General features: G+C 41.5%; 9 protein-coding genes across 12 annotated transcripts; 5 read left to right on the top strand and 4 right to left on the bottom strand.

Moving 5' to 3' along the window:
• The first annotated feature begins 17,116 nt into the window (after nucleotides 1–17,116).
• LOC112543052 (vomeronasal type-2 receptor 26-like) lies at nucleotides 17,117–23,129 on the top strand. Its single transcript, XM_088134731.1, has 5 exons — nucleotides 17,117–17,143; nucleotides 17,874–18,167; nucleotides 19,709–19,939; nucleotides 21,633–21,756; nucleotides 22,219–23,129. Exons 1-5 carry the CDS (start codon nucleotides 17,117–17,119, stop codon nucleotides 23,127–23,129), a joined length of 1,587 nt encoding a protein of 528 aa, XP_087990857.1.
• An 11,814-nt stretch (nucleotides 23,130–34,943) lies between these two features.
• LOC107326647 (vomeronasal type-2 receptor 26-like) lies at nucleotides 34,944–43,655 on the top strand. Its single transcript, XM_088134730.1, has 5 exons — nucleotides 34,944–35,090; nucleotides 35,977–36,186; nucleotides 37,989–38,216; nucleotides 42,164–42,290; nucleotides 42,745–43,655. The coding sequence occupies exons 1-5, from the start codon at nucleotides 34,944–34,946 to the stop codon at nucleotides 43,653–43,655; spliced, it is 1,623 nt and encodes a 540-aa protein (XP_087990856.1).
• Nucleotides 43,656–45,678: 2,023 nt separating this feature from the next.
• On the bottom strand, nucleotides 45,679–47,883 carry LOC112542870 (uncharacterized). Its single transcript, XM_088134728.1, has 3 exons — nucleotides 47,865–47,883; nucleotides 46,628–46,982; nucleotides 45,679–46,291 (listed from the first exon to the last, which is right to left on the bottom strand). Exons 1-3 carry the CDS (start codon nucleotides 47,881–47,883, stop codon nucleotides 45,679–45,681), a joined length of 987 nt encoding a protein of 328 aa, XP_087990854.1.
• A 10,175-nt stretch (nucleotides 47,884–58,058) lies between these two features.
• LOC103049054 (uncharacterized) lies at nucleotides 58,059–72,091 on the bottom strand. The gene is made up of 5 exons (XM_007443988.4): nucleotides 71,997–72,091; nucleotides 68,238–68,364; nucleotides 64,369–64,479; nucleotides 62,645–63,826; nucleotides 58,059–59,804 (listed from the first exon to the last, which is right to left on the bottom strand). Exons 1-5 carry the CDS (start codon nucleotides 72,000–72,002, stop codon nucleotides 59,617–59,619), a joined length of 1,614 nt encoding a protein of 537 aa, XP_007444050.1. The 5' UTR covers nucleotides 72,003–72,091; the 3' UTR covers nucleotides 58,059–59,616.
• Nucleotides 72,092–74,306: 2,215 nt separating this feature from the next.
• Nucleotides 74,307–85,749, bottom strand: LOC103050775 (uncharacterized). Of its 3 annotated transcripts, none has more exons than XM_007444507.4 (6): nucleotides 85,719–85,749; nucleotides 84,389–84,474; nucleotides 82,593–82,719; nucleotides 79,766–79,876; nucleotides 76,552–78,233; nucleotides 74,307–75,039 (listed from the first exon to the last, which is right to left on the bottom strand). In XM_007444507.4, exons 2-5 carry the CDS (start codon nucleotides 84,461–84,463, stop codon nucleotides 76,588–76,590), a joined length of 1,959 nt encoding a protein of 652 aa, XP_007444569.2. In that variant the 5' UTR covers nucleotides 84,464–84,474; nucleotides 85,719–85,749; the 3' UTR covers nucleotides 74,307–75,039; nucleotides 76,552–76,587. The 3 variants fall into 3 exon arrangements, with proteins under 3 accessions (XP_007444569.2, XP_025032881.1, XP_087990788.1); XM_025177113.2 differs by lacking the exon at nucleotides 85,719–85,749 and adding an exon at nucleotides 85,683–85,709; XM_088134662.1 differs by lacking the exon at nucleotides 79,766–79,876.
• A 2,585-nt stretch (nucleotides 85,750–88,334) lies between these two features.
• LOC103054058 (uncharacterized) lies at nucleotides 88,335–97,764 on the bottom strand. The gene is made up of 6 exons (XM_088134727.1): nucleotides 97,756–97,764; nucleotides 97,064–97,190; nucleotides 94,917–95,027; nucleotides 93,375–93,865; nucleotides 92,799–93,209; nucleotides 88,335–88,397 (listed from the first exon to the last, which is right to left on the bottom strand). Exons 1-6 carry the CDS (start codon nucleotides 97,762–97,764, stop codon nucleotides 88,335–88,337), a joined length of 1,212 nt encoding a protein of 403 aa, XP_087990853.1.
• A 9,346-nt stretch (nucleotides 97,765–107,110) lies between these two features.
• On the top strand, nucleotides 107,111–115,146 carry LOC103066427 (E3 ubiquitin-protein ligase TRIM7-like). Of its 2 annotated transcripts, XM_088134670.1 has the most exons (4): nucleotides 107,111–107,263; nucleotides 109,443–109,529; nucleotides 110,650–110,724; nucleotides 113,375–115,146. In XM_088134670.1, exons 1-4 carry the CDS (start codon nucleotides 107,182–107,184, stop codon nucleotides 113,896–113,898), a joined length of 768 nt encoding a protein of 255 aa, XP_087990796.1. In that variant the 5' UTR covers nucleotides 107,111–107,181; the 3' UTR covers nucleotides 113,899–115,146. The 2 variants fall into 2 exon arrangements, with proteins under 2 accessions (XP_087990796.1, XP_087990797.1); XM_088134671.1 differs by lacking the exon at nucleotides 110,650–110,724.
• Nucleotides 115,147–118,809: 3,663 nt separating this feature from the next.
• Nucleotides 118,810–125,934, top strand: LOC148216814 (E3 ubiquitin-protein ligase TRIM7-like). The gene is made up of 4 exons (XM_088134726.1): nucleotides 118,810–118,900; nucleotides 121,529–121,645; nucleotides 122,431–122,505; nucleotides 125,146–125,934. Exons 1-4 carry the CDS (start codon nucleotides 118,810–118,812, stop codon nucleotides 125,667–125,669), a joined length of 807 nt encoding a protein of 268 aa, XP_087990852.1. The 3' UTR covers nucleotides 125,670–125,934.
• A 5,362-nt stretch (nucleotides 125,935–131,296) lies between these two features.
• LOC112542281 (butyrophilin subfamily 1 member A1-like) lies at nucleotides 131,297–137,721 on the top strand. Its single transcript, XM_088134669.1, has 4 exons — nucleotides 131,297–131,403; nucleotides 134,137–134,223; nucleotides 135,949–136,023; nucleotides 136,684–137,721. Exons 1-4 carry the CDS (start codon nucleotides 131,322–131,324, stop codon nucleotides 137,205–137,207), a joined length of 768 nt encoding a protein of 255 aa, XP_087990795.1. The 5' UTR covers nucleotides 131,297–131,321; the 3' UTR covers nucleotides 137,208–137,721.
• Nucleotides 137,722–142,476: the final 4,755 nt, after the last annotated feature.

Genomic DNA, 142,476 nt, shown 5'->3' with positions numbered 1-142,476 from the left:
TAATAATAATTGATAGAATATGATACTTAGGAATAGATAACCCTCCCAGGCCCACAAGGATGAGACACACAGTAACCTCGTAGACACTTATAAATGTATAGAAAGAATAAATGTATAGAAAACCCATAGGAAACTCATTGATGATGTGTAGGAACAGCAACTTCTTCAAGGCAGAAGGTTCAGTCACACTGCAGTGACCACCACTGTGACTATTTCAACCCTCCTGGGTACTCTACCATATTGCATTGTAAATAAAGAGCAAAATTTAAGGAGAAAAAAGTGGCTATCCTCTTCTCTGGGGGGAAAAACCCCTTATTTTTGAAATATATATCCTCCCATAGAACCAAGGAAGACAAAGCGTCCCTCTTTGTCTGTGCTCTTTATAGTTCCTGGAAGAAGGCTTATTCTACTGAGTAATTTAGTGACTTAGCAAATTGATTTTCTCCCTCCTTTTAACCAATATAACTGATCCTTCATGTTTTCCAACAGTATTCTCATTCCTGCTGTTATTCAGTCCTTTCATCTTGCTACTGATCATCCTCTTCTTCTACATCCTTCCATATTTCTTACCATCATAGAATGTTGAAGACAGTTAGTTATTCTCCTAATATGACCAAAATATGTTAATCTGGGCCTGATCATTTGTGTTTGAAGTGAGAAATCTGGATTGATTTGTTCAATGATCCAGTTGTTTGTTTCCTTAGCTTTCCATGGTATTCTCAGGGGCCCAGAAGCATCAATATCCTTTCTATCCTCCTTCTTCAAAGTCCAACTTTTCCTTCCATAGAGTGACAACCATTTTAGGAAAGATTCTGATCTTTTTGGACATCTGAATCTCTTTTCCAGGTCCTTCAAGGCCACTCTACCAAGTGCTCGCCTGCGGCATGTTCCTTGCCTGTTGGTTCCTTTGCTGCTGATAGTTGATCATAGAAAGCAAAAGCAAAAGGAAGAAAATGTGGGAAACTGGTCTTAAATTTACATTGGGTCATCATTTAAGAGAGCTTTTATAAAATGATTTCTTGTTGCTATACAACACCAGTTAGGCTGCCAAAAATGTACAAAGAAATACCAAACCAGTGTTGGTAATGTGAAAAGGAAGAGGGGACTTTTTATTATGCCTTGTGGACTTGTGAAAAAGCAAAGAAATTCTGGGTGCAAATTCATACAGTGATGCAAAAGATACTCTGGAATAATATTACAATGAAACTAGAATTATTTCTATTGGGTTTTATGAACAATGAACTAGAAAAGAAATATGGGAAACTAATATTGCATATGGTAACTGCGGCAAGATTATTGTATGCACAAAGATGGAAGAATAGCAAAGCACTGTATACTGTATACTATTGTATATAAACAGGGAGCAAACCTCACACTCCCTCGCACAGATGGTGTTACCTAGTTGGGTAATGAAATGTCTGCAAGCACACAACCAAGCTCAGAGAGTACCCAGGACTCCATAGAATATTAAAATACCCACAGTGGAAGAATGGATTATAAAATTAACAGAACTTGCAGAAATGGCAAAGCTGACCAGTTTGGTCAGGAAAAAAATGACAAAGACCTTTTTGAAAGACTGGAAGCCTTATATGGACTTCTTGTTGGAAGAAGAAAAGACTGAATTGATGATTTATGGGTTTAGGGATTGAAAAGGGTTAAAGAGGAAAGGGAAAATTAAGATAGCAATTACTAGATAGAAAGAAGAGCAGAAGTCATAATTCTATATTTTCTTTCTTTTTTCACTTTTTCACTTCTTTTTCTTCTTTTTAATCTTTTTTCTTTCATATTTTTTCTTTAATTTTCTTTAGTTTTCTATACTTCTATTGTACTGAATTTTTTAAAATAAAAAATAGCAAAAAGCAAAAGCTATTTAGCACTTCAGTATCTTCATTGCCAGTTCTAAAGCTGGTTGCCATAACTGCGCTTATAGGTTTGGTCTTCTTTCTATTTAATCATTGTCCCATTTTTCCTCTGTGCTGTTTGACTGTCATTACTAGATCTCCCAGAATTTTTGCATTTTCAGCAATCATAGTGTCATCAGCATAGCACACCTTGAAGTTTCCTCCTCCAGTGTTTAAATCCAGCATCCCTCATCATATATTCAGCACATAGGGTGAATAAATAAGGAGAGGGGATTATGGGGTCTCTCTGTCCTTTGCAGACCTGGAGGGTGGGATGACCTTCATTCCTTGGGTTATCCTTCTGGGAGTATATACTCCTAGTGTACACTCTCAGACTTCTGTACTCTTCCTCCCAGGAATACCTCGTATCAGGATGAAGCAGAATAGCAGAAGTTGAGTGGGCTGATCCTATCACTTTCTCTTCTGAACCTTCAGTGAACTGTCAGCTGCTTTCTGCTATCAAAACATTGCCTGGAATTCAATAAGAATTGGCTTGGACGCTATAGCCTATACTATATTGCCCAGTTGAAGTTAGACCTAGATTTCATGGAAATTGTGAACATAAAGATCGCTTGACTTGCCCTGGATATAGTTATTCTGGAGTATCTGACTTGAATTGAGGAATGTGCCTCATTCACACCAGGGCAGTTTCCTCTGGTTAGTTATATAATATTCAGTTTTATTAAGACACCCCAAGGTTGCAGGAAAGTTGCATGCAAAGCAAGAAAAGTGAAAGTGGTTAAGTGCAGGATGCAGGAGACGAGACATTGATTCCTCTAAGATGGGCAGTAGTTTCAGATTTTGAGAAGAGATAAGGAAGTTCTTTGAACCTGCAACACCTGCTCACTGCAGCTTATACTTTGGCTAGACAAAGAATCAAAGTGAAGTCAAAGGGAGTGGAGATAGAATGGAGGGAGTGAAACTAATTTGGGAGGAGTGGGGAGAGCTGGCTCAGGAACATATTGAAGACCTGAACTTTGGATGTCACAGTAGATCTTCTCCATCCTGGCTTCCAGCCTGGGCTTACTGGGCTGCATATTTCTCCCCAAATGCTATATCATTATCTGGAGACCTGACATGAACACCAAGGAGCATCTGATGATGAAAAACTAGGAGGGCTCCTGATTTTAGTGGTTATTTTTTGTACCACTTAGTGGTGCTATACAACAGCTTGGAAGTAAATTCTTTTTTATGTCTTCTAAGAACTCTTTCTTTCTCCCAGCTTAACTTTTAATTATGACTGGTAAATGAAACTGCTCTTTGAAGAAGTCATTTTCTTTTAAATCATTATTTTATTACAATCTGCATTCTGCTAGTAACATAAACTATCATTAATGTTAATGCAGTTTCTGAAACCAGAAAAGAGAAAGCATTGTATTGTAGCTTTGCTCAACCTAATATTTAGAGGAGAGGAAATTCTGTTGCTTATGATCTGGATGGTTTGGTCTGATTTTGTTTATTCTATTTTATTTTATTTTATTTTATTTGTTTTGTTTTGTTTTTTTGTTTTAGTATTTTATTTCATTTTATCTTTCCCTGTTATTGTGGGTTGAGTTTTCATTCTGTTACATGGATTATTATATGCTTTGACTTATTTCTTTGCTCCTACATATTTTTCTTCTCCCATTTTTTTTCTAACGTATCATCTAGGCTATTCCTGTCGTTAATTTGAAAACAATATATGCTGATTTGAAGGCACTGATCCCAGCACACGGTGTTTTGAATGAGGTAGACGTTTGGAAAGAATCGCCTTTTCTATAGAGAAAAAAAGGGGACCAGCTTATTTTGGGAGGGAAACTGTGATATTCTCTTATATCTATAAAGAATATATGGGCAGCTAAAACTCTGGTCAATTTATTATGGCATGAGTTTCTATTAATTTAAATACTGTTTTTGCAAGAAGATACAATCATTATTAAATAGGCAATCCAACCACTGACCAAAGAAGATATGCTTAAAATTAAAAATATATGTCAAGAATACATAAACAAAAACATTAAAAGAATACATAAACAAACAAAAAAAACCAACAAAAATAAACAAAACGATGACTTCCATAGAGAACAAGTTCACCAGTTCAACGCCCCTCCTGCTGCCTGTCAGATTCACCAGCACGGCAGGGCACGGCCAACACTGCTATTCAATTTCACCGCGCCTAGTCAGTTTCAGTGCCTCAGGCACAGGCAGCAGAAAAGAGGAAGTAGGGCAAACTGCAAATTAATTGTGGTAGGTGGTGGCAATTGACTCAGGGCAGGAAAAGGTACTTTGTGACAAAACCAGCTTCCCTCGAATGCCCCAGGCACTGCCAACCACAACAGCTTGGAAGCGTCACAATTCAGTAGTGATCTGCAAGGCAATCAAGAAGCCCCGGCTTGGCCTGCAGAAGAAAAGCCCAACGATCACAACGATCACACACACAAAGGGCAGCAATCAGGGAGACAAAGAAACCCGGCTGAATCTGCCATTAAGGCAAAGGGAAGAACACCGCTGATGAACTGAGTAACCCAGGGAACTGGGGTAAAGGGCGGGAATGAGGGGTAACTCCTGGTCAAGGGGGGAATCCTATAAAACCGCTGATGTAACCGTGCCAAGCCAATCCTGGCTTTGTCTGTAACCGCTACGCATTACACCCGAGTAAACTGCTTTCGAACCAGCCTGTGTCTCTCAGAGTCTTTTATTCAGCGCTGAATGCAGCGATCCTTACACTGCCCATCCTTGTGAACAGAATTAAAATTGGTGCATTTATACCAAGATCCAGCAGAGGGCAGTGAAGCCAACCAAACATGAAGCAAGGAGAATCTAAGGAAGTAAGTGTACTGTAAGTATTTCAAGATGGCGATGGTCCTGCATTATGAAGTTAAAAACGTGTCAGGATCCCCAAAGCACTTCATCTGGTCAGAAATTGAGAGCTAGAAAATTGCAGGAAACAAGGAAAAAAATAAATAGTTGATTTTTCTTTAGCCGAAGGCTGAGCCAAGGAAAATTCCTTCCTCAGGGAGATCACAGCCGGTGGGATATCTGAAGTGACCTGGATTTTACATTCTTTACCTTTCAAGGTAGAGAGCTCACATCCCTTTCTCAAAAGCATATCAGAAACTGCAACCCTGGGAAATTTACCAATAATCGGAGGAGCGCTCTGAGGAATCTTCAAACTGGTTCTGAGCCTATGCAGTAGAAATCATCCATTTCCAAGTCCTGATCAGGGGATAATGAAAGTAACTCTCATAAGAATTTTCCCCAAAACTCAAAGTAACTAAACCTTCAGCATTGGTGGGGAAACGATGTATTTTTAAGTGTCTGCAAGTCAGCTCCTCTTGTACTTTAATCAGGGCTTTGTCATGCAAATCTATGTCACACACACACACACACACACACTGGTCTGGGACCCTAAAGACATCTACTCCTACCACAAATCTACATCCTTTCCTTGCTTTCAATCTGTAGATTCATCCTGGGTTCATGGGAGCGAGCAATGGTTACATATTTCCAGCTCTTCTTGGAATTTTGTTAAAAATTTAAAATTTCAATTTATATTTTTAACAAAATATAATTTTATTTTGCTATTTTAGTTTTTCAAGTTTTTGATAATGTTGTATTTTAATAATCCCTTTTTTATCTTTTATCATGATTGTTTTTATGTATTTGTTGTTTTATTCAATTGTTGTAGGCTGCCCAGAGTCACTTTGTGTCATATGGGGGGCTATATCAATGGGATATATAAATAAAATAAATAAATAAATACTCTTGCTGAATTATGCCTACACGCTTCACATCACCTGGTAGTAAATTCATGTTACAATCCAGAGTAGTAATATGCTCATCCAATGTGCCAATGTCTTTACGAATATTCGGCATCTCAGAATATAGTTTGCCAGGATTGTCTTCCACAAGGTTACATGCTGATTGCAATTTATCCATCAACTGAAAAATCAATGCTTTCTTAAAAAGACTCCCAGCCCTAGCTTGGATTGCATCAGCTTCAGAATCTCAGCTGGAGAAATAGTTTCATCTTGAGGTTTTACCATCCAAACAAACTCTTCTCTAAAGGAAGAGCTGGAATTGTGGGGCGAGAAGAGATACAACCAAACCTGGGGGCGGCTGGCGCCTTGAAGACACTCCCCAAGTTTATTAACTCCTAACATCAGTCTCTTGGAAGTATCATGTAGGAACTGTTGTTGTAGTGTATTTTAATTCATTCATATTTATTTTATTTCAATCAATATTTATTCTTTTTTACTGTAAACCACCCAGAGTCGCTCTGCAATGAGATGGGCAGTGACAAATCTGAAAAATAAATAGATAGATAGATAGATAGATAGATAGATAGATAGATAGATAGATAGATAAATAAATTAATTTTCCTCTTCAACTGGAGAGGCAGAAGATTTTAAGAGGCATCCTCAGTATTTCTTCTGAAAGATTCCAAAGAAAAAGTCAACAAAGGCTCACCAAAATATTACTCTGATTGAAGTAAATTGAAGAGCGGAGGAAGGGAGGGATCACAATGTTAAAATTCTAGTTAAATCTCCGTCCCACCGAAGGCCACCCATCCCTGGCTGTAGAGCCTAGGAAACACCAGGGCTGAATTAAACCTGGCTGAAGGGGGACCAGGGCTCTGGGAACGAGAAAAGAAGCTTAGCTTCTCCTTGCTCCACAGTGGGCAGAGCAACTGAGCAGCGATGCCTGCCTGGTCAGTCAAAAATGCAAGATGGTGATTGTGAGCATGTCATCAAAGTCCTGCTCTTCAAAACATGCATGCAAACAGCATCTTGCCATTTTGCAATATCCCCACACACACACACATGCACGCACCCAGCTAGGGTTAAGGACAGGACTACCTCATCCCTGAAAATTGAGATGGGGAGCAATTCATGCTTTCCTGGAAAAGAAAAAGGGGGACAAGAGGAAAAGAAATATAGAGAAACTTTAGATAGAGGTACAGTAGGAAACCCATAAAATAAGATACATAGCAAATTGTCAGCCCCACTAGGTAGACCAGGCCAGGAAATGAACTCCACTGGAAAGCTACTTTTATTGAGATTCTGAGAATAGCAGAGCTTTGCAAGTCTGATTGTGCAGTTCTTCCTCCCCCTTCTTATTCTCCAGTGAATTAGGGAGGTGTCTGTCTGAACCTCTTCTGAATATTACCTGTCTGTTGTGGACTTAAGATATGTTTCACCCCTCATTGCTTTGGTAATGGAGCTTGCATATCAGAGACAGTAGATTTAGAAATAAAGTGGGTCTCCTCTTGCTTGGAAAGACATGATCATTTTTCTGAAATAAATCCTCTCCTGGAGCAATGGGAGACAAAATGTCACTCTTTGTCTTTGGATTCTCCTGAAAAGAGTGGTGACATTGATCCTTCTCCTGCCATGCTTGCCTCTCTTCTCAGTCATTATGTCTCATCTCTGGGTTCAGGCGGGGGGGGGGGGGAACAAATGTCAGTGCACAATGCAGGCAGGAGGAGGCAAGATATGGGCATCTGTGTGTAAGGCTACTTGGGGACCCAGGAGCCAAGTACAGGCAGGGCAATTGCTTGGTTGGAGAAGTAGCAATGGGGAAGACATGAGTGGGCACAAGGAGAATGCTGTCTACAGGCAAGATAAAGGGAGGAAACTGGAACATAGTTGCTGGAAGCAGGGCCTGTCAGTGTGTTGCTTGTAGCCTTTAAGGAAGCTAAGTAGGTCAGCAAAGCCTTTTTGACCCAGGAATGACTTAATATAATGCACCTTATCCAGGGCATCCTCAGCACTAGAGACTGAGCTAGTAAGAAATTGAGATTCAAGAGAAATATAGAGGAAGAAGGCAGAGACTCGAGGACAAGTTATGGTAGATGCTGTCTTATCAATTGCTAAGAGGAACAAGCAACTTTTGGCTTCCCCTGCTTTGGACTACACATCCCACAGTTTTGTATCATTGACCTTTTGAGCTGTTGGGATGTCAAACCCAAATGGATGTCACCACTGGAAGAAGAGAAACAATTGGCTAAAGATGTCTGGCCAGAAGACCTTTCAGCCTCTTGTGAATGTTGAGGAGACTCTGAGACCAAATCATGATGAAATGGGAGAGGGAAAGAAGACAGGAAGGAACTTTGAAAGTAGCAGGGTGGACCCCATAGAATGTTAGTGTTGGACCATATATAGACTTGGAAGCCACTAGATGTATCTGGTCAGTGCAAATATCCACATTACAGTACCTCCCAGACAGTTGGTTTCCTTGCCTATCTTTAAAGTCATCCAAGGAACAGAAGCCCACCACCTTTCTAGGTCCTTGGTTCTACTTTTGAGCTTGGTTCTAGTCCTGAGCTATCTGTCAACTAAATCTATTATTACCAGGGAGAAAATTAGTCTGGCCAGGGCATGATTCTGCTTTAGAAAGACAAAGATAGGGAAAGCCTCTAGTCTTCCTGGAATCGGGTGTTTTTGCCTTGCCATGTCCTCCACAGCAGCCATTTTGTAGTGGCCTTGACAAGCTTTCGAACATCCAGATTTGCCCACTGAACCAAAAGGATAATGACTCTGCCCCATTACATAACACTTCGGGAATGGGCAAAGATTTCATGGTGACTGTACACATGAACATGGCTGTTTTTCTCTTTTGCATAACTGAGTAAACTTTGTGTGCCTCTGATTATTAAATGGAGTATCTCCTCCTGGATGCAGGTGTTCCAGGGACCTGACCTGAAGGCAGGAAGATGCCTAATCCATACCAGAAGTAGGTAGGAAGGGATTGTAATGTTCCCAATGGCTAGTTAAAAACTGTTCCGTTTTCTTAGTGCATTACAACATTTAGTACTTCAAGAATAATTTTGATAAGTAAGAGGCGGTCAAACTTTCCAGAACTGCTCCCTTGATGGAACAATTAAACCCTTAAATTGAAACTATGCCCATGGGTTACAAAGATTTCTTATCGAGAGTCCACTGTGATCCGTTCTTCCTTTATGATTAACAAAATGATGGTGATTTATTCTATTTCCAGCAAAGCCTCTGGAGTTCCCCTGCTTTCTGGGTCATCTCTGAAACCAAGCTGAGGATCCTTTAGTAACTCCTCATCAACAGGACTTGACAAATATTTGGTAACCTTTCATATAAAAAACCCTGAAAATAGCTCAAGCCCTGCAAAGACCATCAGATGGGATTTACCCACATGAGATTTTAGGTTGTTCCTTCCAGATCTGGTGCCAGGCTGTGCCTCACCTTTGGCGAGAGGATGTTGGTTTCCTAAGTCAGCTCTGAGACCAAAGACAGAGACTAGAGCAGATCTCCATCATGAGATGAGAAATGCTGCTGCTGCTGCTTCTCCTGGTGTCCCATTTTCCCTGTGGGACGTTGAAGGTCAGGTGTCAATTGGATGTGTTGAAAGAGGAAAAATACATGTTAAATTACTACAAGCCAGGAGACTTCCTGATTAGTGGAATCATATCTACATCTAGTACTGTCATTCAACCATATCTTTTCTTCCAGCCTCCCGCCAACAGATTTGTAAGGTAATTATTGATAGGCGCTGAACTCTGGTGAATTGATTATTTACCTTCTTTTCAGCAAGGAATGACTCCCATTTCCTAGTACATGGCCACTGTCACCGTTTTTCTGCTCTTGTGCTTTAAAGAAAGCATTTATTCTACCTAATGCATATCAACCTGCACTTTGAGAAGTTTCTTTTTCATTGTTCTGTAAAAGCTGCCATTAGCCCCTGACAGCCGCAGTCAGCAATCTCACAAAATGGTTGCAGGGCAGTTGGTGGCCTGGCTCTTCCCAACATGACCCTGGATGGTGCCAGGGAGAGCCACCAAAGACCCTTTTAGCTGAAGACAAAGAAAGGAGATTCCTTCCCACTATGTCTTCTCATTCCCTACAGTGCTCTCTATGATACAGGGCAGTCTGTCAATCTCTCTCTTCCTTTCTCTCTCTATCATCTCTGTCTATCCTCTATCCTCTGTCATTATCTCTGTCTGTCTGTCTGTCTGTCTGTCTGTCTATCTATCTATCTATCATCTGTCTATCTATTATCTGTCTATCTATCTATCATCTGTCTATCTATCTATTTATCTATCAATCTATCTATCATCTGTCTGTCTATCTATCTATCTTTCTATAATCTGTCTATCTATCTATCTATCTATCTATCTATCTATCTATCTATCATCTGTCTATCTATCATCTGTCTATCTATCATCTGTCTATCTATCTATCGTCTGTCTCTATCTATCTATCTATCTATCTATCTATCTATCTATCTATCTGTCTATCTATCATCTATCTATCTAGCATCTGTCTCTGTCTGTCTATCTATCTATCTATCATCTGTCTGTCTATCTATCAATCATCTATCTATCTATCTATCTATCTATCATTTGTCTGTCTATCATCTATCTATCTATGTATCTATCTATCTATCTATCTATCTATCTATCTATCTATCTATCATCTGTCTGTCTGTCTATCTATCTAGCATCTGTCTGTCTGTCTGTCTATCTATCATCTATCTATCATATGTCTATCTATCATCTATCTATCTATCTATCTATCTATCTATCTATCTATCTATCATCTGTCTGTCTATCATCTATCTATCTATCTATCTATCTATCTATCTATCTATCTATCTATCTATCTATCATCTGTCTGTCTATCTATCTATCTATCTATCTATCTATCTATCTATCTATCTATCATCTGTCTGTCTATCATCTATCTATCTATCTATCTATCTATCTATCTATCTATCTATCATCTGTCTGTCTGTCTGTCTATCTATCATCTATCTATCTATCTATCTATCTATCTATCTATCTATCATCTATCTATCATCTATCTATCTATCATCTGTCTGTCTGTCTGTCTGTCTGTCTATCTATCTATCTATCTATCTATCTATCTATCTATCTATCTATCTATCTATCTATCTATCTATCTATCTATCTATCTATCTATCATCTGTCTGTCTGTCTGTCTATCTATCTATCTATCTATCTATCTATCTATCTATCTATCATCTGTCTGTCTATCTATCATCTATCTATCTATCTATCTATCTATCTATCTATCTATCATCTGTCTGTCTATCATCTATCTATCTATCTATCTATCTATCTATCTATCATCTGTCTGTCTATCTATTATCTATCTATCTATCATTTGTCTGTCTATCATCTATCTATCTATGTATCTATGTATCTATCTATCTATCTATCTATCTATCTATCTATCATCTGTCTGTCTGTCTATCTATCTAGCATCTGTCTGTCTGTCTATCTATCATCTATCTATCATATGTCTATCTATCATCTATCTATCTATCTATCTATCTATCTATCTATCTATCTATCTATCATCTGTCTGTCTATCATCTATCTATCTATCTATCTATCTATCATCTGTCTGTCTATCTATCATCTATCTATCTATCTATCTATCTATCTATCTATCTATCTATCTATCATCTGTCTGTCTATCTATCATCTATCTATCTATCTATCTATCTATCATCTGTCTGTCTGTCTGTCTGTCTATCTATCTATCTATCTATCTATCTATCTATCTATCTATCTATCATCTGTCTGTCTATCTATTATCTATCTATCTATCATTTGTCTGTCTATCATCTATCTATCTATCTATCTATCTATCTATCTATCTATCTATCTATCTATCTATCTATCATCTATCTATCTATCATCTGTCTGTCTGTCTGTCTATCTATCTATCTATCTATCTATCTATCTAGCATCTGTCTGTCTGTCTATCTATCATCTATCTATCATATGTCTATCTATCATCTATCTATCTATCTATCTATCTATCTATCTATCTATCTATCTATCTATCATCTGTCTGTCTATCATCTATCTATCTATCTATCTATCTATCATCTGTCTGTCTATCTATCATCTATCTATCTATCTATCTATCTATCTATCATCTATCTATCATCTATCTATCTATCATCTGTCTGTCTGTCTGTCTGTCTATCTATCTATCATCTATCTATCTATCTATCTATCTATCTATCATCTATCTATCATCTATCTATCTATCATCTGTCTGTCTGTCTGTCTATCTATCTATCTATCTATCTATCTATCTATCTATCATCTGTCTGTCTATCTATCATCTATCTATCTATCTATCTATCATCTATCTATCTATCTATCTATCTATCTATCTATCTATCTATCTATCTATCTATCTATCATCTGTCTATCTATCATCTATCTATCTATCATCTATCTATCTATCTATCTATCTATCTATCATCTGTCTGTCTATCATCTATCTATCTATCTATCTATCATCTGTCTGTCTGTCTGTCTGTCTGTCTGTCTATCTATCTATCTATCTATCTATCTATCTATCTATCGTCTATCTATCTATCATCTATCTATCTATCTATCCTGTCTGTCTATCTATCATCTGTCTATCTATCATCTATCTATCTATCGTCTGTCTCTATCTATCTATCTATCTATCTATCTATCTATCTATCTATCTGTCTATCTATCATCTATCTATCTAGCATCTGTCTCTGTCTGTCTATCTATCTATCTAACATCTGTCTGTCTATCTATCAATCATCTATCTATCTATCTATCTATCTATCTATCTATCTATCTATCATTTGTCTGTCTATCATCTATCTATCTATGTATCTATCTATCTATCTATCTATCTATCTATCTATCTATCATCTGTCTGTCTGTCTATCTATCTATCATCTGTCTGTCTGTCTGTCTATCTATCTATCTATCTATCATATGTCTGTCTATCATCTATCTATCTATCTATCTATCTATCTATCTATCATCTGTCTGTCTATCTATCATCTATCTATCTATCTATCTATCTATCTATCTATCTATCTATCATCTGTCTGTCTATCTATCATCTATCTATCTATCTATCTATCTATCTATCTATCTATCTATCATCTGTCTGTCTATCTATCATCTATCTATCTATCTATCTATCTATCTATCTATCTATCTATCATCTATCTATCATCTATCTATCTATCATTGTCTGTCTGTCTGTCTGTCTGTCTATCTATCATCTATCTATCTATCTATCTATCTATCTATCTATCTATCTATCATCTATCTATCATCTATCTATCTATCATCTGTCTGTCTGTCTGTCTATCTATCTATCTATCTATCTATCTATCTATCTATCATCTGTCTGTCTATCTATCATCTATCTATCATCTATCTATCTATCTATCTATCTATCTATCTATCTATCTATCATCTGTCTGTCTGTCTATCATCTATCTATCTATCATCTGTCTGTCTGTCTGTCTGTCTGTCTGTCTATCTATCTATCTATCTATCTATCTATCTATCTATCTATCTATCGTCTATCTATCTATCATCTATCTATCTATCTATCCTGTCTGTCTATCTATCATCTGTCTATCTATCATCTATCTATCTATCATCTGTCTGACTGTCTGTCTATCTATCTATCTATCATCCATCTATCTATCTATCATCTGTCTGTCTATCTATCATCTATCTATCTATCTATCTATCTATCTATCTATCTATCTATCATCTGTCTATCTATCTATCTATCTATCTATCTATCTATCTATCATCTATCTATCTATCTATCATCTGTCTATCTATCATCTATCTATCTATCTATCTATCATCTGTCTGTCTATCTATCTATCTATCGTCTGTCTGTCTGTCTGTCTATCTATCATCTATCTATCTATCTATCTATCTATCTATCTATCTATCTATCATCTATCATATTTTCCACCTCCTGGACAAAGTCCTCAACCATTGACTTGTAGATTTATTTTGTAAAATAGCTTGTGGGCCAATTTGGGCCTCAGCAGAAGTTAGAGGCTAGCATTTTGTTTTTCATGGCAGGAACACCAGACTCTTATTTAATTTTTATTTAAAGTAAACTTTATTTATTCTTTTTATTATTTATTCTTTTTATTTATTTTTTAAAAATAAAGTGACCAGGGAGTGTGGCAGGTATCAAGGGAAGTGGGCATGGGTGTATCACATCTTAGCACTATGAAAGTTCCTTCAGATTCGGAAGGGAATTCAGCCTTATACAGAAGCCATTTCAGCTGTTCCAAAGAAAAACTCATTTCTGGTAAGTAGTCATTTTTACACACCTTGAGGTAGAAATGTGTCACAGATTTGATAAGGTAAGTTCAATGCTGTGCTGTCCTACCTTTGGAATCTTATTCTATGTGTTTTATTTCAATCATTGATCAGCATCACTAATATTAAAATTTACAACCTTCCATATATATAAAAAATGAATGTTTAAGAGGATGAAGAAAATAACTCAAAGATTAAAATTAATATTAATAACACAGAACCACAGAATCATTGCTAGGTACCAACAGAGGTAAATATGTGTAGCTCAGGGTTGAACTGCGGAGTCCTTGGGGTTCTCTGAGCTTGGTTCTTTTCTTGCAAATGTTTCATTACCCGGCTAGGTAACATCTTCAGTGCTAGAATGGAATGGGGTTCGCTCTCCGTTTATATACTGTGGCATGCCCTGCCAGTGCTGGTGGGGATGGGGGTTCTGTTTTGCTCCTCTGGTAGTTCCTTGATTAGTCTATGTTTACTGCTTGATTGTGTGCCTGGTGGTAACCTTTGCTTATCAGGGTGATGATTGCTGGTGATTGATTGCTGGTGAGGTGATCTTCTGGTCTTTTGTCTCATTGCTAGGTAATGTGAGGAAAATACATCTTTGGGTGAAAGAAGCAAGTTTTTAGAGGCCTCGGGTGAATGGGATCACCTTAATAAAATTGAAATGTAAAGGAATGTGCAGCCCCTTTGAAGCTCGTGGGAACTAGCCTGGTTGTAAAAAGCCTTGTCTCAAAGCCTTATCCCAACATCCCCATATACCAAGGCATCTGTCTTGAAGGAGGATGTGTTCATCCTGGCATTTGGCACCTTGAACTAATTTGTTTCTTCTTCTCTGTGAAACGAATGTTTTCCTTGAAGATAGTAGATAAGGAGAGGGACAGAAAGTAACTTGAGATCTATTGCTTATTTAGGTCTGCCTGCATCATCATATGAATATGTATATGTATGCGTTCTTTTCCCCTTCCCCTTCTTGTAGAAATGTATAAATATCAGGGCATCCATTGTGCCTACAGGGGAGTGTCTCCCACTAACTTTTGGTGGGGTCCCCCTCCAGTGCGCACTGCCTAATAAACATGGCAGTGAAGCCTTGATTATTTTGCATTTGAGTCCTGCATTTTGATTCCACAGTAAAATAATCACTATTAGTTATAGATCATATGAAATTTAAAACTATACAGAATATCATTATTTTGATATATAAGGCATTACCCAACCACTGTTGAAAAGTAAGGAAATATCCATTTATGCCAAAGGTATATGAAGATATAGTAGTAAAAAGTATGCCAGCAAATGACCATAGCTATACATAATAGGTAATGTTACAACAGTGTAAATGTGTAAATGCTGGCTTTGTCATGGCCAATTAATTCCTAGAGAGTTCCCTATATAATTCACAAACTACTGCAAAAACTTTGCAACTTTATGTGCTACCAAAAGAGAACAACAAGAAAGAAGCAGAAAGACATCAGAGTGATCAGCAGGGTCATCCAGTTGGGTAAGCCTTGGAGAGATGAGTTATTGGAATCCCTCTATCAAGCGAGCCATGAAGGAGGACAACATGGGAGACTTTCAATATGGAGTGGCAGGATACTATTCTGGAAAAGGGTTCTCCCTTTTTCTTCCATCCTGAACAGCCCAAAGAAGCTGTAGCTGCCTAAAATGGGAGACAGGAATTCCTAGAGACCTTTACTGCTGGTGATCAAGAGCTTGGGATGAAGTACCATCAACTCAGTGTTGACTTCTAGTGACCACATAGATAGATTTTCTCCAGGATCATCTGTCCTCAGTCTGGCCATTTAGGTCTTTCAATGGGGACATAAGGAGTCCTACTAAAAGAATAAATTTGGTACGTTTATGGTTCAGTGCATTGAGCAACTTCCAGCAATAATTTACTTCAGTAACCAAGTAATGTCTGCTGTGACAACCAAGCCTAGGTGTACCTGAAACAGGACTGCATGAGAGATTTTTAAATATAGAGCAATGGCTTACAAAATTAAGCTAATTGGACAACAAAACATTCTCCAGTTTTTAATTGTGGTATGAATGCTCCCTTTCTACTGAACTGGTGCATTCAGGGCAGCTAACAATAAATAAAATGCAAACACTGAAATATTTTTCCAGAAAATTTAATTTCAAATATTTATACAACCTGCAGTCAAACACACCCTAGATCAAATACTCAACAAAAGGAAACTTACTTAAGAGAAGCCTGCTTGTCCATTTGGGAAATGCATTCACTTGCTAAGATACCTGATCCATTTTAATCCTTAATTATAAAACTGTAAGTTGGTTGGAAGACTGCCTATCTAAGTCATAATTTGAATAAAATAACCACATTAATCTGGTCTAGAGCTTCCACTGGGAGCCATGTTGAGCCTGAATGAAAAGTGTTTCTTCCTGATCATCAACCTGGACAGAAATTCCCTCTGGTGTCAGTGGGACTGTCCTTTTAATAGAAACACCCAGAAAGGCCCTGTAAATGAATGATTCAGGATTTACAGGTTTTTACTTGAGCAATATGTATCTGGCAATATTCCATACACTGCAATGTAGTGAGAATGAGCTTCTGGTAAACTATTCTTCTTCTTAGCCCTTCATGAGATTGTCCAGATTAGTTTTTAGAATTTTTAGAATGACCTATTCCATCACTCTTCCATTGATTTCAGACTGGATTTTTTAACTGTCCAAAGTATATGCATAAGATAGAAATACAACTGATGACTTATAGATTCACTTAAAAGTTATATAAAATATGACATGTCTTTTCTTTAGGAACTGAAGATGAAGATTCAAACTGAAGGTGAAAACCTATTAATATCTCTTATCTTGCAGTAAGTTTGTGAGTTTCTGTCACGTCCTGCCCTTCTTCTTTGCCATTCACGAGATCAACCAGAATCCAAGGCTGTTACCAAATATTACCCTGGGCTACAACATCTATGAGATCTTTTTCAATGCAAGAATAACTTACGATGCCATGATCGATTTGCTATCCATGGGACAGGAGAATGTCCCAAACTACAGTTGTGGAAGACCAAAAAACCTGTTGGCCGTACTTGAAGGGACTGATTCTGAGCTCTTCAATCATGTTACAACCATGCTAGGCATCTACAAAATCCCACAGGTATTAATGAACATTCAAGCTAATTTCACTGGGTAAATACTCCAGATTGTCTAAAAGGTGGCAATGGTGCATTTCAAGAAATAAATGGAGTCAGATGATAGAGCTTGAAATAATATTGAAATATTTTTTGAAATAATATTTTTCCACTATGGATACATAATTCTTTCTTCCTTCTGGCATCAGTTTATAGCATGATTTTGAAAGGTACTCTGATTTTGCAGAGTTCTCCTTTTTTGCTACTGAACTGGATTCAGACTAAGGGCCTTTATCCATAGCTCAGCTGCAGTGTTCTCCAGGACAGATGGAAAGAACATCTTTGCATTGGGAAAAAAAATTTAAGTTTAAGCACTCACATTTGTTCTTAAGAGCCAGATACAGGTAGTCCTCACTATCCGACCACAATAGGAACCAGAATTTAGATCACTAAGCGATTTGGTCAGTAAGCGAATAGGAACTGATTTTATTACCTTTTTTACAATGGTCATTAAGTGAATCCAACTTCCCCAATGGACTTTTTTTGCTGGAATTCATTGAACAACCACATAATTTGCTTAATGACCATGTGACTTGCTTAACAACCATTGTAAAAAAGGTCGCAAATTGCAATAACGTGACCGTGGGGGTCATAAAGCACTTTTCCCAAGGCTGTCGTAACTCCAGACCATTGTTAAACAAATAGTCGTTAAGGGAGGACTATCTGTAATCACCCATTTTTTCTATTTCATCTTAGATCAACTATGGGGTCATCAGCCACATTCCTGAGCAGAAATATCATTTTCCCTTTTCCTACCGGATGAGTCCAAAACAAGAGCCTCCTCACTTGGCAACTGTCAAACTTCTCCTTCATTTCCAGTGGACCTGGATTGGCCTTGCTGTTCCGGACAATGAAAATGGGGAAAAGTTCAGAAGAACCTTTACGGTTGTGGCCATCAAGAAAGGGATTTGCGTTGCCTTCTCAGAAATCCTCCCTGTGATAAATAAGACGAAAAGAAAGGACATCCTTCAATATTTTAGCAACAGTCAAGTAAAAATTATCCTTTGTCAATTGGACTTTCAAGCCTCATTTCTACTAGCAATAATAATACATGATATTGAAAAGGCTAATGATAAGTTTGGGGAGAAAGTGTGGATTGCAACAGCTTTGACAGACATAAGTGTGAGATACTTTTACCAATTTGTTAACCTCCAGCATAAACACCTTTTGCTCTCCTTCTTAACCCAGAACAACAAGAAGACACAATCTTATGATTTAAATTCATATTTCTCAGTTCTCAAAAAATTTGTGAAGACAGCATTTCAGTGTTCCTATTCAAGCCCTGGGTTGTCAAAGAGAATTTGGGGAAGATGCATAGAAAAAGAGAACTGGGAAATCCCATCCCATAATGTGGTTGCAGAGATTCTGTCTGAGGACAGCTCCAGTATTTCCACTGCAATCCAGGCTGTCTCCTGGGTCCTCCATGCTGTCTATTCCTCCCACCTGAGTCAGAGAAGGATGCAGGTTGGTGATCATCTGGTACCTCAGGTAGTAAGACCATGGCAGGTAAGATTTTCCTTCTTTGGGATTCCAATGACGATCCCCTTTAATTCCTAAGTTTCATGTTGGAGAAGGGATGGGATAGACATGGGGTGGGGTGCTGCCCAGTTTCCCAGTTTCTAATGTGTATTCTGGCTAGATGTAGTCTACGGGGGGTGTGGAGACTGAGTGAGTGAGTGAGAGGAGAGAGAGAGAGAGGAGAGAGACATTTTCTGTCTCGATCTTCTAAACTGAACACTTGTGCTGGTTTGGGATGCTGTAAGAAAAGGGAAGGCTGCCACAATAGAGAGAGAGTCTCATTTCCTATTTGTAGATTAAATAGCCACCAGGATGCCCCAGTAACTCTCGTATTCCCCCTTGATCATCCAACACTGATCTTTTTCTGCTGTGAAGACCAGGGCATCTCTTGTCGTTTCCTTTCCTGCCACTCCAAGAAGGGATCAAATCTATGCCTCTTCTCAGCATCCTCAGGGAACAACCAGGTCAATTGCTGAAGCTCCCCTCTTCCTTCTTACAACACTGAGATTTGAGGGGGGGGGGGGAGGTTCCTTGTTTCAGATGACATAGACAAGGGGGTGGAGAACAATCTCCAAGCAGAGGAAGTGGAAAAGAAGGATAGGTGAGAGAGAGAAGGAAGGAAGATTGCACCAAAGAAGATAGGACAATTCAGCACCCGGTTGCTGAAGATGATCCAAAGACAGAGTGGAGTCAAAGTCCCAGGCAAGGAAATTTTGGATATTGGTGTTTTAGCCAAATCCAACACCAGAGGTGGTTGGCACTTTAAATCAGTGTTGGGGAACCAACCATAGTGAGATGGCCAGCTTACCCAGGGTGGAGGCTGGAGTCAAAATATGTTTGTGACCCAAGATTAGCAATTTCATAAAAGTGATCAGGCCAGAGTGATAAACCAAAAGGAGAGAGAGAGAGAGTAAATCCTTACTTGGATTCTTCCAACGTTTGCAGACAGAGACACTGAGTTGAAGCAGACCACTTTTGAATTAGGATTCATATGGCAATGTATGTCTTTTTAGCTTCATCCTTTTCTAAGAAACTTCCAGCTTTACAATATTTCTGTGGATAATGTTTATTTGGATGAGGCTGGAAATCCTGTTGCTGACTTAGATATCATGAACTGGGCAGTATTTCCCAACAAGTCTACTGTTGGGGTGAAAATTGGGACTATAGAAAGAGAAGCCTCTTCAGAAGTCAAGCTCTCCATCAATGAGACTGCCATCATATGGCCAACATCATTTAACCAGGTAGCTGAGTCTGCTTGATTGGGGTGGGGTGGGTGGCCTTCTGCTGTTTGTTATTATTGTTATTATTGTATTGTTTACCTGCTCCCATACATTGAAACTGTAGCTCACTAGCCTTGCCACTCTGATGGAGGGTCTGTGCTGGAAAAAAGTTGGGTTGAAATTGGTTGAAACTCTCCCATTTCTCCTGGGCCTCTCAAAATCTCTACTGCTCAATGGGTGGATGCCAGCACTGTTCTGGGGCAGGATGGAAATCATGTGGCTCAATGCTGCTTGTAGCCTGTAAGGAACCTAAACAGGCCAAGAAAGCCAATTTAAGGAGGAAGACCTTACTGCACATCAACTTACCCAGGGCTTCCTCCATGCTGAACCTTGCTTTAAGACTTGAGATTCAGGAGACAGATGTTGGAAGAAGGCAGAGACTCAAGAAGTTACTGTAGATGTCGTCCTAGCAATTGCTGAGATGGGAGTGAGCAACCTTTTGCATCCCCAGCTTTGGACTAAACTCCCCACAGTTTCTTACCATCAGCCATTCATGCTGAAGCTGATGAGATGTAGAATCCAAATCACGTGTTCAGAGTTCCCTCTGGACCTTGAGCAAAACCTGGAATAAAATCATGCTGAAATTGGGGCTCTTGAGGAAAAAAAAAAGGATGATGTTTAAAATGACTTTCTGAAAAAGGTACTGTATTTTTCCATCAATAAGACGCCCCCATGTACAAGACGACCCCCACTTTTCCAACCCAAAATTAATATTTTAAAGATAGTGCAGAACACATTTTTATTTAGTAATTATAACTAAACTTGACCTGATACACTCAGTGGGAGGAGGTCCAAACCGTCTCTCTGCAGCTCTATTTCCAGGCTTTTTTGCATAACTGATTACATTCAAGCACAAGTGAAACTGCCGATAGCTTGTCTCTGCGAACAGACTTCTTCTAATTGGTTTGTTCAGCATCAGCTGACATCAGTTACATAAGGCTCGTGATTGGAGGAAGTCTGTTTGGGAGACAAGCTATTTCACTCGTGATTGAAGGCTAGCAATAGGAGGAAGCCTCTTTGCAGAAACAAAGTATGGGCAGTTTTGCAACCGCGCGGTTCTCTCCTCGGCTGACTTCCTTGAATAAGATGCCCTTCAATTTTTAGGGTAAGGATTTTAGAAAAAAGCATCATCTTATAGTCGGAAGAATACGGTATTTTCACTATATTTTGAAAGAGACATTAAAAGTATACACTTCATGCTGGCACAACTGGCATATAGAAGTAGAACATTTGGCAAGTATAGATGATTTACTGTTTTGAGCAAACAAGGTTAAACTTAGTGGATGAATTTCAAACATGGTTATGGTTAAAAACAAAGTTGAGGGCATCTTTTTTTTTTCCTCCATCCCAAATTCTGAGCCCAGAAAGAAGCCAAGAATCCCTGGTGATAAGTGCACCTCAATGGCTGAGGTATCTCTTACTTCAAGCCATTCTGTTCTTTGGTTTCAATTTATGCTCTCTGGGAGACTAACACTATGGTATATAAAGGTGTTTCAGGACATTGCACTGTGTGTAAACCACATGTATGTCATATTCAAAATACCATGTCCAAAACAAACCATGGTTTAGCCTAGTTCACGAACCCAGCCTGGGACTCATTTCCATTTTCATAAGTAATCCCGTCATTTGTATATTTCCTCAATTTTATGTTTAGAAGGCCCCTTTTTCTAGGTGTACTGAAAGTTGTCTCCCAGGATACACCAAACTCATGAGAGAGGGAGCACCAGTTTGCTGCTATGACTGTTCTCCATGCATGGAGGGAACAATCTCCACCCAGGAAAGTAAGTGGCTCAAGAGCAAAGAAAGAGATCCATCCAAGTCCAAACCAGGCCTGATCCTACTTAGCTCCCAAGTCCAATCAAGTCGGTAAAATGCTACCACCTGTTGTGGGGCTTAATCTGCTTATGACCTATCAATCTATTTCTCCCTCAAAATGCCTCATAACTGAGTTGGAGATGTATATATGTGTTCCTGAGATCAGGAATCTGGGCTTTCCAGTGATTACTGAAGTACATTCTATAAGCATAATACAAAGGAAATTTATTTACAGGAAATATAATATAGGGATAGGCAAAACCTAGAAATCTTTTAGGCACAGAATTGGCAGTGGGACAAAGAGGGAACCTAGGATAAATAATTAATAACTCTATCTATACCCCACTGCCCTCTTTTGGTCAATAGGTTATTATGTGTTAAACACCACTGAATTTACTACTTACACAGCAATTACTTATGTTTCTCAGATGAAGCTCACTGCAAAAAGTGTCCAGATGACCAGCATTCCAATAAGAAGCGAGATCAATGTGTCCCCAAAGTTGTAAGCTTCCTATCTTATCAAGAAATGTTGGGTCTTATTCTGGCTCTCACTGCCTCTCTTTTGTCTCTTACCACTGCCTTTGTTCTGTGGATCTTCATTAAACACCGAGAAACTCCCATAGTCAAAGCCAACAACCGGGATATCACCTACATTCTCTTGGTCTCTCTCCTGCTTTCCTTCTTGACTTCCCTTCTATTCATTGGTCACCCCAAGAAAGTGACCTGCCTTCTTCGACAAACCACCTTTAGTGTTGTTTTTTCAGTTGCCGTATCTTCTTTGCTGGCCAAGACTGTCATGGTGGTGATAGTATTTCTGGCCACAAGGCCAGGTAGCAGGATGAGGAAATGGCTGAGGAAGACTCTGGCCAACTCCATTGTCTTGTCCTGTTCTGGGATTCAGGTGGGCATCTGCATCATATGGCTGGGAATCTCTCCCCCATTCCCAGATTCTGACCTACGTTCCCAACCAGGACACATCCTGTTGCAATGTAATGAAGGCTCAATCACCATGTTCTCCTCTGCCCTTGGCTACATGGGCTTTCTGGCTGCCATCTGCTTCTTGGTGGCTTTCATGGCCCGCAAACTTCCAGGGAACTTCAATGAAGCCAAGTTGATCACCTTCAGCATGCTGGTTTTCTGCAGCGTTTGGGTCTCCTTTGTCCCCACCTACCTGAGCACCAAAGGGAAATACATGGTGGCTGTGCAGATCTTCTCCAGCCTGGCCTCCAGCCTGGGCTTACTGGGCTGCATTTTCATCCCCAAATGCTATATCATTATCCTGAGACCTGACCTGAACACCAAAGGGCAGTTAAGGGTAAAAAACTATGAGGGTTCTTGATTTTGGTCCTTATTTTTTATTCAAATTATGAAATAAAATACTTTGGAAATAAAGTCCTTCTTACGTGTTCTAAGAAATATTTCTGACTCTTGAGAGGACTGGAATGCAGGAACAGTATTTCTATCAGGCCAAACTGTTTAGTTCTGAAGAAAATCCAACTGGATTGACACAAATGTACTGAGTGTGGGAAATGTGTTGCTCAACAGGCATGCCTTGTGGTTCATCAGGGAATTCACACTGAAGAGAAGAAAGGTGAATGCTGAGAGTCTGAGAAATATTTGCTGACCATTCTACATTGGAATGTCCAGACAAAAGAGACATCATTAAGTGTGTGTTCCAGTGGGGGAAAATGTTGTGCTTACCCCTTGCCTTGGTCAGAATATCAGAAAATTCACACTGGAGAGAGACCCAACAAACGGGGGGGGGGGGGGTGTCTTTCCCAGCAGTCCCATATTAAGAGCCTTTAGGAGGGTCACACTGCAGAGAAATCCTACCTATGCACAGAGTGTGCAAAATGCTTTTTTTCCCCTTGCATCAGAGAGGCCACAAAGGGAGAGAATCTTCTCAACTGCAGGTCAATTTTGATACCCACATTTTCTGAAGAATCACAATTTCCACCTAGGAAGCAAACACAACTCGGTTACCTGTGAAAATGCCCACACATATATGAGGTGCCTTGATGCTCTGTTTGTGGATGGAGTAGATGTACACATTTGCAATATTGCACACCCAGGGTGGATGGAGGAAACCCATAGCTCACTGTACTGTGTATGAAGTGTGTAATTTCCCTGTTGAGTCCTCCAAGCAGCATGCAGACCTAATTCTTCTCCCAAGGAATTGAGATACAGCCTGGGAGAGGTAAAAATTTCCTAGGGATGTCACTGTTCAGATCCTTCTTTCCTCCCCACCACCCCCAATTACATTTCCCCAGTTGCAGCCCTTTGGCTTATAAGACAGGGACCCTTGAAGTGTAGCACAACCTGTGAACATTGCCAAACCCAGATTTCAGCTCCTTGGCTTGAACCAAGTATAGAATCAGGCAGCTGGAGCCCCACAGGCTTTCCATAGGTCTTCAGGGAACATACCTGTCTCTTGGTAAGCATGCAGACTCAGTTGAGCACCTCCACAGTTCTTCCAGGTGCAATTAAACCAGAAGTCTAATCACAATTCCATTAAACCCAGGAAGTTGTCCAGGATCTTGGAGAGAATTCAGCCCAATGCAGAATGCACTAGAGTGAAGCTGGCAAGTATTAAAAAATAAAAGAGCTAAGAATTGGCTGAAAATTCACAAAACTATAGCTGTTTGTTTGTTTGTTTTTGCCTTGAAATTTCCCCCCAGCTTGATGCCTAGAATCACTCCAAGCAGCAGTTGAACAGCGACCACAATGGAGGCTGCACAGCGAAAAGGAGCAAAGAGCATTGTCTCTGCTATTTCACAACATAACTTTCTCTGTGTCTGTCAGCTGTTGTTCAGGCTGCTTTTGAACACGGGACTACCAAACTTCTGGCCGGGTGCTAAGCCTGTGTCCAAAAGACTCTGAATACCTGTTGATATCAGGTGATAGTCAGATTCTTTTATGCTGGTTGTGGAGAATGATTCTTCCCTGCCTGCGATGAAAAGAGAAAGGAACGTTGGGAGGGCAGGAAGCATCCTGGTGGGCTAGAGAGGGTTTGGGCCCAAGGATGAGCTGTTCTTCAGTACACTTTCCAGAACTCTTCATGGGTGTGTCAGGAGGACATGTTGTGTTGTGTGTCTGTTGGGGAGAAGAAAAAAGGGCCACACTTCTGGCAAAAGTTGCAGAACCGAATGGAGAAAAGCCAGAGATGCCCAGGAGAAGCCTGGGTGAGGAGTGGGTGGGATCACATCCAGTGGGCACTGAGCAGCTGAAGAAGGAGAAGTGCGAACAGCTGCCCACTTGAGCAGAGACGATCCCCCCAGCAGCCATGCTGACTTCTCCAGATGTGCTGACCGCCAGCTGCCCGGCATTTTCCCCCCCAGCCAGAACCTGAAAGACCCCCAACTCCCAAGGGCAGCTCAGGCCAAAGGCAACAGACCCCTGGCTGAGGAGCCCAGAAGACCAGCCAGGAACTGGGGCAGCCAACTCTGGTGAGCAAAGGGGGACCAGGGGCCAGCTGAGGAGGGAAGGGGGTTCACATCTCCCACGGGAGCTGGAAGAGGGGCTGAAAACCATGTCTACCTGGGCGGTCAGAAAGGCATATTGAGGCTGTGAAAACCCCTCCAATTGGGAAGGGAATTCAACTTTCAAAAAAGAAGTTCAAGCTGTCCCAAAGAAAAGTTCATTTCTGATAAACCGCTATTTTTACACACCCGTCACTGATTTTTTGAGGCAAATTCAAAGCACCACATACCAACTGTCCTCATTTTATGCAGTAGCATACCCACCTTATTTGACACACAGAGCAGGTCATTTTTGACAGCCCCTCTTCCATCCCTGAGAGCCAGTTTGGTGTTGTGGTTAAGGCACCAGGTTAGAAGCCGGGAGACCCTGAGTTATAGTCCTGCCTTAGGCACAAAACCAGCTGGTGTCCTTGGGCCAGTCACTCTCTCTCAGCCCCAGGAAGAAGAAATTGGCAAGGCGCCATCACTGCTATGCCATGCCAACTACCACCAAACAGCTGATCAGCATGTGGGCAGCTGTGATCCAACTCCTCACCCACCACAGCCTCCTTTTTATCCTCAGCAGCTCACCTCCTATTGCCAGTATCTGTGTGCCACTAATTTTACGTTTTTGTTTCAGTCACTGCACAGCATAAATTAACATTAAATTAACATTTACAATCCTCTGATATGAAAACATCAGTGCTTACAGATTATGAAGAAAATAACTAAAACTTTAATATTAATAGCAAAGAACTACACTATCATTGCAAGATAAAATGATTACTATTAGTTATTGCTAATATATTTATTAGGACCGGGTACAGGATGGAAATGGCATTGGTCACACTCATGGATGATCTCTGGTGGGAGCGGGATGGGGGTAGTACATCCATCCTTGCTCTTCTTGACCTCTCAGCGGCTTTCGATACCATCAACCATGGTATTCTTTTGGGTCAACTTAAGGATGTGGGAGTAGGTGGCACAGTTTTGCACTGGTTCTCTTCCTTCCTCCAATGTTGATTCCAATCGGTGTTGATAGGGAGTGAGAGGTCCAGCCCGCGGCCCCTCCTTTGTGGGGTGCTGCTCTCTCCACTCCTTTTATACATCTCCATCCCAGGTGACCTGAGTGATGCTGTGACCACCCATACACAGTGCCTAGAGGCTGTGGGGGTCTGGATGGGGAACAACAGGTTTCAGCTAAACCCTGGTAAGACAGAGGGACTATGGATTGGAGGTCCCTCTGTATCGGAGGATTTACCGTCTTTGGTTTTGGGTGGGATTGCACTGCCCTGAACAGACTCAGTGCGTAATCTGGGAGTCCTCCTTGACTCAAGAAGCAGATGGCAGTCATGGCCAGGAGACCCTTTGCCCAACTTCATTTGGTGCACCAGTTACTCCCTTTCCTGGATCAGGAGGCTGTCCGGTCAGTCACTCATGCCATGGTCATCTCTCAGACTGTTGCAATGCACTCTACATGGGGCTATCCTTGAAGAGTATCCGGAAACTACAGCTGGTTCAAAACATGGCCATGCAGACAATCTTTGGTGCCCCAAGGATGGTACATATAACACCTTTACTGCAGGAGCTGCATTGGGTGCCAGTTTGCTTCCAGGTCCAATTCAAGGTTTTGATTATTACTTTTAAAGCCCTACATGGCTTGGCTCCAGGTTACCTGAAGGACCATCTTACCCCCATCACATCAACCTGTCCCACTCAGTCAGGTAGAGAGGACATGTTATAGACCCCATCAGCAAAAGAATGTCAATTGGTGGGGCTCAGGAGGAGAACCTTCTCTGCTGTTGCCCCCTCCTTTTGAAATATTCTCCCCCCACAGGTGTGGTGGGCCCCTACCCATAAAGACAAAAGTTACTGGTTCTCTCTTCTGCAGAAGAAAGAAGATCTTGTAACAGGTGCCTCTGATGGTTGGTCAGGATATCTCCCTTACTGGATATACTGTATTTATTTATAAATACGTACACCGTATTTATTATAAGGTATTTGACACGAATGTAGGAAGTGGTCTCATTGCTACCAGCATAGGGTAGGAAGGAATTCCAAAGTTCTCACTGACTAGAGAAAAGCTGTTCAGCTGTCTTAGTATATTACAAACTTTAGCATCTCAAGAATAAGTTTGGTGAGTAAAAGGAAATCACCCTTTCCTGAATGGGTCCCTTGATGGAATAATCAAAATTGTTTCTCTAACTGAGCATCTGCAGATCAAGTCATATTGAGAGTCCACTGTGATTCCCATTCTAATTATTGAAATAATGGTGATTTATTCTATTTCCAGCGGGGCCTATGAGATTCCCCACCCATCCCTATTCCCAGTTATTCCTGAAACCACAATAAGGAATAATTAGAAACTCCTAATCAAGCAAACTTGAAAAAAACATTTACTATCTTCTCATATAAAAAACCTTCCAAATGCCTCCAGGTCCATGAAGAACATATGGTGAGATTCCTGTAGGCAAGGCTACACAGGTCTGAAATTCAGTGCTGCCCCTTTAATGCACCAGGCTGCATTTCGTCTCCCTTGATAGAGTCAGTGTGGCTGTGCTGTTGGGTGAGAGGACTGTGCTTCTCCTCAGACAGCTCTGAGACCAAAGACAGTGGCGCCTGTCTTAGAGAACTATAGCAAATCTCCCTCATAATACATCAAATGATGTTCCTGCTGCTTCTTCTCCTGGCTTCCCATTTTCCTTATACGATGTTGATGATCAATTGTCCATCCAGTGTGTTAAAAGAGAAGTACATTTTTAATCACTACAAACCAGGAGATTTCCTGATTAGTGGAATCGTATCTACATCTTTACCTGAATCTGAGCCACACTTTTTCATCATGCCTCCAAACAAAATATTTGAAGGGTAACTGATTTTATCCTTTCCGTTGTCTTCTTTTCAGCAGAGAAAGATTCCCATTTCCTGGCACCTGGCTGTTGTTGATCTTGCCACCCTTTTTCCTCTTCATTTGCTTTAAGGAAAAGGCTTTTTCAACTCCATGCATATCAGGTACTTTTTAAAGCTGAGGTTTGAGAGGGTTTTTTTTTTTAATTGTCCCATGGAAGCTGGGTTTGACCCCTGGCAGGCTCAGCCAGCAATTTCACAAAAGGTTGCAGGGCAGTTGGTGGCTTGGCTCTTCACAGCACGCCTCTGGGCAATGCTAGGGAGAGTCACCAAAGACCCTTTTAGCTGAAGGCAAAGAAATGAGGTTCCTTCCCATTGTGTTTTCTCATCCCCTGCAATTCTCTCTATGATCCACTGCAGTCAGTCAATATCCCCTTCCTTCCTTCCTTCCTTCCTTCCTTCCTTCCTTCCTTCCTTCCTTCCTTCCTTCCTTCCTTCTTTCTTTTTCTTTCTTTCTTTTCCGTCCTTCCGTCCTTCCGTCTGTCTTTCTTTCTTTCTTTCTTTCTTTCTTTCTTTCTTTCTTTCTTTCTTTCTTTCTTTCTTTCTTTCTTTCTTTCTTTCTTTCTGAAATTGGTATTTTGCTTTCTATGGCAGATGCCAGGTTCCTGTTTAATTTTTGTAACAGAATACTTTTTTTAAAATGTAAAGAGACTGGGAGGGTGGCAGGCCCCAAGGAATGGGCCATGGGTGCATCATGTCTTAACATCATTGAAGCTCCCTCAGATTTGGAAGAAAAGTCAAGTTATAGAGAAGCCATTTCAGCTGGTCCAAAGAAAAGGACATTTCTGGGAAGTGGTCACTTTTATATGCCTTGAGGTAGAATGTGTTACGGATTTGATGGGTCAGTTGAATACTATCTCATCTTTATAATCTTATTCTATGTATTTTTTTTCAGTCACTGGTCAGCATTAACTAATATTAAAATTAAATTTACACTATCCCCTATTAAAAAAGTGATCCTTACAGAGTATGAAGAAAATAACTGCAAAGTGAAGTGATTACTATTATAATTGTAAAGTGATTACTATTAGTTATAGTGAATATATTTATAACTATAGATAGTATAATAATAAAGAGTGATGTGTAAGATAATAGCCATCTATTGTTGAAAACGAATAAAATAATGTACGATATTATTGCAGATAGTATACTCTCTAAAGAAGATACAAATAAAAAGTAAAATATTATTCTATGACAAAGGAATATTAAGATATAGTAGTAAATAGTACAATGTCAAATGATGACTAAATAAAGAACTAAATGTAACAGCTAACAATACAACCGTGCAGATGTCTAAATGCAGACCTTGTCACAGCTAAGTGATGTTTAGAGAATTCCTTCTGAAATTTAAAGGCTGATACACAAAAGACAGAAACATTATTTATTACCCTAGTATTACAAACAGAAAAAAGCAGAAAGAAGTCAAAGTGATCAAATGTTTTTGGTTTTAATTTGAATTTTATTTTCAGAATTCTCTGAATATTTTGGTGAATTACTTTCCAGTCCTTTTTGCATAACCACCACATACGAAAAAAACGTTTATTCTTTTCTGTGGCATTTCCCACATTTCTTATTGTATGATTTATTCATCTTGGAGATACAGTGGAATTATATACCATCCCTCAGATTGGAGCTTGATGTTACTGGATTTTTTTTTCCATAGAGCTTCCCATTGTTCCACTGTTATTGCTTCTTTGGCATTTTGTATCCATTTTATCATACAATTGTTATTTTTTTCTGTCTCTGGGTCATATTTGACCATTTGTAAATATATCCTAATAAATTATCTTGATTCTGTAAAAGTGTTTCAAATTCTGACATCTTTCTCAGGTTCCCTCCTTCTTCTTTAAGATCATGTTTTATTTTTCCAGTTATTTGCAAATATATCAACCAGGGTGGATTCCTTCCTTCATTAAGCCATTCTTGTTGTGTTGTTAGACTAAGTTTAGAAGAAGCAATAACAGTGGAACAATGAGAAGCTCTATGGAAAAAAAAATCCAGTAACATCAAGCTCCAATCTGAGGGATGGTATATAATTCCATTGTATCTCCAAGATGAATAAATCATACAATAAGAAATGTGGGAAATGCCAAGTTTCTTGAGTCCAGATGGATCGTGTTGGCATCTCTTATCAGATCTTTCTTACTGTAACTCTCTTTATCAAGGAAAGCATTTGACAGTGATCCTTGTGGTGAAATTGTTGGTCTTAGCCTTGCTTTTAAGGAATTCCTAATGTTTAACAGATTTTCACTTAGAATATGTCTCTTCAAATGGTTATCTTCTTTTGTTTCATTATACCACAAGTACCTGTGAAATCCATTGGCCAAGCCTGCTCCTTCTATAGTTGATATTGTAACGTTAAGACATTTTATCCATTCTGTTATTCATGATAGACAGCTTGCTCTAGAAAATAATCTGAGTTTGGGAAAAACTAGTCCACCTCTCTCTTTTATGTCTTACAAAATTTGGAATCTTACTCTTGATTGTTTTTCCCATTCCATATAAGCGTATTAATTGTCCTTTGCCCAATCCTGCAATTTTTTATCTGAGATTTGACGTTGGAGTTTGAAATAAGAGGTTTATCTTGGGTAATACATTTATTTTTGTTGTCACCAAAGGTGCTAGCCATGAAAGAATTAACCTTTCCCTCTTTTCAAGATCTTGTTTCATTTCTTTCCTCAATTTATCATTGCTTTGAAATTTGTCTTATTGCATCCTGTCAGATAAAGTCCTAAATATTTTACTTGATCTTTTGTTTTCTCACACCAGTTTATCTTTTCACATAATTATTTTCCTTGGAATTAAATGCCTTGTTATTAACTTTATTTCGTATCCCAAAAAGCAATGAAAATCTTTGATTTACTTTCATCATCTGTCATATGGAGCTTTGTGGTTTCATAATTGTTAATAGTACATCACCTATATAATTTTCATCTTGTATTTTTCTCTTTGAATTTTGATCTCAATTGTCTGTTTATTTTTTCGAATCTTGTTGGCCAAGACTCGGGCATTCATTTGGTTTCCGACCGGTAACAAAGAAGGCCATTCTAAATTGTCAAAAGCTTTTTTCCACATCTTGTAATACTACTTCTGCCTACTTTTTCTTAATGTTCATAAATTCTAGTGCATTGATGATAAATCTGCTGTTACCTTTCATTTTCCTTTTTGGAAGGTAAACACTCTAATCTGTATGAATAATGTCGCAAATAGAATTCCTGATATGTTCAGCTAGTATAGTAGCAAATAACTTGTAATCAAATTTAGTAAAGTTGTTGGTCCCTATGACTCGGGTTTCTTTGGGTGATTCCCTTTTTTTGTGTATTAACATTATATATGCCTCTTCTCAAGTCTTGGGTATTGATTTCCTTATTTGAATTTTATCCATTCATCTTCAGTAGTGGTTCCACTAGTTCTTCTAGCTTTTAATAATATAGGACCATCATTTAACCAGGGAGTGGTGCTCTACTAATTTTAATCTTCATAATTGCTTATTTAATGTGTTGTTATCAATTTGCTTAAGGTTTCTCTGTGTTGTTCAGTAAATTCCTTAAGCTCTGAGTTTTCAATATATGTTCCCAATTTTCCTCTGTGAATGTTTTGCCTGGTATATAATTTCTTCAATTTTTTTCAACTACTTGTGTTATTTGTGATCTTCTGTATAATAGTTTGTTCTCTTTCTCTATCCCTGTTATCATCCTTCTTTCTTTTGTTTTTCTAATCTGATATGCCAAAAACTTGGTTTGTGTGCAGTTTTAAAATGATTTTGTTTGCCATATTTTATCTTCTTTTGAAGTTCTGCCATTTCAACTAAATCTAATTGTTGTTTAACTTTATTTCCCTCATTCCATGCTAGTTGATCTGGACTGGTTTTATGAATCTTCCTTTATTTTATTCTTTAATTGTGATTTCCAGAGAGTATGTTATATACAACTCAATTCATGCATCCTACGATTATTATTTCCTCCTCTGCAATTCCTATAAACATCTGGAAGAATCTTTCTTGAATTGTTCCTTATCTGTAGTTGGAGTACAAATGGATGCCAAAGTTAAAAACTTACATTCTTTTCTTAATTTTAGGATGAAATGTCTTCCTTCTTTGTCTTTTGATTATTCTACTACTTCCCAGAAAGGTGATTTGAGCTAAAATGCTATTGATTCCACTTTCCTTTGTCTTTCCTGATGCTGTAAAATCCTGACCTACTTTTTTTGTTTCAACAAATTAACATGGTTTTGCTTTCTATGTGTTTCTCGCAGACAACCAATATCAGATTTAGATGCTTTGAGTTCATTAATAATTAATTTTTATTCATGAGGTACATTTAGTCCATTTACATTTAGTGAGATTAATGTTGTCTTATCCATTTTAGTTTTCATTTAATATTGGGGCTACACAAAGTTTCTCCTCTTTAGCTCCAGCATCCTTCTCAGCCCCAGACAGTTCTTTGTCTATTGAGTCCTGAGCAAGTCAACCTTCCACATTAGGAGGAGGCTCAGATGGTTATATTTTCCATTTCCAAGAAGACTGTCCAGAGCAAACAGATTTTTCCATCAGCATCTGATTTGCTTGTGTCTTAAAACTCCTGTGAGAAATGCACATTCTTTCCTTTTTCTTAGCACTCTTGGAGAGACATCTTGAAATATTTAGATCTGATGCCATTCTAGAGTAAAGGGTGTCTCAATCTGCTATTGTAAATTTGGCATCTCTTTGTTCTTTTATGTAGGAATCTGTCTTAGGGAACTTTTCTTTTTATGCCAATGCAGAATTTATCCTGAAAGCATTTTCAAAATCTGCAAAATCTTGTATTTTTAGACAATTTTGCATTAGCACTTGGAACTGACCTTTGAGGTCCTTCTCTTAAAAACTTCTGGAACAGCATTTTTCTTGCTTTTTTTTTTTTTTAATGGAATAATTTTTCTTGTTTTTTTTTTTTAACTCCGAGATTTATGGCATGTTGTTTCCCACACTCTTAGCAATAACTGTAATCTCTGATTTAGATGAGATCTCATAATTTCCATATCTGCTTTTATACCTGCTTTAATTTCATCCACCTTAATCACTGCCATCTGTTATGAAACCTGAAGATTTTCATTCAACCCCTTATTTGTGGGGTTAAGTTCTTGAACATTTGTTGCAACATATCCAAGTTTTTCTTCCCCTTCCCTTTTCTTCCTTTCTTTTGACATCATTCATTTTTCCCTTCAATCTTTGACAGTAATGAAAATGTACTGCCTTCTTATTGTACTGCTCTAATCGTACAATTCTGTTCATTTTTTCCTTCCTGTATCTATAAAATGATGGATCAATCGATGGGATGGTAGGATGGGGTGGGACTTCTACTAATACTTGCCCTTCCCTTCTATTCACATACTTTGCCTTCTTTACAATCTACTGACTATTGCCATCTTCCTGCAAACAATCCATTCCAGAACCAAATTAGAGATTACGCTTCTCTTCCCTTCACCTCTCTGCTACTTCATCAAAACTGAACAGATTCATCCAAAATCTATACAGAACTATATACAGGCTGTGTTGATATGTATATACACGTAAACAAGATCAAATAATTTTCATTCATTTTTTAGCCTGTAATGCTCACTGTCTTTAGAATCAGCTCAGAATCCCTTCAGAAGGTAATCAAAATAAATATATTTGTAATCCAAATCAGGAAGGTGATTTTGATTGTATTATCCAAAACAACAACAATCGAACCATTAGTTCTTTTGGAGAGCCTTTAAAGTTCTCTGCTGAAAAGGAAATGGAGACGGGGGTGACAGGTTTTGGAACAGAGACAAATGGACCACAAGATACAGCTAAGTATATAAGGAAATCTTCTCCTATTTGTAGGGTGGTGGTAATGCCACCCTTTCTTCTCAGTGAGATACTCAGTGAAGACAAATAAAGTGCAAATTCCTGGCTTGGGTTTTGCCAGAATATTTCCTTTCAAGTAGTCATACAACTAGCAGTCAAAGAAATCCTGTAGGAAGTACTCAACAAAAAGAGAATTATTTAACAGAAACCTGATTGTACTTTTCCAATGTGGATTTTAAATTTTAAATAAATTCATCCAATTGTGAAGATACACAACCCATTTTGATACCTCCTATAAGAGTATGGAAGGCTACCCCTGTAAGATATAATTTAGAGAAAATAATAGTTGGGGTCAGGTCGAGGGCTTCCAATGGGGATCACACTGAACCTTAAAGAAAAAGATTTCTTCCTGATCTTCATCTTGGACAGAAGGTCCCTCTTGCATCACTGATACTTTTCTTCTGATTGGAGCACCCAGTGAAGGCCATCAATAGGACAGGCCCTGTAAATAAAGGTTTCAGCAGTTCGCTAGTTATCAATGGAGCAATAAATGTTTGCCAGCAGTTCCTCAGTTGCAATGTAGTGAGAGTGACCTCCTGCCCCTTTCTGCCCCTCAGAAGATTGCCCAGATATCCTTGACATTTCAGAATTATCCATTTTATTGCTATTTCACTGATTTCACATTATGGCTTTAATGACTGTCCTAATTATAGTAATGTTAGAAATCCAGCTGATCAGTTATAAATTCCCTTAAAGCAATGTAACATGAAGACATTTTGAAATGAAGATGAAAATTCAAATTGAGGGGAAGACCTAATAATATATCTTATCTTACAGTCATCGCATAACTTGGTGGCATGTCCTGCCCTTCATCTTTACCATTCATGAGATCAACCAGAATCCAAGGCTCTTACCCAACATCAGCCTGGGCTACAGCATCTATGAGAACTTCTTGAGTGCAAGAATAACATACGAGGCCATGATAGACTTGCTTTCTACAGGGCAGGAGAATGTCCCAAACTACAGGTGTGGAAAACCAAAAAATCTGTTGGCTGTGCTTGAAGGGACTGATTCTGAGCTCTTTAACTGTATTTCAACCATGCTGAGCATCTACAAAATCCCACAGGTATGAATGGATGATGAAGCCTATTCCACCGTGTATGAGTATGTGCTGCATATCACCCAATAAATGGAGCCAGATGACAGAGTTTAAAGGACACCTGAAATAGTATTTTTCCATTATGCGTCCAAATCCTTCTTTCTTCTCTCTGGCATCAGTGCACAGAATGCACTGCATCTTTTTGAAAGATATACTGGTTTTGCAGAGTTTCCCTTTTTTGCCTCTGAATTAGATTCAGATTCAGGACCTTTATTCACATCTGAGCTGAAATTCTTTCAAACATCCTCTCAATGAAATTTTCATCCCCTTTTCCAATCCCACTCATGCCTCTTCTTTCTGCCTTCCAGTCACTGCACTCAGCTGAACCCACCAAGAGAATGGGTGGCAAAAAATTATTATCCCCCTTAATCCATTCACCTCCAAAGGACACCTGAAGGAGTGTAATAATGGGAAAAGGAGAACATATTACATGAAGAAGGTGTTTCCCCACTTGCAAATAAAGAAGATTCAAACATGAGAGGTGACATCTTTTTGTCTCCTGAATTCCCAGGGCATTGTCTTGTCCCCAATCCAGATGTGAGACATGCATAGCTGAACAGATGTTACAGGAGTATGTTGCCTTTTCTTCACACATGGTCTAAGGAAAAATTCAAGGTGTGTGAAACCTGGTATATTTCTCCTTTCCTGACCTTGGAGGGAAGTCAGCTAACAGGTTCTGACTCTCAACCCAGAAAAGTGATACAAGAGAGAGAGAGAGAGAGCACATTCCATGGTTGCAACTCAAGGGCAGACAGAAAGAATTTCTCTGCAAAGGGGAAAGGCCCTTAGATTTCAGCACTCCTTCTTCTCTCCAAGAGGAAGAGAATCACCCATCTTTTCTCTTTCAACCTAGATCAGCTACGGGGTCATCAGCCACATTCCTGAGCAGAAACATCTTTTTCCTTTCTTCTACCGAATGATTCCAAAACAAGAGCCTCCTCACTTGGCCATTGTCAAGCTGCTCCTGCATTTCCGATGGATGTGGATCGGCCTCTTTGCTCCAGACAATGAAAACGGGGAAAAATTCAGAAATTCGTTTGAGCTCGTGGCCATAAAGGAAGGGGTTTGTGTTGCCTTCTCAGAAAAAATCCCGTTGCATGATAAAGAGAGAAAAATGGGGAAACTTCTTCATTATGTCTACAGTGAAGTAAAAGTTATTCTATGTCATTTGGACTTTCAGGCCTCAATAGTCCTAGCATCAGAAATACCAATATTTGAATATCATCCAAAAGGGTTTGGGGAGAAAGTGTGGATTGCTGCTGCTTTGACAGACATAGGGGTCAGATCATTCTACTTCCATGTTAATCTCTATCATAAACATCTTTTGTTATCTTTGCCAACTCAGGGCAGACAAAGGACACCATATGATCATTTTTATTTAGATACCCTTAGTATTGATCAGTTTGAGAAGACAGCATTTCAGTATTCCCATTCAAGCCTTGCGCTATCCAAAAAAGTTTGGGTAAGATTCACAGAAAAAGAAAACTGGGAATTTCCACCCCATGATATGGTTGAAAGAATCCTCTCTGAAGATGCCTCCAGTATACCCACTGCAATCCAGGCTGTCTCCATGGTCCTAAATGCTGCCTATTCCTCCCAACTGAATAGGAGGAGGATGCAGGTTGGAGACCATCTCACACCCCAGATGTTGCAGCCATGGCAGGTAAGACTTATCCTTTGAGGTTCCACTGATGGCCCCTCTTCAATTCTTCTGTTATCTTTTGGAGATGGGAAAGACAGGACATGGAGTGTTTCCAACATCAGTTGTCCAATTTCTAGTGTTTCTTCTTACCAGATACAAAGGCTTAGAGAAAGAGAAGTAGGTGGAGATGTTGTTACTGAATCTTCCAAACTGAACAAGTTGTGCTGGTTTGACATCACTTGGTACAGGGAATGCTGTCTCAAAAGAGAAAACAGCTCTATCTCCATTTGAAGATTAAATAATCACCACAATGACACAGTAACCACTTTGTTCTCTCTTGATCATCTCACATTGACCTTATCTCACTCTTAGACCAGAAGATTGGTTCTCATTTCCTGTCCTGCTACAGCAGGAAGGTCTTACATCTATGACTCTGCTCAGCAACTTCAGGAAACAACGTCAATTGGTCTCTCTCTGACTGAGGCCTGTTGCTCATAGACTGGCACCCACCACCACTATTTTTCTTCTTCATGTGCCCTCTCAAGGAGGAGCAGATCCCAAGGCCTTTCCCTGCTCTTCCTTCTTCCCTCAGAAATAAGCATAAAACAAGGAAGAGGGACAGCTATGCAAAGCTGAAGTCAAGGAAGGTGAAATGGTGCAAATCGGAATTTTCATGAAGAGAGAGACTGAAGCTGATCACATCCTTTTAGATACCCAAATATTAGCATGTTTCCTTCTGGTAAATGATGTGGAAAAGGCGGGGTGGTGGTGGATAGCATAATTTGTATGGTGGGTGGGGAGGAGATTTGGAGATCCATCAAAGAAGGTAGAAGAATCCCCACCAGGGTACTGCAGATGGTCCAAACATGAGATAGAGTTGATGTTCCAGAAAAGCCATATTGGGACACTGATGCTTTTGATTACAGAAGGAGAGGCTGTCATTTTGACATCAGTGGTAAGGAAACATCCCTAGTGATTCAGTCAATTTACAAAGCATCTGATTGCTGAAATCCAAACATGTTTCTAACCTGAGATTAGGAATTTCATAAAAGAGAGCAGGCCAGAGTGATCAACCAAAAGGAGAGGGAGGGAGAATAAATCCTTGACTAGATTCTGCCACCCAACATTTCCAGACAGACACACTGAGCTGAAGCAGCCTAGTTTTGACTCAGGGCTCAAATGGGAATATAGAAGGTACATAGGGATTCTCCATGTCTTTCTAGCTTCACCCTTTTCTGAGAGAGTTCCAGTTTTATAATCTTTCAGGAGATGACGTTTATTTGGATGAAAATGGAATTCCTGTTATGGATTTTGATATCATACACTGGGCAGAATTTCCCAACGGGTCTAATGGTGGAGTAAAAATTGGAAAGATAGAAAATGTGGCCTCTTCAGAAGTCAAGCTTTTCATCGATGAGAATGCCATCATATGGCCAACATCATTTAAGCAGGTAGCTGAGTCTGCTTGTTTCTGCCTTTTTATTACTAATCTGCTCCCATACATCTCTCTGAAATTGCAGTTTACCAGCCTTTCCACTGTGATGGAGTGTCCATTTTAGAAAAAGAGCATGTTAGAGAGTCCATTTTAGAAAAAGGAGACTCTCCTATTTCTCCTGGACCTCTTAAACCCCTAATGCCAACTGTGGGAAGGCCAGCCTTGTTCTGGAGCAGGATGGCAAATTTTATTGTTTAGTTTAAGGCTGGAAGTAGGCCCACAACACCTTTGATGGGCGGAAGAAGTAAATGCATCTCATGTGCCTCCAGCCTTTCTCAGAATTAGAGTCCAATTTGAAATTTGGCTAGTAGAAAATAGAAATTCAGAAGATCTATTTTATTTATTTATATATGACATTTGTCACTGCCCATTTTGTTAAAAAGTGACTCTGGGCAGTTTACAGAGAAGTTAAAACCAATTACAATACAATATAAAAGCAGTCTTAAATAAATAATAAATACATTCCAAGGATTGATGGGATTGGCGAGTAGCTCAGGGAACATCATGAGGGTGCCAGCCAACCCCAGGATTGATTAGAACTCTTATTGCCCCATGCAAGCTGGCAAAGCCAGGTCTTTGGTCCTTTCCAGAAAGCCGGGAGGGTAGGGGCCCGCCCCACCTCTGGGGGGAGAATATTCCAAAAGGCGGGGACAACAGTGGAGAAGGCTCTCCTCCTGGGCACCAGCAGACAACACTCTCTTGCTGACGAGGTCCGCAACATGCCCTCTCTGCCTGACCAGGTGGGACAGGTTGACATGATGGGGTGAGATGGTCCCTCAGGTAACCTGGGCATATGCGATGTAGGGTTTTAAAGGTGATAACCACCACCTTGAATTGGACCCAAAAGCAAACTGGCTCCCACAGCAAAGGTGTTATATGTGCCATCCTTGGGGCACACAAGGTTGTCCATGTGGCCACATTTTGAACCAGCTGTAACTTTCGGATACTCTTCAGGGGTAGTCCCATGTAGAGTGCATTGCAATAGTCTAACTGAGAGATGACCAGAGCATGAGTGACTTATTGGACAGCCTCTTGATCCAGGAAAGGGTGTAACTGGCACACCACATGAAGACGGGCAAAGGCCCTCCTGGGCACAACTGCCACCTGCTCCTCAAGCAGGAGTTGTGAGTCCAGCATGGCCCCCAGATTTCGTACTGGGTCTGTTTGGGGCAGTGGAATCCCATCCAAAACCAAAGATGGTAAATTCTCAGATACAGAGGGGCCTCCAATCCCCAGACACTACATCTTACCAGAGCTCAGCTGAAACCTGTTGCACCCCATCCAGACTGCCACTGCCTCTAGGCACAGAATGGGTGGTCACGGCATCACTCATGTCATCCAGGATGGAGATGTATAACTGGGTATCATCTGCATATTGATGATAGCTCATCCCATGGTGGAGGATGATCTCACCCAGTGGTTTCATGTAGATGTTAAAAAGGAGCAGAGAGAGTACCAAACCCTGCAGCACACCACAAAGGAGGGGTTGTGGGGTAGACCTCTTGCTCCCTATTGACACCGATTGGGATTGACCTTGGAGGAAGGAAGAGAATCAGTGCAAAACTGTGCCACCCACTCCCAGCTCCCCAAGTCAGCCCAAAAGGTTACCATGGTCAATGGTATCAAAAGCCACTGAGGCATCAAGAAGAGCAAGGATGGGTGCACTACCCCCATCCTGCTCCCACCAGAGATTATCCATGATTGCAACCAATGCTGTTTCCAGTCCTTAAACCTGACTGAAAAGCATCCAGATAATTCGTTTCCTCCAGGATCCTCTGGAGCTGCAACGCCACATTCCATAGAAAGGGGAGGTGGGAGACTTTATGAAAATTGTCCAATATGATGGGGTCCAGTGATGGTTTCTTGAGGAGGGGATGCACCAGCACCTCTTTAAAGGCAGCTGGGAACACTCCCTCTGTCAAGGATGAATTCACCATCGCCTGGAACCACCCACATGTCACCTCCCAAGTAACCTTAACCAGACAGGAGGGACATGGATCTCGTTGACAAGTAGTGGTACTGACCGCCTGGAGGACCTTGACCACCCCTGGGGTTCAACAGGGTCAAACTGTTCCCAGATAACAGGGTAAGTCCATACCCTGGGCTCTACAGACCATGCCCCATGCTTGGCATCCAACTGGGACTGAATGTGATTTTATCCTCCAGATGCCCAGAAAACTCCTCTGTGTGGCTTTCTAAATGGGCCACTGGGCCACCCTTTCCCAAAAGGGATTGGTGATCTTAAACAGAGCCACTGGGTGGCTGCAGATGCAATAAGAGCACAGAAATATTGATGTTTTGCCCCTCTTAATGCCACAAGTTAGGCCTTAATTGTGGCTCTAGCCTGTGTTCAGTCTTGTTTCATCCTTGTTTCCCTCCAGGCATCTCTTAATCCTTTCATGACCCTCAAATCCTCCATAAACCATGGGGAGGGTTAGGCTCAATGGGTTGCATGAGTTCAATCTTGTCCAAGGCCATGGCTGCTTTCCTGTTCCAGGTAGCAGCCAAGGCCTCTGCTGGACTGTGCAGCAAACTCTTGGGTATAACCCCCAGTTCCCTTCAGGACCCAATTGGGTCCATCTGTCACTGTGAGTGGACTTGTTGAATAGGTCTCGCTTCCCTGCAGAGGGGGATAGCATAGCAGAATCTCAAGGCCACCAGGACATGATCTGATCATGACAAAGGGGCAGATGTAATTCCCCCTTCAGATCACATTGCCACTGCTCTGACAAGAAAACCAAGTCCAGTGTGAGACCACTGTCTGAAGTCAGGTCATGAATAATCTGGGACAGGCCCATGGCCGCCATGGTGGCCGTGAACTCCCGAGCTGCCTCTGAGGCATGCCCAAGGGATGGTACATTGAAGTCCCCCAAGAACATAAGCCTGGGGAACTCCACCACCAGCCCCATGATGGCCTCCAGTAGCTCAGGTAGGGAAGTCGCTATGCAGCAGGGAGGCTGGTATAGTAACAACAATCCCAACTGTTCTCACAAGCCCAACTTCAGGAACAGGGTCTCACAACCACCTACTTGTGGAGCAGCACCCCTGAAGGCCAACAGAGATTCCCGGATGACAACTGCTACCCCTCCTCCGAGATTTATGTTGGAAGAAGCAGAGACTGAGGACAGGTTATGCTTGATGCTGTCCTAGCAATTACCAAGATAGAAGCAAGCAACCTTCTACTTCACGTGCTTTGGACTACACTTCCCACAGTTTCTTAGCATTGGCCATTCAATCTGAAGCTGTTGGGACATGAGGGCCAAACCCCAAATTACCATTTTTTACAACAGGAGAAACAAGACTAAAGGTAACTGGGCAGAGATGCCATCAGCTACTAATGAATGTTGAATAGACTCCAGAACCCAATCCTATTAAAACTGGAGTGCTCCTTGGGATTCTTCAGAAAAACAGGATGAGGCTAGAAATTAATTTCTGGAAAAAATTATCTTCATTATATTTTCAAAGTATATATGAACTGGCCGTAATTGGCATGTACTGCAGAATAAGGATATTTGACAAGTATAGGTCCTTTAGCACCTTGAATTAAAAAAAAAATTAAAGTTCTTGGAAGATTTTCAAACATTGTTACTATCCAGGAGGACCTTGAGGGCAATCTCTTCTGCTCATATCAAATCCTGTTCTTAGAAAGGAGCCAAGAATTCTTGAAGGATAAACCCACTTCAGTGGCTGAGCTCATCCATTCTATTAAGCCATCCTGAGATTTGATTTCTTTCCACTCGCAATAGTTTTTGTAAGTTTGCACAATATGTGAATCATATTCCACAAATGGAAGTTAAAACCAACTATGGCTTAACCCAGTTTGTAAATCTAGCATGGAGCTAATTTCCATTCATAGAAATAATCCCCTTAAAATAGGTTACCCTGGATTTTCTTTATATTTAGGAGGTGCCGTTTTCTAGATGTACTTCAAGTTGTCTCCCGGGATACAACAAACTCAAGAGAGAGGGAGCACCGGTTTGCTGCTATGACTGTTCTCCATGTATGGAAGGAACAGTCTCCACCCAGGAAGGTAGGTGACTCAGGAGCAAAGAAGGAGCACAATCCAGGTCCATACCAGGCCTGATCCCGCTGAGCTCCCAAGCAAAGTCATCATGGCAGTCTTTGGCAGCCATCGAGTCTGTCAAAGGCCGCCATGCGCTCGGGGACCCAAATTTCTACTAACAGGGCAATCTCTTTTTCTCACAAAATGCCCCAGAAGCCAGACCTTTGTGTTGGAGGTGTGTGCCAGCCTTCCTGAGAGTGGGAATCAGATCTTAGCATTGATCCACTGATCAAAAAGCAGTTTTTAAAAAAGAAAAATCAGCATATTTTTAAACAAATGAACAGGTAGTGTGACAAGGAGGGAACTTAAAGTAAACCTCTAATGCTCTGTCTATACCCTGCTACATATGGTGGTCAGTTAATCATAAGATGATGAATGCCACTGACCACACAGATTTACAGCAATTATTTCTGTTTTTCAGATGCAGCTCACTGCGAAAAGTGTCCGGATGACCAACATCCCAATAAGAAACAAGATCAATGTGTCCCCAAGGCTATAAGCTTCCTGTCCTATGAAGAAAACTTAGGTCTCACTCTGGCTGTGCTTGCCTCTGTTTTGTCTCTAGCCACTGGCTTTGTTCTGAGAATCTTCATCAAATACCGAGAAACTCCCATAGTCAAAGCCAATAACCGGGACCTCACCTACATCCTACTGGTCTCCCTCCTGCTTTCCTTCTTGACTTCCCTGCTGTTCATAGGTCGCCCCAAGAAAGTGACCTGCCTCCTCCGACAAGTCACCTTCAGTGTTGTTTTCTCAGTTGCCGTATCCTGCTTGCTGGCCAAGACTGTCATGGTGGTGGTGGCATTTCTGGCCACAAAGCCAGGCAGCAGGATGAGGAAATGGCTGGGGAAGAGTCTGGCCAACTCCATCATCTTGTCCTGCTCTGGGGTTCAGGTGGGTATCTGTATCATATGGCTGGGAATCTCTCCCCCATTCCCAGATTCTGACCTGCATTCCCAACCAGGACACATTGTTCTGCAATGCAATGAAGGCTCAGTCACCATGTTCTACATTGCCCTTGGCTACTTGGGCTTTCTGGCTGTCATCTGCTTCTTGGTGGCTTTCATATCCCGCAAGCTGCCAGGGAGCTTCAATGAAGCCAAGTGGATCACCTTCAGCATGCTAGTTTTCTGCAGCGTTTGGGTCTCCTTTGTCCCCACCTACCTGAGCACCAAAGGGAAATACATGGTGGCTGTGCAGATCTTCTCCATCCTGGCCTCCAGCCTGGGCTTACTGGGCTGCATCTTTTCCCCCAAATGCTACATCATTATCTTGAGACCTGACATGAACACCAAGGGGCATCTGATGATGAAAAAGAATGAGGGGGGCTGAGTTTGATACTTACTTTTTGTAGTGTATGCAGTTGAAAACATTTTTTTTAAAAAAATAACTTTATGAGAAACATTTAGTCACTTAACATTTGGGGTGATAATACAGTATAAAGAATATAGATACTAAAGAATCCGACACTTAAATTTAAATTCTTTAAAAAACATATAAATAATGTAAGGAAAAAAAAATCTTTAGCAAAATTTCATCTTCCCTTTCATTATTCCCAACAATTAACCACTTCTCAGAAGTTTATACTTTCCTTTGAAGATTAAAGATTGCTTATATCTATTTAAATCATGTCATCTGTTATCTTTCTTCAGTCTCTTAACTCTTTTTCTTGGAATCCATATCCTAAATATTTCCAAAATATGTCTTCTAAGAAATCTTTTTTTCCAGCCGTGCAAGCTTTGAATTATGGCTCAATAATGAAACTGATATAGCAACAGATCACCTTCTTTTATATAATTCGCACCCTCTGAATTTAGGTACATTAATGTAGTGGATGGCATGAGCAGGGAAGATTCTGGAATGGAACTTCAAGGTTGTCAGGAGGGGGGAGAGGCATTCCAGGGCAAGCGCCTCCTCAGCCCTCAGCGAGAGTGTGGGAAGACGAAGAGGATGAGGCTGGCCCCTCCTAGAGTCTCACGGGTTATAGCCACTAATTGCTTTAGCGTAGGTTTAGTCTGGTGAGATTTTGTCTGTTAGGTGTTGGCTAATAAAGGAACTGAACTATACTGGATTGCCTCGCTGCTGTTCTTGGGCTGGACCTGACAATTAATGACATGAAAACCACTGATATAAGTAAGTTGTATGGAACTGTCCTGGGTTGAAATAAGAGCTCAGGTTGAATCGTTTTGTTTAATTGTTTAATTAATCAGACAAGTGCACTATTCCTATATGTTTCTTTAAAGTTATTATTATTGTGCCCAGCTGTGCCTTTGAGTGACTAATTCACAGTAGACTTCACATCTTCGAGAGTCAAGGTTTACATTACCAAGGCTCCATATCCTTTTCTGCTGTAAATGCAGAGTAGTCTGTTAGAATAACCATTAGGGCCCTTAATCAACTCACATATCGAAGGTGCTATACATAAAGGCAAAAATAGAATTCAATTTCAGCAGGATTTGCCTCAAGAAAAGAAACAAAAAAGTCCCTAATGCACTGAAGCCCACCTCCTAGGCAAACCAGCTTAAATGCCAAATGCCTTTCCAAATCAGAACACATTTCTCTGCTGGTGGAAATCACACACCAAGAAGGCTATTTCATGTATTTCCACCAAATGTGTCTTTGATGGTGCTGAGAATGAGAGAGGGGCCTTCTCTAAAGATGTTAAAGCTCAGGCCTCAAAAGGAGAAGGCATCTTTCAAAATTGGAGAGGCCTTTCTATTCCAGCCATTTAAATTTTACCTAGAAAGAGACTGGAAAACAGTTCACTTCTTTTAATGAGGGAGGTGGATATCAACTATATCAGCCCATTCAAAGGTATAGATGCACCGTTCTGGACTAGCTGAAGCTTCTAAAACAATCTCCAAAGCCTGGGTGGTATATTCATTCCCTTCCCTTCCCTCCCCACTTTATAAAACTCTGCTGGTACTTCCATGATGAAGGGAAGGCCTGTAATTTGGTGATAGTGCCTCTGTTTCATACCCACGGCACCCAGAATTAATTCCTGGTCTTCTCAGATACAACTGGAAAAGACTGCATTCTGCACCCCTGGACTGCTCTTAAGGAAATAATTTTATGCCAAATAAACCAATGGTGTAAGGTTGCTAGGCATGCTTATAATCTAGAACATGTAATGCTCTTTCAGTAAAATCATGGAACGGTGTCCAATATATGAAAATAATAGTGTTGTCAATCAGCCAAAAAGATGGACTTATATTCTTGGCAAATATATATACTTTCTTCCTAAAGAATATTTTGTTTTACCAACTCTAATACAAGTACATCTTTCATCTTATGGAGAAATCTCATGTCCAAGCATATTTCCAAACTAAATGCACATAGAAGGTTTCATCCACATCTATTTTTTCTCCCGCTCATGAATTTTAAGATGTCTAGAAAAGGCTGAACGGTCAGCAAAACACCTCTTACATTTGGAGCATTTATAAGGTTTCTCTCCAGTGTGAATTCTCTGGTGGGTGGTAAATCCTGAAGAATAAGCAAAACATTTATCACACTCCAAACATTTATATGGTTTCTCTCCTGTGTGGACTCTGAGGTGATTGACATAACCTGAGGTGTTGGTAAAACATTTCCCACATTCCAAACATTTGTAGGGTTTCTCTCCCGTGTGGACCCTTTTGTGTCGCACAAGGTCAGAACTATATGGAAAACACTTCCCACACTCCAAGCATTTATAAGGTTTATCTCCTGTGTGGACTCGCAAGTGTTGTGCATAAGCTGAGTGTCCAGCAAAACATTTCCCACACTGAGAACACCTGTAGGGCTTCTCACCAGAGTGAACTCTTTTATGTTTCACAAAAGTGGAGCTGTCAGAGAAACATTTCCCACACTCTAGGCACTGGAAGGGTTTCTCTCCCGTGTGCAGTCTCCGGTGGCTGACAAGACTGGATCGAGCAGCAAAACACTTTTCACACTCCACACATTTGTAGGGTTTCTCTCCTGTATGAACTCTTTGATGGCTCCTAAGTCCAGAGAGTCCGACAAAACCTCTCCCACATTCTGAGCACATGTATGGTTTCACACCTGTATGAACTTTCTGGTGCCTCCGAAGATAAGGCTGTTGAGAAAAACGTTTCCCACATTCCGGACATTTGTAAGGCTTTTCTCCTATGTGAGTTCTTTGATGGTTCACAAAAGTAGACTGTTGAGCAAAACACTTCCCACACTCACAACACTTATATGGTTTTTCTCCAGTGTGGACTCGCCGGTGGTTTGCGAGTTGTGAGTGCTGAATAAAACACTTCTCACACTCGGAGCATTTGTAAGGCTTTTCACCTGTGTGGTACCTTCGGTGGTTCACAAAAGGGGATTGGTGAGCAAAATTTTTCCCACAGTCCAAGCACTGATAGGGTTTTTCCCCCGTGTGAATCCTCTGGTGGCTTTTGAGTTGGGAATGCTGAGCAAAACATTTTGCACACTCTGTACATTTATAGGGTTTCTCTCCCGTGTGGATTCTCTGGTGAATCACCACCTCTGCTTTTGTGGAAAAACATTTCCCACACTCAGGGCATTTATAGGGTTTCTCTCCCGTGTGAATTCTCAAATGTTTTGCACATGTTGAACGATCAGCAAAAGATTTTTCACACTTAGAACATCTGTAAGGTTTCTCTCCTGTGTGGATCCTCTGGTGGATGATAAGACCTGACTTTTGAGTAAAACATTTTCCACATATAGGGCACAGATGCTTTTTATTAGGGTCCTCTGTTGGAATCAAAAACAAATAGTAATATTATAAACTGTGAGAAGCCATGTAAGAGAATACAAGTTATTAAGAAGTGTATGGTGACTTGTAGTCAACAGCTAAGTGCTGCAACTTTAATTGAGCCCAGTTGAGAGATTGGTACAAAGTTTTGGGATAGTTTAAAACCTAAACCTCTTTTATGTTTCACAAAAGTGGAGCATAAAACCTATAAGGTTCTTCCAACTTCATAACACTTGAAAAAAAAATGTTTAAGGGCCTTTTTAAACACCAGTAGATCCTACTGCAAATATAATCCAAGGGATAGTCAATTCCAAGAGTATGAGGTAGATGGGAGAAAACTCTAAAACATGAGATGATCATTCTGGTATGAGGGAAAATTAACTGAACCTGTTTGTACAATCAAGCCAAGTACATAGGAACTTTAACTGAAATCCAATTATTGAAATAATTTGAGTGTTCCTAAATATATAGTCCAGACAGTCAGCACCAGCTGTTTGAATTGATGATTCTCTTAAAGGAGCATAAAATGGATCATTTAATCAGTTTTTTTAATCATTTAGAAGTTGAACAGGCATACCCTGAAGAGAAAAAAAATATAATAAAGTAGTCAGATTAGGTTTCTGGGAATAAATCATGAAATGCAAGCAGCAAATCCATAGCCCAAATTAAAGCAAGGATGTTATCTGGGAGTTGAAGTCCACCCATCTTAAAGTTGCTGAGGTTGAGGAACCCTGGTTTAGATCTCTGGTGTTTTTGTATCAAACAGAGAGTTGAATTAGATGGTCTACAAGATCTATCACACAATTCCATGGAAATTATACCTGTGATGTTCCAAAACATATTCATTTAAAGAAAGTACTGGCTTAAAGTTTCAGATGGTCTACACTGGAGATATTATCATCTGGCTCCCTCAAGATCCTCACCTGTGCTGGTGCAGATCAGCATCTTTTCTGAGTGATGATTATCTGTATTCCTCAGCATCTCACTTTTTTCCTCCGTACAGATGAGATCGGACCTGGCCATGGAAGAACCTTAGCAGGAAAGAATCACAAGAGTCTTGATGAAGTTGATTACAGAACACAACATTCTTTAGCATCATCTTCATTATTTCCAAAGTGTTTACATTAGCCTTATCTGGAAGTCTCCAGATTACCACTCCATCATTCCTCAGAAAAAATGATGGGACCTGTAGCCAAGTGCATCATGAGAGTATTGATCTGTGCAATAAATAGCGCTTTCCAAAGGACAAAATCCCCTCCCTGGCAAGGCATAAAATCATGACAAAAAGCAAGATAGTCCAAGAAAAAGAGGAAGACTCAGAGAGAAGTAAACAGGGAAACAGTGTGTGATCACTGTAGTTACATATATTCAGGTTAATTATAGTAAATCTTGCAAAGGTTTGAAGGCAAGAATTGCTAACATTAAGAATGAAAGTGAGAGGCACCTCTCAGGCTGATCACAAAAAGCAAGATGGACTTGGCAGAGTAAAGAACTGGACCAAAGGAAGACCTAGCTACAGTAACTCATGCCCTTATCACCATCAAGCTAGGCTACTGTAATGTGTTCTGCTTGGGGCTGCCCTTAAAAACTAATCAGAACCTACAATTGGTCCAAAATACTATAGCTGGTAAACTTTTTATCTCCCATTGTGGGAAGCATATAACACTGGTTTTGCAGATCCTGGATTAAATTCTGGATACAATTTAAAGTGCTGGTTTTAACCTATAAAGCCCTTTATGGCTTGGCATCTGCATATCTGTGGGACCACCCACTCCAACCAGTATAGGGCCAACTGATCAGATCAAACAAAAAGGAACTATTATTGATCCCATAGTTTTGTGAAATTTGGGCAGCCGAAGCAACAAGGCACTGTTTTTCAGTGGCAGTATCAATGTTATAGAATAGCCTCCCAGTAGAAATCAGGCTAGCTCCTTCCTTGTTGATGTTGTAGAAGCTTCTAAAGATAAAGTTTTTCAGACAGTCTTTTACCATGTCATCATCAACTTCTATTTTTATTATTTGTATTCTTATGTTTACGTGCTGTTGTTTTTATGGAAGTTTGTACTGTGGGTGTTTTATTTGTTTTTTATATTCTGTGTAAAGCTGCCAAGAAACTTTGGATGGCGATGGGATAGAAATGTGAAAAATAAACAAATAAATGGTAAGCAAATATTCCTTCACCAATGTACACATAATAAAATCCTGTAGTATTTAGGCAGAAAAAAACTCAAACGTAAATAGAGAATGGAAAACCTTGGGCTTAACGACAGTATATATGAAAAGTATCTAAGGATTTTAGCAGATGTGCCAAGTAATATGATTCAGTAGTGTTAAATGACAGCAGGAAAGGAAAATGGAATTTAAGGTTGCTTCTACAGGAAGATCCACATAGTAATAACTATTCTACTCTGACCAGATTTCACCTTGGTCACTGTGTCCACTACTGGGTATTTCAGTTGATGGAAGAAATCAGCAAGTTGGAATGTGGTCAGAGAAGAGCTGCTGAGCCCTGGAGGCCAAGACTCATGAGGACAGGCTGTAAGAGGATACATGAAAAAATTAAGGGGTGATACACTGTCTAGCTTCAAATATTTGAAGAGCGTTCATATTGATAATAGTACATTTGGTCACACTTAAGTTCCCTTTAAAATCTTACTTCAAGCTCTTCCCACCAGTTCCTTGTCTACTTTGATTTCCATTTTTAAGACACAGATTAATGGATGCCTTAAATAAGGGCATGAGAAGGGCAAGGATTTCTACATAAAGGTTCCCACACAGTCTCCCATCTCAAGCAGAAGCTAACCCTTCTTTTAACTGGCCACACACCAAGTGACAATGTACTTCTAGCTCATAAATGTGGAAACTTCCTCTGCATACATGAAGAACCAGTATTTTTCTAGGCATTCGTATGGGGAGAGGAGATCATTGTGGAATAGATCATTTTAATACGTATGAGGAAAGGGGATCATTGATGTGTTGGGGCAGTGCAGGGAAATCAGGGGTGTCAGCCCTATAAAAGAGACCAGACTAAGAAACCAATGCCATGTAGGTCAAAACTACTTTTATTGCAACAGCTATAGAAACAGAATCTTGCAAGTCTAAATGTGCTTCCCCCTCCCTCACTTTACCATCATGTGAACTAAGGAGGGGCTCATCTGAGATGTTTACTCACGTTACATCTTGGCCCGGGCTCAGGCCCCTCTTATCTGATCATTGCCTTAGTAGCAGCTCTTCCTCCTGTCCTTCAAGGCCATTCCCTCTTCCCTCCACAAGGGGACAGATGATGACCCTGAACAACACAGATTCATCACTCTTCTAATTCCCCTCAAACAGAAAAAACACATTCTTTACCCAGAGAAGCTCCACCTCCCCAACTTTCCATCAGGACACCCTTGAGCAGGACTAGTTCATTGGAATTCAGCAGAATTCCCTCCTGCTCCATGAAATTACCTTCAAAAGGTAATGACCATCCAAAAACAAAATCTAGTTACTAGTCATATTTTAATGACAGGCAGCAAAAACAGAGATGAGGACTAAACAGGCGGGATGACAGACTGGAATATCCTTTTTTTTTTTCCTGCTGTTTTTATTTTTATTTTTCAGGGAGCAGTATTTTTTTAATTGAAGTTACATTACAGCCTCAACAGGTGGCAGCACCTGGTCAGGAATCAGAAGGAAAATTAGGTCCAACATGGTTAAAAATTGCATAAGAGATCGCTATCAAATCCTAGGAGGACCATTGGTAAAACTCTCCTGTATTGCCCAGAGAAAGATAAACAAATACTACATCACTGTTTGCTGAGATCAGCTTTAAGTTTTTAAAATTCTTTAGGGCAAGAGCCATTTAGAATTTGAAAATTCCATTTGCAAAGTAAATTTAGAAGTTTAAGCCTTGCCAGGTTTGCTTTAGAGTCCTTCACTGTATAAGGGGAAGTAAGGGAAAGTTCATCCCCCGTCAAGTTTCAACTGTTTTGCTATTTTATGCTTATCACCCCCTATTCTTGTATTCAAATCACCCACTATGATAAAAAAATCTCCCATGAATTCTCAAGTGGTAGAGGAAACATTGCCACTTTGGCATCAGATCACATTTTGAAACATTCTTCTACCTGACAAATTGTCTCTGTAAGGAAAAATGGCAGTTAAAAAGCATTCTTGGGATAATTTTATAGAGAGCTGGTTTTGCTAGTTTATGATCTAATCTGAAGGGTGCTGATGGAACAGTTTCAAAAAAGCATTTGAAAATCCATCAGATTATATTTTTAGACAGGATTTTTAACACCTTGGGAAAAATCATGGAGAAAATTTTTCTATCTATCTATCTATCTATCTATCTATCTATCTATCTATCTATCTATCTATCTATCTGTCTGTCTGTCTGTCTGTCTGTCTGTCTGTCTGTCTGTCTGTCTGTCATCTATTTTTAGGAGTTCAACTATAAAGGCAGCTGGAACTGGAAATACTTTCCCCCCTTTCATTTCTAGTGAGAAAAAAATCGTGTACATTATCTGAAAAGTGAAAAGTTGCAATGGAAACCACTCTCAGGCAGGACTGGTTCCTTTCAGAAACTTACGCCAGAATTCCCAGTCTGGTTTCACTTCTGAAAGGCAGTTGGAAAACTTGGAAGAAAATTGGCTAAAAGAGAAGTGCATAAAATAATCCTTTGCAAGGGCCACCTGATGCTTCAGGTGGTTTTTGTGGGCAAGGAGGTGGCATTTATTCTTATATTGATTATTGCTTGTATACTTGTTCAGTCATACAGAGCAAACAAACACACTTCGTCAGGAGGAAAAAAAAAACACAGAAGGGAAGATTATTTTGATATAAGAATCCAATCCTCTTCCTACCAATCATAAGTTTGTCCTTAACTCCAGTTGTTGGGTGGATTAGAAATAATTAATCTGTCCTCTCTGTGTAGAAAGTGTGATGATACGTTGATTCTCTGAAGCTCCTACTTCTCCTGTACCATTCAGACCAAACCAAGCTCTGATAAATTCTCGTATTTAGCTCTACCATTTCCCCACCCCATTTATGGAGTCTTTCTTCTAGCCTTGCTTTGGGTTCAATCTGATCCTACATGGCAGCCCCAGCTGAAATATCCTGTGCTCAGCTTCCAATATTTTTGCAATTCACACACAAACATTGTCCAAAACAGGACAAGCCCACTGTGAATGATTGGGGCTGGAGCCTTTCTATGTGTGTTGGGAGTGGAGGAGCAGGTACCATCATTTAGTGAGTTATTTCTGAGATGATGGTTGGATTGGGAGGGAGGGGTATGTAGAAATGGAACAGGGCATCCATCAAGGACAGGGGACACAGTAGGGATGGATGTGGGGGCGTGCTGTCAATTTTGTTAACCGGGGCTCTCCAGACACAGAGAGTGGGTACGGGATGGGGATGAGAAATATAAAGGCACCTTTGATGGTGTCAGGACCCAAAATTCTCCTGTTTCTCTGGATTTCTGTTTCCTGTTGGTCATCTGGAACCAGGTTAGTCAAGAATGATGAGAGAGATGAATGACAGGGATTAATACCAGAGGTAACAGTGCCTAAGCTCCTAACCCTCGCCCTCTCCTTGATGTTCTTCAAGCGACAAGTGTTCTCCACCCTACATCCCTTACATGGGACAGCTGCAGCCTTTGTTATGTCTGAGCTCCTTCACCTCTGCAGACACAACCTGATCATGGAGAGTGGATCTTTCCATTCATGCATTATCATCCCGCCCTCTGTGGTCACACATTAAACCTGATCATTTTTAACAGGAGGCTCCGGGAGCAATTTATGGTTATTACAGTTTTAAGGAGGGTTGCTAGTCAGCCTATTAGACAACTGCCCAATATGGTCAGTCTCTCTTTCTTGTTGCTTTGTGAGTAAGCACTTGGCTGCTTTCCAGTCAATCAATCCAAGGACTTGTTTAGCACTTCAGATAACTTGGTTGGGGAGCCTGGACTTAAGGCAGAGCTAAGAGTTGGTGTTGGGCCAGCAAATGTTACACGGTGAATCCCAAAGCTAGCACAACCCTGGTTGAGGATCCATGGTGGCCACCTGATGCTGCTGCAGGCAGTCCTTTCTCTCCAAAGAGTCTCATTCCTTCTGGAGGGATCCCTCCCCTCCGCCACAAGGCCCACCTGTCTCCTGCACTTGCCTGGGGGAGGTCCTATCTCAGGAATGCCCCTCTCCGCCTGCAACAGAGCACCCACCTCTTCCAAGTCAACTATTCTGCAATGGCTCTACCTGCACCGACCAGCTTTCCCAACTTGGTGCTCCTCTAGAAACTGGCTGGGCAGGATGGGAGCTATAGTCCCTCCCCCCCACCCCCCTACGACTGGCAATTCAAAGAAGGGTTTTTCTTCCGGTCCTTTCCCCCGCCACGGACCCCAGTCTTTTTCGGAGCTTCCTTGAGCGCTTTTTCCTACGGTGCCCGCGTTCCTTACCTTCTTTTGCGGTCCCTCTTCCAGAAGGAGCGCGAAGCTCCAGCCGCCCCTCCTGCTTCCACAATAGCCGAGGCACACAAAGGAGGACGCCCCCCCCCGACCCGGACCACCGCCCTCCCCCCATCTCCAGACCCTCCCTGCCCATTTTCTCTTCCTCCTCACCACCGACCGCGATCTTCCAAGCTGCCTCGGACCACCTCGCTCGGGTTTTTTTCCGCCCAAAGTTCTTTTCAGTGGGGGGCTCTTCAACGTCCTTCTCCTGCACCAGTTGGTGCCCCCCTGGAGTCCCAAGACAGGCTGGGAATTGTAGTCCCCGTCCCCTCCCCCCTCCGCTCTCACGCTTTAGAGGAGTCTGGGAATGGTAGTTTGTTCTCTTCGTCAGAAAGACTGACCCGCTCACCTCCTTCCAGCCCTCTGCTGCGACCTGCTGGATGGGTGATTGATCAGATAGGCTTTGAGGTCTAGGAAACTTTCGATTTTCCGCATGTAGACTTGAATTCTAGGTGCGGAAAGCACATACGGGTTCATAGCTTTGAAAGGCATCATTCACTAATGCTTAAAGGAATCAATGCATTTTTAAAATCCATAAACGGCGAGATCCCAAGTTTGCCCATCTAGTGATGGTTGTGACATATGGAAGATGAGAGGTGTTAATGGCAAAGAGCATGAGTTAATAAATGAAAGAAAAAATATTTTGGGTGTCTGAAAGTAGAAGAAAGTGGAAATATGTAATATATAGTAATCAGGATAGTATGATCTTCTGGAGTTAATGAATATTTGGGAAACGACAATGTAGGTTTAATTATGAATGAAAGACTTAAAAATATGTATGTCAGAGAGTATGAATTAATGACATCTAGGTTGCTGCGATTAAGGGTCATCTGAGATTAGAAAATATTTTAAAATATTTTTTTAAACGTTAAGGCAGCCTGGCCTCCACCAGATGCATCGCCTCTCAGCTTCCAAAACCTCCAGCCAACATGACCTCAAAGCTATTGGAGGACTGAGTGTTCATAATGTTTCAATTGTGTGCTGAAATATTATATATTTCTAAAGATGGAGATTTTTTTTTTAAGTAAACAGTGTAGATGTTGAGATAAGTAAAAGTAAACCAAATAATATGTTTATCGAAGACAGGAAGGAACAATGAAAGAACAAAGAAAATGTTCAGTTACACAATGAAACAAGAGTTAGAGGATTCCAGCTGATACCTGTATTTCCCATTTTAAAATATACACACCACCTACAAGCATGCCCAACATTTCAGGGACAGATCTTGCTTTTCCATAAAGACACCAAGGATTATTCTTAGCTGAATGAACAACAGTCAACATCAAGCCCCTAATCATGTAGTCTGGTTTCTTTTTATTGGTTATGTCCCACCTTCCTATTTAATCTGAGTAAAGTTACTTCTTCTGTCAAGCTGCCTTCATAACTAACTTAATGTAGCTCCCCTTGTATAGAACTATCAGCATCAGAAGATGGAAAACCTGTGATCTCTAGAACTTGCTGAAGAGCAAGTCCCAGCACCTCTGATCATTCACCATGAAGGCTGGAGCTAGAAGTTCAACAATATTTGGAAAGCTAAAGGTATGTCTCTCTCCTTATCTTCTGATTTATATTGTACTTTTCCTCCGTGAGGTTGAGGATCTCTCTACTTCTCTGTTTTCACCTGAAGGTTAACCTTGTGAAACCAATCTAAGCTGAGAATGTGTTTCTGGATCACAGTTATCTGATGAGCATCAAAGCCAAGTGAGAATTTGAATCGGGTCGCTCACTTCTAACTGAACACCTTTACCACTACACCACTGGGTTGTCAAGATGACTTTGGCTCCGTTCTTGATCTGGATGATGCACAGCTGAAGCTCCTCCTGTTTTGCTCATGCACACAGCCTCTAGTTCAGGTCCATGTCCATTGCCACCATCTTCTCCTGCATGATGTAACAGAGGGTTCCAACCGTTTTGTATGGAATCTAGAGGTAGCAACTAAATGTGGTAGGGAGTAAAACCAACTCTGCTGAAGTTCCCAATTCAATGGCACTTTGAAAATCCCTGCAAAATTAAAAGACATTTCCCAAGAAGGATCACAGCTGATCATGGTGTATCGCTTTGCATGTTCTATCCCTGGCTTTTCTGCTTAAAAGGATCATAGAGCAGGTAAGTCTGAGAAGGCAAAGTCTCAGCAGTTTGGACCACCATCCTTGAAGGAGAATTCAGGCAAACAGGAACAAGCACAAAACTGGGGTTAGGAAGTCCTAAAAAAGAGACTGCAGGAATTGGGATGCATAGCACTGAGAAAACTACCAGAAGATATGACAGGACTCTTCCAAGTACCTGAATGTCATCCAGAAAAGAACAACACGTATTCTCTATTAGCCCACAGTGCAGGTTATGGAATAATGGATTTAGATTACAGGAGCAGATTCCAGAGGAGTGCTGATGGAGCGGAATTCTCCAGATCTGGGAAGAAAATGGGCTTTTGCAGAACAATGCGGGGGGTGGGGGGGAACAGCAGGACCTTCCATTCATATTTCATAAACAGTTAATCAACCCTTTCCTAAATCAAGAGAAAATTAGAAAGAGGATAAGAGGTATCAAAATGAGCCACACTTGCTAATATAAGCTGGGCTAAAACACACCCCTCTCTAGATTCCAGGGCTGAATATTACTAAGAGACTTGACAGTTGGGAAAACCTTTTTCAAGATTAGAGCCATGGAACTAATTATCTGGATAGGTGATGGGGGTCCCCTTCAATGATGTTTGCAGCTGAAAAGCCATCTCTTGTGAATGCCTTTGGCGGAGGGGAAGAATGGATTCAAGGCCTCAGCATTCCTTTTAATGTCCTTGATTGTGATGGAATGGAATTATGAAGGCCAGGCTCAGAGAGATAAACATTTTCTTAGCTCGCCAGAACCGCGTGGGAGGAACAAGAGGATGAGACTGGCACCTCCCTGAGGAATTCACACTGTTGTGGCTGGAGGACTTTGGGAACTGGGGTTTGAGTCTGGGAAGATTCTTGCTAGAGGTTGTAACTAATAAACATAGCTGGACTGAATTGGCATTGTCTCTAGGAGTTCCTTGGGCTAGGCCTGACATCAATCTTCCCAGACTCAAACCCCAGTTCCCAAAGTCCTCCAGCCACAACAGTGTGAATTCCTCAGGGAGGTGCCAGTCTCATCCTCTTGTTCCTCCCACGTGGTTCTGGCGAGCTAAGAAAATGTTTATCTCCTTGAGCCTGGCCTTCATAATTCCATTCCATCACATTGATAGATGAATGGTCCAACTCCATACAAGGCAGCTTCAGATGTTCAGATGGTTTGCACGGATAATTTCTCATTCTAAATTCTCATGGTCAGGATTCTTCTAGCTGCTGTTCTGCTGCTCACAAACATCCAAATGCTTAGAATCACTGAACTGTGGAGTTGGAATGGTCCACACAAATCACCTACTCCAACCCTCTGCAACACGCTGGAAAATCAATCCATCTTTCGAGAGGTGTCTGTCCTCCAGAAATTGAGAACCATAAGTAGACTGTTCCAATGTTGTACAAATCTTACCATCAGGGAGTTTTTCCTGATAAATTTAGATAGCTGCAACTTGTACCTTTTATTTCTGGTCCTAGTTTCTATGGCAGTGGAAAATAGTTCCTGACCACCTTCCTTTTCTGTATCTGAAAACTGATATCACATCTTCCCTCAGTCTTCTCCAGACCGAACATAGTGTTCCTTTAGCCTGTCCTCATAGGACAGGTCCTCAAGTCTCTTTCATCTTTGTTGCCTTAATTTGAACCTCTTCTAACCAACTAACATCCAATGGATGTTGTATCCTCAGTAACATCTTGCAGGCTCAAAATCAAGAGTCCCATTATCCAGCATCCTACTTTTTGCCATTGCTGGCTAGATACCTTCAGAAAGTTTACAAGCAGCGCAGGAAAATCGTACCAATATCTGATATAGGCCATATTCAGCCATCATTACTGCCACATTCACCAGACTTTCCCCCACCCTGATGCCCTTCAGATGGGTTGGACTTCAATGTCATTTTGGGGAAGGCTGATATATACTAACAGCATATATAACAGAACCCCAAACAGCACTACTCATTAGGACAATAATATATCAGCAAACATGGGGAACTCTAAGATGAGCAGAATTACAAACATTTTATAGGGAAGGTAATCCTAAAATGATACATCCCCAATCAATTAAAGACTGTGCTCATTGACCGTGCTATGATGGGACTAATGAGGGAAGACAGAGAACTGGACAGTGAGGAATGAAATGGTGTGACCAGTGCTGCAAATTATTTCTTATGACTGAAACCCATAGGCACCTCTATGGTTTCACTGAATCCTGCTTAAACACACCCAGCTTGGTGGCCATCATTATTATCTTGTGATGAGTTCTCAGTTGACCTATGCAACCTGTACAGAAACTCCTTCTTTTTCTCTGTGTTGAATCTCCCCCAATTCAATTTCTTTGGATGAGTTCAGCTTCTAGCATTATGAAAGGGAGGGGAAAATCCACTTTCTCCAAACTATACTTAAATGCATTGGGGGGGGGGGTGCACACAAAATGAAAAATATTTAGTGGGTTCTGACACTCAAATTCAAAATAAGCCTCTTGTTGGCAAGGACTACTACTCTGTCTACTTTTGTGGTCTTAGGACAAAATACAAGGGACAAAGGGCTCATTTTGAGTTCTCAGTCTTCTCTGGGGCAGAAAGAGTGGAATGAATTGGCCCATTTTGTTCAAGACTTGGGATAAAGCTTTGGATTGTGTATTGTCCCAAATGTGGAATTCTCAAATCAGTTGTTCTAAATCCAGAACATATCAAGCTTAATATATTTTGAAGACCTCTGAATTATATTATATTCTGTTCTCAGATGTCTAAGCCAACACTCCCCCTCCCCAAATTGTTACCTCATCTTGCTGGGAAGTTGCTTCAACCTCCAAGCATTCTCTTTGTCTTTTGTTGAAACTTTTCCAGCTTTCCATTTTGGGAAGGAATAGGGGGTACAAACTAGCACTGTATAGTCTCCTAAATCTTGTGTGTGCACCTGCTGGGTGAGGAGATGAGAAATCTCAACAATGGACATCAGACACTGGCAACCAAAGGCTCAGCCCTACATCTGGGCCCTGCATCTGTTTCTTGCAGCCCTCAACATGGACCACCATGTTGAAATTCAGCAGCAGAGTTATTGAAACCCAGTGGCATGTTTTCCTTTAAATGAAGATGGGAAAACACACACAACTTAAACATCTAAAACAGATAAAACCTTTTAAAAAATCCTCCAGTCCTGCCTGCCAGCTTTATTCATTAACATGAAGCATTGCTTTTGTATCAAGTGTCCTCCCTCACAAAACTGTGAGAAAGTTGCCCATCTCTGCTGTACAGAGTAAAAATATATCACAGAAAACCATCTAGAGATGGAAGCAATTTGTCCTTACAAATAACATTATTTGGAAGGTTTGTGGCCATATATTAAATATGAAAAGTCAGTTTCTGAAGCCCAATGTCATCTCAGAGTTGTTGCTTGGAAGTGTTTCATAGCTGCCGTATATAAATATGACTGACAGATGGCATGCACTAACATGACTATTTGGTAATACTTGCTGGCTAACGTGCAAAGGTATTATGGCTGTTTGCCATGCAACGGTCCTGAAATTACATGCAAAAAAATTAGTAGTATGTAATAATTGGCATGCAACAGAGTTTATTATCTGATCACTGGAAGGGAGTGGAATGTAGTAGTTGAGCAGAGTCATGTAACGGTACTATCTAGCAATATTTCATAGCTGACGTGCAGTCATATCTGACTTTTAAGCAGCATCTGATTATTTCAAAGTTGTTTGCTTAGGGCATTTTATAGCTGACTCCTGATACAAGTCCACCATTGAGAGACCGTCTAGGAAGTTTAAAGCACTCATATCTCGAGGTCAAATTTCACGTTCAGCATCCAAAGAGCGATATTTGGAATGAAATTCACATTTCAGCATTTCTGGAAAGTTGATTTCAGCTTTAGCACCATTTATTCTGACCACTTTTGGACCTCAGTATTGCTACAACCTGCCGTTGTGGCTACCCAATTCTTGTAGCCAATGTTTTTGTTTGTTTGTTTTCAAGTGAACGGCCCCTTTCAAGGCATCACCAAACTTTCTCTTTCAACATGGACCCCTTCGTTCTGTGCCAAGGATTCTTGGACTGTGAGCCATTTCCCAGATGCAAGCCATTCGTAGAGTTTGTTTTCCTGTGCAGTTTCTCCCTCTTCGCACAAAGCTTGATTTGTCAACAAAATGTTTTCCACACACTGGGCCAGAGGGTACACTGTGATAAGAAACAAATTCAGAAACAGTGATTGAGATCTTTGTCAAAGGGAAGGGGGGAATATTAATGATCTCTAGGAAAAAGAAACAAAAGCTGAAAGAGAATGGAGTTCGCAGAAGTCTGCCCCATGTATAAATATTCTTGTAATGTATCTCGCAGGCCTGTGGAGTCAGCACATAAAACCTTCGACTCCGACTCCTTTATTCATGGTACCTCCGACTCCTTTAATTATATATCGATATAGGAAATAAGTTATAAATATACTAATTATATATTTCCTATATTAATTGCAAAAACACAACATACAAGGCATTAAAATCGAAATATATCCTGAAAAAAATAGGTTAATCAAATTATTATCTACGAAAAAGGAAATTGTAATATATTATTTATATTAGATACAATTTAAATTTATTAGGAGTCAGGAGTCAGTACATTTTGTCCAACTCCAGTAACCCAAGAATTGCTTCCGACTATGACTCTGATTCCACAGCCCTGGTATCTCGCACTGTTTATTCTAATCATCAGCTCAGAGAGTGCATTGCTGATCTGTCGAGAAATGCAAACTGGCCAAACCAAAACAAGAATACTGAAGAATATGAGGGTTTTCTTCTTCCTTTTTTTTTAGTGAACAGAAAAATAAATGTTATTGCCTTCTCCCAAAAAGTCCAAAAGTTTTCTCCAACTTGGTGGCTTCTACAAGTGTGGGACTTTAATTTCCAGAATTTATATCCAGTATGTCATCAAACAGTGTTTCTCAACCTCAGCAATTTCAAGATGTGTGGCCTTCAATATTTATTTAATAAATTTAAATAAATAAATAAACTCCCAGCATTCCCCAGCCAGCATGCTTCCAAGCAGGAGTCGCAAGCCCAGCAAAACCCCCAGCTCACAAGCCAACTTTTTCAGGAGGAGTGCAGAATAACTACTATAGCTACTCTTGCTGGATAGCCCAGATGTTTATGGAAAACAGCAACTTCATCTTACTGGCCTTAATCTATATTTACTTCTCCCCATTTGGACCCTAACAGCCTCCAGACACCAGTTCTGGTGTCAGGTAGCATTTCTGGCTCAACTTAGCAGAAAGATGTACAACTGCATGTCATCAACATATTGATGACACCTCACCCAAACCAGATCTCTCTGAGCAGTTGTATACAGATGTTAAACAACACAGCAGAGAGGAATGAACCTTGAGGAATCCCACAGTGGAACAACCAAGAGCTTAATTGCTCATCCTCTATGACTCCCAACTGGAACTACTTCCTCAGAGAGGAGTGGAACCACAATAATACAACACCCCTTGCATATAATGTAGAAGGACACCATGACTGATGGTACTGAATGGCACCAAGAGTTCAAATAGAACAAGGAGGGGCATACTTCCTGCATCAAGGTCTCAAGGAAAGTTATCCATCAGAGGGACCAATACCTGTTCTGGCCCATGTCCATACCTGAATTCTGATTAAAAGGGACCCAGGTAATCCTTTACTTCTAAGATCTGCTGCAGCTAAACCCCCAACATCTCAATAACCTTTCACAAAAAGGGAAGATTGGAGACAAGGAGACGGTTGTCAAAAACAGCTGCATCAAGGGCTGGCTTCTTCAAGAGAGGATGCACACTGCCCCTTTCAAGGGTGGCAACATGACACACACCCTTAGAGAAGCATTTATCAGCTCTTGAATCCAGACATATAAACCTTCCTGGTCAACTGAAGGTGCCAGGAAGGGCTAACATGTAGCTCACCAACAGCATAGCTCAAGATGTAAAGAATCCTATGTATTTTCTCTGAGTCCACAAGCTCAAAAGAATCCCAGATCATAACAGAATATGTTATTGTGCTCATCCCACTGGGCTTTGCCCACCTGGAAGCAAAAGACTAGAGACTATTTTATCTACAAAGAAACCCAAACACCCCTCTGGAGGGCCTGCAGCCATCTTGTCCTGCCTGTTCTCTAAAAGAGTCTGGGTCACACTGAACAGGACAAGATTCCTTCCTACGCTTTTACTACCTACCCATTTTAAGCTCACAATAAGCCTGAAGAATGATTTGGCTTAGAGAGAGTCATGGGTCCAGAGTCACCCAACAAACCTGGGGACCAGCTGTGACTCAATTCTCCTCTGTCTTGATCTGTCACTTTACTGCCATACCACACCAGCCGCTTTTTCCTATCCCACTATTCTCTGACAAAGAAAAACTAAGTTTCATGCCAACATTTGAGGTGTGTGTAGAAATCAATTTTCAGAATTCTCAGCCACAGATGCTGTGTGACTCTGCTGCAAAAGTCAGGACATGAAACTATTAATGTACTGAGGTATTCTGGCAGCTCACGTAAGAGCCAAAGTGAGGAATTCCATGTTCATCAATCAGTAAAAGGAGGGAGGAACTCCATGGGCAGTACAGAAACACAGAAAACTGGAGGACGGATTTAGGTACAACCTATCTCCATTCTACTTTGACTGGCTTCCAAGAAAGCTGCTGAGGAAGGAAGAGTAAGGGCCTGAGCTCCCAGGCAAAAGCGCAGTGTAATATAACCCAATCTAATAACAATAATTATACAAATAAAATTCCAGCCATGTCTACCACCCTGACCAACACAAGAGTGTGGCAACCATAATCCAAAATATCTGGAGGGCATCAGGGTGCCACACCCTGCTTTTCAGATCAGCAACGCTGCTTTGATGTAACAGAGATGTGGCTACCCCTTCCAGAAATGGAAGAAAGGCAGAATATAAAAGGAATAAATATATAAAATAATTAGAAACGCCTAATCTAGATATTCTTTAATGCTGAATAAGCACGTATGTCTATGAGAACCAACAAAAAAGCAGAGCTCACCTATATGTTGCCTTTGGTGGTGAATAAGGCTTCTATTTGCACTAAATTTTTTGCCACACTCCAAGCAGGCATATGGTTTCTCCCCTGTGTGGACACGCTGATGGGTTACAAGGTGTGTCCGGTTAGCAAAGGATCTCCCACACTCTGCACATTTATAGGGTTTCTCCCCCGTGTGGACACGCTGGTGCTTCACAAAGGCTGAGCGGTCGGCAAAGGCTTTCCCACACTCCAGGCATCGGTGGGGCTTCTCCCCCGTGTGGCGCCGATGGTGCCTCGTGAGATGCGAAGGGGAACCGAAGCACTTCCCGCAATCTAAGCATCGGTAAGGCTTCTCTCCCGTGTGAGTCCTCTGGTGCCTTACAAAAGTGGAGCGCTCTGAAAAACACTTCCCACACTCCAAGCACTTACAAGGTTTCTCCCCTGTGTGGACTCTTTGGTGGCTCACCACGTGGGACTGTCGGGCAAAAGATTTCCCACACACCAAGCATTTATATGGCTTCTCCCCTGTGTGAACTCTTCGGTGGCTCCCGAGATGCTCTTGCCGTGCAAATGTTTTTCCACACTCCAAACATTTATAAGGTCTCTCTCCTGTGTGGACTCTTTGGTGCTTTGCGAAGACAGAGCGATCGGCAAAACATTTCCCACATTCTGGACACTGATATGGTTTTTCTCCTGTGTGGACCCTCTGATGTTTCAGAAGATGCGACTGCTGGACAAAGCTCTTTCCACACTCCAAGCACTTGTGAGATCTCTCAACCGCATGGATTCTCTTATGGCTCACCAGGGCTGAGGGGTCAGCAAAACATTTCTCACACTCCAAGCATTTATAAGGCTTCTCTCCTGTGTGGTATCTCCGGTGGATCACAAGTTGCGACTGGCAGGCAAAATGCTTCCCACATTCCAAACACTTGTAGGGCGTTTCCCCAGCGTAGATTCCTTGGTGTCTGGCGAGATGCGCTTTGCGGCCAAAGTATTTATCACACACCAAGCATTTGTAGGGTTTCTCTCCCGTGTGCACAATCTGGTGGCTCATGAGGTGTGAATGGCAACCAAAGCATTTGCCACATTCCAAACATTTATATGGTTTCTCCCCCGTGTGGATTCTCAGATGTCTGGTCAGGTTTGGTTTCTGAGTAAAACGCTTCCCACAGACGGTGCACAAGTGCTTTTTCCAAGGGTTGTCTTCAGGAACCAGGGAAAGATAAACAACAACAGAAATCATTTGAGAATGAACCTCCCAAAATATTCCAACAGAGCAATGGAAGCTGAACTGAACATTAACGGCCTGAACCACTGAAATACTTTCTCAGTCACCCACTTCTTTTTAATGCACACATGAGGATTTATCATGTGATCTCGTCCTCCCTATTTTTGGAAGAGGGAAAGTCTTTAGAGGTCTCTGCCATAATCTTCTAACTCATACTGTCTTTCTAATGATGACCTAAAGAGGTCATCAGAGTAGCCCCTCCTATCAATCAACCTCAGTGTGAGAGGCATGAGACTGCATGAAGGGAAAATCACCCAAGGACTCTTTCTAGTCACACTTTGCTGTAACTTTCAAGCCCCCTCTCCCCTCCGTTACTCGTTATAATTTGGCAAAGCCAAATTGTTTTAATGATATACCGCTATTTGAGTAAACACTGGTAGATCACTCTAGAAGAGGTTCATTTAAAAGCAGCTAAAAATACCAGATAGTAAAGGATTTGCAAGACCCAATGTCTCACCTGAGCTGGCATCAAACATCTTTTTTCCATCAAAGATCTGAGAATCTGGAACACACGGGTCCTCCCCTTGTTCTAGGAGAGAGACAAGACCAGGCTTTGGAACTGGAGATCCTTCACAGAAAAGGAGGAGAAGGTAACATCATTAGGAGGGATGCAGTTTTTTTGGAAGATGGTGGTTCCTCCTGCTTCCCACAATGCCTAGCCAAATGCTCCTGGAAGACCACAGATGCCTCCCCACCATACTGCTTGTTCAAACATGTAGACGTATTGCCTTAAAACAAAGAAGTTCCAATCAGTTATATGGCTCTGGATCATTTTATTTTTTATGAATTTAGAGAAGCTCTTTTAAAGAATATATATGTGGAAACTGGCCATATGTAGACCGTGGCCTAGTTTCAAAATCCAACTACTTTTGCTCAGTCTATATTTGCTTTATATTCTGCTTATTCGTTACTCATGTTGTTCTTGTTTTGTTACTTTTTCAACCGGGATAAGACACAAACTGATCAATAATTAAATTTTCCTTGATAGTCAAAAACTGAGATCAATCCTGGATTCATTGTTGTATGCAAGAGGCCTAGACATGTACAGTCAGGTCCAGAAATATTGGGACATCGACACAATTCTAACATCTTTGGCTCTATACACCACCACAATGGATTTGGAATGAAACAAACACAATGTGTCTTAACTGCAGACTGTCAGCTTTAATTTGAGGGTATGTACATCCAACTCAGGTGAACAGTGTAGGAATTACAACAGTTTGCATATGTGCCTCCCACTTGTTAAGGGACCAAAAGTAATGGGACAGAATAATAATCATACATCAAACTTTCCCTTTTTAATACTTGGTTGCAAATCCGTTGCAGTCAATCACAGCCTGAAGTCTGGAACGCATAGACATCACCAGACGCTGGGTTTCATCCCTGGTGATGCTCTGCCAGGCCTCTACTGCAACTGTCTTCAGTTCCTGCTTGTTCTTGGGGCATTTTCCCTTCAGTTTTGTCTTCAGCAAGTGAAATGCATGCTCAATGGGATTCAGGTCAGGTGATTGACTTGGCCATTGCATAACATTCCACTTCTGTCCCTTAAAAACTCTTTGGTTGCTTTTGCAGTATGCTTTGGGTCATTGTCCATCTGTACTGTGAAGCGCCGTCCAATGAGTTCTGCAGCATTTGGCTGAATGTGAGCAGATAATATTGCCCGAAACACTGCAGAATTCATCCTGCTCCTTTTGTCAGCAGTCACATCATCAATAAATACAAGAGAACCAGTTCCATTGGCAGCCATACATGTCCACGCCATGACACTACCACCACCATGCTTCACTGATGAGGTGGTATGCTTAGGATCATGAGCAGTTCCTTTCCTTCTCCATACTCTTCTCTTCCCATCACTCTGGTATAAGTTGATCTTGGTCTCATCTGTCCATAGGATGTTGTTCCAGAACTGTGAAGGCTTTTTTAGATGTCGTTTGGCAAACTCTAATCTGGCCTTCCTGTTTTTGAGGCTCACCAATGGTTTACATCTTGTGGTGAACCCTCTGTATTCACTCCGGTGAAGTCTTCTTTTGATTGTTGACTTTGACACACATACACCTGAGAGTGTTCTTGATCTGGCCAACTGTTGTGAAGGGTGTTTTCTTCACCAGGGAACGAATTCTTCGGTCATCCACCACAGTTGTTTTCCATTGTCTCCCGGGTCTTTTGGTGTTGCTGAGCTCACCGGTGCGTTCCTTCTTTTTGAGAATGTTCCAAACAGTTGTTTTGGCCATGCCTAATGTTCTTGCTATCTCTCTGATGGGTTTGTTTTGTTTCTTCAGCCTCATGATGGCTTGCTTCACTGATAGTGACAGCTCTTTGGATCTCATCTTGAGAGTTGACAGCAACAGATTCCACATGCAAATAGCACACTTGAAATGAACTCTGGGCCTTTTATCTGCACATTGTAATTGGGGTACTGAGGGGATATCACACACCTGGCCATGGAACAGCTGAGAAGCCAATTGTCCCATTACTTTTGGTCCCTTACCAAGCGGGAGGCACATATGCAAACTGTTGTAATTCCTACACCGTTCACCTGAGTTGGATGTACATACCCTCAAATTAAAGCTGACAGTCTGCAGTTAACGCACATTGGGTTTGTTTCATTCCAAATCCATTGTGGTGGTGTATAGAGCCAAAGATGTTAGAATTGTGTCGATGTCCCAATATTTCTGGACCTGACTGTATATGTACACTGGATGCCTTCTTGCATTCCAAAAGTTGCAGCATTTTTCTGGAATAACAGGATTTTCTCTGAAGAACTAGGTCTTTAAATGCATGGTCTGAGCCACCATCTTTCGCGGCAGCTAAAAAAAATGTTTAAATTGCCAGCAAATTGGAATTTGTAGTATGACAGAAGAATACAATGATTGACTACATGGTGAGTTACCATATTAATGGTATTTAACTGATTTCAGTTAGATGCGTTGCAATTAAATAGGTTTTTTTTTTCTGATCCCCACTCATTTTTTAAAATCCCTCTCCTTTTGATACACCATTCAAAGATCCTGTCATTCTAAAAAGACAGACAGACAGACTATCTACCTGTTGGATTTATATGGCCACCCATCTCAAACACATGACTCTGGGCGGCTAACAATATTACAAATAATAAAATTATAAAACCACATGCAAAATATGACATTAAAACACATTTACCATCTAGGGGAAGACTTCAACCCTTCAAGCGATTGTGAGCAACTCCTAGGTTAGCTTCTGATTAGGTTCATATTGGGGTTGGAAAATCATGTTCTCTGGTTTCTGAGTTTTCTTTGCTGTGCACCACCAGAGTCTCACAACTGGGTCTGTACAGGTAGTCCTCACTTACTGATCGCAATTGGGACTGGCAACTCTGCCACTAAGCAACACGGTCATAAAGTGAAATGCCATGTGACCACACCCAACTTACGTCAATTCATCAATTCCAGCTGCAGTCATGAAGCAAATCACCTGTAGTTGTTAAGTACAACATCATGTGATTGCGACCTGCGACTTCCTGCTGGCTTCTCCATTGACTTTGCTTGTTGAAAGCCAGCTGTGAAGGTCACAAATGGCAATCACGTGACTGCTTGACACTGCAATTGTTGTAAATGCATGCTAGTTGCCAAGCACCTAAATTGCGATCATGTGGGGATGCTGTGAGGATCGGTCGTAAATCTCTTTTTTTGGGCCGTCATAACTTTAAACGGTCGCTGAATGAGTGGTCAGTATGCAAGGACTACCTGTATATAAAAATAGTGAAATAAATGACATTTCTTTATAGATATGTGTGTGCGTGCGCGTGCGTGTGTCTACATATATAAACTTTTGCATATAAATATATGAATATATATAAAAGAAAGACAACTGCATACACAGGCATACATATATGCACACTCAACACACACATACACACTACTATACAACAATTAGAATCCAGAATAAACATACATAAATGGCAGCTGAAACCTAAGTAATTAGCTATGAAGATCTGGCTAAAGAGGTCTCTACAACTTTCCTGAAGGCAAAGTGTAGGAAGCTAAGCACACTTCCAGGTCTTAAGAACCCCACAAATCTCTTAAGCCTCACTTCAGTCAGTTGTTGAGAACAAAACAAAGAAACAAGTTAATCACTTTGAACCCTTTACCTCAAACAGTGGGACTGGATTAGGGAAACACACCCATTTTCCAAGTGATCAAAAGGCTGGTTGAAGGAACGGAAGAAAGGAGATTTTGATGTTGATGTATTCATTACAAGAATGTATAAGCCACCATTCAGGGTAAATCCCTCGTGGCTTAGCTAGCAATGAGGCTCAACGTCTATCAAAGGAAGAGGGGCTGTTCTTACCCAACAAGGCCAGGCTCCCGTAATTTTCAACCATGACCTCCTTGTACAAAGCTCGTTGATTTGGATCCAGCAGAGCCCACTGCTCTCTCGTGAAATACACAGCCACATCATCAAAGGTCACCGGGCTCTGCAAAGAACACAAAGGGCTCCTTCAGTGGCTCCAAAATCACTGCAACTGGGAAACCAGCCTCTCCAGAAAAAAGTCTTGCATTGGCCTGGGGCGATGCTGCAACGTAAGCTTGTCAGTCACGTGCATCGGTGAAAACACAAGATCTCAGGCATCTTGTATTTTTAGCGATGCATGTGACCGACAAGCTTATGGATAGGCTCAATGTAAGCAAACGGGATGGGCTCCTGAATTCATTTATTCATTTGATTTATATCTCACTTTTGGTAAAGGAGCTCAAGGGGGCACACACACTGCTGTCTTCTCCTAAGTTCTTCTTCAAGTGCAACCCTGAGAAGTAAACTGGGTTGAGAGGAGGGACTGGACCAAAATCTCCCAGGGAGTTTTTGTGACTGAGGGGAGACTAGAACCTGGGTCTCCCCACTCCCAGTCTAGCACCTTCATTCCTTACCCTATCCTCGGTCTTGGACCAAGAGCCAGTCTCCGCAAAGGAGCTTCCATGGCTGAGAGGGGACTAGAACTTGGGTCTCTCCACTCCTGATCTAGCACCTTCACCATGATACCATTCTGGCTGTTGGACTGAGAAGAAAATGGCTGAGAAGAAGCTCTGAGAGTTTCTATGACTGAAGGGGGACAAGAACATCATTATCCTCAATGAATCAATGAACAAGTATAATGTTTTTGACTCATTTGTTTAATTGGGTTCTCTTTACCTAGTTTTAGGACTTGTGTGGAGAACAGATCACGTTTTAGGTCATATTTATGCAGAAATACTGAAAATTCAAAAGGTTTCACAAACTTTTAAGCACCACTGTAAACACCCATAACTGCTCAATATAAGGCAACAGCAAACTGTTTTGCTCTTGTTTTTTAAGGAAAGGGAATTTACTTTGGAATTTACTTTGCAGCTTTCCCAACCTGGCATGATCCAAACTTTAGGAACTTTGAGTCACATCATTTTCACCACCACTGTCACTGGAATAGGTTTTGTCCAGCTGATCAGTCCAGCTATAAAGAAAGGCATAGCAAGTAGTACATTCCCCAACCTTTACAATAGGTTGACAAGTACACTGGTTTCCGTGAAACCCAAGGACTAAATGTCTGCTGCTGTGACTGGAAGATGGAACTATATGGGCTCCACAGACTGCATTTCCACAACACGCTAAATCTGATTTGTGTTAACCTTGATTAGTTTCTGGATATGTTTAGTTCACTGTGTCGTCTGTCTCCAACCCATGTCATAATGTTGATGTTAATGTTTCAGTTTATCATGCAAACCCAGAAAAATGGGTTGAATAAACCATGCATAGAGTAAGCCTTGGTTATGTTAGGCATGGGTAGTAGCGTTGTGTGAACACTGGCATACAAAACGTAAAGGTGGGGGAGAACATGGAGATCACCTGTTCCAATGTTTTCCAACCTTGACATCTTCCAGATGGGTGAACTTCAACTGCCAGAATTCTCCTGCTAGCATGACCATTGCTGAGAGTCCTGGGAATTGAAGTTATACTTCTGGAAGTTGCCAAGACTGGAAAGCACTGATCTAGCCAACCCGCTTCTCAATGGAGAATTGATAAAGAAAGGGGGAAAGCAGTTTTCACAGAATATCTATCCAGCTTTTGCTAAAATACCCCTAACCATCTCTCAAAGCTACCATCATGCCCCATCCATATGTACAATCTTAATATCAGGAAGGTTCTCCCAATACTTCAACCACATCATCTTCTCAGCAAGGTTCGTCTTTCAGTTCCACCCTGCGGCGATTCAGAGCAAAAGTCTGTTCTGTCTGCCCTCCCATCATGTATCATATTCATGGTATTTTACAGTACATTTTCAATTTGTCATTGTTTGGTTTTGCTGACCAGGCAAAGGCGAGAACCATGCTTAGAAGTGTGTATTTCTACATCCAGCCGCAGGCGTCCACTTCTAACTTTGACAACACCAAAATGACAAAACCTGGGTTGTGATATCCCAAGGCATATTGTGTCACTTGTCCCCTCCTTCCTCAGGGGTGCCAATGCATCCAGCATGGGAAGGTGGGACAATGGAGGGACGCCCTTGAGTATGCAATGAGAGATACTTCTTTGAAATTCCCCCAACATTAAAAGCTGCCCCTGCAAGCAGAATGGTAAAAGTTCAGAAGCCAAATGGATGGGGGGCTTTCTCCATTAAGTGCCAGTTTTCTGGCTGAGGAACTGTCTGAAAGTGGCAATTCTCATTTACAGGGTGAAGTAGGGCAGCCCATTTCTACCCACCCCTAAAGTGCCAGCCTAAAACATTTGACCCATAAATCATGCATAAATGAGTCCCTTTGGCTCTTACAATGGCCCCGACTAATTATTCAAGGCTGCCAATGTATTAGGGTGCAAACTAAAGGAATGTTAACGTAAATGTGAGCAGGCATACCTATAGGTTCGAAGCACAAGCAGAAAACCTAAAGATTTCGGTAAGACAAAGCGGGCAGGTTATTGTCTCAAGAACTTACAGTCAAAATACTAAGAGGAAAGCAAGGGAAGAAAGAGGCGCAGATAACAAGGGAGTGCAAGAAGACATGGTGCATAATTTTTAAGAACTTAAGAGGGAGTGATGCGTTTAGCTCGATGCACCCAAAAGCCTTCAATGTTTGTTTGTGCACTCTACTGCAGCAATACTTTTGACGAAGTTGCAGATCTTTTATCTATGCATATAATGCTGCCATCCGTAGGCAAAAATACCTGTGAGGCGACTGAAGAAGCTGGCTCGCGTCCACCTAAACCAGTGTTGTCCAAACTTGGCCGCTTTAAGATGAGTGGACTTCAACTCCCAGAATTCTCCAGCCAGCCATGCGGGCTGGGGAATTCTGGGAGTTGAAGTCCACTCATCTTAAAGCTGCCAAGTTTGGACAACACTGACCTAAACTCATGGTTAAGCCTTCCTCTTTCTAGCACCGCAAGTTATAAAGAGAGGGCAGCGTTGAAACTTGCACGGATGTAAACATGAAAGGAAGATCCATGCCTGGAGATGAGCTTTTACAGCACGGCAGCGTCAACAAGGAACTGTATCAGTCCTTTTTTTTTTAAAACGGTGCAGCCAGCAACCGAGATGCGCTCAGAGGATGCATCTGGGGCGTCGGCATGTAAAATCAGGAAGCTCTGAGCCTTAGATCCAGCTTCAGCACCAGCAAAGAGTGGATGTCCCAGTCTGTTTTAAAAGGTAAATAAATTAAAGCGGGAGAACAGGCCCTTGCGAGGCATCTTCGCCCGCAGTTCTTCCTTAGCTATAATTCAAAATGCACACGAAAAATGAGGCTCATTCGCGAACTATGAAAATCTGACTTTTCCCCCCCCCCCTTTAATTTTTTTTAAACCCCTCTCCGCCATTTTAGAAGACATCATTCTCCTTTTCTGATTCTATGCTGTTTTGCTCCGCCACCCCACCCGATGTGCCCCATGCACAGGGCGATGCAAAGCGCGGCGACTTCTTTTTCTTCTCTAGGTCTATTTTGCAAAAACAAAAAAACAAAAAAAAAAAGGAGGGGCGGCTCAAGCAGAGAAGAGAAAAGCCCCCCTCCCCTTATTTTTTTTGCAAAGGTTGGGAATCCTTCCCCCAAACCCTTTCTCGCCCCCTCCCCTTGACGCGCTGCCTTTCCTTACCTGCATTTGCAAACGCGGGACCGAGAGCCGCCTCCGCACAATTCTCGCTCTTGGAACTCCCAGGCTGCGCCCCGCCTCCGTCCTGGGACGGGGGCGCTCGCGCGCTGCCACACCCATTTCCCCCGCTCAACCAATCACGCCCCTTCTCGGCTCCCCAGCGCGCTCGCTTCAGCCAATCACGTGCTGGGGTACTGAAGAGGCCAAATTCAAGTCTCTGCTGGGAATTGTAGTTCTCTCTCCCCCCCACCTTCCAGAGCAGAGTCCCCCCCCCTTTTTTTTTGAGCTTTTTTTAAAAAAAAAACAAAAAAACGAGGCCGCCTGAAGGGGATTAAAAACCAGAAAATATAAAGCAACGGCAAGCCAGGAAGCGAGCGGTAAAAAGCAAGCCCAGCCGCGAAAACAGGCTGCAAAATTTTGCAGAACTGAAGGGCGCGTGGATGCAGGGAATAGGAGGCGCAGAACCGGGCTATTGAATGTGCGCCTTGCCCGGGCACCGGCTACCCCTGCCTGGGGGTGATGGAAATGGTATTCCCGCATCCCTGGAGGATTCCCGCTTGGAAAAAGCGGTGGTTCCTGCGGCACCTTCGCCGCGACCAAGCGGCGTTTCAGCCCCTTCCCGGCTCAGGCGGAGGAGAAATTGCCGAAGGGAGCAGCTGCGCCTTCCAATTAAGGGATGTTTGCTTGACAGGCTGGACTACAGACCAGCCTACCTCACCCCAATCCTTGGCGTTAGAGGAGGGCTCCATATGCTGGGCAAAACCCAGAAAACTGGGTTAAGTGAATCCTGGTTAAGTGAATCCTGAGGAGATACATCCTTTGAATGCAGCCCGTGTTATTATGGCGCGTGCCTGGAGCATGTAATAGGTGTGCACCCTTTCCGGGATGAGGGGGGCTTTGCCTTTTCAGTGGCCTGCCGATAGGCACATTTCAAAAGATGAGTAGTCCCTAAATCAGTGTTGTCCAAACTTGGCCACTTTAAGATGAGTGGACTTCAACTCCCAGAATTCCCCAGCCAGCCATGCTGGCTGGGGAATTCTGGGAGTTGAAGTCCACTCATCATAAAGTGGCCAAGTTTGGACAGCACTGCCCTAAATAAAGCAAATCTTTTAAAATTGGAACGCTCTAATGCTGGGAAAGGTGGTAGGAAAGAGAAGACGACAACCAGCAGCAAAGTGGATGGACACGGCGATGGGAGCATCAGATTGAACGAACAAGGTTCTTAGTCTCCCAGGTCAAACCTAAATCAATAAATAAGTTGGACTTTAAAGAAGCAGGATAGGAAGAGTATTGACACCTTTGAACTTTGGTGTTGGAGAAGACTCCGGAGAATGCCGTGGACAGCCAAGAAAACAAACCAATGGATCATCGAACCAATCCAGAATTCTCAAGGCACAAATGACCTGGCTCAAATTGTCCTACTTCAGACACATTATGTGCAGACCCAGGTCTCTGGAGAAGGCTCTAATGTTGGGAAAGGTGGAAGGAAAGAGAAGAAGAGGATGACCAGCAGCAAGGGGGATGGACTCGGTTACAGTGGCAATGGGGACACTGGTGGGAGACTTGAAAGGACAGGTTAGGGACAGATCATCATGGAGAAAATCTATCCATGTGGTCTCTAGGAGTCAACAACAACTTGATGGCACATAATCACAGTGAGAATTAGGTTTGGTGTTGGGCTGTTGACTGCATCTGTGCACAAAATAAAAAGGCAGATGCATCAAGAAACCTTCAGGGTCACCTTCATGTCATTCTTGCTATCATGGTCTTCGGAGCTAGTTTTCCAACTTCCCAAATTTACAGTAAGGGTAGCCTCCTGCCCTGGAGCCTGCCCTGGTAGTCTCCCCTCCAAGTACAAGCCAGGAGCATTTGTGGTGGACAGAATAGTCAAGACAGTGGCTGCAACAGATGATCAAAGCCCCAGCCAGATGTGCTCAGTTATGAGCACTGTACGGCCTTCTCTGCCATTGTCCCCGCCCTTTAAAATATTCTCCCCCCAGAGGTGCGGTGGGCCTGTACCCTCCCGGCTTTCCGGAAGGGACTAAAGACCTGGCTCTGCCAGCTTGCATGGGGCAGTAAGAGTTTTAGTCAAATCTGGGGGTGGCTGGTGCCCTGATGACTCCCCGAGCCTAATACCCACCAATTACCATAAATTCTTGGACTACATTTATTATTTATTTAGGACTACTTTTATATTTTATTGTTAATTAATTTTATCTCCTCTGTAAGCCGCCCAGAGCTGCTTTTTAACGAGATAGGCGGTACAAATTTGATATATAAAAATAAATAAAAGAAATAGTACCGTAAAAGAAATTCAAAAGCTGGGCAACTTTAAAGAAAGGACCACACAAAGCCCAAGGATATCAGCTGCTGTTGCAGACCCAGGAATCCTGTAATATTAACCACTGCTTTTATCTCTGCATTAGACAGGCGCAAAAGTAGCATACAAGAATTTTGCAATGTAGCTCTAATCTACCCCAGGTTGGAAGGCAGTGCTGAGAAAGTAGTTTGTCAGAAGCCTTGCAATGGAGGCCATTCTTAATATTAAGGTCAGAGTTGGGGCCAAGGCTGGTTGGATTCCTGAGCAAAAATTCCTTTATTCCTTAATGAGCTGCAATTCTTATTCCATCTAAATTGCCACCATCCCTGCCACCAATTCTCCCCTTAGGCCAAACCCAAGATTCATACCCCATTGTCTTGCATGCTGACAGGATGCATTTTTGAATGTTCAACTGTTTTTAAAAATTGCATTACATTTGCACATAAGGACATGAACCTAAGTAGAAAATCTCTTTTTGCAGAAATTCTCAGATTTGTAGAAACAGAAGGGACCATTCAAGTGATCAAGTCCAACTTCCTGTTCTGTAGAAAAATCCTAATCCAAATTAAAGCATCTCAGACAGGAGCTGTCTGGCCCCTTTCTTTCTCCTTTCTTGGCCAAATCTTTTTTCACAGGGAAGAGGTTCATACATTTCTTTTTCTTAGAAGGTTTCTCCATAGCATCCAGACTAGAATCTTCCATATGGTGGGCAAGAGCACTGATAACCTGGCAAAAGAGAAAAATAACAAAAGCTTTGATTTTCAAATTACACAGGAATAAGGTATAAGGAATAAGGCCTCTTGTTAAGAAAAAAAACCCTACTGAATGTGATAATCCAGGAAAAAGAATGGTTTAAAAGTCTGTTTCTCCAATGTGCACTATAATTTTCTAAAGATGGAACTATTTCCTGATATCATCCTGGATGCAAGTTTTGCCTTCTACAGGAAATTTAGATGTGTTTAGGATCAATATCCCAAGATTTGCTGTATAAAGATAATAAATCTGCAAAGTAATGGCTTTGCGACAGGAATAAGCTATGCTGTCCTGTGTATCGAAGGATCAGTAAATGAAAGGAAAAGACAGCAAAACATATTATTTTTATCTTACTCAGAATATATTGTACACATATAAAAGTACATGATCCTAGAATGTATTTATGGGATAATGCAAACATTGAAATGCATATAAAGTATAGTGTTTGGGAAAATAACCAGGTCTTCATAACTGTATGTCAGGTGGGAGACTTTTCCACAAGACAGGTGCCATGCCAGAGAAGTCACACTTCCTATATCAACATTTTCAATTTTGAAAGCATAATTTCATATACATGAATTTTACTCATTAATCTGAAGTTACAGAAAGAAGTAATTAGAAGAGTCTTCTTCTACATATAACCTGTGATTTCTTACATGCCCATAGCTGTATTATTAACTCAGCTGGTTGCTTTAATGCTTTAATTTGGATTAGGATTTTTCTACACAACAGGAAGTTGGACTTGATCACCTGAATGGCCCCTTCTGTTTCTACAAATCTGAGAATTTCTGCAAAAAGAGATTTTATGAAAGGTTGAGGCACAGCTTCCTGGGGGATTCCTCAAAAACCACTCCAGAAGGCTCAGGGATGGTGGAGTACATTGGTCAGATTTCCTTCCTCAGTAATTCAATTTGAGTTGAGGGGAAGTTTGAGAAAGCTGTGCTTATTATCAACCCAGCTGGTTGACCATTCCTGGAGTAAGATTCCAATCCTGTCTGGATGCCACTTTGATCACCTATTTCTAGTGGTGGCCTCCAGACAGGATGGGAATCTAACATCTAGAACTATCAACCAGCTGAGACTCTAGTGGCTACAAATTCTGAAAATCATGCCTGAAAGGTACTGGGGAAGAAGAGAAACCTGAGAATTGGAATCACATTCATCAGTGGAAATCCGTCCTTCTGCTGGCTTTGCACAACAAAAAGTGCTGTCGAGTCTAGCCTGAAGATTTATTTTTTGAGCCAGGCTCCTGATGGACCTCATGTTGTAACATCATTTAAGTACATCACCAGCTGTTCCTATCTCAGCCTCATGTTGTTTTAATGTGCTTGTTTTAATTTCATTTGTTGCAATCTGATATGGTTCCACTGGTTTGAGAGTCCTTTTACTGGAAAGCAGGCTTAAAATCTGAACAAGCAAATACATAAATGAATACTAAGTTTGTGAGCTGATCATTAGTTCTGGAATTTAAAAAAAAATTCTTACCTCCGCATTTTCAGTATTTTCAGTACACTTGAGAAATCAAGGTATGGCAAAAGGCTTGGAACATTTGTAGTATGTTTCACCCACATGGGCTCTCTCATGACAGATGAGAGCCCACGATGAAGAAAAGCATTCACCACACATCAAGCATGTGTAAGGTTTATCAACTGCACAGCTCCTGTGATGCCGCATAAGGTCTGAGCTTTGAACAAAACCTTTCTGACACTTCAAGCACTTGTGGGTCCTGACTCCTGGGTGGGCTCGCTGATGTTTTGCCAAGGGGGAGGGATCAGCAAAACACTTCCCACACTCCAAACACTTATATGGTTTCTCTCCTGTGTGGACTCTCTGGTGTCTTAGAAAGTGTGATTTGTCCACAAAACGTTTCCCACACTCCAGGCAGTTATAGGTTCCGTCGCCTGTGTGAATCCGCTGGTGTTTCACACAAGCTGAGGCCTCAACAAAACACTTCCCACACTCTAAACATATATAGGGCTTTTTCCCACTGTGGATTTGACGGTGTTTTGCCAAAGTGGAGGCATCAACAAAGCTCTTTTCACACTCTGCACATTTATAAGGTTTCTCGCCTGTGTGAACTCTCCGGTGTATTGCGAAGGCTGAGGAATCAGCAAAACATTTTCCACAACCCAAACATTTATAAGGTTTCTCTCCTGTATGAACTCGTTGATGCCGCACGAGATGTGATTTTGCAGCAAAACACTTTGCACACTGCACACATTTGTAGGGTTTTTCTCTTGTATGGACTCTCTGGTGTCTGGCAAAATTTGATCGGCTGGCAAAACATTTGCCACACTCAGGGCACTTGAAAGGTTTCTGATCTGCATGGGACCTCTGGTGTCTCACAAAATAAAGTTTGCGGGCAAAATGCTCCCCACACTCCAAGCATTTATATATTCTATCTCTTGTGTGAACTCTCTGGTGCTTTGCAAAAGTTGAGGGCTGAGCAAAACATTTTTCACACTCGGAGCACTTGTAGGGCTTCTCTCCCGTGTGGACTCGCTGATGTATTGCTAAGGCTGAAGAATACCCAAAGTACTTTCCACACTCCAAACAATGATAGGGCTTTTCTCCTGTGTGAACTCTCTGGTGTTTTGCAAAGGCTGAGGGCTGGACAAAACATTTCCCACAATCCAAGCATTTATGCAGTTTCTCTCCTGTATGGAGTTTTTGGTGGTCTCTGAGTTGAGATTTCCAAGCAAAACGTTTTCCACACTCCAAACATTTGTGTCGTTTTTCTCCTGTGTGAGTGTTCTGGTGGTCCAAGAGAGAAGACTTCTGACCAAAACATCTCCCACACTCAAAGCACGTATAGGGAGATTTTCCTGTGTGGTATCTCTGATGAATGGCAAGGTGCGATCTCCAGGCAAAATGCTTCCCACACTCTAAGCATTGACAGGGTTTCTCCCCGGTATGAATTCTCCAGTGGCTCGTGAGATTTGATTTGGTTGTACAACGCTTTCCACATTCCATGCACTTGTATGGCTTCTCTCCAGTGTGAGTTCTCTGATGGATCAGAAATTTTGACCTCTGAGCAAAGCATTTCGCACACTCTAAACACTGATAGAATTTCTTTCCAGTGCGGACTTGCTGGTGATTCAGAAGACTGGATCCGTAAGGGAAATGCCTCTCCCACCAAGCACATGAATGCTTCTTCCCACAGCCATCTATTGAGATCAAAGGCAAAAGAAACAAGTTTTGATTTGGAGGATGAGAAAAAGAAGTACCTAGAAATTAGACTGAAGAGCAAAACCAAATTTAAAATTATGGGTTCAAGCATCAGACAGGCGCCCATCATCTTCTACTTCTTTTTGATTACATTTTTCCTCAGCATTAAATCATCTCAATACATCTATGAAGTATCATAAAGTATTAGACGCTATAAAACACTTGAATGAAAAAGAACAGAATTTTATTTTCAGGTTTACATTCTAAACAAGGTAATGCCATGAAATGACCCAAATTCCAGGAAGTGTGATTAAGAATTATCTTTTATCTTTTTAATTGTAATGTTTAATAACATTATTATACAAAAAATTAAAAACTCATTTGCACAATTGGAAAAAAGAAAAAATAGAGATGTCAGAGAGGAGGATGCTTAGAAAACGTACAACTAGTGCAAGTAGATTGTGATATGAAAGAGAGGCTTGTGTTGCAACTATGAGAAAAGGATTGAGAAGAGAAAGATTAGTGGGGACATCATGAGCAATTGGAAACAACAGATGTGGGCCCCAAAACAGAGATGTTTTAAAGTAAATTAGACTGCATAAGAACCGAAGATTGTGTTGCTTTCAAAAGTAGCGTGGGCAAAAGAAGGAACAGAGAAAAGTACAATGAAAACAGAGATGCAAATAGAGGAGAGAATGTGAACATGAGGAAGACCACAGAACATTATAGGACCATGACAGGTAGGGTGAAAAGAGAACTCATCTATGTGTATCGTTGCAAGGAACCTATGTTCTTGCCAACGATGCCAACTTTCTATCTTCCACAAACCTCTTTTGGTAGTGTTGATCCTACACATAAGATTTAATGATCAATTCACCTATTCTGATACCAGCTGCCTGCACGGCCAGGAGCGAGGCTTTGTTTATTTGACTGCTTTATATGGCCACCCAACTCACATGACAGCCACTCTGGGCAGATTACGTAGAGTTAAAAAGCATAAAACAAAAACAAAAAACCACAACAGTACATGAAAACTTCACAGTATAGCCTAACCAAGGCAACCGTAACATCTTCCAATTCAAAATCATTCCAGGAGGGGCTTATCCGATGTTCTGGTCCAACGCCCAGGAGAACAGCGAGGCCTTCAGGGTTGGGAACATCTAGATCTCAAGAGGAATGCTGGTCTTAGGAAGACCCACTAGATGGCACTGTTTCATGGAAGGGATCTGAAGTATATGGTACCTATAATCCCACTACATCTGGAGGGTCATGTAATGCCCATCCCTGACCTGGGACCCCCACCCTGACAGTCTTGGCAAAGAATAATAGTTCCCTCAAAGCCCAAGAAGTTTCATGAGTACTGTGGTTAGGACAGCCCACACTGAAACAGTTATAAAATATGAAACGTTGAAGGCTTTACATACCCATCTACCTCTTTAGAATAGTGATTCAAAGGAACAGGATGGCAACAAAACATGAACCAGACTTTCAGGAAATAACTCAAGAAACTTGGTTTCCCCACAGCCCTCACCTGAGGGGAGACTGAGATTCTCCACTCCATCCAAGGCCTGAGACGCCAACATCCAAGGATCTTCCCCTCGTTCTAGCTGGGAAATGAGCTCTGGCTTGGTGAGTGAAAAGCCTTTCCAGGAAAGAAGAGAAGAAGAAACATCCAGGGATGCGTCATCACTCCCCATCTAATCCTTGATCTCTAAAAAGCAAGCCTCACAGCTGCCTTCCTGAACAATAATTTATTTTCAGAACGATAGTTTGGGAAGACATTACTGGATCTTATTTATTTATTTACTTGATTTATATCTCCTTCAGGAGCTCAAGGCAGTGTTCTCTCCCATTTTTCAAACCCTGTGAGATAAGTTTTGCTGAGAAAATGGGACTGACCCAAAGTCACCTAGAGAGCTTTCATGGCTGGGGGGGTCGGTGGTAAAACCCTGGGTCTTCCCACTCCTAGTCCAAAATCTTCACCTCTCCAGTACACTGGCTCTTGGGCTAAGAGAGGACTAGTCCAGTGTCCCCCAGGGAATTTTTGTGCCTGAACTGGAAACAGAATCTGGGTCTCCCCAGTACCATCCCATCATCGTCATCGTCGTCATCATCATCATCTTATTCTGCCTATATACATATATGTATGTATCTATGTATGTATAGGTCAAGTCAAGGTGGCGAACATACTTAATGCTCTCATCTCCTATTTTCCCCGCAACAACAACCCTGTGAGGTAGGTTGGGCTGAGAGAGAGTGACTGGCCCAAAGTCACCCAGCTGGCTTTCAGGCTTAAGGGAGGCCTAGAATTCATAGTCTCCTGCTTTCTAGGCCAGCACCTGAATCACTACAGGTAGTCCTCACTTACTGACCACTCGTCCAGCGACCGTTTGAAGTTACAACAGCACTGAAAAAGGAGACTTATGACCAGCATTCAAAGTCATGGCTGTTGCAGATTCCCGCAGTCACATGACTGCGATTCAGGCACTTGGAAACCAATGCGCATTTATGACAGTTGTAACATCCTGCAGTCATGTGATCACCATTTGTGACCTTCACAGTTGGCTTCTGACAAGCAAAGTCAATGAGGAAGCTGGCAGGAAGTCGCAAGTTGTGGTCACATGACATCGCACTTAACAACCATGGGTGATTCGCTAATGGCTACAGCCGGAACTGTCATCCTAAATTGGGCGTGGTCATGTGACATTTCATTTTACGACCACGTTGCTTAGTAACAGTTGTCAGTCTCAACTGTGGTTGGTAAGCGAGGACTACCTGTACACCATACTGGCTCTTGGATAATCTTATCAGATGAATTACTTCAGCTACTTGCTTAGATGCTGGTGAGGAACAATTCTTTGTCTAATTAAAGGTTCAACGACAGGACAGGCTTAAGCGACTAATGGTTACCATGATCATTTCCTGTGCTGGTTTAACAAAGGCAGAGAACAATATAGATCAATGTTTCTCAACCTTGGTAGCTTTAAGGTGCATGGACTTCAACTCCCAGAATTCCCTAGCCAACATGCTGGCTGGGGAATTCTGGGAGTTGAAGTCCATGCATCTTAAAGCTGCCAAGGTTGAGAAACACTGATATAGATTCTTCACTGGTAGGTCCTTTCATGGCTCCTGTAGGGAAAAGTGAGGGTGGTCTGAGGAATGGAACTAGAAACTGGATGAGGGAGATGCTGGCTGAAAGTCCTATGATGCTCCCTACTTCAACACCCATTACAGCCACATCTTCCTCCAGAAACAGACGACACTTAGCTTTTCCCCTCAAATGAGCCCTCAGGAATAGTGATTTGAGAGCCCCCAGCTTCATTTTTGAACCTCTCAAGATCCTGGCCTTCAGCTGAATGACCAACTGCCAAATAATGACATCATTTCCAACTGAGTTTCAATATGAAATTAAAGAGATATCGGTGTGCTAAAAGCCTCCAAAAGGTCTCAGACATTATTATTGTTTAACCAAATCAGTCTCAATCCATTATTTTTAAATGAGCTCCACCTCCTCAGTGAGGTCATTGTGTCCCTGCCTTGCCAAATCTGGCTGCTGAAAAAGAATTTTAAAAAGTGTAGTCCAAATTTCACAATGTTTTCTGCTTTTGCTGTAGACACGAAATGGCTTCTTTACCTCATGGATGGGGAAGCTGGAGCAAGAACTATCAGGGGTTGCTAAACTACAATTCTCAGCAGACTTAGCCAGCATGCCTAAAAGTGAGGGATGCTAGAAATTATAACTCAGCAACATCTGGAGGACCTCCAGTTCCCCATCCCTTTGTGTGGCAGGGATCCGTTTCCTAGCTCACCTTACGCCAGTGTTTCTCAACCTTAGCAACTTTAAGATGAGTGGACCTCAACTCCCAGAATTCCCCAGCCAGCCATGGGGAATTCTGGGAGTTGAAGTCCACTCATCTTAAAGTTGCTAAGGTTGAGAAACACTGCCTTACACATTAGACTATGTGAGAAAGAAGAACATATGGAGAAATAGTCTCTAGGAGCTAAACACTGTATAGGCAGGGGAAGATTTAAGATATTCTTCTCCCCTGCTCTCTGTTGCTCCTAGACCATGACCCTAGAGCTGACAAATGAATTAAGGCCTTATAAAATTCAGACCAGCTTACTCCAACCTGGTGCTGGCCAGTTTACAACTCCCATTTTCTCCAGCCAGCATGGCCCATGACTATACACTGTTGCAAAGGAAAAAATAAGATATATTTCATCAATTTCCTTCTCTGTTTGGGTAAGTGGAGAGAAAACAAAATTAATGCACCAACTTGTCATTCAAAAAACCCATGAAGGACCAATGAGATTAACTCAGCTCGTCCAGCCACTGTCAAATGGTTCAATTTGCTCACCCAAGGAGATCACGTTCCCATAGTTCTCCATCATGACATCTCTGTACAAAGCTCTTTGATCTTCATCTAGCAGCGCCCCCTGGTCCTCTGTGAAATACACAGCCACATCTTCAAAGGTCACAGGTCTCTGCAAAAATAGAAGAACACCATTTCAATCTTCAAAACTCTTGAAAAACTTTTCAAAATGCAAAGAGAGGGGAAACATTATATTTCTGCAGCCCGATACACAATAGTCGTTGCTCTGTCCTTTTAAATCTGTGTGTGTGGTATGTGCGTATATGTGTAAATAAGCCTGAATTCATATCCATAAACAGCAAATGTTGTAATTTTTTTTTTACTATACATTAACATTTGATGGGCTGATCCATCCCACTCTCCAAATAATTCTTAAAGCACTGTTCCATACATATAAAAACTTTGGGAAAAAAAGTTATAGCCTAGAGCAGAGTGTCAGACATCCATTTTTACATGCAAAGATTTGTCCTTTGTGGGAAAGGCTTGAAAAGATGTGATCAACACAATGCCCAACTAACTCCCAGATGTCCCTTCCAGCCTGGGAGATTCATAAGCAGATACAGAATTGTAACTATAGTGTGAAATCTCCAGGCTGATAATGTAATATGAGTGGCCATGCAGATTCCTACATCAGCTGTGCTCACACAGCAAGTTTAACTAGGTGAATTACAAACGTACTGACTACATTTACCCAACGCAGTGAACTTGGTTAATTTTACCCTGATGAAGTATTGGTGTGGCTAAGTATGTAGCATAAGCCCAGGCTACTTGTTTAGTTTATGGTCCAATACACTGCATAATCCCAGAAAATGGATTAATTCAGATTCCAGATTAAGTATGTTGTATAAATGTAGCCAATGTGGACTGCAAATGAAGAATCTGTATTCCTTTGTGGATATGACAGAAGCTTCTACAATTCTAGCAGCTATGCTGACGCTTGTTATTTTAAATTAGGAGTAAGCAACTTGACATATTGTGCAAGAATTGATGGGGTAGTAGTCTACAACATCTGGACAGCAGAGGTTGTCTACTGGTTTGGGGTTTTTTTGTGCCTTCAAGTCAGTCTTGACTCCTGACAACTATATGGAAAAGTCAATGAAGCTTTCTTGGCAACATTTTTGGAAGTGGTTTGCCACTGCCTTCTTCCTAAGTTGAAAGAGAATGACTGACCCAAAGTCACCCAGCTGGCTTCCATGTCTAAGGCAGGACTAGAATTTAGGTTTCCCTGCTTCTAGTTCAGCACCTTCAGCACTAGACCAAACTGGCTATCACCTATAATTTAGATAATCTTAAAAGAAACCATATAACTCACAGTGGACAATTTTAGAACTATTACCCATAACACCTACAGAGTATAAAAAACCCTAGTACTGGATCCTGGAGACCATAATTAAATCCACTTGATTTGTTAGACCAAATGGCTTAGAATCCTAAAATCATAATCACAGAATTATGAATCACAAGAATCATTTAGTTCAACCTTCTGTAATGTACAGAGCCAGTTAAACCATCCATGGGAAGTGGCTGTCTAGCTGCTTCTTAAAAACTTCCAAAGTGGAAAACTCACTAGCCCCATAAGTAGACTTTATACCATCAGGACGTTTTTCCTGAGCAAAATCTAGGTAGCTACCATTTACACCCATTTTCCAGATCCAGCTTTTCTTCTGATCCAGAACATCTCTTCCATTCATTAGGAGAATGAAAGAAAGTGATGTCTCGTGTTCCTTGTTAACTTCAAACCCACCCACCCCTTCCCCATCTATTTCTGGACAAAGTCCTACCTGGCTTGGCTTTCTAGCAATCTCTTCTCTCATTCCAGAAGAAGGAAAACATCTTGGCTGACAGGAGGACATCATTTTTTCACTCTCTGGAGGCAAGGAGGACAAGCAGAGGGGGAAATGCAGGTTCTCTCTTAACTTCTACGGTACATTATTATTTTATTTATTGATCACAAATGTCACATGATAATAAGAAAGGAAGAAACACAATTCTTAACTGCTCCTGCAAACATATTCATCAATTGCTATACATTGAGAGGGACCTATATTCTCCGTAGCCCATAGGTAGGATAAGATACATACTAAGGCCTATATATTCTTCTCATACAGTATAACGAAATGGCCTGCAGGCTTAAATGGGGCTAGTATGCGGCTATTATAAGCTCTGTGTTGGCTATCTCAGCTCTGCTGATGTTGCTACCATTTCAGCATTCCTCCCTATCCACCATACTGCCTGAAACTCTTGGAAGCTGAAGTTTATCAACATCTGCAAAGCCACAAGTTGCCCATCCCTGCTAGTAAAACATCGCAATAATGCATAGAGGGCAAAAAATATGGATCTGGGTCATCATCAGGTAAGAAACATAAAGATCCGTCCAGGTTCTACACTGAGCAGAGGGCACCCTTTTGGCTATAAGGAAACCAAGCAAAAAACAGAATAGAGGCATATGGCAGTTATGCCAGAACACAACTTAGTGTTAACAGAAAGTTGTGAGAATCTAGCTGCAGCCATGATTGATGCATTAGCTTCTGGGGTGAATCCAGCCAGTTGTGGCTTACTCAGTAAACCAAAGCTCAGCTCGTTGAGTGAATTCACAGTAAGGCATAGCTTAGAACAGCATTCCCCAACCTTGGGAACCTCCAGGAGTGTGGACTTCAACTCCCAGAATTCTCATCAATGCCCACGCTGGCTGTGGAATTCTGGGATTTGAAGTCCACAGCCCTGGAAATCGCCAAGGTTGGAAAACACTGGCTTAGAAAGTGGTGCGAACGGCGATATTTAGCTCCTTGCATTGTTTTCAGTTTAGGGGGGGAATATGTCTTGCTTTCCTCCGCCATTTTAAGAGTTCACCACGTTTCTTCTTTCCTGCTTTTCAATTACGTCTTTCACCGCTCTCCATCCCCAATACACGGTGCGATGCGATCCAAAGAGCAGCTGACTGCCTTTCTCTTGGGAGACACATTTATATTTAAAGGGGCGGGAGATCCGAGCAGACAAAGGAACTCTCATTTTTCCAACTTCGTGAAAATAATAACGTAAGAGCAGACCTTCCTCCCCCACCATTACCCGCCTCACCTCCAACCGCTCAGCCTCGGAAAACTATTTGCTCACCTGCACTGGGCAGCTTCGGGATGCAGCCTCCGGCCACGCCCCTTTCCCAGCTCAGCCAATCACTCCGCTTCACTGTCCTTCCGTTCTCTCCGTCACCAAGCGCCAGTTGGCGTTCGAAGGAGAGCCCGGGCGCTGCTGGGAATTGTAGTTTTTCCTTATCAAGGCACAGCTGATCCGCAGACGCTTATACCGTAGCGTCGGTCGCCCTTGCGGTATTTTGACGTTCCATCCAGTGGAGTTAAGAGACTAGGGTTAAAAGATGCACACGCATACACTAGCAATTATGTGGGATGAATGTAAAAAGCCAGCATTTCTGTTTACTAGATCTCATTCCCTTACACCAGCGTTTTTTAAACTTGACAACATTAAGATGTGTGGAGTTCAACTCCCAGAATTCCTCATCCACTGGAATTTTTCTAGCTTCAGGTGCTAAAATGAGAAAGGGTGGGAAAAAAATGAGTAAAAGCTCAGCTAAATATTTATCTTCATTTGCTTCCTGTAGTAAACTAGCAAAACTAGTTTAATTGAAAAGTCTCCCTCTTCTCCCGACCCACACTTCTCTGAAGTGCTGATTTACTGCACACAAGGTATTTTAAAGTTTAAAAACCTTACCCTTACCAGTAGCTATCAAATGTGCTCTCTGCAGCCATAATTCACATGCACCAGATCTCTAGCAACAGTAAGAATCTAGCGATTGAATCAGCAATACAGTGGTACCTCGGGTTACGAATTTAATTCGTTCCATGACTCTGGTTGCACCCCGAATTGGTTGCACCCCGAAGCAAATTTTCCCATAAGGTTCAATGTAATTACCGTTAATCCATTCTGGCGTCCGTGGATCACGTGGCACGGGGGGGGAAATGGCCGCGGACCACGTGGCACGGCAGAAAATGGGCGTGGATCCGGTTCGTAACCCGAGGTAAATTTTTGCAGCCAGAGCTGGTTGCAACCCGAAAAGTTCGTTGGCAGAGGCGTTCGTAACCCGAGGTACCACTGTATCAGAATGGAGCCCAGCAGCTAGTTGATCATAACAGTTCTTGAAAAAGCTAAATAACATCACAGCAGGTTTAATACTTGGATGGGAGACCACCAGAATATCTTATCACTAACTTAGTCTGACTCCCAGGCTAAAGGGTCAGGTGGAAGCTAAGACATGCTTGATATTATCAGATATTCTGTGTATGGCTTGTATGCATTGGGTATTCTGGTATTAGGTGAGATTTTGAATGTTAAACATCAAGGCTCTCAAAACTAATTAAGGGAGTTTGAAAAGTTAAGACGCGTTAGCTTAACCAAGGATTACTTTATTGAAAATACTGAAGCATACATATTTTGCCTTCTGGGGCAAAATATTATAGGGGGGAAAGAGCAGCTTAACTGGGCAGCATGGGGGATGGCGGACAGCCCTGGCAGCAGAGAAGAAGTAGATGAAGATGGAAATCAGTAGGAAATGGACAGATTTGCTGGGGGAAGTAAGCAAAGGGAAATACAATACCCCTCCTGGTTTGTCTGCATCATCGTGAAGATGGGGAGATGAGGAAACTAGAGAAGAAATCACTGGGGCGGATCCTTCTTTGGGGTGGACTAAGAGACAAAAGGTCTAGCTACTGAGTGCACTAAAACTGCTGCTTAAACATCTAAAACATGAATTCAATTATTGAAGCTCATATAATAGTACTAATCCTGTTTCTGGAGGCTCCTTGGGACTGAAATAAAAGAGTTGCAAACCAACTTTCTTGTTTAAGCAGGAACTCAAATATTGACATACCCATTTGGCGTCTAAACTACCATTACAATTTTGTCTGCAGTGAGATTATTATATGCACAAAGGTGGAAAGATTTGGCACTACCCACAATGGAGGAATGGTTGGTGAAGATGATGGAAGTTACAGAGATGGCTAAACTGACTTCCTTGATTAGAGAAACGATAATATCTGTGTTGACTGCTGACTGGAAACCCCTTATAGACTTTTTGTGTGTAACCAAAAAAAAAATGAACTTATGATTTATGGATTTGATGATTAGACAGTATAGACTACAGAAAGAAGAGAGTATGTTGTAACCATAGAGTACGAGGTCATTTTGTATTTGTACTTATAACTGCTGTAAAGAAAATCAGAAGCTACTTCTATTTCTTTTCATTCTTTCTTTTTGCACTTTTGCCTTCTTTCTAGTATTCTTTTTTCTTTTCTTTCTGTCCTTTCCTTTATCTTATCTCCTTTTTAAAAAAATCTTTAATAAAATCTATGTATGCATTAAAAATAAACTACCATTACAATTGCGTAACTGAGATCTAAGAGGACAAGCACAAGAACTTCCCTCTGAAAACAGGAACTAAGAAGGGGTTGTGTTTGGTTGACATCTACTGTACAGTCCTGCCTTTTAAGGCCACGTGCCTTGACTCATATGGCCTTAAAAGTATCTCTTTGCTAAGAGAGGACAGCTCTGTCTCCAGACCACCATGCCAATGAGAGCAGAGGACAGTGTACTACATTTTAAGAAAGAAGCTTTACATAGATATATAGTGGTTCTTTGGGGTGGGAGGGGAGAGTGATAAAAGAAGGGACAGAAAAAAAGAATTATCAATAGTTAGTACGGTAGCGATTTGGGAGTTGTTTACAAGATCTTTACTCCATGAGAGGTCTCTTCCAATTCAAGGTCTCTTCCAACTCTAGGACTCTAAATGAGAATGAAAATGGGTATTTGAGGCTTAGGGGGAGCCTTGAATCTATTCCCTCCTCATCTTTCTCTGTTTCCAACCATCAGGTCCAGTAACCATACTAGCCTGGAACTGCCATAATCCCCCACTGCTCAGTTCGCCATGGAGAAATCCTCTCTCATCCTATCTATCAAGTATAAGCTGTCAAGGCTGTGGAAATGCAAGACTGTCTTCCACATCACTTGCTCTCTCCAACCTTTTGAGGAATGATCTTCCCATCCTTGTAGATTGGCAGTTGAGGCCTATTCTGAAGTAGATTCCACTATCACCACACTACTCCCATAGTCTAGGGAATCTCGATCAATGGGATTTACTTCCAAAATCCCACCCCCCCAACTGCCCATCCATCCTGTCTCATTTTTCTCCTTCTTATAATTCTTATAATCAGAAAAAAATATGAGGGTTAGAGTTATCTAGATGGGCACAAGAAAAAACACTTCATTAACATCTCTCAACTACAAGGTCTTTAGTGATTAGGAGCCATGAATTAGTACTCCTTTGTGTTGGCCAAAACAGTATTTTTTTAAATAAAAAGAGTACGTCACTTGTATATACTTTGACATTAAGTATGCTTCATTTCCAATTTTATGGGAACATGCGTGGAAATTTGAAAGGTGTCTCATTCATATGATCTCTCTGGAGAAGAGCTGAGTTTTGAACAAGACATTTCCCATTTTCTAGACATTTAAATGAGCCCTTTTCTATATGGGCTCTCTGGTGTTTCACAAACTGTGACTTCAGAGCAAAACATTTTTCACACTCTAAGCATTCATAAGGTCTCTCTCCTGTGTGGGTTCTCCGATGTCTCAGAAAATATGATTTGTAAGCAAAACACTTCCCACACTCCAGGCATTTATAGAGTTTCTCACTTATAAGGACTCTGTGATGCCTCATGAGTTCTGACTTTTGAGTGAAGGGCATTATTTTAATACACCATTTTTATACTCTCTCTATATTTTATATAATGTATAAACATACATATAACAGTGCACTCTATCTTATAAAGGTTAACTTGCAACTTGCTTTTGTCTTCTAAAGAGCACAGCGTTCCCCCCCCCCCAAATCTCTTCCTTAAATGCCTGATTGTCTTCGAATGAATAAACAATTAGCTTGGTACAAGATTGAAGAGGCCCCTTGAATTCCAGAGAGATAAGGAGGTGCTAACACATGGTATTTCCTTGGTAACAAGAGAAGAAAGTTGAGCTGACTTTCCCCACTCCCTAGATCATCCCTGCATTTCCTTGTATGGGTCTGAGGGGATGTACTATCTGATTAAAAGTTTGATACATTTGTAAATGTCTATAAATTTCTGATGTTTGTTTTGTAAGGTGTGGTTCAGTCAGCATTCATTGCCACGGTGTTGACTGGGCTCACCCAGCTGTGTCTTGATCAAAATACATCTGTTTACTTTCAAAGAAGTCTTGTCTCAAGTTTTGTTTGGCTCTCTAAAACTTGGGTAGCATAGAGTGCAGTGATTCTCAACCTTTTTGAAGCTGCCGCCCCCCTAAGGAGTGGAAACTTTTTCAACGCCACCCTTTGTGAAAATCCTGTAATTTACCGGATGGGGAGGGGGGGGGGAGTTACTGAATTATAAAAGGCAAAAATTTTAAGTAATTTTTTTCAGTAGACTTACACACCAAATTTGTTCGATTTAACTCAATACTTTTGCCCTGGAAGGTAATTGCATTCCTTTTATTAAAATTAAAATGACTAATGCAAAAAAAAATGCTTAAATGCTCTTTTATGTAAATACATTTATTTCAAAATGCTGTAAATACGTTTACTTTTTGATGCTCGTTTTTTAAATTTTTTAAATTTTAAATTTTATTTTTTTTATTTTTTTTGCAAATGCTTTTTTAATGTTTAAAAATTCTTTATTCTTAATTAGATAATTAAAAAAACAGCAAAAAAATACGCTAAAAGAGTAATATCAATGAAACATGCTTGATTATGTCAGTGGGACGGTTGTGCTTGATGGTTCAGAGCCATTTTCTGAACGTTCGGTTCAATATTGTTAGAGAGATGAAGGCGCAAGTCCCCTCTTTCCACGATTTGGAGTCGACTTCTCTTTTTTGTAATTAGTTCAGTCACAGCACTGAATCCTCGCTCGACAAGGTAGGAGGAAGGGAAGGCAATTACAAATTTTTTGATGATAGTCCACAGTCCTGGGTAGAGGCGATTGATGTTACTTTGAAGCCAAAATTCTGTGAGACGATCACCATTCTGGAAGCTGGCTTTCAAAGTTTCATTAGCTGAAAGTTCGGCCAGTTCCTCCTGAATCTGAACCTCTGCTGTCTCAATATTCATAAAAGGGTTCATGACCCATTGAGGGACTTCCAGGGACAAAATATCCTCAAAACGCTCAGAAAAGTCCTTGTGCAAAGACTCAAGGTGTTGACAGTAAACTTGTGTTTCATCGAAGGGGATTTCACTGCTCTTATGCAGATCCGACAAGATTGGAAACTGGCTGAACTCGTTGCGACCAAAATTCTGCTTCCACAAAGTGAGTTTTTTTAGGAAGGCAGAAATAACAGATTTTGTTGTGATCAAATTGAGCTCTTCGCCTTGAAGCTGCAAATTAATTCCATTGAATTTTGCGAATAAATCGGCCATGTAAGCAACTTCAATCTTAAATTGTAGCAATCTGTCTCTCAGAGCTACATCTTCCTCTTCGAGGAACTCAAGTACAGAGTCGAAAAGATTCCAGAAGCTATTGAGGCAGGCGCCTTTGGAAAGCCAGCGGACCTCGGTGTGTAGAAGCAAGCGATTGAATTCTTCATCGTTGTCCTTACACAGCTGCCCGAATAATCGATTGTTGAGAGCATTACTGCGAATTTTGTTCACAGCAGAGATGACATATTGTAATGACTGATGCAAACGGTCGCTGAGGTTTTTTGCAACTAAATGCTGTCTATGAATCACGCAGTGAACAGCTAAAATACCTGGTACCTCTTTCTTCAAAAGGGCAATGAACCCACGATGACGACCCACCATTGCAGGAGCTCCATCGGTGGCAACAGACATAATGTTCGCAAGAGGAATATTTTTCTCTTTAAAATAATCTTTGACAGTATTAAAAATAGATTCACCTTTAGTATCTGCAATCAAGCTTCTTGCAAAAAGCATCTCTTGAATAATTTTTCCTTCCTTCACAAACCGGACGTACGCTAACAGTAAAGCCTCATTAGTACTTGGCAAGGTTGATTCATCAACCTGAAGAGAAAATTCGGTGGGTATCAAAAGTTTGCATAAGGAAGCTTCAACATCTTCAGCCATCTCATCAATTCGTCGTTGCACTGTATCATTGCTTAATGGGACATTTTTTATAAGATTGGATGCGGCTGGATGGTGTAAAACCGTTTCTAAAACTTCCTTGACAGCCGGCAGTATCAACTCTTCGCCGATGGTATGAGCTTTCCCCGATTTAGCAATTAATTTTGATATATTATAAGAGGCTATCAAACCATCGTCGCATTTTTTTGATGAGGTTGCTAGTAAGCCTGAGATAGACGGTGCCTTCAGAAACATGTCCCTGATGTTCGTGAAAAACGACAAATCTTTATTTTGTTTGTCAGGATGAATTTTTTGCAGATGCTCCTGCAAACGAGACGGTTTCATTGCCTCATTAGATAACACTTTGTTACAAAGTAAACACATGGGTAGTTGCGAGTTCGACGGCGAAGGAACAAATCCGAACTTCAAGTACGTGGAACTGTATCGACGACACTTCTTTTTATTAACCGACATCATTGGCGGCTGCAAAATATGATGAGGGAAAAATAACTATTTCTCAAAATTAATAATTCACGACCACGATAAAGAACTAATAAGCGCACTTACCTAGCCGACTGGCCACATAAACAATGAAAGTAAATCAAAACTGAGGGGAAAAAACAAATGAAGCGAACGAAAAGCAACTCAAGAAACACGGGTCAAATCAAACATTCACATTGAAAGGACGCTCAACGCACGCACTGCAATTAATCGCGCGGGAAAACAGCTGACGCATGCGCTGTGCTGGTTGGGATCAGAGAAGAATCGTAGTGTCGAGTTCTTCAAGGTCAGCCTACCTAGAATACAAATTCGTCTCACCATTCTTAGAAGTGTGTGAGGGCAGCCGTCGCGTAAGTTCGTTTTATTGCTGGTACAAATGGTGTAAACCGGATAATCGATTTAATTAATTTTTTGGGGAGTTTTAAAATTAAGTTCAAATGCCAAAACATGCTCATCGCCCCTCTACCGCCCAAAACATGCCCACCGCCCCCCTACCGCCCAAAACAAGTTCACCGCCCCTCAGCATCCTCCCACCGCCCCCCGGGGCAGTACCTCCCCCGTTGAGAACCAATGATAGAGTGCCTTACATGAGTAAAAGGTTTTGCAAACTCCAATAATTTATATGATTTCTCTCCTATGTGAACTCTCTGATGTCTCACAAGGTGGTGTTTCCGAGCAAAGAACTTCTCACATTCCAAGCACTGATATGGTTTCTCTCCTGTGTGGACTCTCTGATGGATCATGAGTTGTGATTTCTGAGCAAAACATTTCTCACATTCCATGCATTTATAGGGTTTCTCTCCAGTATGGACTCTCTGATGGATCATGAGTTGTGATTTCTGAGCAAAACCATTCCCACATTCCAAACATTTATAAGGTTTCTCCCCTGTGTGGACCCTTGTGTGCTTAGATAATGTTGATGGATCAGCAAAACACTTCCCACATTCCAAACATTTAAAAGGTTTCTCTCCTGTATGGACCCTTTGATGAGTCACAAGCTGTGATATTCGAGAAAAACCCTTCCCACATTCCAAGCAAGTATAGATTTTCTCTCCTTTGTGAATTCTCATGTGTTTAACAAAGTGTGATTTGCGAGCAAAACATTCTCCACACTCAAAGCATTTATAGGTTTTCTCTTCAATGTGGAGAGTCTGGTGACTCACAAGATGTGATTTCTGAGTAAAACAGTTCCCACACTCCAAACATCTATAGGATCTCTCTCCAGTATGGACAACTTGGTGTACCATGAGCTGGGATTTCCGAGTGAAACACTTCCCACACAGCAGACATTTATAGGGTTTCTCTCCAGTGTGAAGTCGATGATGGGTCCTAAGTTGAGATTTCTGAGTAAAAAACTTTTCACACAGAAGGCATTTATAGGGTTTCTCTCCAGTGTGAACTAAGTGATGCCTCTTGAGTTGTGATTTATGTGCAAAGTATTTCCCACATTCTAAGCATTTATAGGGTTTCTCTCCTGTGTGGACTTGCTGGTGTCTAATCAGCTCTGATTTCCAAGAAAAACACTTTCCACACTCCAAGCATTTCAATGGCTTCTCTCTCGGGCAGATGGCCTGGTGTTTGGAAAAAGCAAAGGGGTTAGCAAAACGTTTTGCGCATTTGGACAGTTTTTTGCCCGCGTGAATTTGCTCATGTCCTTGAACGTGGGATTTCCAACCAAAACGTTTTCCACACTTCAAGCATTTATACAGCTTCTCACGCATGCATGTTCTCTGATGTTTCTTTTGGCTTGATTTCTGAACAGACTGTGTCTCGTACACAATGTCTGTATGCTGTTTTCTATCTTCACCTATTGGGAAATAATTCAAACAGAAACAAAATGTACACAGACCACATGAAAGGGGAGGGGAGATATTTATTGATTTGTATCCCTGATATCTGTCTGCCTTAGGAGCTAGTCCAGACAAGAAGCACACCCAGAAGTACCAGCTCTACTTTATTGTAAGGTTACATGAGGACTTGCAAGTCTCAAAGTACATCTCTCCCCCATCACCTTACAGCTCAAGAAACCAAGGAGGGTCCCTTCTGAGAAGTTTGCCATGCCCCCATTCCTTGTGTGGGCTCAGCTGCTTCTTATCTGGCCATTGCCTAATCTGCGGCTTTTCCTCCTGTCTCCCAAGGTCATTCCCACATACCATTACATTATTAAATGAACACTCCAGACAGGTAACAACAATGAAATGTATAAAAATAGACAAATGCATAAATCAGCAATGCAGATTTATAGAGAGACTGGGTCTCAATATAGCACCCAAGTGACTGCCTTCTATAGGCTATGATGTCAGCATGAGTCCATGTTCTACCTACTGCTGTTTTGGAATATAAGAAAATCTCTTTCAATGAATGGCTTTGCCCATGTGGAATTGGCCAGATTGAAACATCTGGTCATTTTTTCCTATACTGTCCCTTGTGTCTGGATATTTCTGCATGTTATTCAATACCATTATTTGTAAATCCCCCAGGCCGCTCAGATTCATTTGATCTCTGGTATCTTTTCTCCAATAGAAATGATACCATTACATTGACTGTCGCTAAATACTGCTATATTGCCTTAGATTTCAAATCTGCCTGACTGTGAGAGTATAAAATCTGGAGTCTGTATTACACAGTTTATGTGTATTAGATACTGTTAAGAGGGAGGGAGGGAGTGAATAAGTTTTAAGTTGTCATATCCAGATAACTCTTACCCGTGATGCTACTGAAGTTCTTCATTTCATCCAAGCCCTGAAAATCTGATAACCATGGTCCTTCCCCTTGTTCCAGCCAAGAGATAAGCTCAGGTTTGGCAACTACAAATCCTTTCCAGAAAAGAAAACAACAGAAACCATCAATGCATACAACTGACATTCCAAACATATTCTGTGGCCTTTGAACATGTGTAAAGAGAAAACAGAACAATTCTTTGCAATCAGGTATCCCCAAATTAGTGGCAGAACAGGCCTGATATGCAACAGAAACACCCAGTGAATCCCATAAAGAAGGTGAATACAGGACATCTTTTAATCAGATTACATTTTTAAATTATTGCTTCAATTCTAGATAAGCGAGATTTTTTTATAGGTGCACCTAGCAAAAAGTAACATTATGGATATACCTAGCAATCTGAATCAAAATTCTGCATCCCAAACATATAGACAGATCTTGATATAGAAAGATCTAGATCTAGAGTCAAGATGCCAACATTCAGAATATGAACGTTCTGGAACAGCATTTCCTTTTCCTTACCTTCTATGTCCTTTTGCCAACTCTACGAAGGACAAGGGAAGAATACAGTTCAGGTTTACAGGGAGGACTTGGGAAATAAAGTCCCTGAACAGCTCAACATCTCACTAGGCCACTCACTGAATGACTGTGATGTGTATTTCTTTGTGCAAGTCTTTTCTGATTGATTATGTACCATCAGGTCAGTGTCAATTCTTATCAAACACATAAATAGATTTTCTCCATGATGATCTGTCCCTAGCCTGGTCTTTCAGTTCTTCCAAAGGTGCACACATCATCACTGTAACTGAGACCATCTATCTTGCTGTTGATTGTCCTCTTCTCTTTCCTTTCACCTTTCTCAGCATTAGAGCTTTCTCCACAGAGCTGGGTCTTTGCATAATGTGTCCAAAGTAGGATAATTTGATCCTTGTCCTTTGTGCCTTGAGTGAGAACTCTGGGTTGATTTGTTCAATGAACTGTGTTTTCTTGACTGTCCATGGTATTCTCAAAAGTCTTCTCCAACACCAAAGTGTCAGTACTCATCCTATCCTGCTTCTTCAAAGTCCAGCTCTTCCTTCCATAAAGTGTCACAGGAAAAACTATTTCTTGTACAATTCCAATCTTTGTAGGTATGGATGTATCCCAGCACCTGAATATCTTTTCCAAGACCTTCATGGCAAAAGTCTTTTCTACTCACATATAAAGCAAGACTGGGAAGGTCCTCCTTTAAGAATATTAGATGCATGTGGGAAAGGATCATGCAGTGTTCCCATCCCTAAATCTTAACCCCCCTTTAGATCAATGGTGGAAACTCTTTTTGGGTTCTACAGACACCATCCTTTGTAACCAGCCTTTGAGGATTTTTACACCAAGAGTAGCTGTCTTCCCAGTCCATAAAGAAGTTAGCCTCCCTTCTATTTGTCACACAGGTAGAACCACAGCGCAAACAGGAATGGGAGATTATTTTCCAACATGTTTGCAGCTTGGAAGAATAACTTAGAAAGAATCTCACATTGGAAGGGAAGCACCACACAACCCTCTCTGTAAATCATAGGCTTTTTCCCCGCTAATATCCCGAAGATCTCCAGCAGTAATTAGATTTGAGAGAGAGGGAGGGAGGGAGGGAGGGAGAGAGAGAGAATGAGAGAGAGAGAGAGAGAGAGAGAGAGAGAGAACCAGCTCCAATCAATTCTTTTAAGATTGCAGGAACTTAACTGCAGGAAAGAGACATAGATAGAAGTAATGGATCACATTTTCTACATTCCAAACTATTGTTCTGGATGTTTTTCTGCCTTGTTTGCTTTCTTCAATTATTAGAACCAGAAAGGAAGAATTCCTACAGCAGCTGCTTGGGGGATTAATTTCTCTCTCTTGTTTCTCACATAAACTGTGACACAGAACTTTACGTGAAAATAAGATGACAATGCAAATTTTATATATGTCTGCCATTAGCCTAGAATACCCTGCCATAGATTGTTGTGCTCACCGCCTGGTTTATTGTAAGAAAAAAAATAAAGAAGTGAAAACTATTACCCTATTAATCATTTCAAAAACATTCACTATTTCAAAAATGCAACAGTGATCAAAGAAACATTCAGCCGCTTACAACATGAGGAACTAGATTCCTTACCCAGGGAAGTTACGTTCCCATAATTTTCCATCATAACCTCCCTGTACAAGGCCCTTTGATCTGGATCCAGCAGAGCCCCTTGGCTCTCTGTGAAATACACGGCCACATCCTCAAAGGTCACCAGGCCCTACAAGAACAGAAATAGAAGCGACCTTGATTCCAAGAACAGTAGAAGCACAGTAAGGTTTTGTCAAAGGCTTTCACGGCTGGAATACGATGGCTGATGTGGGTCTTCTGGGCTGTGTGGCCGTGTTCTGGAAGTTTTGGTTCCTAACGTTTCGCCAGCACCTGTGACCGGCATCTTCAGAGGACATGTCCTCTGAAGATACTGGTCACAGATGCTGGAGAAACATTAGGAACCAAAACTTCCAGAACATGGCCACACAGCCCAGAAGACCCACATCAGCCAACACAGTAAGGTTCTTGATATTCATTGAGCTTGGTTATTTTCCTGAAGACAAGTTATGACCAGGCTAGGTGACATCATCTACATCTTGATCAGAATCAATAGAGCTGCAGAAGATGAAGGATTAAACATTCATTCTATAAACGTACCTCTATTATTTTTACATTCAGCTGCTTGAACATTGCAGCAAGATCTCCACTAATATCCAACAAACCCAGTGTCTTATGATTTCAACATGGTTCAATAATCCAGATCCAAAATAATCTCACTGATATCCCAGAATTACCGGTAACATCGTATTATCTAAAGAGACTTGTGACTAGAGAGGATAACCAGGTTTCAAGAAATTATTTACCCCTCTTTATGGCCAAACATTTGAATATGTGTACTGCCATTTTATTAATTTCGGCAACCAAAGTGGGATGGGGTGGGGTAGGGGGCGGAGGGGGGATGTTTTCTAAAGATATTTACATTTTTTGTAGTTTTTTTATCCTACCCTTATTATATTTTTATAAATAATTCAAGGCGGCAAACATGCCTAATACTCCTTCCTCCTCCTATTTTCCCCACAACAACAACCCTGTGAGGTGAGTTGGACTGAGAGAGAGTGATTGGCCCAAAGTCACCCAGCCGGCTTTCATGCCTAAGGTGGGACTAGAATTCACAGCCTCCTGGTTTCTAGCCTGGAGCCTTCACCACTAGACCAAACTGTCTTTTATGTGCATCACAAATATGACACATGTCAAATCCAGGCAGGGCTTTGATTGCACCATTAAAGCCACTACTGTGACTTTTTTGACCGTGCCCTGCAAAGGCCCTTGAGAGAGCACGGCCAGAAGTGCCTATAGGGATGATAAGCTTTGGCAAATGCCTGAACACGCTGGCCTTGCAACTTTTACCTGGAGAAATAAGGAGATAAAAGACCACTCCAAAGGGTTTTATTTTAAGGTGTAGCCTTGTTCCTTCCAATCTGTCACACTTTTTTAGCCCTCTAATGAAAAGAGCGACTTGGGCATCATTTTGTGAATGAGACTGTAGTACATTCATTAGAAAGCGTGCTGTCTCTGTGTAGGTTGTGGGCAGCTGCATAGATGACAAAGATGGAACTGATTTTTCTGATCCAGCATTATAAAAGGAACCTTGTTCAGGGAATACATACATCAAACTCAAGACACTGAAAACAATATATCAGATCTTATTCTTACCCCAAGTTTCCTTACAGCTTGATAAAATCTGATTCGCTTATTAACCATCTTATAAAGCAACCGCCCATCTACCTTTATCTTTTAAAGTTTTCCTTTTTGATGGGAGGTTTGTTCCTTGATGTACAAAATATTGTCTATGACCCCAAATAAATAACTTGACAGCTGTAAGAAAACCTGGAGGTATAAAGAAGATGTGACAGACTGTTCCTCATCTGATAAAGCAATCAGCCATGCGCTTTACTTTTCCTATTTTAATTATTATCGTATGCTTTGTGGTTTGGTGCTGGGACGGTTTGTCTGGGACTGCCAATAAAAAAATAATGCACCAGACTTTTATCTGCTTTCTCTCCCCCACTCCCCAATTCACGAGTTCACAAATGCTTGTATTCTGTCTCTCCTCCCGCCTCTCCCTACATGCAAAGGTACCCCAATGCACCCCCTTCCTTTAACCCTCCAGTTCTTTCTTCTCCGGTGTGAGGCTCAAAGGAACCAAAAAGCATCCCCCGGAATTATAACACCCCCCCCCGCAAACCGTTTCCTCTTATTCACTTTCCCTGCTTTCCCTGCATTTGTGAACGCCGCAATTCAGAGTCGCTCGTTTTGCTTACGCTACTCACGAGCCCAGCCCCTCTTTGGAATTATGGGGGCTGCTGCAACTCCCTCCCACCCATTTCCACCGCTCGCTGGAGAATTCTGGGAGTTGAAGTCCACACCTCTTGACGTTGCCAAAGTTGAGAAACACCGCTCCACAAGATAGGTGTTTCGAAAAAGCAAGCACTGAAGCCTGTCATTTAGCAAAAAGGGTATTTTTCATCATACTGGATTGGGCTGAACGGTGCTTCAGATTCAAAGGCAAAAGGTGCTTCGCAGCCAGTCAGGGTGTGCCCGTAGCATTTGCATGCAATTTCTTCGCGCAAACACCCCTTTTCCCAGGATCGTGTGGCAGCCGTGGAGGGCAGCCACGTGATCCCAGAGAAGGGGATGTAGACGTGGGCTATACTTGCAGCCGGCATGCTCCAAACCAGCTTTTCACCTTTGAAGTCAAAGCCCTGCGTGGCCTTCATACCTTTGATCAAGATTTAATGTATTTTTCTGGGCAGTGATTTGAACAAGAGCGTGACAAAGAGTAAAGCCCTCTGTATCTGAAGGCTCTTCTCTGCTTCTGTGAAAACGGAAGGGAATTTTGTCTCTGGCAGAATGTCCAAGACTTTTCTTGTTGCTAATGTTTTTATGTTTGATATCTTTATTGTTCTAAGGGATTCTGTGAGCCGCCCAGAGTCCCCCCTTAGGGGGAGATGGGCGGAGATTACATACATACATACATAAATGACAATCTCTTCCAATTCTCACGATTTCCCTTTGTATGTGGCAACAGTCACAATGTTGTAATGGCATTGTTCCCTTTTTTTCTTAAAACAACCCCTCCTTTCTCCAACATATTATGATCATTCCATCTCCCCTCCTTCTTTTCAAACATACCCCCAATTGGCAACTAACAGATCAAGGGGTATCTCTTTTATAGAGCCCCAAAACATTGATCTGGCATTAATCTATGCAGTCTGCCAACATTTGCACAAAGTAACACCAAGTTCCTCTCCTCCTTGACATTTTGTCTTCTGCTGATGTTTCACATTTAAAGGCCGGCGTGTTTTTAGGAACTGAACAACAGAACCAGCCACTATCTTCCAAAATGTAAAATGGTGACGTTAAGCTTAGTTCATGCCCAATTTTTGCAGATGGCTCCTTCTCTGACAGAGCATTCAAAGCTTCACTCAAGATTTGCTTGTAACTGATTGCATTCTGCTTCCAAAATTTCCAGAACTAAATATAGCTGGCTCTGAAACTTACTGCATGGGGGTTGCTATTCTATTAGTCACTGATCTTAGTTCCATTCTGCTTACATCAGTGTTTCTCAACCTTTAAGAGGTGTGGACCAGCTGGGGAATTCTGGGAGTTGAAGTCCACACCTCTTAAAGTGGACGAGGTTGAGAAACACTAGCATACCTGAACATCACACGAGCATTGCTGAATGAATCATTTCAGCATGACTTCATTGAGGGCTCTTTCCTCTGCCATGTTCCTGTTTCTTGCCCCAGTTTCAGCTTCACAAACTGGTCGCCTTTATATCCTACAGCAGTATTTCTTAAACTTTTTTTCTCTCAGGACTCCTCCCCACTTTTAAAAATGATAGAGGACCCCAAAAGAGCTTTTGTTTGTATGGGTTATATTGACTGATTTTGACGGTATTCAAAATTAAAATGGACGCCTCCGCTCACAATTGTTTGATGGGATTTTCATATTGTATTATTTGTCAATGCAGGCTGGCAAATCATTTTGATTTTGCGGATCCTTGAGAGGGTCTTGGGGGACCCCCAGGGGTCCTAGGACCACACTTTAAGAAACACTGTTCTAGAATAATACAGACTTCTCAAGCTGATCTCTTTTTTTACACATATGTAAAATGATTTGCTGTTTTACACGCTGCTTATCACAAACATACAGGACGTATCATCCTGACTTTGATTTTTCAATCAAACTCTTGTTTCACACTCAGATGTTACTTTTTCTCTTTTCTCCCTCCATTGAAGCCATGTCGGATTAACAAATTAAAGTTCTAGCTATAAACAAAGTATCGCTAACACTAACACTTTGGTAGCACGTGAAGAACCCTATCCGCCCTAGCTTTGGATTACTTCTCCAAACAATGGACATTGTCTGTTACGGCTGAAATTCACTTTTTGCCTGTGACATCTGAAGTCCATTGAATCGTCGATAAAACTGAGGGTTTAATGGAAAGGGAGGCCAGGACCCTCGCCTTCCTACTGACAGCCCACTGAAATGCACAAAACTAAGGCAGATACAGAACATTTTTGTTTCATTATCAGGTGTCTCTCCTTTCTCCAAATATAAGAAAGTGCATTTGTATCTCCCCCCCCCCAGCTTTAAAGGGGATGACCCCGATATCCTGGCTATATAAATTTAAATACTAATACGAATGATCATATATTCTGCTCTTTTTTCAATAGCGCCACGATGGGTGGAACCGGAGGAGAGATGCCAAATGATAAACTAGGGAGCAGCAGATGGGGGGGGGGGGTCCCAAAGGGTACAGGGCACAGCCAGTGGGGCACCTAGATGATGATGATGATATCATTGCTCTGCAACGAAAGGCAACTGGTTCCCAAATAACTGCATTTAAAATCGCAGCTCCCCAAAGGCATGCACGAGGCTCTGCTTCAAGCGAGTTTTTTTTTTTTAACGCCCAATTGAAGATGCTCCAGCTATTTCGCGCTCCAGTTTTTTTTTTTTTTAATTTTATTTATTTATTTATTTGCATTCTTTCTCTTTGTTCGGCTTTTGCTCTAATGTCGCAAACTGGCCAACTCCGGCCGGAGGGAGCGGGAATAGGAGCGAAGAGCAATTGGCTTCGTCCCCTACTACCCTAATACGCTTGACCATCTAAAGGGGTCCCCAGGATCGTAGCAAGGGCGGGTCTGAGATGAGCGCCACCTTCCCTCCCTCCCTCCTTTTTCTCTCACCAGCATTCGCAAACGGCAGGATTCACACGGCCCTCCGCCCCGGGATTTGATGCCGCAAAGCATTCACGTGTCGTCGCTCGCCAGGCTCCCTCCCCCTGGAAGCCGCCGGCGGAGAATGGTCCGGTGCAAGACAACTCGCCCGGGCTCGCTCCTGGAAGTGACCAATAGCCAAACGCTGCGCTCCGGACTCAGCCAATCAGGCGCCCGCGCCCGTTCCGAAAGCCTTGCAGGGAACCCGCCCCCCACCTGTCCCCAGGTGCGTCTCTTCCCTGCGCGGGTCCCCGGGGGCAGAGGGAAGAGCAGCGGCCCGCATAAAGGAAAGGGGAGCTCCGTTTTGTGACCCAGATGTCCTATAACCCTCATCTCAGGCCAACATAATCAGTGGACATGCTGGCTTGCAAAGGGATGGCATGTACAAAGGTCCAACCTCTAGAACGATGTTTCTCAAACTCTGCAAGTTCAAGACACATGGACCTCATCTCCCAGAATTCCCCAGCCAGCATGCCAGCTGGGGAATTCTGGGAGTTGAAGTCCATAGGTCTTAAACTTGCTGAATTTTAGAAACGTTGCTGTACAAGGTATCTGTCTCAAAAGGAAGACATTGCCTGAAACGCAGCTTAGGTTCGGGTTATGTCCCACCTTTCTCTCCTGCCATTTTCCCCCACAACAACCACCCTGTGAGGTAGGCTAACTGGCCCAAAGCAAGCTGCGGTGACGAAGCTGGACTTGAACCCCGTTCCTGGGTCAGCACCTTAACTGCAATACCTCATCAGCTTGTTTATTTTGCCGGTGATTTCACACTACAGCAGTTCCTTTTACTCCGGCTTTGCTTCAGTTTTTCAGCTCACAAAGCATCCGAGGCTGCTAGGAACAACCTTAGGGAGTTCATCTCATTAAGGGAACCCAAGAAGATTCACGTTTAGAGTTTGAATAAAAAAAACTAGCAGAGGGTTGAGCTTGGGAATAATAAAAGGGCACAGGGTTTTGCAAGAGGCTCTGTTGGAACTTGTACACGTGTTTTTCTTTTCTTTGTGTGTCAAGCAAGCCTGAGAGTCATGCTTCCTAGTATTTGGGTGTCTGTCTGTTTTCAAATCCGCCTTCCTGGCAACATTTTCGCAAGTGCTTTGCAGCCAACCTCTTCTTCCTGGGGCTCAGAGAGGGGAACAGGTTCAGAATCACTCAGTTGGTTTCATGCCTAAGGCAGGACTAGACGTCACGCACCTTTAACCACTACCCCAAACTGCCTGTTGTCCTAATATTAAGATGAGCTGATCATCCCAGCTATGACACAGCTACTGTATATTCAACTGCATGTAAAAAATGAACTTCCAAACGTTAGAAGATCCTCACAGAGTTGCGGGAAGTAGGCCGTGCCTTCTGAAAAGCTCAGTCACTTCCCATCTACCACAGCGTTTCTCAACCTTGGGAACTTTAAGGTGTGTGGACATCAATGCCCAGAACTCCCCCACCAGCCATGCTGGCTGGGGAACTGTGGGAGCTGAAGTCCACAGATCTTGAAGTTCCCAAGGCTGAGAAACACTGATCTCGCACCTGCCTTTTAGCCAGTTTCTCTGCTTTTTAAACCTTTGACAAGAAAACAAGCGGGGAAGGAAGGAATCGTGTTGCTTTGTTCATCCCATTTTCCACAGCAATAGAGCTTTCCCTAGCCTGACAGCCCCCAAATAGCCATGGGGACTGTAAGCTCCATGTCAGTATGGCCAGGAGTACAATCTTCCCTTGGGCTTAATTTCTTTTGCAAAGAAGTCAGGACGGCCTTGTAGCCTCAACGCAATTTACCTTTAGAAAGGAAAAGGGTCTCCGTCCAATAGGAGATTAGAGGCTTTCAGTTGGATCATCTGGTAGAGAAGCTCAGATTGCCAAATACAGGCAGTCCTTGCTTAATGACCACAACTGGGACCAGAATTTAGGTGGCTCAGTGATGCAGTTGTTAAGTGAGTCATCACGTGACTGGACCCAATTTTAGGACCTTTTTTGTGGCATTTGTTAAGCAAATCACACAGTTCCCCATTGATTTTGCTTGCTGGAAGGCAGCTGGGAAGGTCACAAATGGTGATCACATGATTGCAGGGGTGTTGCAACAGTCATTACCTCAGGCACTGGTCATAAGTCACTTTTCTGGCACTGTCCTAACTTTGAACGGTTGCTAAGCAAATGGTTGTTAAGTGAGGACTACCTGTACAACGCTCTTACATTTAGCATATTCACAGGGATATCTCCCTGATGTGGACATTGCAGTGTCACACAAGATCTCTATGCTGAGAAAATCTTTTTCCGTGCTCAGAACTCTATAATGTCTATCTCATGCATTTGAGAGCCTCACAAGTTTTGATCAGGAACTAAACTTCTGCCACACTCTACATTTTTTTTATACACTTTTTCTCCAATCTGGAACCTCCTGGTTTGACAGGCCTGTAATGAGTAAAGCATTGTCCATTCTCTAAGATGTATGTTGTTTCTTTCATGGTGCCTGACAGAGGTTGACTGTTGGCGAAAATATTTCCCACACTTGCACAATGGAGGCTTCTCTGCTCTGCAGACCCACCAACTTCTCAAGATGCTTCCATGTGGAAAGGACATTTCCCATCTCCTGGATGCATAACAACCTTCTCCCATGCAGATCTTGTCTTGGGTCTGCAGTGAATGCAAACAAAACAATCTGCAAATACTGAGTGTTGATGGGCTTCCTCTCCCATGTAGATTTTCTCCTGGCTCACTACTTGGATAGGCCAGAAAAAGATACCTCCCACCCCCATTTTTATTTAGTTCTTCCTCTGTGTGGATACTATGTTAGGTCACCAGCTTTGAAGGGTCAGAACATTTCCTATGCTCCCAACACTTACAGTATTTCTCCTGCCAGTGGGAAATGAGATGGAATAAAAGTAAAAAAGCCCTTTCTACAAATGAAAAGAAACAAGATTAAGAACTCAAATCAATATACAACAAGCAAACACAGTAGAACCTCATATCACAGGAAACCAGAGGTTCTAGGTTTTTGGTCATGTGTTGGTACATCCTCACCTCAATTTATTCTGCTTTAACTAGTCAGAAACTAATCAGGAAGCAAAACCCTACAGCAAAGTTTAAAATGGGATTTTAGTTTGTCACTCATATGGGCTGATTTCTCCCTTTGACAATGGCCTTCGTCTCCTCTTGATTAAAAAAGGCCATCTTCAGGCATCACAGAAGCATGCTTTTCATTTGACGCTCCCCTCCTCTGTAGTAGCATCGCCCTAAATATTCAAATGTTCCCCTCCCTCCTGCTTTTTGGAAAAATTGGTGAAAACCCGGTTCTGTCCCTAAGCCATGGATACGATGAATTGTTTTTTACTACACTGAATGTGATTCCAGGTTTTATGGTTTGTTTTCAAATATTAACCTGCCCTTGTTGGTTTTTAACTCCAAATTAGGTACTGGGGAGTTGTACACCACTCAGAGTCAGCTAGTCGGGGAGTCCTATAAGCCTGGGAAATAAATAAAGCAGCAAACAAAGAAACTGGGTTTAGGATTCATAAGTTAAACAGGTTGTACAGTTTAGATGAACCACCAAAGTATCCCAGACTGGCTGATGTCCAGAGATCTGAGCCTGAACGGGGGCCACATAGGTGCATTCTCTGAGACAAAGGCATAAAACCTAGGTTAGCAAGGGAACCACCACATACCCTCCTGGATGGGCTGACAGGGTGCTATTTATTATTTTTGGTGGGAATTCTGGCTGCTACTAGGACCCTTATCCAAAGGTGTATTTAATTTCTCATGCTTATGCCATGAGATACTTACAGAAAAGTTTGAGTCATGGGCACTCTTGCAAGCCCTTTACTCACAAATTTACTAACTACAGATCTTAGGAGTGAGGGTCCCATACTCTGAATTAAGCTCTTGGACCCAAGAGGGATAGAAATCTAAGATCTACACTAATAATTTAAAATTATTAATTTTAATAAGATTCCTGAGAATACCATGGCCAGCCAAGAAAACAACCAAATGGATCATTGAACAAATCAACCCAGAATTCTCACTCGAGGCACAAATGACCAGGCTCAAATTATCCTGCTTTGGACACAAGATGTGAAGACCCAGCTCTCTGGAGAAGATTCTAATGCTGGGAAAGGTAGAAGGAAAGAGAAGAAGAGGATGGCCAGCAGCAAGAGGTACGGACTCTGTTACAGTGGCACTGTTGGAAGAGCTTATTTTCTTACTGTCTATCTTAACCTATGGTTGTCCTATTGCTACAGCTTTACTCCTAGTTGTATCTCATCTAATCTATGAATGTCCATCTGTCCTGTTAGGTCTATGTTCTTAACCCTATATTCCAAGCTTGATATTGTCCTGTCTTGAGTATTTGCTAATTCTTTGGGTCTTTCACATTTCCCCAGGTCTTCAGCTGGAGTAGCAAAACAACTCTATTTATATTTGAGAAACCCTTTTACTCCTGTTCAGTAGACTTGTGGGATGGGTCCTCTCTGCCCCCAGCCCTCATAGTCCACTCTTCCTGCAGCTGTTTTGTGAAACTCTGCATCTGGGCTGTTGTCCACAGTGGGATTTCTTCAGTGGCTTCTTCACAGATGCTGGAGGGAATCTCTCCCCCACACCCCTCCCCATCTTTTGGCTCAGTCTTAGCAGGTCCTCCGGAAATTGCTGCTGAGTTGTTTTCTTTGAATAAAGGCCTTTTCCCATTCTCTGCAGCCTTGCAAACTGAGTTCCTCCTTCACCACACACATGCTGAGTCTTGTCTGTTTTGTGGGATGTGTTTTTCCAATTAAGAGAAGGGTGGGGCTGATTTAAAATTCTTTGCCAAGTGGCAATGTAACTTTGCATCTCAGAAGGGAAGGAAAAACGCCCACTCCTTTGAGGCAGTTCTGCAGAAGGGGAACTGAAAACTAATATTTTGGTCAAGTGTTCAGGAATGATCTCATTTGTACTACTTGCCTCCTACGGATTGCTTTGGTTATGGAAGATGAAGAGGGTTATACGGTGATAGACCGTTCAAGACGGAATATCTATGTGGATGTTGCTCCCAGCAAGAAGGAAGGTAATGATTGAAAAGAAGTTTCTATTGGCTTAGCTGGCTATTTAATGATAGTGCTGGTTGTTGATGTTAATAAAAGAGACCACTTGGGATGTAGAGTTACAGTAACCAGTTTTAATCTAGTCCCCTTCTAGGTGTGTTGTGATCACAACTCCCATCTATGCGGGAATGTAGGCAGGGTAGAGTAGAGTTTGAACAAAATTATGGGAGACCCAAATTCATAACCATTTCACCCATTAAGCTGAGCTTATGGTAATTATTCCAGAATGACTAAACACACAAGCAATAGATGAAGCAGGTGGATGATTGGACTTTCATGATAGGCTGCTATATAGCGGATGGGTTTATCAAATCGCTTGAGCTGTTAGAAAGAAAGTTTACAAGACGGGAATAAAATATGCAGGCGGTTGCTTGAAGGAGGCAGAAGACTTTATTTCTGAGAGCTTGAGACACAAAATGATCAGATGTCCCGGAGGTGGAGCTCGGGTTTCCCCAGAGTTCTTTTTATAGGGAAGATCCTATTGTTCCTTGAAAGGTGCAAAGGGAAGGAGTGGCTGCCCTCAAGGGATTCATTGAAAAGGCAATTAACCGGGATTCCAAGAGAAAGGTGAAAATCTTTAGAAGGGAGCTTCTAAGGTCAGGCACCCTAATTATGTGGGGCTTCCTGTGTTTTCCTTAACTGTTATTGTCAAATTCGAATGTAGATCTCTTGGGGAAGAAATCTTTTTATGATTTGATTAAGGCTTCAAGGAATGTTGGCCCTTCCGGTGAGGTCTTTAGTTACTTAATTTTAGGCTGGGGTGGAGGGCTGTTGATTCTTCCTCTGCTACAATTTTTAATCTTTTTAGGTGAGCCCATTCTTTATAATTTAAACATATGCCTTGATTGCTGTTAAGATCAGCAAACAGGAAGCTTTGACTTACTGCTGACTTAGGTGGACAAATCTGATTTCTTTCTCACAGAGCTTTTACTAGGTTGTACTGTATATCTTTTAATATGGTTTTTATTGAAACCTTTAAACAAGAAGACGAAAACTAATACAAAGTAATGTAAAGTAAGGAAGAAAAAAGGAAAGAAACCAAAAAGTGCAAGAAAAGGAAAAAAGTTGAAGAAAAGTAAAAAAGAAAGAAAAAAGATACAAAGAACTGCCTTCTGATATGCCTCACAGCAGTTATAAGTACAATTCTATTTAACCTCTTTTACTTATATTATAGTCCCCTGGCTCATGAGAAGATACTATCACAGTTTATCGGGGGAGTGGGGAGGGTGGCAGAACAGTGGGAAACTTTTTTAAAAATTGCAAACTTTCTAGCTGGTGAATAAGCAGCTCAAAGAGGGCAGAGGCAGACCACAATGGGGGTCATGTGCATCAGGTGGGGAAGGATGGAGGAAAGGAGTGGGTAGGCAAGAAGGAAGCATCTGATGAAAGAAGGTCGGGCTGTTGGGCCACAAGGTCTGTCTCTTTTGTACATGTGGAGTTTGTGGTGAAATGACACAGTGCTTGTGATATAATGGCTCTTTTGACAAAAACAGCCACAGCCGTAGACACCCACAACTATGTCAAAAGATGGAGAAATGTGTCACCAATCACACTGCTCTGATTTAGTCTGGCGAGATTCTGTCTAATAAATGTAAGCTAATAAAGTAACTGAGCTGTTCCTGAACTTTCTCACTGTGGTTCTTGGGCTGAACCTGACACTAATCTCACCAGACTAACTCTAACCCCCAACAACAGCAACTGTAAGCCTGACTCCCTTAGGGAGGGGCCAGTCTCCTTCTCTTCACTTCCACACCCTCCGGTTGGGGGCTGAGGAGATGCTTGGAATGTCTCTCCCCCTCCCTGTAACCTTGAAGCTCCATTACAGGATCCTCCTCGCTTATGCCTTCCATCACAATGTATTCCAAAGATTGCAAAGGAAGGAGGCAACAACCAATGTTACTTGGTTTTGGCTTAGCATACTGGGTGAGGCCAGCTGTGGAGGCATATTAACCATGGTTTATGCCCTATTGTGATGGGTAACTCCGACCAACCATGGTTTTTATTCAACAAACTATGTTTAAGCATGCCATGGGTTACGACAATGGCTGAACTTGGTAATTGGGAGTTTTTGTTGTTGTTTTCACTCTTTGTAATCTTAAAAATCTATGCCTAAAGGTCCCTGATGAAATGTTAACTCCACAGGCCTTTCAAAATGCTGGAAAATCACACTCGGGGTCATACTGGGAGGAAGCATTGCTTTGAACGTGGGGCTAATCATTCCTCTGATAGGTAGGTATCTGCTGTCAGGGGTGGGAGTGGGTTACAGAGTCGGATTTCAACCAGGAAGATCAAAGTTCAAGTCTCCACTAAGCCCAGGAACCCAGCCATTCTCTTTCAGCCAAATCCCCTTCACAGAGTTGCTGTTGTGGGAATACAATCTGTGGAAACCCCATGTGGGCCGCATTTAGCTCCAAGTCTATTCCTGCTCCTGCCCCTTATTCCATCAGTTCCTCAAAAAACAGCAGGTGGAGCTTTCACCATCAAGGAATCCATGTCAGGAAATGCTTTCTTGGGTTCATTCCTGGAAGTTAAGCTGATGCCAGCAACAGCACCCCCCACACAGGGTATGGCTGCTTTCGTCAAAACCACAAGAACATGTTGCAAGACTGTGCCTCAAGCTCCCCGCCTTTTACACACACCAGTAATGACACAATGTCTGCACAAAGGGGACAGGATTTTCAGTGTAATGCCACAATGCTGCTTTTGTGAATCTGCCCCATACCCCACCCCTGTACCACTGCCTGATTCCCACCAGGGAGCTTCGAGCTGTCCTGTTAACACCTTTCTTTTTAAAGGTTGCTATAGCCAGGAAGATTGTGTTTCCTTAAAAGTTTGGGGAAACCACTTGTTAGCCCATTGAGGTAGACCAGACTAGAAAACCAAAGTTTTGAATGCTAATACTACTTTTATTATAAGATTATTGTAAGAAATCTTGCAAGTCTCAATGCACTTTCCCCTTCTCTCCCTTTATCTTCATGAGATGTAAGGAACGTCTTGTATGAGATGCTTTTTCAGATTACATTTCTGCCTCGGACTCAGATTGCTTTTATTGGACCATTGTTTTTGACCATTTTCTTAGCACATTTTGCCCACCATTTGAAAGCTACCAGGACTGAGCTGCAGAGTTTCTTACTACTTTCCTTATCTTTGTTAGCATCAGCTTCAGTTTTATACCATCCTTTTTTTAGGGTTGTTAGAATTCTTGGTGGGGCAGATCTTGTAATCTTGCAAACCGATCTTATATTTTGTATTTGCATTTTATACGTGAATGATTTATAGTCTACTTCTGAACTGAAATAAAGGTTTTATGCATGTCTCTTCCATCGTATAACCTGAGCTTTTAAAAAAGTATTTCAGACACAAGGCACTTTCTACCCATCGACTTCAACCAGTTCATGTGGATTGATCCCAGGTACTTTAATAGGTAATTCAAAATTATTTATTTTGCTTTCTTCGTTTAGCTTTTTCAAGTCAGGATTTACAATATTGATAGCCAAAGCAACTTGTACAGATCAATCTAACTGATGCAGAACACAAAGAGCTGATGCGGTTCTCTGCAAATGTCCTTGGAAAGGCAACCACAGCAACTTAAACTGCATAGTAGTAAAAAGAAGCTGTATTCACATGACACATTTACACATGATTTACTCTACTATCCTAATTTGTTAGGTTCACACAACACACTAATGGAAATCCAAAGAAACACATTATGGCTTAATGTAGAGGTTCTCAACTCTGAGATCATGACCTCCAAAATGATAAATGGATTTGTGCAATGGCCTTGGCCCCATGAACAAAAGTATTTCATTGGGGCTATTAGGGCTGGGCAAGAAATAAATATACCTCTTTGAATAGATCATAATTTAATCTATTTAGTGAATAAAACAACCTTAGAATGTTACCATTTTTCTTGTTTCCTTAACGTTCCCAGAGGCTACATTAAGCAAACAGGAAAAATGGTAAGATTGCTTGGCTCCAGAATCTCAGCAGACATCATTTTCTGACAAATAACACACTGACGCTGCTCTCTCCTGTAATAAACACACTTGTGGAATCAAAAGATATGTCATTTTCATCAGATACTTTCTTAACGTAGCATTATTTTTATTAGCACTCCTTTATTTTTAGCTTTTCTCTTTGCATCCAGTAAAAAACGTTTCCATTTGGAAAGGGTAGAAATTTAAAATAATGGCAAAAATGTTGAACATGTATACTTCTAACAAGACTCCAAATATATTTCTAAGACCCTACGTACACCAGCAGAAAGGCTGGAGGCTCTCAACTGTTTCCAACAGAAGACAAAACCAAGAATTGGGGTCAGTTTCAATAGATTGCCAATATCCAGTATTACTTTCTGTCATGGTCAGTAGGTCTGACTTCTTATTCTCTATAGAAATGAGAGCTTTGCCCTTTTCTATTGCATTAAAAAACCCAAACCCACAGAATAAATGTCATTTCAAGCAAAGCAAATTATCAAAGTTTTCGGCATAATGGAAGATTGTAGTAGGTGACTTTAATGATTATTGAAAGGACACAGAAGTATGAAAAAGTTCATTTCAAAATAGTCTTCTACAATATATGGAATAATTTGAAGGGTATATAGTTGGTGGCTCATAGAAACCTTGTGCCTTTGCTAAAAAGAGCAAATAGATAGAAAATGAATTAATAATTCGTGAGTTCAAATACCAAACCTCAGGTACCATTTAAACAATATTTGTGACCTCTTACTAAGTAGCTCACGGCCCCAGGGGCCTCCCAAGCACATTTGGAGAACACCTGGCATAGTGTGAAGTGTGACCCTAGCTACATATAGAATACACACGTCAAAATTCTTATTACCATATGGATATTGAAAAAGGAATTGGGATGGAAGCCACAAATTGTCTATACGTTGTAGAAGTAAGGACCAATTTGGTATCTTATAACCTGGTTTGACTGATACAGTAAGTAAAATCTTACGGTATAGTAATCATTAAATTAATGGTTTAATGGAGCATTCCAGGGGAAGAGTGTCCCTGAATGCCAAATGTCCATTAAATCTGAAATTTTATCATTTGCATGAATTTGCATCATTTGTGGCAATTTATATCATTTACATCAATTACAGAGGCTGTATGGGGTTTTTTTTTGCCAAGTATGCAGTTGGCTTAACCACGCTGGAAGTAGTCAACTTTTTCAGGGATTGGGGAGTCCGCAAAAATTATTATTATTATTATTATTATTATTATTATTATTATTATTATTATTATTATTATTTTTTATTGGATTTCTCCCCCGCCCATCTCCTCCACAATAGGGGACTCTGGGCAGCTTACAAAGACATTAAAACTATAAATATATATAAAATATATAATATATATAGAATTTAACAATACTAAAAAAGGAAAATACAAGAAGATGGAAAATCAGGCCAGAGAGAGCCAGCCACTATGGGGCTAGCCATCTCCCTGCTTGAGATATTCCCTCCCCGCCCCAGGCCAAGTGACAGAGCCAGGTGTTCAAGGCCCTTCGGAAGGCCAGGAGTGAGGGGGCCAATCGCACCTCCGGGGGCAGGATGTTCCAAAGAGTGGGGGCTACCACAGAGAAGGCCCGCCTTCTGGACCCTGCTAATCGAAGTTCTTTTGCTGAGGGGGTCCGAAGCATGCCCTCTCTGTGAACGGGTGGGATGGGTTGAAGTCATAGGGGAGAGGCGGTCCCTTAGGTAACCTGGCCCCATGCCATGTACGGCTTTAAAGGTAATAACCAACACCTTGAATCGGACCTGGAAGCAAACTGGCACCCAATGCAGCTCATGGAGCAATAGTGTTACATGGGCTCTTCTCGGGGCTCCAAAAATAGCCCGTGCGGCCGCATTCTGGACCAGCTATAGTTTCCGGATACTCTGCAAGTGTAGTCTATCTGGGAGATAACAAGGGCATGAGTGACTGTTCGAAGAGCATCTTTGATGTTGTCTATGGCATCCAGAGTCAGCTGAATGGAAGTCTGAAGAACTGAGATTGTAATGTGCACATTTGGAAAGGAAAAAAGTACAGAAGTCCTGCAGATAAATTCATCCTTTTGCTTTTCTCCTGTAGACTCTGTGACCTTTGATCCAGACACAGCTCACCGCCGCCTCATCGTTTCTCAGGATCGGAAAACTGTGAGATGGGGAGAGGCAGAACAACAACTTCCTGACAACCCTCAAAGATTCAACCCGCGGGTGTGGGTTTTGGGCCAGAACGGGTTCCAGTCAGGAAAGCATTGCTGGGAGGTGGAAGTCAAACATGATGGAGAATGGGCCGTGGGAGTTGCCAGGGAGTCAGTGAAGAGAAAAGGAATGACCGATTTTAGCCCCACAGAAGGCATCTGGGCTATTGGAGAATATTGGGGGAAAGGAAATTACTTGGCTTTTACTGCTCCGCAACACACCAGGCTCTCTTTTAAAAAGAAGCCCCGGCAGATTCGTGTGCTTCTGGATTATCTGTATCAACAGGTGGAATTCTTCAATGCAGAAACAAGGACTTCCATATTCTTTTTCTCGAATGCATCGTTCTCTGGAGAAAGAGTCTACCCCTGGTTCCGGGTGTGGGATGGAACCGAGCTTGTGCTTCATCCGTAACATCCAACGCTTCGTGAAAAAGGAGTGTCTTCTCATCTAACCTTCTGCAACTGGCTGCCCTGCTGGCCAAGAATGGTGGGAGCTGTGGTCTAGCACATCTTGAGGGTGGCCAACTGGAGTACATCATTGGGATGGTGAACATTATTGCATCATGTCTCTTGCAGAAATGCTGACCTCAACCATCCATACAGAGATACCTGACCTCCTTTACCTAACACCTTCTAGAAATTTTGGGAATGATACATATCATTAAGTCACCATTTTGGGGAAGCCTAGTCTGGGCTGTAGTAAAGACCACAACCGAGTTTATTCTCTGCAGTCATGAGCAGTGAATAGATTCAAATCTTCTCTCTACAGAGACAGAAAAGCGACATGTTCATTTTTAATTTGAGGTGGCAGCTACAGTTGACCATGTTCCACTTCTCAGGAGGTCTTAACTGAAAAGAACATTTGATGTAGCTGAGCATTTTTGGAGAAAGTTGGGGAATGAAAATGTCTTGCAATAATCCTCTTAGTTATCCTGCTGGGAAGAAGAAGAATTCGTAAAAATAGTTTCTCCTCCATAATCCCATTCCACAGATTTATGTACACCAAGGTTTGCTTTACCATAGTTGAGAGGTAAACCACAGTTGAATGGATTTGCACAGTGTTTCCACAAACAAGCAAACCCCATTTTAATTTTTTCTGTGAAATGAACCCAGCCAATTTGATTTGGTTGAAGATTACTAAACTATGTGACAATTCGCAATGGCATAGTGGTTAAGGTGTCAGACTAGGAGTGGTGAGGGCCAGGTTCAAGTTTACTCTTGGCCTTGGATCACGCTGAGTGGCCTAGGACAGATCCTTAATTCTCAGTTCAACCTACTTCAGAAGGTTGCTGTTGTGGGGAAAAATTGAAGGAGAGAGTGCTATGTAGACTACCATGACGTCTTGGAAGAAGGTGGGGTCTTATTAAAAACATCTTGTTTTAGCTTTAATACCTCCACCTAAAGTTAGAGAAGATTATATATTTGTTGATTTCTCCATGCAGAACAGAATTTTAAAATTAAAACTGTGATAGACAACCTACAATGTGAATTCCAAGCAAATCTCATATTGCACTTTTATTATTGTATCATTCTGTTATTTTTGCACGGTTTTCTTTTCTTTCTGTTACTTTTTAATCTTATGTTTGATGCCCAATGTTGCAAGCAAACAGATGGGTGCTATATAAATCACGAAAATAAGTAAAATAAATTATAACTTAGGAATGTTGCTTAAATCCCGTGTCCAAGTCTTTCCTGCAAACATTAAAGACTTGAATTTCACAATAACCTGAGATTAACAATACATAATAATACACAGTAACATTGACCACAGGAGGCAGTTGTTTTCTTTGTGTGTCAAGCAAGCCTGAGAGTCATGCTTCCTAGTATTTGGGTGTCTGTGTGTTTTCAAATCCGTCTTCCTGGCAACATTTTCGCAAGTGCTTTGCAGCCAACCTCTTCTTCCTGGGGCTCAGAGAAGGGAACAGGTTCAGAATCACTCAGTTGGTTTCATGCCTAAGGCAGGACTAGACGTCACGCGCCTTTAACCACTACCCCAAACTGCCTGTTGTCCTAATATTAAGATGAGCTGATCATCCCAGCTATGACACAGCTACTGTATATTCAACTGCATGTAAAAAATGAACTTCCAAACGTTAGAAGATCCTCACAGAGTTGCGGGAAGTAGGCCGTGCCTTCTGAAAAGCTCAGTCACTTCCCATCTACCACAGCGTTTCTCAACCTTGGGAACTTTAAGGTGTGTGGACATCAATGCCCAGAACTCCCCCACCAGCCATGCTGGCTGGGGAACTGTGGGAGCTGAAGTCCACAGATCTTGAAGTTCCCAAGGCTGAGAAACACTGATCTCGCACCTGCCTTTTAGCCAGTTTCTCTGCTTTTTAAACCTTTGACAAGAAAACAAGCGGGGAAGGAAGGAATCGTGTTGCTTTGTTCATCCCATTTTCCACAGCAATAGAGCTTTCCCTAGCCTGAGCCCCCAAATAGCCATGGGGACTGTAAGCTCCATGTCAGTATGGCCAGGAGTACAATCTTCCCTTGGGCTTAATTTCTTTTGCAAAGAAGTCAGGACGGCCTTGTAGCCTCAACGCAATTTACCTTTAGAAAGGAAAAGGGTCTCCGTCCAATAGGAGATTAGAGGCTTTCAGTTGGATCATCTGGTAGAGAAGCTCAGATTGCCAAATACAGGCAGTCCTTGCTTAATGACCACAACTGGGACCAGAATTTAGGTGGCTCAGTGATGCAGTTGTTAAGTGAGTCATCACGTGACTGGACCCAATTTTAGGACCTTTTTTGTGGCATTTGTTAAGCAAATCACACAGTTCCCCATTGATTTTGCTTGCTGGAAGGCAGCTGGGAAGGTCACAAATGGTGATCACATGATTGCAGGGGTGTTGCAACAGTCATTACCTCAGGCACTGGTCATAAGTCACTTTTCTGGCACTGTCCTAACTTTGAATGATTGCTAAGCAAATGGTTGTTAAGTGAGGACTACCTGTACAACGCTCTTACATTTAGCATATTCACAGGGATGTCTCCCCGATGTGGACATTGCAGTGTCACACAAGATCTCTATGCTGAGAAAATCTTTTTCCGTGCTCAGAACTCTATAATGTCTATCTCATGCATTTGAGAGCCTCACAAGTTTTGATAAGGAACTAAACTTCTGCCACACTCCAATTTTTTGTTTATATACTTTTTTCCTAATCTGGAACCCCTGGGGTTTGCCAGGCCCGTAATGAGTAAAGCATTGTCCATTCTCTAAGGATGTATGCTTTTTCTTTCATGGTGCCTCACAGAGGTTGACTGTTGGCGAAAATATTTCCCACACTTGCACAATGGAGGCTTCTCTGCTCTGCAGACCCACCAACTTCTCAAGATGCTTCCATGTGAATGTGACATTTCCCATCTCCTGAATGTTTAACAACCTTCTCCCATGCAGATCTTCTGATGGGTTTGAAGTGAATGCAAACAAAACAATCAATTAGGTACTGGGCAGTTATACAGCACTCCAAAGCCAGCTAGTCAGAGAGTCCTAAAAGCCTGGGAAATAAATAAACCAGCAAACAAACAAGGAAACTGGGTTTCAGATTCATAAGTTAAATAAGTTATATAGTTTAGATGAACCACCAAATTATCCCAAACTGCCTGATGTCGAGATTTGAGCCTGAATGGGGGCCACATAGGTGCATTCTCTGAGATGAAGCCATAAAACCTAGGTTAGCAAGGGAACCACCACATACCCTCCTGGATGGGCTGACAGGGTGCTATTTATTTATTATTTTTGGTGGGAATTCTGGTTGCTACTAGAACCCTTATCCAAAGGTTATTTAATATCTCGTCCTTATCCCATGAGATACTTATGGAAAAGTTTGAGTCATGAGCATTCTTACAAGGGGGATAGAAATCTAAGATCTAAATTAATAATTTAAAATGTTTTATACCTATTTGGGGAATTTGGGGAGAAGAGTCCTAAAAATACCATGGCCCACCAGAAGAACAAACAAATGGATCATTGAACAAATCACCCTGTGTCCTCACTCAAGGCACAAACGACCAGACTCAAATTATCCTCCTTTGGACACATTATGTGAAGACCCAGCTCTCTGGAAAAGGCTCTAATGCTGGGAAGGGTGAAAGGAAAGAGAAGAAGAGGACAACCAGCAGCAAGGGGCAAAGATTCTATTACATTGGCACTGTTGGGAGAGCTGAAGGACCAGGTTAGGGACAGATCTTCATGGGAAAAAAATCATCTACGTGGTCACTAAGAGTCGACAATGACTTGATGGCACTTAATCAGTCAATCAATCCATTTGGAAAATTAAGATGAATTGTGTCTTCTATAATACTCTAACTTTGGATCAATTCTCTCTTCCAATTCTTGTTTGCGTCTTTCTGATGTACAAAAAATTGGACTTGGTCTATCTCAGAGAGCTTCTTGGTCATTTAATTCACCTTGGTGGCTCCTGAAATTCCAACTCTGTGAGACATTTGAATCTTTAATTGAATGCTAAAGAGGGAGACACTAATCAATTTTCCACTTGGATGAAATAGTCTTGGAAAAGAAGGGTGCCACTGAATTTGTTTAGGAAAGCCTTTTTGTGTTGTCTCTGTCTTGCCTTTCCACATCATGTGGTTCTTGTGTAAATGACAATTTCCCCTAGTTGTATCTCATCCAATCTATGAATATCCATCTGTTCTGTTAGGTCTGTGTTCTTAACCCTATATTCCAAGCTTGATATTGTCCTGTCTTGAGTATTTGCTAATTCTTTGGGTCTTTCATATTTCCCCAGGTCTTCAAGTAGAGTAGCAAAACAACTCCATTTATATTTGAGAAACCCTTTTACTCCTGTTCAGTAGACTTGTGGGATGGGTTGTCTCTGCCCCCAGCCCTCACAGTCCTCTCTTCCTGCAGCTGTTTTGCAAAACTCTGTACCTGGGCTGTCATCCACAGTGGGATTGCTTCAGTGGCTTCTTCACAGATGCTGGGGGGAATCTTACCCCCCCACACCCCTCCCCATCTTTTGGCTCAGTCTTAGCAGGTCGTCCTGGAATTCCTACTGAGTTGTTTTCTTTGAATAAGGTCTTTTCCCATTCTCTGCAGATTTGCAAACTGAGTTCCTCCTTCACCACACACATGCTGAGTCTTGTCTGTTTTGTGGGATGTGTTTTTCCAATTAAGAGGAGGGTGGGGCTGATTTAAAATTCTTTGCCAAGTGGCAATGTAACTTTGCATCTCAGGAGAGAAGGAGAACTGCCCACTCATTTGGGGCAGTTCCACAGATGGGGAATTGAAAACTAATATTTTGGTCTGGTGCTCAGGAATGAACTCATCAGTATTACTTGAATTGTGAGGATTGCTTACATTATGGAAGATGAAGATGGTTACATGATAATAGAACGTTCAAGACAGACTATCTCTGTGGATGCTGCTCCCAGCAAGAAGGAAGGAAATGAAGGTAAGAAGTGTCTATTAGCTTTAGCTGGCTAATGATAGTGTTGGTTGTTGATGTTAATAAAAGAGACCACTTGCAATGTACAGTTGCGGTAGTCTGTTTTACTCTAGTACCTTTCTAGGTTTGTTGTGATCACAACTCCCATCTATGCAGGAATGTAGGCAGGGTAGAGTAGAGTTTGAACAAAATTATGGGAGACCCAAATTCATAACCTTCTCACCCATTAAGCTGAGCTTATGCTAATTATTCCAGAATGACTAAACACACCAGCAGTATATGAAGCAGGTGGATGATTGGACTTTCATGATAGGCTGCTACATAGCAGATGGGTTTATCAAATGGTTTGAACTTCTACTAGGTAAACCTCTCTATATATGTATTTTAATATAATTTTTGTTGAAACGTTCAAACTAGAAGATAAAAACTAATACAAAGTAATGTAAAGTAAGGAAGAAAAAAGGGAAAGAAAGCAAAAAGTGCAAGGAAAGAAAAAAAAGTTGAAGGAAAAGAAAAAAGAAAGAAAAAAGATACAAAGAATTGCCTTCTGATATGCTTCACAGCAGTTAATAGCACGATTCTATTTTAACCTCTTTTACTGTTATTATAGTCCCCCGATTCATGAGAAGATACTATCACAGTTTATCGGGGGAGTGGGGAGGGTGGCAGAACAGTGGGAAACCTTTTTAAAAATTGCAAACTTTCTAGCTGGTGAATAAGCAGCCCAAAGAGAGCAGAGGCAGACCACAATGGGGGTCATGTGCATCAGGTGGGGAAGGAAGAACTGGATGGGGGAAAAGGGGTGGGCGGGCAGGACGGAGGCATCTGATGAAAGAAGGTCGGGCTGTTGGGCTAGAAGGCCTGTCTCTTTTGGATAAGTGGAGTTTGTGGTGAAATGGTGGTTTCCACAAAAACAGCCCAAGCCAAAGACACCCACAACTATGTCAAAAGTTTGAGAAAAGTGTCACCAATCTCATTGCTCTCCATTCAATCCCTTCCTGCCACTCTGCAGCCTCCTTGGCTTCTCACCCATCAGAAACATTTCCATAGAAGGGGTCTCTACATGATGCCTTCCCTTGGGGTTGAATGGAAGGCAAGGAGGCTGCAGACAACACTGGAGAGATGGTGGTACCAGAAAACACAGGATATTCAGACCCCCAGGCGTTGGCCACCTCATCACAACTAAATAAGTGCAATAAAACATTCCCTGAACACATCAGAAGTTCACTAAAATTCTTCTCTCCTTTGAAATGGAAAAAAGAAACTCTTCCTCATCAAATTGAATAGCAAGTGGAAAAAATGGAGATTATTTTCCTCCCAAACAACACAAGTTTAGAATTTTTGTATTTATTTTTAAGTGAGAATTATATTTTCACCTACCAGCATAGCCACAATGTAATGTGTTGGGTTTGTGCCACAGGGGTGTAGATATAATGAAGACAGAGAAGACCATGACCTTCAGGCCCTCGGTCTTTAACAAAACAAAACAGTTGGGGTCGGCTGCAGTACTCTGTGTGTGCACCTATAGGGTGGCACAATGGGTAGAGGTGCCTGGCAGGCAGAAACCGTGTAGGTAAGTGCCAGCTGCCAACACTGCCCCATAACTGACAGAGTATCTTTTCACCAATGCAGCCACTGTCACTAGGTGTCCCCCAACTCTTGACAGCTCTTTGGGGGCACAACCTGAAGGTATTTCCAAAGATTGCAAAGGAAGGAGGCAAGAACCAATGTTACTAGGTTTTGGCTTAGCTTATTGGATGAAGCCAGCTGTTGGGGCATATAAACCATGGTTTATGGCCTATTGTGATAGGTGGCCCCAATCAACTGTGGCTTTTATTCAACATACCATCTTTAAGCATATCATGGGTTAGGACAATGTGTGAACCTGGTCACTGGGAGTTTTTGCTGTTGTTTTCATTCTTTGTGGCTGAAGGTCCCTGATGAAATGTTAACTCCACAGGCCCTTCAAAATGCTGGAAAATCGCACTCGGGCTCACCCTGGGAGGAAGTGTTGCTTTGAACCTGGGCCTAATCATTCTTCTGATAGGTAGGTACCTATAGAAGAGAATATGTGTAGCTCAGGATTGAACTGTGGAGTCCTTGGTGTTCACTGAGCTTGGTTGGTTTCTTGCAGATGTTTCATTACCCAACTAGGTAACATCTTCAGTGCTAGAAGGGAGTGGGGTTTGCTCTCTGTTTATATAGAATAGCTTGCCCTGTCAGTGTTGGTAGGTGCTGTTTTCTCACTGGGAGATCCTTGATTAGATGGTTGTTTACCAACACTGTCAGGGCAAGCCATGGTATGTAAAAAGAGAGCAAACCCTACTCTCTTCTAGCAGTGAAGATGTTACCTAGTTGGGTAATGAAACGTCTGCAAGGAAACAACCAAGCTCAGAGAACACCAAGGACTCCACAGGTAGGTATGTGCTGTAAGGATGTGGAGTGGGTTACAGAGTTGGATTTCAACCAGGAAGATCAAAGTTCAAGTCTCCACTAAGCCCTGGAACCCAGCCATTCTCTTTCACCCAAATCCCCTTCACAGAGTTGCTGTTGTGGGAATGCAATCTGTGGAAACCCCATGTGGGCCACATTTAGCTCCAAGGCTATTCCTGCTCCTGCCCCTTATTCCATCAGTTCCTCAAAAAACAGCAGGTGGAGCTTTCACCATCAAGGAATCCATGTCAGGAAATGCTTTCTTGGGTTCATTCCTGGAAGTTAAGCTGATGCCAGCAACAGCACCCCCCACACAGGGTATGGCTGCTTTCGTCAAAACCACAAGAACATGTTGCAAGACTGTGCCTCAAGCTCCCCGCCTTTTACACACACCAGTAATGACACAATGTCTGCACAAAGGGGACAGGATTTTCAGTGTAATGCCACAATGCTGCTTTTGTGAATCTGCCCCATACCCCACCCCTGTACCACTGCCTGATTCCCACCAGGGAGCTTCGAGCTGTCCTGTTAACACCTTTCTTTTTAAAGGTTGCTATAGCCAGGAAGATTGTGTTTCCTTAAAAGTTTGGGGAAACCACTTGTTAGCCCATTGAGGTAGACCAGACTAGAAAACCAAAGTTTTGAATGCTAATACTACTTTTATTATAAGATTATTGTAAGAAATCTTGCAAGTCTCAATGCACTTTCCCCTTCTCTCCCTTTATCTTCATGAGATGTAAGGAATGTCTTGTATGAGATGCTTTTTCAGATTACATTTCTGCCTCGGACTCAGTTTGCTTTTATTGGACCATTGTTTTTGACCATTTTCTTAGCACATTTTGCCCACCATTTGAAAGCTACCAGGACTGAGCTGCAGAGTTTCTTACTACTTTCCTTATCTTTGTTAGCATCAGCTTCAGTTTTATACCATCCTTTTTTTAGGGTTGTTAGAATTCTTGGTGGGGCAGATCTTGTAATCTTGCAAACCGATCTTATATTTTGTATTTGCATTTTATACGTGAATGATTTATAGTCTACTTCTGAACTGAAATAAAGGTTTTATGCATGTCTCTTCCATCGTATAACCTGAGCTTTTAAAAAAGTATTTCAGACACAAGGCACTTTCTACCCATCGACTTCAACCAGTTCATGTGGATTGATCCCAGGTACTTTAATAGGTAATTCAAAATTATTTATTTTGCTTTCTTCGTTTAGCTTTTTCAAGTCAGGATTTACAATATTGATAGCCAAAGCAACTTGTACAGATCAATCTAACTGATGCAGAACACAAAGAGCTGATGCGGTTCTCTGCAAATGTCCTTGGAAAGGCAACCACAGCAACTTACCCTGCACAGTAGTAAAAAGAAGTTGTATTCACATGACACATTTACACATGATTTACTCTACTATCCTAATTTGTTAGGTTCACACAACACACTAATGGAAATCCAAAGAAACACATTATGGCTTAATGTAGAGGTTCTCAACTCTGAGATCATGACCTCCAAAATGATAAATGGATTTGTGCAATGGCCTTGGCCCCATGAACAAAAGTATTTCATTGGGGCTATTAGGGCTGGGCAAGAAATAAATATACCTCTTTGAATAGATCATAATTTAATCTATTTATCGAATAAAACAACCTTAGAATCTTACAATGTTTCTTGTTTGTTTAACGTTCCCAGAGGCTACATTAAGCAAACAGGAAAAATGGTAAGATTGCTTGGCTCCAGAATCTCAGCAGACATCATTTTCTGACAAATAACACACTGACGCTGCTCTCTCCTGTAATAAACACACTTGTGGAATCAAAAGATATGTCATTTTCATCAGATACTTTCTTAACGTAGCATTATTTTTATTAGCACTCCTTTATTTTTAGCTTTTCTCTTTGCATCCAATAAAAAATGTTTCCATTTGGAAAGGGTAGAAATTTAAAATAATGGCAAAAATGTTGAACATGTATACTTCTAACAAGACTCCAAATATATTTCTAAGACCCTACGTACACCAGCAGAAAGGCTGGAGGCTCTCAACTGTTTCCAAGAGAAGACAAAACCAAGAATCGGGGTCAGTTTCAATAGATTGCCAATATCCAATATTACTTTCTGTCATGGTCAGTAGGTCTGACTTGTTATGAAATGAGAGCTTTGCCCTTGTCTGTTGCATTAAAAAACCCAAACCCACAGAATAAATGTCAATTCAAGCAAAGCAAATTATCAAAGTTTTCGGCATAATGGAAGATTGTCGTAGATGCCTTTGATGATTATATAAAAGGACACAGAAGTATGAAAAAGGTCATTTCAAAATAGTCTTCTACAATATATGGAATAATTTGAAGGGTATATAGTTGGTGGCTCATAGAAACCTTGTGCCTTTGCTAAAAAGAGCAAATAGATAGAAAATGAATTAATAATTCGTGAGTTCAAATACCAAACCTCAGGTACCATTTAAACAATATTTGTGACCTCTTACTAAGTAGCTCACGGCCCCAGGGGCCTCCCAAGCACATTTGGAGAACACCTGGCATAGTGTGAAGTGTGACCCTAGCTACATATAGAATACACACGTCAAAATTCTTATTACCATATGGATATTGAAAAAGGAATTGGGATGGAAGCCACAAATTATCTATTCATTGTAGAAGTAAGACCCAATTTGGTATCTTATAACCTGCTTTGACTGATACAGTAAGTAAAATTTTACAGTATAGTAATCATTAAATTAATGGTTTAATGGACCATTCCAGGGGAAGAGTGTCCCTGAATGCGAAATGTCCGTTAAATCTGAAATGTTTATCATTTGCATGAATTTGCATCATTTGTGGCAATTTATATAATTTACATCAATTACAGAGGCTGTATGGGGTTTTTTTTTGTGAAGTATGCAGTTGGCTTAACCACACTGGAAGTAGTAAAGTTATTCAGTGGTTGGGGAGTCCACAAAAATTATTATTATTATTATTATTATTATTATTATTATTATTATTATTATTATTATTTATTGGATTTCTCCCCCGCCCATCTCCTCCACAATAGGGGACTCTGGGCAGCTTACAAAGACATTAAAACTATAAATATATATAAAATATATAATATATATAGAATTTAACAATACTAAAAAAGGAAAATACAAGAAGATGGAAAATCAGGCCAGAGAGAGCCAGCCACTATGGGGCTAGCCATCTCCCTGCTTGAGATATTCCCTCCCCGCCCCAGGCCAAGTGACAGAGCCAGGTGTTCAAGGCCCTTCGGAAGGCCAGGAGTGAGGGGGCCAATCGCACCTCCGGGGGCAGGATGTTCCAAAGAGTGGGGGCTACCACAGAGAAGGCCCGCCTTCTGGACCCTGCTAATCGAAGTTCTTTTGCTGAGGGGGTCCGAAGCATGCCCTCTCTCTGTGAACGGGTGGGATGGGTTGAAGTCATAGGGGAGAGGCGGTCCCTTAGGTAACCTGGCCCCATGCCATGTACGGCTTTAAAGGTAATAACCAACACCTTGAATCGGACCTGGAAGCAAACTGGCACCCAATGCAGCTCATGGAGCAATAGTGTTACATGGGCTCTTCTCGGGGCTCCAAAAATAGCCCGTGCGGCCGCATTCTGGACCAGCTATAGTTTCCGGATACTCTGCAAGTGTAGTCTATCTGGGAGATAACAAGGGCATGAGTGACTGTTCGAAGAGCATCTTTGATGTTGTCTATGGCATCCAGAGTCAGCTGAATGGAAGTCTGAAGAACTGAGATTGTAATGTGCACATTTGGAAAGGAAAAAAGTACAGAAGTCCTGCAGATAAATTCATCCTTTTGCTTTTCTCCTGTAGACTCTGTGACCTTTGATCCAGACACAGCTCACCGCCGCCTCATCGTTTCTCAGGATCGGAAAACTGTGAGATGGGGAGAGGCAGAACAACAACTTCCTGACAACCCTCAAAGATTCAACCCGCGGGTGTGGGTTTTGGGCCAGAACGGGTTCCAGTCAGGAAAGCATTGCTGGGAGGTGGAAGTCAAACATGATGGAGAATGGGCCGTGGGAGTTGCCAGGGAGTCAGTGAAGAGAAAAGGAATGACCGATTTTAGCCCCACAGAAGGCATCTGGGCTATTGGAGAATATTGGGGGAAAGGAAATTACTTGGCTTTTACTGCTCCGGAACACACCAGGCTCTCTTTTAAAAAGAAGCCCCGGCAGATTCGTGTGCTTCTGGATTATCTGTATCAACAGGTGGAATTCTTCAATGCAGAAACAAGGACTTCCATATTCTTTTTCTCGAATGCATCCTTCTCTGGAGAAAGAGTCTACCCCTGGTTCCGGGTGTGGGATGGAACCGAGCTTGTGCTTCATCCGTAACATCCAACGCTTCGTGAAAAAGGAGTGTCTTCTCATCTAACCTTCTGCAACTGGCTGCCCTGCTGGCCAAGAATGGTGGGAGCTGTGGTCTAGCACATCTTGAGGGTGGCCAACTGGAGTACATCATTGGGATGGTGAACATTATTGCATCATGTCTCTTGCAGAAATGCTGACCTCAACCATCCATACAGAGATACCTGACCTCCTTTACCTAACACCTTCTAGAAATTTTGGGAATGATACATATCATTAAGTCACCATTTTGGGGAAGTCTAGTCTGGGCTGTAGTAAAGACCACAACCGAGTTTATTCTCTGCAGTCATGAGCAGTGAATAGATTCAAATCTTCTCTCTACAGAGACAGAAAAGCGACATGTTCATTTTTAATTTGAGGTGGCAGCTACAGTTGACCATGTTCCACTTCTCAGGAGGTCTTAACTGAAAAGAACATTTGATGTAGCTGAGCATTTTTGGAGAAAGTTGGGGAATGAAAATGTCTTGCAATAATCCTCTTAGTTATCCTGCTGGGAAGAAGAAGAATTCGTAAAAATAGTTTCTCCTCCATAATCCCATTCCACAGATTTATGTACACCAAGGTTTGCTTTACCATAGTTGAGAGGTAAACCACAGTTGAATGGATTTGCACAGTGTTTCCACAAACAAGCAAACCCCATTTTAATTTTTTCTGTGAAATGAACCCAGCCAATTTGATTTGGTTGAAGATTACTAAACTATGTGACAATTCGCAATGGCATAGTGGTTAAGGTGTCAGACTAGGAGTGGTGAGGGCCAGGTTCAAGTTTACTCTTGGCCTTGGATCACGCTGAGTGGCCTAGGACAGATCCTTAATTCTCAGTTCAACCTACTTCAGAAGGTTGCTGTTGTGGGGAAAAATTGAAGGAGAGAGTGCTATGTAGACTACCATGACGTCTTGGAAGAAGGTGGGGTCTTATTAAAAACATCTTGTTTTAGCTTTAATACCTCCACCTAAAGTTAGAGAAGATTATATATTTGTTGATTTCTCCATGCAGAACAGAATTTTAAAATTAAAACTGTGATAGACAACCTACAATGTGAATTCCAAGCAAATCTCATATTGCACTTTTATTATTGTATCATTCTGTTATTTTTGCACGGTTTTCTTTTCTTTCTGTTACTTTTTAATCTTATGTTTGATGCCCAATGTTGCAAGCAAACAGATGGGTGCTATATAAATCACGAAAATAAGTAAAATAAATTATAACTTAGGAATGTTGCTTAAATCCCGTGTCCAAGTCTTTCCTGCAAACATTAAGACTTGAATTTCACAATAACCTGAGATTAACAATACATAATAATACACAGTAACATTGACCACAGGAGGCAGTTGTTTTCTTTGTGTGTCAAGCAAGCCTGAGAGTCATGCTTCCTAGTATTTGGGTGTCTGTGTGTTTTCAAATCCGTCTTCCTGGCAACATTTTCGCAAGTGCTTTGCAGCCAACCTCTTCTTCCTGGGGCTCAGAGAAGGGAACAGGTTCAGAATCACTCAGTTGGTTTCATGCCTAAGGCAGGACTAGACGTCACGCGCCTTTAACCACTACCCCAAACTGCCTGTTGTCCTAATATTAAGATGAGCTGATCATCCCAGCTATGACACAGCTACTGTATATTCAACTGCATGTAAAAAATGAACTTCCAAACGTTAGAAGATCCTCACAGAGTTGCAGGAAGTAGGCCGTGCCTTCTGAAAAGCTCAGTCACTTCCCATCTACCACAGCGTTTCTCAACCTTGGGAACTTTAAGGTGTGTGGACATCAATGCCCAGAACTCCCCCACCAGCCATGCTGGCTGGGGAACTGTGGGAGCTGAAGTCCACAGATCTTGAAGTTCCCAAGGCTGAGAAACACTGATCTCACACCTGCTTTTAGCCAGTTTCTCTGCTTTTTAAACCTTTGACAAGAAAACAAGCGGGGAAGGAAGGAATCGTGTTGCTTTGTTCATCCCATTTTCCACAGCAATAGAGCTTTCCCTAGCCTGACAGCCCCCAAATAGCCATGGGGACTGTAAGCTCCATGTCAGTATGGCCAGGAGTACAATCTTCCCTTGGGCTTAATTTCTTTTGCAAAGAAGTCAGGACGGCCTTGTAGCCTCAACGCAATTTACCTTTAGAAAGGAAAAGGGTCTCCGTCCAATAGGAGATTAGAGGCTTTCAGTTGGATCATCTGGTAGAGAAGCTCAGATTGCCAAATACAGGCAGTCCTTGCTTAATGACCACAACTGGGACCAGAATTTAGGTGGCTCAGTGATGCAGTTGTTAAGTGAGTCATCACGTGACTGGACCCAATTTTAGGACCTTTTTTGTGGCATTTGTTAAGCAAATCACACAGTTCCCCATTGATTTTGCTTGCTGGAAGGCAGCTGGGAAGGTCACAAATGGTGATCACATGATTGCAGGGGTGTTGCAACAGTCATTACCTCAGGCACTGGTCATAAGTCACTTTTCTGGCACTGTCCTAACTTTGAATGATTGCTAAGCAAATGGTTGTTAAGTGAGGACTACCTGTACAACGCTCTTACATTTAGCATATTCACAGGGATGTCTCCCCGATGTGGACATTGCAGTGTCACACAAGATCTCTATGCTGAGAAAATCTTTTCCGTGCTCAGAACTCTATAATGTCTATCTCATGCATTTGAGAGCCTCACAAGTTTTGATAAGGAACTAAACTTCTGCCACACTCCAATTTTTTGTTTATATACTTTTTTCCTAATCTGGAACCCCTGGGGTTTGCCAGGCCCGTAATGAGTAAAGCATTGTCCATTCTCTAAGGATGTATGCTTTTTCTTTCATGGTGCCTCACAGAGGTTGACTGTTGGCGAAAATATTTCCCACACTTGCACAATGGAGGCTTCTCTGCTCTGCAGACCCACCAACTTCTCAAGATGCTTCCATGTGAATGTGACATTTCCCATCTCCTGAATGTTTAACAACCTTCTCCCATGCAGATCTTCTGATGGGTTTGAAGTGAATGCAAACAAAACAATCAATTAGGTACTGGGCAGTTATACAGCACTCCAAAGCCAGCTAGTCAGAGAGTCCTAAAAGCCTGGGAAATAAATAAACCAGCAAACAAACAAGGAAACTGGGTTTCAGATTCATAAGTTAAATAAGTTATATAGTTTAGATGAACCACCAAATTATCCCAAACTGCCTGATGTCGAGATTTGAGCCTGAATGGGGGCCACATAGGTGCATTCTCTGAGATGAAGCCATAAAACCTAGGTTAGCAAGGGAACCACCACATACCCTCCTGGATGGGCTGACAGGGTGCTATTTATTTATTATTTTTGGTGGGAATTCTGGTTGCTACTAGAACCCTTATCCAAAGGTTATTTAATATCTCGTCCTTATCCCATGAGATACTTATGGAAAAGTTTGAGTCATGAGCATTCTTACAAGGGGGATAGAAATCTAAGATCTAAATTAATAATTTAAAATGTTTTATACCTATTTGGGGAATTTGGGGAGAAGAGTCCTAAAAATACCATGGCCCACCAGAAGAACAAACAAATGGATCATTGAACAAATCACCCTGTGTCCTCACTCAAGGCACAAACGACCAGACTCAAATTATCCTCCTTTGGACACATTATGTGAAGACCCAGCTCTCTGGAAAAGGCTCTAATGCTGGGAAGGGTGAAAGGAAAGAGAAGAAGAGGACAACCAGCAGCAAGGGGCAAAGATTCTATTACATTGGCACTGTTGGGAGAGCTGAAGGACCAGGTTAGGGACAGATCTTCATGGGAAAAAAATCATCTACGTGGTCACTAAGAGTCGACAATGACTTGATGGCACTTAATCAGTCAATCAATCCATTTGGAAAATTAAGATGAATTGTGTCTTCTATAATACTCTAACTTTGGATCAATTCTCTCTTCCAATTCTTGTTTGCGTCTTTCTGATGTACAAAAAACTCATGCATTTGAGAGCCTCACAAGTTTTGATCAGGAACTAAACTTCTGCCACACTCTACATTTTTTTTATACACTTTTTCTCCAATCTGGAACCTCCTGGTTTGACAGGCCTGTAATGAGTAAAGCATTGTCCATTCTCTAAGATGTATGCTGTTTCTTTCATGGTGCCTGGCAGAGGTTGACTGTTGGGGAAAATATTTCCCACACTTGCACAATGGAGGTTTCTCTGTTCTGCAGACTCACTAAGTTCTCAAGATGCTTCCATGTGAAAGTGACATTTTGCATCTCCTGAATGTTTAACAACCTTCTCCCATGCAGATCTTCTGATGGGTTTGAAGTGAATGCAAACAAAACAATCAGTTAGGTACTGGGCAGTTATACAGCACTCCGAGTCAGTTAGTCAGGGAGTCCTATAGCCTGGGAAATAAATAAACAGCAAAGAAACAAGGAAACTGGGTTTCAGATTCATAAGTTAAATAAGTTGTACAGTTTAGATGAACCACCAAGGTATCCCAGACTGGCTGATGTCCAGAGATCTGAGCCTGGATGGGGGCCACATAGGTGCATTCTCTGAGATGAAGCCATAAAAACCTAGGTTAGCAAGGGAACCACCACATACCCTCCTGGATGGGCTGACAGGGTGCTATTTATTTATTATTTTTGGTGGGAATTCTGGTTGCTACTAGGACCCTTATCCAAAGGTTATTTAATATCTCGTCCTTATCCCATGAGATACTTATGGAAAAGTTTGAGTCATGAGCATTCTTACAAGGGGGATAGAAATCTAAGATCTAAATTAATAATTTAAAATGTTTTATACCTATTTGGGGAATTTGGGGAGAAGAGTCCTAAAAATACCATGGCCCACCAGAAGAACAAACAAATGGATCATTGAACAAATCACCCTGTGTCCTCACTCAAGGCACAAACGACCAGACTCAAATTATCCTCCTTTGGACACATTATGTGAAGACCCAGCTCTCTGGAAAAGGCTCTAATGCTGGGAAGGGTGAAAGGAAAGAGAAGAAGAGGACAACCAGCAGCAAGGGGCAAAGATTCTATTACATTGGCAATTACATTTACATTTTATATTACATTGCTAATTCTTTGGGTCTTTCATATTTCCCCAGGTCTTCAGCTAGAATAGCAAAACAACTCCATTTATATTTGAGAAACCCTTTTACTCCTGTTCAGGAGACTTGTGGGATGGGTTGTCTCTGCCCCCAGCCCTCACAGTCCTCTCTTCCTGCAGCTGTTTTGCAAAACTCTGTACCTGGGCTGTCATCCACAGTGGGATTGCTTCAGTGGCTTCTTCACAGATGCTGGGGGGAATCTTCCCCCCGCCCCCCCATCTTTTGGCTCAGTATTAGCAGGTCATCCCGGAATTGCTACTGAGTTCTTTTCTTTAAATAAAGCCATTTTCCTATTCTCTGCAGACTTGCAGACTGAGTTCTTCCACCACACACGTGCTGGGTTTCTTGTCTGTTTTGTGGAATGTGTTTTTCCAATGAAGAGGAAGATGGAACTGATTTAAAATTCTTTGCTAGTTAGCAAGAAAACTCTGGATCTCAGGAGGGAAGGAGAACCACCCACTCATTTGGGGCAGTTCTGCAGAAGGGGAACTGAAAACAGATATTTTGGTCTGGTGTTCAAGAATGATCTCATTTGTACCACTTGCCTCCTAGGGATTGCTTTGGTTATGGAAGATGAAGAGGGCTACATGACCATACAAACTTCAAAACAGTATACCTACATGGACGTTGTTCCCAACAAGAAGGAAGGTAATGATTGAAAAGAAGTTTCTCTTGGCTTTAGCTGGCTATTTAAAGATAAAGTTGGTTGTTGATGTTAATAAAAGAGACCACCTGGGATGTACAGTTGCGGTAGTCTGTTTTATTCAAGTCCCCTTCTAGGTGTGTTGTGATCACAACTCCCATCTATGCGGGAATGTAGGCAGGGTAGAGTAGAGTTTGAACAAAATTATGGGAGACCCAAATTCATTACCATCTCACCCATTAAGCTTAGCTTATGCTAATTACTCCAGAATGACTAAACACATAATCAATATATGAAACAGGTGGATGATTGGACTTTCATGATAGGTTGCTATATAGTTGAATGGTTTGAGCTTATACTAGGTTATAATGGAGTGATGCCTCAATCACAATTCATAATCATGGCTGGTATGTCATCTGAACCCAGGTTAATGGCTTAGGAACAGTTAAGCTGCTGTTAGTCTTCCAGAAAAATGTGTCGAATGAAGTATAAAACATAGTTAATGGTTGAGTGTTTTGTATGAAGATGTGCTTAGCATGATTTATGAGCTCAGTTGAAATAGGATAAAATATCATTCACCTCTTCAGGCGGACCTAAAACTATGACGCTCCAAGTCCTTCCCAATCTGGTTTCCAGAATTGCCAAAAATCATTCCAGTCAAAGCTATTCTTAGCCAAATGAGAGGCAGTCATTTTCAAAGCCAGTGATCTCTTTCTAGGCTATGCTAGTCTGGGTTTTCCCACGTTACGTTCTGACAAGAAATATACTTTCCTTAACCCTGGTATAACAAATTAATACCATGTAGCCCTCTTCATATTACATGCAAAACCACAAGCCATAGTTTACAAATTACATTGGCTGGCAACAAGCCGCCACATGATTTCTTATTGTGCTGTGTGGTCTAGAAGGCGAGTCCCGTCCTATGATTGTTCTTCACCAAAACAAGAAGCACCATCCTATTTACTGGGTTCATAGATTGTGTGTTAAGCCATAAAGTGGCTTGTTTGATTTTACCTCAGAATATTCTTGGGGTTTCATCCCGAACATCCATTGTGGTTTGTAAACTGTGCTTTACACTTTAGTACAAGGGTACAGCATGTTTTTCAGCCTCTCCATTTGGGTTGCACTCCCAAAATGGTCAGCAGCCACTTTCTGTATATTTTTGATTATGTTACATGATTCCACTGTTTTTATTTTATGCATTTTATTGTCTTTGAGCTTCTTTGTAATAAGCAACATCCCCCATTACAGGGTGCAAGGCAAATTAGCTCTTTTGCTGATATTATAGTCCCCCTACTCATGAGAAAATACTATCGCAAGAAAAGGAAAAAAGTGGAAGAAAAATAAAAAAGAAAGAAAAAAGATACAAAGAATTGCCTTCTGATATGTTTTGCAGCAGTTAAAAGCACGATTCTATTTTAACCGCTTTTACTGTTATTGTAGTCCCCCGACTCATGAGAAGATACTATCGCAGTTTATCGGGGGAGTGGGGAGGGTGGCAGAACAGTGGGAAACTTTTCTAAAAATTGCAAACTTTCTAGCTGGTGAATAAGCAGCCCAAAGAGAGCAGAGGCAGACCACAATGGGGGTCATGAGCATCAGGTGGGGAAGGAAGAACTGGATGGGGGCAAAGGGATGGGCGGGCAAGACGGAGGCATCTGACAAAAGAAGGTCGGGCTGTTGGGCCACAAGGCCTGTGTCTTTTGGTTAAGAGGAGTTTGTGCCGAAATGGTGGTTTTCACACAAACAGCACGAGCCATGTCAAAAGATTGAGCAAACTGTTTTCATGCTGCATCCTCTCTTGCATAACTATCCAGGAAGAAGTATATAACATAAGGGAGACTTGAAAGTCTGCCGAACTTAAAACTATTTGGTCAAAATTCTTTCTTGGTTGACTAATCTGTTTTGCAGGCCTTCCAAAGTTTCCTTCCTCTGCAGGAGAAGCTTCTGCTTTTTTAAACGAATTCTCCAGGGGCTGAAGAATTCCTTTTCATTCTTTTTATTTACACATTGGAAGTTCACTGAAATTCTTATCTCCTTTGAAATGGCAAAAAGAAACTCCTTCTCATCAAATTGAATACCAAGTTGAAAAAATGGAGATTATTTTCCTCCCAAACAACACAAGTTTTGAATTTTTATATTTATTCTTAAGTGAGAATTATATTTTCACCTACTAGCTTAGCCACAATGTAATGTGTTGGGTTTGTGCCACAGGGGTGTAGATATAATGAAGACAGAGAAGACCATGACCTTCAGGCCCTCGGTCTTTAACAAAACAAAACAGTTGGGGTTGGCTGCAGTACTCTGTGTGTGCACCTATAGGGTGGCACAATGGGTAGAGGTGCCTGGCAGGCAGAAACCGTGTAGGTAAGTGCCAACTGCCAACACTGCCCCATAACTGATAGAGTATCTTTTCACCAATGCAGCCACTGTCACCAGGTGTCCCCCAACTCTTGACAGCTCTTTGGGGGCACAACCTGAAGGTATTTCCATAGATTGCAAAGGAAGGAGGCAAGAACCAATGTTACTAGGTTTTGGCTTAACATATTGGATAAAGCCAGCTGTTGGGGCATATACACCATGGTTTATGGCCTATTGTGAACTGTGGCTTTTATTCAACATACCATCTTTAAGCATATCATGGGTTAGGACAATGGGTGAACCTGGTCACTGGGAGTTTTTGCTGTTATTTTCATTCTTTGTGGCTGAAGGTCCCTGATGAAATGTTAACTCCACAGGCCCTTCAAAATGCTGGAAAATCACACTCGGGGTCATACTAGGAGGAAGCATTGCTTTGAATGTGGGCCTAATCATTCTTCTGATAGGTAGGTATCAGCTGTCAGGGGTGGGGAGTGGGTTACTGAGTCGGAGTTCCACCGGGAAGATCAAAGTTCAAGTCTCCACTAAGCCCGGGAACCCAGCCATTCTCTTTCACCCAAATCCCCTTCACAGAGTTGCTGTTGTGGGAATACAATCTGTGGAAACCCCATGTGGGCCACATTTAGCTCCAAGACTATTCCTGCTCCTGCCTCTTATTCCATCAGTTCCTCAAAAAACAGCAGGTGGAGCTTTCACCATCAAGGAATCCATGTCAGGAAATGCTTTCTTGGGTTCATTCCTGAAAGTTAAGCGGATGCCATCAACAGCACTCCCCCACAGGGTATGGCTGTTTTGTCAAAACCACAAAAACATGTTGCATGACTGTGCTTCAAGCTCCCCGCCTTTTACACATGCCAGCAATGACACAATGTTTGTACAAAGTGGACAGGATTTTGCCACAATGCTGCTTTTGAGAGTCTGCCCCCCATCCTGCCCCTGACACCACTGGCTGATTCCCACCAGGGAGCTTCGAGCTGTCCTGTTAACACCCTTCTTTTTAAAGGTTGCCATAGCCAGGAAGATTCTGTTTCCTTAAAAGTTTGGGGAAACCACTTGTTAGCCCATTGAGGTGGACCAGACTAGGAAACCAAAGTTTTGAATGCTAATACTACTTTTATTATAAGAGTACAATAACAAAATCTTGCAAGTCTGAATGTGCTTCTCCCCTCCCTTTATCTTCAAGAGAACTACGTAGGGTCCTATCTGAGATGCTTTTTCAAATTACATTTCTATCTTGGACTCGGATTTCTTTTATCTGATCATCTTTACCTGACTATTCAAATCAAATCTTTATTATGGTCAAAGACCAGCATATGGAGGGTGGGGTACAGATAAAAAGCATAGAAATTACATCAATCTAAAAAATAATAATTATATAAAACAAAGTATATATCTAAAAGGAAGTAGTAGATGAGTGTAGGGAAGCATAAAGGGTAGTATGTGGAAGACTATATCTATCAAACTACAGAGCACTCTAGTATGAAACTAGATGCTCATTTAAACTAGTTTACAGCACAGGTCATCATCTGATGAATTTTAATCACTGCTGTGCAGAACCTGGCAACATTATAAGTTGTAGCCAGGTTGGTATCTGAAAGCAGCAGGGAAGTGTAGAATTGTCCTGTGTGCCCTGGATATTGATGCAATAATGGTGAGAGGAGGCTAATACGAATGTCTCTGCAATACAGGGACTGGAACAAAGCATGTACTTCTCCAGACATTCGTACTAGATTCCTTTTAGATATATACTTTCTGTTTTATGACTTTTAGCTTTTTATAGAAATTATTTTCTAAGACTCTGATGTATTTTCTGTACTTTTTAATCGACTGTACCCCACCCTCCTCATGCTGGCATTGGACCATAATAAAGATTTGATTTGATTATCTGACCATTTTCTTAGGACATTTTGCCCACTGTTTGAAAACTACCAAGACTGGGCTGCAGAATTTTTTACTACTTTGCTTATCTTTGTTGGCATCAACTTCTGATTTATAACATCCTTTTTTTAGGGTTGTTAGAATTCTTGGTGGGGCAGATCTTGTAATCTTGCAAACCAAACTTATATTTTGTATTTGCATTTTATATGTGAATGATTTGTGATCTACTTCTGAACTGAAATAAAGGTTGTATGCATGTCTCTTCCATCGTATAACCTGAGCTTTTAAAAAAGTATTTCAGACACAAGGCGCTTTCTACCCATCAACTTCAACCAGTTCATGTGGATTGATCCCCGGTACTTTAATAGGTAATTCAAAATTATTTATTTTGCTTTCTTTGTTTAGCTTTTTCAAGTCAGGATTTACAATATTGATAGCCAAAGCAGCTTGTACAGTTCAAGCTAACTGATGCAGAACACAAAGAGCTGATGCGGTTCTCTGCAAATGTCCTTGGAAAGGCAACCACAGCAACTTACCCTGCACAGTAGTAAAAAGAAGCTGTATTCACATGACACATTTGCACATGATTTACTCAACTATCCTAATTTTTTAGGTTCATAGAACACACTAACACAAATCCAAACAAGCATATTATGGCTTAATACAGAGCCTTTCTCAACTCTGAGATATCATGACACTGATTCCTGGGGAAAAGCGTCCATGTATGCCAAATGTCCCTTAAATCCAAAATTGCATCATTTGCATGAATTTGCATCATTTGTGGCAATTTATATCATTTACATCAATTACAGATGATGTACATTTTTTGCAAAGTGTGTAATTGGCTCCACCGTTTTGGAAATATTAAACTTTTTCAGGGATTGGGGAGTCTGTAAAAATGTTGTCTGTAGCATCCAGAGTCTGCTGAATGGGAATCTGAAGAACTGAGATTGTACCGTGCACATTTAGAAAGGAAAAAAATACAGAAGTCCTGCAGATAAATTCATCCTTTTGCTTTTCTCCTGTAGACTCCGTGACCTTTGATCCAGACACAGCTCATCGCCGCCTCATCGTTTCTCAGGATCGGAAAACTGTGAGATGGGGAGAGGCAGAACAACAACTTCCTGACAACCCTCAAAGATTCAACCCGCGGGTGTGGGTTTTGGGCCAGAACGGGTTCCAGTCAGGAAAGCATTGCTGGGAGGTGGAAGTCAAACATGATGGAGAATGGGCCGTGGGAGTTGCCAGGGAGTCAGTGAAGAGAAAAGGAATGACCGATTTTAGCCCCACAGAAGGCATCTGGGCTATTGGAGAATATTGGGGGAAAGGAAATTACTTGGCTTTTACTGCTCCGCAACACACCAGGCTCTCTTTTAATAAGAAGCCCCGGCGGATTCGCGTGCTTCTGGATTTCCTCTATCAACAGGTGGAATTCTTCAATGCAGAAACAAAGACTTCCATATTCATTTTCTCAAATGCATCCTTCTCTGGAGAAGGAATCTATCCCTGGTTCCGGGTGTGGGATGGAACCGAACTTGTTCTTCATCCGTAACACCCAGTGCTTAATGAAAAAGGGAGCCCCTTCTCATGTAGCGTCTGTGTGTGTGTGTGTGTGTGTGTGTGGATACACACACACACACATACACACACCTGTTATATATATATATATATATATATATATATATATATATATATATATATATATATATATATATATATACACACACAAAAATTATTAAAGATTTTTTTTAAAAAAAGATGAAAACTAATACAAACTAATATAAAAGGAGAAAAAGGAGAAAAGAAATCAAGGAGAAAGCTAAAAATGCAAAAAGGAGAAAAAAAGTAAAACAAAAATAGAAAAGAAAGAAAAAAGATACAAGGAAGTAGCTTCTGATCTTCTTTACAGCAGTTTTGAGTACAATTATACATTTTCTCTCAAGTTACACTGTGACTCTCTTCTTTCTGTAATCTAACCTAAAGTAAGAGAAGATTATACATTTGGTTATTCTTCCATGCAGAACCGAATTTTAAAATTAAAATTGTGATAGACATACAGGCATACAAGTTTGATAATAAAATAAAAAATAAAATAAAAATAAATATTGTACTGTGTTATTGTATTATTCTGTTATTTTTGTGTTGTTTTCTTTTACTTCTCTTAGTTTTTAATCTTAATTTTGATGCCCAGAGTTGCAACTGAACAGATTGGCGCTGTATAAATCAACATAATAAGTAAAAGGAATGAAGCAATGTTGCATAAATCCAGTCCATAAGCTTTTCCTACAAAAATTAAGGCTTGAATTTCACAATAACTTGAGATTAATACTTATATTGACCACCAGGAGGCAGTACACAACTGGTCACTCACTGCCTCCTGGTGTTCAATATAAGTAAAAATACTAGGAAGGCTATACTCTGCATAAAAAAAAAGAGAAAATGTCCCAAGAAGGGGAGTGGCAGTCATACAAAACCTTGTAAATTAGGGCATGATATATGTAATATCCGTATCTCTGGTCCAAGAGTTTCCGAAAAGGAAGTTGGATTATTGACAGCCCATTAGGTTCACCAGACCAGGAAATCAACCCCATAGGAACACTGAAAATATTTGCCTGTAGATTTTCATCAAGTTCGTCTTCCTGACTTTCTGCACCTGAATATTCCATTCTAAAGTCTGAGCGCTTAATGTTTTAACCAAGCAAATCAATGTTCAGTGGCTGGGCTGTGATTGCTTTTCCTTTAGAAAATTGCAATAGACACCAGTTCAAGTGAACTTCTCATGGAACCCCATCAAGTCGATGCCAGGAATCCATAACCAAGTTACCACATTTGAATCCCCAACATTCAGTCTTACTGTTGCATTGGAAACACATCTGGAGACTTATAACATTACGTTCAGAAGTTTGGATGGTACCACTTATGTGAAGTTCATGTTTTAATATTAAGATAGCTTGGGGTCATTGAACATTAGAAGCAAGCATTATGTTTCTTTCGGTTTTCCCTCAAACTACGACCTCTGCTTGACCCAACCTTGCCTTCTCTCCTGGTTAGTTGAGGAAGAACATGTTCACCAGGAAAGTTTGGCAGGTGGTAACTTGATTTGGGGTGAGCTGTCCCTTGCCTCATTCCACAAACAGAGGGAGATCGGTTTCCCCAGATCTTTGAACAACGTGGGTTGTGACATCTTGACATGGTTTGTTAGGCCCACCTAATTTGCTGTGGTTTCACCATCTACAATGCTTTTGGATATAAGCTTCTTGCTCTCTTATTCAACCATTCTCATTTTTATTAGTCTTCTGTCAATTTGGGGGATAGCCAAGAATCTGTAGTGGAAAGAGGGAATGGCCTTGAGGGACAGGAGGAAGAGCTGCTACCAAAACAATGGTAAGATATAAGAAACCCGAGTCCAGGCCAGAACTGTAACCTGAGAAAACGTCTCAGACAAGACCCTGCCTAGTTCCCATGAAGATAAAGGGAGGGAGGGTGGAAGTGCATTCAGACTTGCAAGACTCTGTTACTATATCTTTACTATAAAAGTAATATTGGCCTGCATGACTTTTGTTTCCTAGTCTGGTCTACCTTGAAGGGCTGACAGAATCTTATTTACCCATAGACAGCTTCCTTGCAACCATGGCTTGGGGAACTTCAGGCGGAAAAGCCTAATCCACTTTGGCCCATAAAGCTCTCCTCTCCAACCATCCCTATGGAAAAATGAACAAGAAAATTTTACATGTGACTATCAAGGTCGCAGTTTTTTCTCAACAGCAGTCTGACTGCAGGTGTACCGCTTGGGCACGTAGACAGTGGCAGAGAAAAGAAAAAAAAGTTTAAACTCCTTAGAATTGCCTGCAGACAGCCATATTGGTTTCAAAAGAAAGCAGTGTAAAAAAAAGTCAGAGCAAGTAGACCAAAGAGGGGGAGTTTCTTCCAGGTTTTCCAGGAGCTGCTGCTGGAGCGAGAGATGATCAGATGTGGAGCAGAGGAGGCAGAGGCTAGGAACAATCACCAACATGAAATAAGAACCTACAGAGAGGAAATGCAGCCTAGGACTTTAGAGGGTGGCAGAGCAAACTCCACGTGGCACAGGTGCTGGGTAACTGGGCACAAATCTGTTAAGGAGATATTTTCTTAGCGTCCTTAAGTCTGTTCTGAAGATAAGCACGTATGGGAGGAGGCAGAAACTAACAGCTAGGCCTTTGTCTTATAAACTAAAGAGTAGAAATTTAAGTCAGTTAGTTAGGTTTTGTTAGTGTCTTGGGTTTTGTGTATGTGTGTGTGTGTGCCTTCTTAACTTCTGGAGACTGCCTAGACTAGTCTCCGGGGTTTTCTTGGCAAGATTTTCAGCTGTGGTTTGCCCTTGCCTTCTTCGTCCTCCTGGGGCTGAGAGAGGGACTGGCCCAAGGTCACCCAGCTGGCTTCGTGCCCAAGGGAGGAGTAGAACTCAAGGTCTCCTGTGTTCTAGCCTGGTTGCCTTAACCACTACACCAGACTGGCTCTCAGCATACTGTATAGTTAGAGGTATTAGCGTACATATTTACACTTGGTCCCTAGAGATAGTTTACATATCTACGTGTATGTGGTTAAGGCACCAGGCTAGAAGCAGGGAGACTGTCACGTCTTAAAGTTGCCAAGGTTGACAAACACTGTTCTGTGTACTTAAAAGGGGGAATATGGAGAACTGGAGAAGGAGACGCAACCAGTCAATTATTATAATTATAAGTGGCTCAACTTTCTCAGGGAGAATAGAAGAAAGTGTTTTGGAAAGCAGCACGTTAATCAGCTGCCCCTGGCAACTTTGAAAGCTGTCGGAGCCCCCAGGGATTGCTTGAAGCACCAGCGTCTTCGTTTCAGTCATTGTATTATATTATCATTACTGCAGATGTTGATGGGAATTATTTCAGTCCAAGTCTCCCCCAGAGAATGTCAGTATGAGCGCACCGAGTTCACATCCATACCACAGATGCAGAATGAGGATAATTCCTATTTTTAAAGGCCTCAAAACACCTGATCAGTGCCTGCTTAACTCCTGCGGCTTCTGTGAAGAGGCCCCGGGAATGGAGCTGTGCAATCAAGTTGACAGCATCATGAGAAATATAGTGGTGGATCTCCCCAAGGTCTTCTCCAGGCTGGCATTCTGGCATTCCCCTTGGGGCCAATCAGAACTGACTGGGAAATCAATACAGAGGATGCTCAACAGCACCTCCTACTGATGTTCTCCAGCAACTGCACCGAGAAGCATGCTGTTCCTGGTGCTGGGGATAAAATACAACCATCATATACAGAAAGAACTGTTGGATTTGTCTCACTGGGGTTGCATGCCATCCCTAAAAGAGTTGGGGCATTCCTCAAGGGGCCTCCAAAAGTTGCTGCTGAATTGTAATTATTAAATTAAATTAGGTTAGATTAAGTTAAATTAAATTAGATTAAATTAAATTGTTTATCCTGCTCTTGCTGCTTTTTGGAGTGCATCCTCCATTACTAAAAAAAAAAGTTTGGTTTTAGCCCAGGCTGTAGACCCAGCCATTGTGGTATATTCAGCATGGTTTGTGGTTCTGAATGTTGAGCCCAGCCAGTTGTGGTGTATTCAATAAACAATTAGGTAAATCCTGGCTGAAAGTGTTGTGTGAACCAGGGTGTGAGTTCAACAGTCTTGCTTCAATTTCCCAACAATGAATATTAAGGTGCATGTTCCATTTAATCCTTCAAGTCTCACATACCCATCATGGCTAATACTCATCAGTGTTAATAAAGGCTTACTAGACTGAAATTGAAAATCTGCAGTTTTGAGTCTAGTATTTTATTTATGAGATTTGTCTACCATCTTGTTTAGCAGCTTACAGAGCTCAGATATAAATATATATATCATAATTAGAATAACAACTCCAGTCTAATTGGGGATTAAATTAAATAGTAAAAGTAATCAGCTCTAATGGAATGTGGGAAAGACCTCGGGAGACAGGGCAAAGAGCTGTTGCCTAGCAAATGGTCAGATAAGAGGCGGCACAGCCTGCAGCTGGATAGTAGATGGGGCAAGAGGCTCAGAAGGGACTCTCCCTAGTTTCTCAGGCTGTAAAGGAGATGGGAGGAGAACTGTACTTTTAGACTTACATGATTCTATCAACATAGCCTTACAATGAAGTGGAATTAGCTTATCTGATCGTGATCCCTATCTGGCTTACCCAATGTAGCCAACATCAGCTAAAATTTATTTGACAGAATTTGGCCCTGCTGGTTGCAGTTAATCCCCAAAGGCCTTCTGCAACAACCATGTTTTTATCTTTTTCTGGAAGTCCACAAGAGTAGGGAACACTCCTTGCCTCGGGACAAAAACTGTCCCAGAGGAGGGAAGCTGTGATAGAACAGCTACCATTGGACCCTCTCTTCCTGTACCTTCTGGTAGATAGAGACCCATAGCAGGTGCTCCCTTTCAGATAGAATAAACATTTGGGGAAAGGCAGTCCCTATGTTATCCAGTCTTGGGCCATAGTAGCAACCATACACTAAGCCCTGATTCCTACAACCTACTGAGCCAGCATATGGTTTAATTGTTTGGGTGAACCCCATTAGCATTTGCAATAAATTGGGATTTATGGCTTAAGGTTATATCAGAACCTAGACAATTGTGGCTTAGTCAGAAAACTATGGTTAACAAAAACATGGTTCAATGCAAGGTATGAACGTGGAGTAACACTGCAATACTTCACTTGTCTACTCAAAAGTAACTCCCATTGAGTTTAGCATCTTCCCCCAGTCAGGTGGCCCTCCAGCTGTGTTGAGGCCAAAACTCTCAGAGCTAACATGACCATGTGCCTTGCTGGTTG

Source organism: Python bivittatus, unplaced genomic scaffold, assembly GCF_059951505.1.
Source record: "Python bivittatus isolate LINGU-HERP-01145 unplaced genomic scaffold, Pbiv_v1 ctg000080_np1212, whole genome shotgun sequence".
Taxonomy (NCBI): Eukaryota; Metazoa; Chordata; class Lepidosauria; order Squamata; family Pythonidae; genus Python; species Python bivittatus.
This window is presented reverse-complemented; position numbering and strand designations above follow the sequence as displayed.

Excerpts from the sequence above, each read along its gene's own strand:
- LOC112543052 (XM_088134731.1), top strand. The coding sequence starts at position 17,117 with ATGCTAGGCATCTACAAAATCCCACAG. Across the intron at positions 19,940-21,632 it reads CAACATCATTTAACCAGGTA|GCCCCTTTTTCTAGGTGTAC; the intron begins GCTGAGTCTGCT and ends TATGTTTAGAAG. Across the intron at positions 21,757-22,218 it reads AACAATCTCCACCCAGGAAA|ATGAAGCTCACTGCAAAAAG; the intron begins GTAAGTGGCTCA and ends TATGTTTCTCAG.
- LOC148216814 (XM_088134726.1), top strand. The coding sequence starts at position 118,810 with ATGGAAGATGAAGATGGTTACATGATAATAGAACGTTCAAGACAGACT. Across the intron at positions 121,646-122,430 it reads AACAGCACCCCCCACACAGG|TATTTCAGACACAAGGCACT; the intron begins GTATGGCTGCTT and ends CTTTTAAAAAAG. Across the intron at positions 122,506-125,145 it reads GATCCCAGGTACTTTAATAG|ACTCTGTGACCTTTGATCCA; the intron begins GTAATTCAAAAT and ends TTTCTCCTGTAG.
- LOC103050775 (XM_007444507.4), bottom strand. The coding sequence starts at position 84,463 with ATGATGTCCTCCTGTCAGCCAAGATGTTTTCCTTCTTCTGGAATGAGA. Across the intron at positions 82,720-84,388 it reads TTGCTAGAAAGCCAAGCCAG|AGACCTGTGACCTTTGAAGA; the intron begins GTAGGACTTTGT and ends CTATTTTTGCAG. Across the intron at positions 79,877-82,592 it reads TGGGAACGTGATCTCCTTGG|GCTTTTCACTCACCAAGCCA; the intron begins GTGAGCAAATTG and ends TTTCCTGGAAAG.
- LOC103049054 (XM_007443988.4), bottom strand. Across the intron at positions 64,480-68,237 it reads CGGGAGCCTGGCCTTGTTGG|GATCTCCAGTTCCAAAGCCT; the intron begins GTAAGAACAGCC and ends TTTTCTGTGAAG. Across the intron at positions 59,805-62,644 it reads CCACCAAAGGCAACATATAG|TGTACCCTCTGGCCCAGTGT; the intron begins GTGAGCTCTGCT and ends TTCTTATCACAG.
- LOC112542870 (XM_088134728.1), bottom strand. Across the intron at positions 46,292-46,627 it reads CCTTTTGTGAACCACCGAAG|AGTTCATACAGGAGAGAAAC; the intron begins GTACCACACAGG and ends GAGCCATCAAAG.
- LOC107326647 (XM_088134730.1), top strand. The coding sequence starts at position 34,944 with ATGATAGACTTGCTTTCTACAGGGCAGGAGAATGTCCCAAACTACAGG. Across the intron at positions 36,187-37,988 it reads TCGTGGCCATAAAGGAAGGG|CTTCACCCTTTTCTGAGAGA; the intron begins GTTTGTGTTGCC and ends ATGTCTTTCTAG. Across the intron at positions 42,291-42,744 it reads AACAGTCTCCACCCAGGAAG|ATGCAGCTCACTGCGAAAAG; the intron begins GTAGGTGACTCA and ends TCTGTTTTTCAG.
- LOC103066427 (XM_088134670.1), top strand. The coding sequence starts at position 107,182 with ATGGAAGATGAAGAGGGTTATACGGTGATAGACCGTTCAAGACGGAAT. Across the intron at positions 107,264-109,442 it reads TGCTCCCAGCAAGAAGGAAG|GCCTTTCAAAATGCTGGAAA; the intron begins GTAATGATTGAA and ends TTAACTCCACAG. Across the intron at positions 110,725-113,374 it reads GATCCCAGGTACTTTAATAG|ACTCTGTGACCTTTGATCCA; the intron begins GTAATTCAAAAT and ends TTTCTCCTGTAG.
- LOC103054058 (XM_088134727.1), bottom strand. Across the intron at positions 95,028-97,063 it reads TGGGAACGTAACTTCCCTGG|GATTTGTAGTTGCCAAACCT; the intron begins GTAAGGAATCTA and ends TTTTCTGGAAAG. Across the intron at positions 88,398-92,798 it reads TTGCAAAACCTTTTACTCAT|AGTCCTAGAGTTGGAAGAGA; the intron begins GTAAGGCACTCT and ends ATTCTCATTTAG.
- LOC112542281 (XM_088134669.1), top strand. The coding sequence starts at position 131,322 with ATGGAAGATGAAGAGGGCTACATGACCATACAAACTTCAAAACAGTAT. Across the intron at positions 131,404-134,136 it reads TGTTCCCAACAAGAAGGAAG|GCCCTTCAAAATGCTGGAAA; the intron begins GTAATGATTGAA and ends TTAACTCCACAG. Across the intron at positions 136,024-136,683 it reads GATCCCCGGTACTTTAATAG|ACTCCGTGACCTTTGATCCA; the intron begins GTAATTCAAAAT and ends TTTCTCCTGTAG.